Source organism: Schistocerca americana, chromosome 8 (genome assembly GCF_021461395.2).
Source record: "Schistocerca americana isolate TAMUIC-IGC-003095 chromosome 8, iqSchAmer2.1, whole genome shotgun sequence".
In the NCBI taxonomy this organism is placed as follows: domain Eukaryota; kingdom Metazoa; phylum Arthropoda; class Insecta; order Orthoptera; family Acrididae; genus Schistocerca; species Schistocerca americana.
Window position 1 is genome coordinate 434,115,888 of NC_060126.1, and position 144,179 is coordinate 434,260,066.

The window sequence follows — 144,179 nt, forward strand, 5'->3', positions numbered from 1 at the left end:
TTCAAATGGCTCTGAACACTATGGGACTTGACATCTGAGGTCATCAGTCCCCTAGAACTTAGAACTACTTAAACCTAACTAACCTAAGGACATCACACACATCCATACCCGAGGCAGGATTCGAACCTGCGACCGTAGCAGCAGCGCGATTCCGGACTGAAACGTCTAGATACGCTCGGCCACAGCGGCCGGCTGCAGCACTACATATTTGTGCACGCTGTCTGAATATTTTCAGTCGAATCGATCTGCCAATCACGTACCAGATCAATTATGAATCTGAGTATCCGGTGCGTGTCGATATGCCTGTTGAAAGGGGCACTTTCTTAAACTTTAAGAATTTTGCATGCAAGGAGCGTGTACCGTTCGTTATCTATGCAAAGTTTGACTGCCTCCTTGTTCGTTTTAAGGACTGTGACAGCAATTCGACAATCTCGCACGCAACGCTCACACAACGACACGTACAATTTGCCGTAACACACCAGGTATTGTATGAACACGATACGAGTCGCTATTGTTTTAAAACATATGATGGGAAAAGAAACCACAAAATGGTTGCATTCTGAGCTTCAAGCGGTTACAGAGGAGGTTGATGTGATGTTTGATCCCACCATTTATCCACGCCGGAGGAAGATGAATCGCATTACAAGGAACCTGATGGGTGACTTATTTGTGAACTGCCCGTATTGCTAAATAGTGACAGCCCTCGTGACAGCTGCGCTGTGCTGTGTTCAGTAGACAACCTCGGTGGGCAAGCCAGTGTAGATCCCAATGTACGTTACTGGGCAATAAAATTACTACTCCAAGAAGAAATGCAGATGATAAACGGGTATTCATTGGACAAATATATTATACCAGAACTGACATGTGATTACATTTTCACGCAATTTGGGTGCATAGATCCTGAGAAATCAGTACCCAGATACAACCACCTCTGGCCGTAATAACGGCCTTGATACGTCTGGGCGTTGAGTCAAACAGAGCTAGCAAGGCGTGTACAGGTACAGTTGCCCATGCAGCTTCAACAAGATACCACAATTCATCAAGAGTAGTGACTGGCGTATTGTGACGAGCCAGTTGCTCGGCCACCATTGACCAGATGTTTTCAATTGGTGAGAGATCTGGAGAATGTGCTGGCCAGGGAACATTTTCTGTGTCCAGAAAGGCCCATACAGGACCTGCAACATGCGGACGTGCATTATCCTGCTGAAATGTAGGGTTTCGCAGGGATCGAATGAAGGGTAGAGCCACGGGTCGTAACACATCTGAAATCTAACGTCCAATGTTCAAAGTGCCGTCAATGCGAACAAGATGTGACCGAGACGTGTAACCAATGGCACCCCATCCATCACGCCGGGTGGTACGCCAATATGGCGATGACGAATACACGCTTCCAATGTGCGTTCACCGCGATGTCGCCAAACACGGATGCGACCATCGTGATGCTGTAAACAGAACCTGGATTCATCTGAAAAAATGAGGTTTTGCCATTCGTGCACCCAGGTTGGTCGTTGAGGCTCCTGTCGCAGGGGCTCCTGTCTATGATGCAGCGTCAAGGTAACCGCAGCCATGGTCTCCGAGCTGATAGTCCATGCTGCTGCAAACGTCGTCGAACTGTTCGTGCAGATGGTTGTTGTCTTGAAAACGTCCCCAACTGTTGTCTCAGGGATCGAGACGTGGCTGCACGATCCGTTACAGCCATGCGGATGAGATGCCTTTCATCTCGACTACTAGTGATACGAGGCCGTTGGGATCCAACACGGCGTCCCGTATTATCCTCCTGAACCCACCGATATTCTGCTAACAGTCATTGGACCTCGACCAACGCGAGCAGCAATGTCGCGATACGACAAGGCGCAATCGCGATACGCTACAATCCGACCTTTATCAAAGTCGGAAACGCGATGGTACTCAATTTCTCCTCCTTAGACGAGGCATCACAACAAGTTTCACCAGGCAACGCCGGTCAACTGGTGTTTGTGTATGAGAAATCGGTTGGAAACTTTCCTCATGTCAGCACGTTGTAGCTGTCGCCACCAGCGCCAACCTTGTGTGAATGCTCTGAAAAGCTAATCATTTGCATAATGCATCATCTTCTTCCTGTAGGTTAAATCTCGCGTCTGTAGCACGCTATCTTCGTGGTGTAGTAATTTTAATGGCCAGTAGTGTACAACCAAGCCTTACTTGAAACTGTTCAGTCATTCACCTTACGGAGTTGTTGAGGGTGTATTTTCCAGCAGTGCTAACGTTCCCTCTTCAATCCCTGGTGTACGTGCTATGACGACCGCGCCCGACAGGCCTTCGCACCTGCAACACAAAATGAATACTCCAGGTTTCGAATCAGGGCTTAAATACACATGTGCCATTGCGAGAACGTGCCAATGGAAAACGTGCCTCAAGTGAACCTGTCTCTCGTAGAGGCCTATGGATGACAGTAAATGCTGGTAGATCTGAAACTCGACGATTCGAAAACCGCCGAATGTACAAACGTTGGACAGCGTGAGCATTTCCATCCGCCGCCCAGTAAGGACAGTGTATGTCTGTCCGTTCCCCACAGGAACAGCGCTCCATTTCCTATCCGCTCCATGCAGTAACAAACACAACAGTGCCCTCGTTTGATGGCAGACTGACGCAGGGCGAACCAGCCTCTGCAGTGTGCACAGATGCCTCCCTCTATGCAACACCCGTCAAACAGGCATTTGCGCAGCCGAAAGCAACACATTCAAGTCCCAGTGAGAGGAGGAATACCCATAGCGTTGTCCCGCCTACATCGTTTGCAAATAAAGGTCATAAAATTTCAACCCGACGCCTCTTTTGCCTTGATGCCACAAACACATTTAAATCGCCGCCCTGCAGACCTACTACCATGACGACTCTGACGGTATGTAGTGTGCCTACCCTCTTGGCGACGCGCGACGCTGTTCATGGACGCCTAGCGCCATGCGCTAAGGGATGCGGACATTGGTTGCTATGTGGAATATGCTTGTTATGACCCACTCCACCAGCCCTCTCATATTTTCTGGGCATGTTGAACAAAAAAAGTAGTTATAAAAAATAATGTTTTTCGTGCATAGAAAAACCTATTGGCCATTAAAATTGTTCCACCATGAAGATGATGTGCTACAGACGCGAAACTTAACCGAGAGGAAGAAGATGCTATGATATGCAAATGATTAGCTTTTCAGAGCATTCACACGTGGTTGGCGCCGGTGGTGACACCTACAACGTGCTGACATGAGGAAAGTTTCCAACCGATTTCTCATTCACAAACAGCAGTTGACCGGCGTTGCCTGGTGAAACTTGTTGTGATGTCTCGTCTAAGGAGGAGAAATGAGTACCATCACGTTTCCGACTTTCATAAAGGTCAGATTGTATCCTATCGCGATTGCGGTTTATGGTATCGTGACATTACTGCCCGCGTTGGTCGAGATCCAATGACTGTTAGCACAATATGGAATCGGTGGCTTCAGGAGGGTAATACGGAACGCTGTGCTGGATCCCAACGGCCTCGTATCACTAGCAGTCGAGATGACAGGCATCTTATCCGCATGGCTGTAACGGATCGTGCAGCCACGTCTCGATCCCTGAATCAGCGGATGGGGACGTTTGGAAGACAACAACCATCTGCACGAACAGTTCGACGACGTCTGCAGCAGCATGGACTACAAGCTCGGAGGCCATGGCTGCGGTTACCCTTGACGCTGCATCACAGACAGGAGCGCGTGTGATGGTGTAAAAGGGTTCAAATGGCTCTGAGCACTATGGGACTTAACATCTATGGTCATCTGTCCCCTAGAACTTAGAACTACTTAAACCTAACTAACCTAAGGACATCACACAACACCCGGTCATCACGAGGCAGAGAAAATCCCTGACCCCACCGGGAATCGAACCCGGAAACCCGGGCGCGGGAAGCGAGAACGCTACCGCACGACAACGAGCTTCGGACTGTGATGGTGTACTCAACGACGAACCTGGGTGCACGAATGGCATTTTTTCGGATGAATCCAGGTTCAGTTTACAGCATCACGATGGTCGCATCCGTGTTTGGCGACATCACGGTGAACGCACATTGGAAGCGTGTATTCGTCATCGCCACAGTGGCGTATCACCCGGCGTGATGGTATGGGGTGCCATTGGTTACACGTCTCGGTCACCTCTTGTTCCCATTGGTGGCACTTTGAACAGTGGATGTGTTACGACCCGTTGCTCTACCCTTCATTCGATCCCTGTGAAACCCTACATTTCAGCAGGATAATGCACGATCGCAAGTTACAGGTCCTGTACGGGCCTTTCTGGATGTGAAAATGTTCGACTGCTGCCCTGGCCAGCACATTCTCCAGATCTGTCACCAACTGAAAACGTCTGATCAATGGTGGCCGAGCAACTGGCTCGTCACAATACTGCCAGTGACTACTGTTGATTACCTGTGGTATCGTGTTGAAGCTGCATGGGCAGCTGTACCTGTACACGCCATCCAAGCTCTGTGTGACTCAATGCCAAGGCGTATCAAGGCCGTTATTACGGCCAGAGGTGGTTGTTCTAGTTACTGATTTCTCAGGATGTATGCACCCAAACTGCGTGAAAATTTAATCACATGTCAGTTCTAGTATAATATATTTGTCCAATGAATACCTGTTTATCATCTGCATTTCTTCTTGGTGTAGCAATTTTAATGGCCAGTAGTGTATTTACATAGATTGTACATATATGGAAATTGAAGGACATGTTGATTTACATAGTAAAATGGTTTCTTATTTAGAGGAGAGAAAACCTTTGCTGTCATCCTGTCTTCCATCTCCTTTTTATACTTACTAATTGATTGGAAGTAAAAAGTGTAAATTATTGCTCACGGACTGAGCGGATGTTATGTTAGTGTCATTAACCATCAGTAAACACACACACACACACACACACACACACACAAAACGTAGGTTTGTGTTTTTTGGGGACGCAGGAAAATTAAAAGTTACCCTCTCGTGGCTTCGAACTCAGAGCCTGTAATCTTGTGCGAGGACACTTTGACTAATCTCCCCATCATCTTGTTAAAGGAAAAAAAATCAACTGAAAATATTGTAAATTGATGGAAACTGAACTATCTGGGATTCAAACCCAGAAGATGGGCGCAATGTACTCGTATAACGTGACGACACTTGAGCTACATCCGCTACCTTGACTTTATTAAGAAGAGGCTGTTAATTATTTAGAGATGGAAAACTCGTTTACAGCTTATAAGTAACAATGGAAAGGAATTCTGTGAAGGCAGCTAGTGGAAACCTTCCGAAAGCTGATGTGTTTTTGTTCTCTTCGTTCTTCGAAAACAACCCAGATTTTCCGGAAACAAGAAACGTGAAAGCTTCATTGCATGGCTAATGTAACGGAAGTACTGTGAGACAGCAATAAATCGCAGAAATATCTTAAGACTGAGGGAATCGGCCGGCCGGTGTGGCCGATCAGTTCTAGGCGCTTCAGTCTGGAACAGTGCGACCGCTACGGTCGCAGGTTCGGATGCTGCCTCGGGCATCGATATGTGTGATGTCCTTAGGTTAGTTAAGTTTAAGCAATTTTAAAGTTCTAGGGCAGGGGTCTCCAAACTTTTTAGTCCACGGGCCACATTGACACTCAACGAAGGGCCAAGATCTACCTAGTGGGATTAAAGCACCCTAGCACTCCATGATCACCGTAATGTAAGGCTAAAGGAAACATGAAATCGCAAAAATCTAAGGTTGTGGGAATAGCTAACACCGAAACGAACTACGATTTTTATTTAATTACATAATTTTGATTGGTGGACGTACCTGACCGAAATTCTGGCGTATTTTATTGTGGCGAATTTCACCGACAAAAAAGTATGTCACTGCACATTCTTCACGAAAGCGTAGTTAACGAAATCTCAAAATCATTGTTAGAAACACTATTACTGCAAGACGTAGAGGTAGAGAATGTCAACGCATTGTTATTTCAAGCGGCGCAACAATAAATTTAGTTATGTAGTCTTGTAGCGAGTAGCAGAGCCAGAGCATATATTTGATAGTTCTGTCGCGGTGTATTGGTCGCGATAGGCCTCGAAACTCAATTGTTGGCAATATAGGTACCACTTCAAATATCTGGCGGGCCGGGTACCGGGGATGTCCGGCCAGATAACGCTGGCCTGTTTGCCGGCCCTCGCAGGCCGGTTTCGGCCCGCGGGCCGTAGCTTGGAGACCCCTGTTCTAGGGGACTGATAACCTCAGATGTTAAGTCCCATGGTGGAACTATTTGAACCATTTCTGAGGGAATCTGGAGCTGGTACCATGGTCCAGGGCGACTCGTCGGAGGCCGCACAGTGAAACAAAGTGGAAACCTTTTCTTTTGGATATAATTCTGGATGTTAATTGTTGTGGTTGTTACCAGAACTACTACTGTTTTCCAGGCAGCTCTTTCCTCAATTTTCACGATTTCAGACAGCGTAGTAAGACTCTTAGGGAACTACAGACGGCCGGCCGGAGTGGCCGATCGGTTCTAGACGCTTCAGTCCGGAACCGCGCGACCGCTACGGTCGTAGGTTCGAATCCTGCCTCGGGTATGGATGTGTGTGATGTCCTTAGGTTAGTTCGGTTTAAGTAGTTCTAAGTTCTAGGGGACTGATGACCTCAGCAGTTAAGTCCCATAGTGCTCAGAGCCATTTGAACCATTTTGAACTACAGACCATCACTGTGTTTGCCTTCAACAGCTTTGCACTCTGCAGTTTTTCTGTTCCTCCAAGTCATTAACTTAAACCAGAGGAAGATTATGTTTATAAAACATGCAGCTGGGGCAGCAGAACGTTAAAGTGTCTCTTGCTCTGCTGCATGCTTAACTACTACTGAAACACTGTGATTTAAAAGCACAAAAGCTTGACAACTATCGGTTTATCGTAATGTCCAGGTCTTACTACATTTCCTCGTTGGTTCCAAGCAATGTTCAATTTTTCTCTTTGTCAAAATCATACATTTTTACAACAGGTTTAGTGAAGACAGTTGAACGTGGAAAATTACTGTTTTCTACGATTTTTTTTTTGGAAGAATAATTTGATTGGACATTATTAAATAGTTTCTTATATTCTTCAGAATAAGAGCTACATTAGGCATGAAATACGGTTTCTTTACAGGATCCTTGTGATTTATCTAAAATTGACCAGGTGTAAAAAGAACTTAATAAACTAAAATAGATATTAAAATGTAATATTATGTAGAATTTAAAGCTGTTACATAACTATATCACAAATAAAGGAAACTAGATGACAGTAATATCAAACGAACAGGAAGAAAGGAGCATCTTGTTCCCACGCGTATCGATGTTGCCCACACTGCATTAAAAGTCCAGAGTGCTACGTATTACTCTACAAGCGACAACGCCGTGGAAAGAAGTGTTTACTTACGCTAAAATTATCCTAACTGGAAACACACGTAGTGACCACTACCTCGTTTGGATCTCTACGAATGAGTTGCAAGCACATTTTAGAAATCTTTTCATTCTTTGGAATAATCTAAAACAATTTTTGCCAGCCGGAGCGGCCGAGCAGTTCTAGGCGCTTCAGTCTGGAACCGCGCGACCGCTACGGTCGCAGGTTCGAATCCTGCCTCGGGCATGGATGTGTGTGATGTCTTCTTTAGGTTAGTTAGGTTTAAGTAGTTCTAAATTCTAGGGGACTGATGACCACAGCTGTTAAGTCCCATAGTGCTCAGAGCCACTTCAACCATTTTTTTTAAAACAATTTTTCAGGAGTTTTTGTAGATATATTTTACTGTATGGTGTTGAACGCCATTTATAACCCATTTTCAGAAACGTAAATTCAAAACGAATGAGCTTCACGTCAGTCGGAACAAAAGCTATCCAGTGACGTGACAGGACTCAAACTGAGCGTTTTAGCGGGATTTCAGATTGCTTCAATTTAATTTTTTTTAAGATACTGAAATTCATGGGGCATAAAAAGCTGTCATGAGCATAAAATGATATAATTAAGCATTTACGATAATTACCAGAAAACTGTCAAATAGTTCGACTAGTCGGGCAAGTGGAGACCTGTATTGGAGCCCTTTTCAAAATCTTACAGGTGCTGATACCGCCTTTCTCAAAATGTTCAAATGTGTGTGAATTCCTAAGGGACCAAACTGCTGACGTCATCGGTCCCTTCTTGAACAATCTTAAACTAACTTATGCTAAAAACAACACACACACCCATGCCCGAGAGAGGACTGGAACCTCCGGCGAGAGGAACCCGCGTTTCCCACACGACTACGCGTTGCCTCTGTGTCCTACACGGTGATCGGTCAACATTAACTCGCTGTTCAGGTCCCTTATCCACTGAAGTGACAAACGTAATCGGGCAGCGATATGCACATATGCTGATGGCACCAGTATCGCGTCCACGAGGTGCAAAATGGCAGTGCATTGGTGGAGCTGTCATTTGAACTCCGGTGATTCATGCGGAAATGTTTGCGACGCCATTATGGCCGCACAGTGAGCACTAACAGACTTTGAACGTGGAATGGTAGTAGGAGCTAGACGTATAGGACATTCCGTTTCTGACACCGTTAGGGCATTGATTATTCTGGAGGGCCACAGTGTCATGAGTGTGCCGAGAATGCCGGCCGCGGTGGTCGTGCGGTTCTAGGCACTGCAGTCCGGAACCGCAGGACTGCTACGGTCGCAGGTTCGAATCCTGCCTCGGACATGGATGTGTGTGATGTCCTTAGGTTAGTTAGGTTTAAGTAGTTCTAAGTTCTAGGGGACTGATGACCTGAGATGTTAAGTCCCATAGTGCTCAGAGCCATTTGAACCATTTTTTGTGCCGAGAATACCAAATTTCAGGCAGTACCTCTCACAAAGGACAACGCAGTGGGCGACGACATTCAGTTAACGAGCGAGAACAGCGGAGTTTGCGTAGCGTTGTCGGTGCTAACAGACAAGCAGCACTGTATGAAATAATCGCAAAAAAAAATGGTTCTGAGCACTATGGGACTTAACAGCTGTGGTCATCAGTCCCCTAGAACTTAGAACTACTTAAACCTAACTAACCTAAGGACATCACACACATCCATGCCCGATGCAGGATTGGAACCTGCGACCGTAGCAGTCACACGGTTCCGGACTGAGCGCCTAGAACCGCGAGACCACCGCGGCCGGCCTGAAATAATCGCAGAAATCAGTGTGGAACGCACGACGATCGTAGCCGTTAGGACACTGCTGCGGAATGTGTCGTTAATGGGCTAGCAGCAGAGCCCGAAGAGAGCGCGTTTGCAAATAGCACGACATCGCCTGCAGAGCTGCTCCTTGGCTCGTGGCCGTATCGGTTGGACACTAGACAACTGGAAAACCGTGGTCTGGTCAGATGTGTCCAGATTTCATTTGGTAAGAGCTGATGGTGGGGTTCGAGTGTGTCGCAGTCCCCACGAAGCCATGAACCCATACCTCTGGTCTAACTGAACCGATCATTGAGTGGAAGTGGTTACGTTCGGCTACTTGCAGACCGTTTGCAGCCATTCAAGGACTTCGTGTTCCCAAAAAAAACGATGTCGTGTCATCGGGGCAGTGGCGTTCACGATAAGTTTTAAGAACATTGTCGACAGTGTGAGACCTTAACTTTTCCCCGCGGATTGAACGTTCAGATAATTTACGGGTTTGCTGCCGGGTGACGTCGTCGACCATCGCCGATATTTCGACAGGAGCACACCCTGCCATTCTCCAGGCACAACTGCAAGGAGGAAGCAATGTGCAAGGGAATTTAATACCTCGGCTCACAGAGGAGAAACAAGGAAGATACCACACACAGTACAAGTAACCGCAGAGTCAACACACAACCAAAGCTAATCAGCATCAGAAATATCGATCGTGACTGTTAATCAACAGGTGAGATAGCACTAATTCTGTCCCTCTGTTTTTTGATGAAAGACAGAGCCCTTTCTCTTTTCACTCGCGTTCCTCTCTCTGATTTGTTGCAGCTAACTGAGGTTAAGCTTGGTGTCGAGTTAACAAATTTGTTTCGACATGTGCTGATTTCCACTTACTTTTTATTCAATGGTCAGTACTACGAACAGACTGATGGAGTTGCAATGGGAAGCCCGTTATCACCTATTGTCGCCAATTTGTGTATGGAGGACTTTGAGGAACGTGCACTGGAGTCAGCGACCTCGAAACCTGCGTTTTTTTTTCAGATATGTAGACGATACTTTTGTTGTTTGGCCTCATGGTAGTGAGAATTTAAACTGGTTTTTGGAACACCTGAATTCAATCCACCCGAATATTCACTTCACTATGGAAGTGGAAAAGAATAAATGCCTTCCCTTCCTTGATGTGTTGGTCAGAAGGAAGACTGATGGTACGTTGGGACATTCTGTTTATAGGAAGCCTACTCTCACTGACTTGTATCTGCGAGCTGATAGTTGTCACCATCCACCTCAGCGTGAAGGAGTAAAAAAATGGTTTATATGTCTCTGAGCACTATGCGACTTAACTTCTGAGGTCATCAGTCGCCTAGAACTTAGAACTAATTAAACCTAACTAACCTAAGGACATCACACACATCCATGCCCAAGGCAGGATTGGAACCTGCGACCGTAGCGGTCGCTCGGTTCCAGACTGTAGCGCCTAGAACCGCACGGCCACTCCGGCCGGCGTGAAGGAGTACTTCGTACCTTGGTTCACAGGGCCCACGTTACCTCAGACCCTGAAAGTCTGGCAGCTGAGCTATCACATCTCGAAGTCACCTTTCGTCAGAATGGTTATTGTGAGAGGCAGATCAAACGTGTGTTGCGCTATCAGCCTTCTGTGCAACGGGTGAGTGACGATAGCAACGAAGTGGCACCTAAGTCTACGGCCTTTATGCCTTACGCAGGAAGCATTTCCAACAGGTTTGACCGTATTTTGCGGAAATATGACGTGAAATGTGTTTTCGCCCTGTTGGCGTCCGTAAAAGATAATCTTGGTTTGTATAAGGCTGGTGTCTATCGTATTCCTTGCAGTTGTGGCGTGTCATATATTGGTCAGACAGTCAGGACTGTGGAAGACCGGTGTATTGAACATAAGTGTCACACACGCTTACAACGGCCCAGCAAATCCGGTATTGCAGAAGATTGCCTTGACACCGGTCATCTTATGGAATACAACAACACGGAGATTCTGGCTTGCACGTCCAGCTACTGGGATAGTGTTATTAAGGAAGCTGTTGAAATCAAACTATCAAGCAACCTTATAAACAGAGATGGTGGATTTTGCTTAAATGCTGCTTGGAATCCGGCTCTGTCTCTCGTCAAAAAACAGAGGGACAGAATAAGTGCTACCTCACCTGTTGATTAATAGTCAGTATCGATATTTCTGATGTTGGTTATCTTTGGTTGTGTGCTGACTCTGCGGTTGCTTGTACTGTGTGTGGTATCTTCCTTGTTTCTCCTCTGTGAACCGAGGTATTAAATTCCCTTGCACAATGCTTCCTCCTTGCAGTTGTGCCTTGAGAATGGCAGGGTGTGCTCCTGTCGAAATATCGGCGGTGCTCGACGACGTCACCCGGCAGCAAACCCGTAAGTTATTTGAACACGTTCTCGACAATTCGAGCGAATGATTGGGCCACACAGATCGCCCGACATGAATCCCTGCGAACGTTTATGGGACATAATCGAGAGGCCAATTCGAGCACAAAATGCAGCACCGTCAACAGTTTCGGAGTTATGGGCGCCATAGAGGCAGCGTTGTAAGAGGTCCATGATTAAGGAATTTGTTGCTAGCGCACTCGAGCATTTCATGGTACTGCTATTTATTCCACATTAGATTTAAAATCGGGATTTTGGCAAATTCAGCTCCATCCGCACTGCAGGTATACACAGCATTTCTCTGTTTTGGTGATTGTGATCAATTTTGCAAATTACCGTTCGGTTTAACAATTTCTTCAGCAGCGTTTATTCGCGGTTTGAACACTATAGTTCCGACAGAACTAAAAGACAGAATCAAAACGTAAGTAGGCGACATTCTTACTGCAGAAGATAACAGGTCTGAACGCAATCTGATTCTTGAACAACTGTTACGAACTTTTCGTGCACAAGGACTCACAGTTAATCTTAGCAAATCACACTTTGGCAAAACTTCCATAAAATTTCTTGGACATGTAATTTCAGCAGGAAGCATTGCGCCTGATCCGGAAAAACTTCAAGCTTTACGTGACATTACTGTTCCAACGACAAAGAAACAACTATGCAGCTTTCTGGGATTAATTAACTTTTTCCGTAAATTAATTCATTACGCTGCTTTAGACACCCCTGAATTGTGCCAGTTGACGGGTAAAAACACTATTAAGTCCTGACATAGCCAAGCACAGTCTGAATTTGTTAATCTGAAACATGCCTTGTTGAACGCACCACTTTTACCACACCCAGATCCTACTAGAAATTTTTCCATTGCCACCGACAGTTCTAACACAGCTTTAGGCGTACACATTTTTCAGGAAATTGAAGAAGACGGTACTACAGTAGTTAAAAACATCGTATTTACAAGTCAATTTCTGTCACCTGCTGAACGCAATTATTCTGTTACAGAACTTGAAACATTATGTGTTATATGGGCATTTACCAGATTTACGCATTTTCTTTGTGGAAGACATACTACCGTTTACACAGATCATACTTTCCACTAAAATTACACATGACAGGTTAAGCAGATGGAAGCTTTATTTACAGGAATTTAATTTTACAGTTGTTCACATTCCCGTTACACAAACTATTGTAGCAGACGCACTATCCCGTTCTCTCAACAACAATCAGCAAGTCATCGCAACCAACTTCTTCCAAGCAAATTTCAGCGTCATGTATATTCAATAAGTTGCATTTTAAAATTTTATCTCATCGGCATTACGAGACATGGCACAAGAGCAGAGCAAAGACAACGTATGGAAAGAAATTAAACATCTTTGGCAAGATAGGAATGACGTTACCATTAGAAACCATTGTACTGCGCGCAAAAACAATCTGTTTCGCCGCTCTCAACCTCACAGCAACAACTGGTTATTATGTATTCCTGATGAGCATGTTAACAAATTAATTATGTACACGCATTTAAGTTACGCACATTATGGAGCCAGAAAATGTTTTCTTATACTGAGAGAGAACTGTTATTTTACCAACATGGATAAACGTACTCGACGAGTTTTAGCGTCATGTTAAATCTACTAGAAAGGTAAATCAGACACGACTTCACATATTCCTCCGTTACATCCCATTGTACCCGTTAAATTGAGACACATAGGCGGTGTAGACATTTTTGGTCCGATTCTCAGATCTAATAGAGGTTTTTGTTACATCTTTGTAGGAAAAGATACCAATTCTTTAATTTTGTTAGGTGGCTCAACATTTTTGAATATAACAGTCGGAGATAGCATAGTAGATTCATTTGGTATGGAGTTAATTACATCCTGGAATGAGAGTATGTGTATATCCCAATCAATATGTTTTTTATGGCGGTATGTTCTACATAGTTTACCAATTTCTTTCATCAGTCGTTCAGAAGGGTTCGGAGAAGCGTGATACCTGGATATATAGATCGGAGAAATGTTTCTAGCTCGTAACACACGTGTTGTTACCTTCACTCCGTTACGCAAAGCTACTGCTAAGTCTATTTCGAATGCATTTGTAAAACATTTTTTATTCCATCTAGGGCGTGTATCGAAAGTAATTTCCGACAATGGACCACAATTTCGATCTGCAATATGGACACGTATGTTACGAGCTAGAAACATTTCTCCGATCTATATATCCAGGTATCACGCTTCTTCGAACCCTTCTGAACGACTGATGAAAGTAATTGGTTAACTATGTAGAACATACCGCCATAAAAAAAATTGATTGGGATACACACATACTCTCATTCCAGGATGTAATTAACTCCATACCAAATGAATCTACTATGCTATCTCCGACTGTTATATTGAAAAATGTTGAACCACCTAACAAAATTAAAGAATTGGTATCTTTTCCTACATCTCGTCGACTACGCCACCGTGAAATAATTGACATTGCACTCAACAACATCAAACGTAAAGCAGATCGCCGGAGAAGACAGCAAAAACAGGTTTGTACACGCCGTGACTTTCCGTAGGACAGAAGGTATTAGTACGCACCCATTATTTATCGAACAGAGGAAAAAGTAGATGCAGTAAATTTGAGCTTCTATACGCAGGTCCATACAGAATTCGCAGCATTCCTCACCCCAATGTAGTACATGTCGAAACTTTGAGAACCAGAAAAAGCAAGGGCAATCACCATATTTCCAATATTAAACCCTTTATTGAATGAACATACTTCATGATTTATCACACTGTAATGCCATTTCCAGATATTTATATGACCACTTACTGATGATGATTATATTTTTACTTGGGAAGTGCCCGGCAAGGTAAGGTTAGCAGGTCGCTTTTCTCGTCGTTAATACTTCAGACCGTGCACAGTTTCCATTTTTTGTATGTATGATTGTTTTCCTATCGAAACTAGAATTTTTCTCTGTATGCACTATGAAATCCTTAAGATATAACAAACACTAGTTGACTGTGACATTTTTTCTTATGATATTTCAATATCTTGACTATTCTACATTTTTTTGCTACTACATTATGATACTGTGTGTACATTTTCGCACTTGAAACTGTCTATGATTTTGACCTAATACGTTTTCTGTCGTGCTATGTTGTATGCTTAGTCGTATCACTAGAAACAAGTTTTCATTTAATGGGTACATGATTTAAATGCAAGATATTAATCCATATTCATCATTTTGAGAAAGCAATAACGTGTAAAAGAAATAAATTAAACAAACCACAGTGGTTTACTATGAAATGGAAATTTCACCTTCGGAATGAAAGAAAGAAAATGCAATACCTTGCCATGAAGAGTAACTGGATCAGAATTAACAAGCATTAACAAGAATATACTATACACACTGTATAATAGCAGTCTTAACTAATTATTTTTCTTTCAGAATACGAGGCGATTGATGCAGGCTGTCAGGCAGAACTATACATGTTAACTGTTGTGATGAAATATGCTAGAAGTAAGAAACTCTATACTATATGAAATAATGAATGATAATGAATAGTTGTATGAAGTAAATGGTAATATGAATATGAATAATGAACTGTCTATTTTTTGCAGATGATAATAAATGATGATGAATAGTTATATGAAATACATGGTAATACGAATAATGAAGTTTTTCTTTACAGGTGATGATAAGGATGAAGTTTATATATTTTCTGTTAGTTGAGAAGTGCTATGCAGTTATTTAAGTATTTGTTGCAGTTCCTTTTGACAGTAGGTCTTATGTCGTATAGTATAGTGACTGAATGTTTTGGAAAAGACAGCTAGAGTACATACATATTAAGTACACGTTTCATTACCTGTTAATTCAAAGTTTACTACTTTTCAGCATAATATACATTTTTTCCTTCAGGTCAATAATCCATTTTCTATTTTTTCCAGGAGAAGCTTTCCATAATATTAATATGCTATAAGGAGTTAGTTATTAAATCTGTTCTAGTACTTCCATTTTTTTACCCAGTTCTGTCTATCATTTATGAATGTGATCACATATACTCTACTTGTTTCATAACCTTGCTACAGCTGATTGATGACAAATGACGTTGTTAATCCTTATTTCCAGCAATAAGTCAAAAGCAAATATTTTCATGCCCCAGCAATTAATTATCGATTCTAATGCAATGCATTGCTAGCACAAAAAAATTATTACCAGTCCCAACTATTACCGGTATACAACTAAATATGCTACCAGTTTAAGATATATTTCTAGTCCTAAAGGTAATGCAAATTTCTCTGATGTATTGATGGCATTATTTCTATGTATTATTGGACTAAACACCTTGAATACTGGTTCCAATGTCTTACATTTTAAATATGTCTGATGTCACTCACATGATATCATATATAAAAACCAGTAGCTTGATGCTACACTCAATAACTCCTGTTTTGAATGATGACTTGTGAATAATACTGAATAATGTTTTGTATAATTATATGAATACTTTGTAACTGGCCAACGAGTGCCAGTAATTACTGCAGTGACATGAGTTCTTAATAATATTTTGTTATACTCTATAAATGAATGCCAATAATTACTGCAATGAGATGAGTTATGAATAGTGTTTTGTAATACTCAATACTTGCTACATGTTTAGTAACTGGCCAATGAATGCCACTGATTACTGTAATCAGATGACTTATGCATAAATGAACGCCACTGATCACTGTAATGAGATGACTTATGCATAAATACTATGCCAATAATTACTGTAATAAGATGACTTATGAATAATGTTCTGTATTACTCCACACATACATAGAAATGTTTAATAACTAGCCAATGAGTGCCAATAATTATTCAAATTGGTTGATACACTAGTGTAATTCTGAATGATGACTAGCATAAGACTTAATATATCCTTCACCTTCTGACCTAATTACCACCAATTATTGTGATATCCGTATGTCCTTTTCATCCTCATGATCATGGAGCACTATATTTGGTTTTTGCACTAATTCTACATTGATGTAAGAGTATGAATTCTAGAAGAGTGTGGTGTTGACATATCAAGCTGTCCACCACCTTGTCCGAAGGAGATGTTATTATGGTCCTACTGATTGGTGTACCTAATGTACTACCAAAATGATGACATACAATATTAATACAACATTTCAGTGTCTTGGTTACACTGATAAATACTTCAGGGAAAAGAACTTCAGATTGTCTCACTTGGTGTTGTGCTTCTGTAGAAAGATATGCACTTTCAGTGCAGCTACGTTCAACCCACTGTGCTACAACACTGATGCTATGCTTCCATCCCTTTCCTAGTTCTTGTAAAATGCTAAAGACTTTTACAGTGTGAGTGCACTTTATTTCACTCCTTGATGTGTTTAATTCGTGTAAAAAATGCTAAAGACTTACACAGTGCGTGTGCACTTTATTTCATTTCTCAATATGTTTAAATTCTTGTAAAATGGTAATGACTTATACAGTGTGTGTGTACTTTATTTCATTTCTTAATGCATTCAGTTTTTTGTAAAAAAATGCTAAAGACTTATACAGTGTGTGTGCACATCATTTCATTTGTTAATGTGATCAGTTCATGTAAAAATGCTAAAGACTTGTACAGTGCATGTGCACTTTATGTCATTTATTAATATGTTCTGAACTCAGTGCGTGTGCACTGTATTTCATGTCTTAATATGTTCTGCACTTATCAATAATGTATATAATCTGTGACTGTAGACTTAGTTAACTAAATAGGTTATAGAAAAATTTTTTGCTCATTGCAAGTCCAATTGACTCACCATCGCTGCCAAATTTTTGACCCCCAGTGGAGGGTTATGTAATAGGTTCATGATTAACGAATTTGTTGCTAGCGCACTCGAGCAGATGTAATTTCGATGGATTACTCACGCGCTGCCTGCGATATGTAAGCTACAAGAGAATGTTAGACCAGAGAGCAGTGTTGTCAGCAGTAGGAACTATGTAGCAGTGGGAGTAAGTAGTTGCTGGCAGTCGTGTGTATGAAGCTGGCTGGGTCGGTCATGTGGAGCGATGGCGGAGCCTGAGCGTTGTAGTATAAGGTAAAAGCAGCCTCGCGCATATGTAGTATTGTTATATCAAGTCCCATGTAAATGCTTTTAAAAAGAAATCTCTTAATAATAATCTTATAAAAATTAACTTTTGACAATCATTCAACACAATTTAAAGATTTTACTAATTTCTGCAATCCATGGTCATCCTTATTATTGCAAAGAAAAATCAGTTGTTTCTTTTTATACGTGACAAATCTAGCGGCCAGCATTGCACTGGGCTGTGGCAGGAAATTTTCTTATAGGAGCAGATGTATATGCGTCATCCGGCGACCTTATTGAGGTAAGATTTTTCAATTTGTTCAGTATGATCTTTCAGGGCCATGACGCAGGACTGTTGACGTCCAAATTCACCAGTTTAGATTCACAGTCAGTTAATTATTGAAAGGTCATAAGTGAATCAAATTTTTTATTGGGAGGTTAGTCACATTATATTACTGGGAGGTATCGGAACTTTTCTGTTGGGAGGTTAGAGCGTGACTCGATTTTTCGCAGGGGACTTTGTAATGGTACTTGAATTACGCAACCATTACGGTACCTCATCTGAACCTCTCGATACCAGTAATTTCTGAGACAACATTCAGATTTGATTTCATTTGTGATAAATCGATATGTTTATATTGCAATGATATTATTCTTATGTGTATTCTTTCTTTTGTCACTATGATCTTTGACGTACTTGTAACTCTGATTTTTGGGCGCGTAAGCGATTATTAGTTAGTTGTTGAGTTGTTAGAGTGTCGGCCCTTGAGAAAGTCAACTCTTGGACGTCATGTCGGAAAAACGCATAACGTAGTCCGCTTATAAAATGTGAACTTTAACAGTGACTGTGAGAGACATGTTTTCAAGTATTGTGAAGTGATGTTTTGTGTTTACGTGATATTGCAATAAAAGCAATTAAAAGGAAGTGTAACTTAATTTCGGAGTGCTGAATTTTTTTTACATCACCATTGTTCAGCAAAAGTGTAATCTTCAAGGATGGTTTGTGAAGCGCATCTACAAAACTTTTGAATATAGCAGGATAAAACCTAGGCCTCTTTGCACCCGAGCTTGGAATCATAACCACCTAGATTTTCAACGATTGAGCCATGATTTTACTGCGAGACCAGCGTGGGAAACACAAAAAGATGAGTGCCTAGTATTTTTATTATTACATGAAATGACTATCAAGTGTGCTCTAATGACACCTGCCACATAATATGACTGTTGTTGCCCGATAATGCAGTATTTAGAAGCGTGAGCAACACCACAATCGTTATTAAAATTTTGACCTTTGTTGTGGTAGGGTTGTTAGAACTTCCAAATACTTGTTGAGTCCACGCCCTGCCGAGTTGCTGCACTACGTCGGGCAAAAGGAGATCCGACACTGTGTTTAGAGGTGCCTCACGATTTTTGTCACCTCATACTGTAGGCCCTAGCAGTGTTGGTATCAAACACTAAACACTTACAGTGCTTATGCATTCTGGTTTCAGTTCTCGCTGTCAGAGAGAGTTGCAACTCTAATCGTTTGTTCATACATGCCGATGGTTTGTACGTGTATGAAGTTATGTTGACATCCGACCGCGCTTTATGGGTGCTTCACATTTTTCGTCAGGCACAGTGTTTCTGAAGAGCGCCCCGCGGCAGTTCCAGCTGATCGTCGACGCTGCCGACCGTGATGCCAGCGCTGGTGCGACGGGGCAGCGGGGTGCGGCTGCTGGTCGGTCAGCTCGGCTCACCGGCCCAGATGGGCGCGGATGGCCGCCGCAGACGCAGCCGGAGAGACGGGGCAGGCGCGGCCGGCTGCGAGTTGGGCCCGATACGGCCTCCGCCGGCCGGCCGCTGGCCGCATTGTACTGCGCCGCGTTTTTGCGGGCCGTTTGTCCGTCTGTAAAAGGCGAGGCCGCGCCGTGTGGCCGCCCGTCGCCATACCGGGGCAGCGGCGGCGGCGGCGGCGGCGGCGGCAGCAGCAGCAGCAGCAGCAGCGGTGGCCGTAGAGCGCTACCGGCAGCCGTTCAGCACCACTGTGGCCGCAGTCGGCAAATCCAGCCGCGCCAAGGCCGCACCCACTACTAACTGCTTTCTCAGCCAGTGGTAATTTCAAACACTAGTACCAATCCACCGGCCGGTATCTTTTTACTTTACTTACAGCTGTTCGTCACTGCATTGGAAACAAGAGCCAACCAGTTGCAAAATACAGGTCTATTAAACTTTGACCAGACAGATTTAAACCTGTCTTCTTCGGAAGAAGAATATACGACGTGGGAGTCGTTGACTCTTTCTAGTTCATTTACATGTCATCCACGTAATCACCATTAATACATGATTTTTATGATGATTACTTGGGTGACACGTACACGTACTACACAGAGTCAACGACTGCCACAACGTAGGTAGATAATATTATACACTACTGGCCATTAAAAGTGTTACACCACGAAGATCATGTGCGCCTCGGGCTTAGATGTGTGTGATGTCCTTAGGTTAGTTAGGTTTAAGTAGTTCTAAGTTCTAGGGGACTGATGACCACAGCAGTTAAGTCCCATAGTGCTCAGAGCCATTTGAACCATTTTTGAAGAAGATGTGCTACAGACGCGAAATCTAACCGACAGCAAGAAGATGCTGTGATATGCATATCATTAGCTTTTCAGAGCATTCACACAAGGTTGGCGCCGGTGGCGACACCTACAACGTGCTGACACGAGAAAAGTTTCCAACCGATTTCTCATACACAAGCAGCAGTTGACTGGCGTTGCCTGGTGAAACGTTGTTGTGATGCTTCGTGTAAGGAGGAGAAATGCGTACCATCACGTTTCCGACTTTGATAAAGGTCGGATTGTAGCCTATCGCGATTGCGGTTTATCGTATCTCAACACTGCTGCTCGGATTGGTCGAGATCCAATGACTGTTTAGCAGAATATTGATTTGGTGCGTTCAGGAGGGTAATACGGAACGCCGTGCTGGATCCCAACGGCCTCGTATCACTAGCAGTCGAGATGACAGGCATCTTATCCGCATGGCTGTAACGGATCGTGCAGCCACGTCTCGATCCCTGAGTCAACATATGGGGACGTTTGCAAGACAATAACAATCTGCACGGACAGTTCGACGACGTTTGCAGCAGCATGGACTATCAGCTCGGAGACCATGGCTGCGGTTACCCTTGACGCTGCATCACAGACAGGAGCGCCTGCGATGGTGTACTCAACGACGAACATGGGTGCACGAATGCAAAACGTCATTTTTTCGGATTAATCCAGGTTCTGTTTACGGCATCATGATGGTCGCATCCGTGTTTGGCGACATCGCGGTGAACGCACATTGGAAGCGTGTATTCGTCATCGCCATACTGGCGTATCACCCGGTGTGATGGTATGGGGTGCCAATGGTTACACGTCTCGGTCACCTCTTGTTCTCATTGACGGCACTTTGAACAGTGGACGTTACATTTCAGATGTGGTACGACCCGTGGCTCTACCCTTCATTCGATCCCTGCGAAACCCTACATTTCAGCAGGATAATGCACGACGGCATGTTGTAGGTCCTGTACGGGCCTCTGTGGATACAGAAAATGTTCGACTGCTGCCCTGGCCAGCACATTCTCCAGATCTCTCACGAATTGAAAACGTCTGGTCAATGGTGGCGAGCAACTGGCTCGTCACAATACCGAATTGCGTTAAAATGTAATCACATGTCAGTTCTAGTATAATATATTTGTCCAATGAATATCCGTTTATTATCCGCATATATTCTTGGTGTAGCAATTTTAATGGCTAGTAGTGTACGTACAGTATCTTCTTAAGAAGACAGCTTTAAAACTGTCGAAAACATGGTCGAGATTTAATAAACCTGTATTTTGCAACTAACTGACTCTTATTTCCAGTCCATTGAGGCTCTTGCAAGCACATTTGTTGAACCGCAGCGATGTTCAAAATTGTTCAAATGGCTCTAAGCACTATGGGACTTAACATCTGCTTTCATCCGTCCCCTAGATGGTTCAAATGCCTCTGAGCACTATGGGACTTAACATCTATGGTCATCAGTCCCCTAGAACTTAGAACTAATTAAACCTAACTAACCTAAGGACAGCACACAACTCCCAGCCATCACGAGGCAGAGAAAATCCCTGACCCCGCCGGGAATCGAACTCGGGAACCCGGGCGTGGGAAGCGAGAACGCTACCGCACGACCCGTCCCCTAGACTTAGAACTACTTAAACCTAACTAACCTAGGGACATCACACACATCCATGCCCGAGGCAGGATTCGAACCTGCGACAGTAGCAGCAGCGCAGTTCCGGACTGAAGCACCTAGAACCACTCGGCCACAGCCTGCCGGCCGGAACGATGTTCAAAATCTCACTTTAAGGAGACTTATGACACATGAGATCGGATTTACATCCCGGAAATCGATAGATGACGCGACTAATCAAGCTGTTACAATAGTACAGAAAGGAAACACGCTGGGTTGGAAGGGGCGTTTCTATTCCATGGCTTGCGAGGTCACCTGACCTGAATCTCCTTGATTATTTCCTATTGGGGGATCCAAAGTCAATTGTGTATGATATCCCAGTGGATACGGAGATGGAATTAGTTGCCGGATTCATAGCTCCTTATGATGTGCTTCGAAAGACACCAGTGACATTTGTCAGGGTGCGCAAGAAACTTGTTCGCCGATATCATGCTCGCACTGACATTGATGGCCGTCAGTTTCAGCACATTTTGTAAGATACCGTACTAATGGTTCGTTCATTGTGTCAGTGATGGTATTTGCAGTTAACTAATTAAAAAAGTGTACAGTAATGAGATTTTATCCGTGTTATCTACTTAAACTGGCTTCTCCGTCCCCAGGTTCCCTACCTCAAATTGTTCAGCTGAGCATCCTTTGTGTCATGTGAAACGTTCCCCTTGGATAATTAGGTATTACTGTACTGGTAAACCTCTTATGTTATTTGTTTTTCAAGCAGCTGAGTAAAACTGAACGTACTCAGACATTTCTCTCTTTACTTTTTCTGATCCTCACCAAACTGACACACAATATTTTTTAGCGCAACGCAATCTGACTTTCAATAATCCCTACAAAAGAATGGACCTGACTAACAATAACCTATACCTTCCATGTATCACTTACCTCACAAAAATCTTCGTTACTCGAACTACTGCAATACAGCGAGCGCCACTACTGCCAGGTAAGTAAAAGATTCAAACTACAGAAGGCACTAACTACTGATAGGCATAGTTAGCAAATGAAAGATTTTGATAGAGAACAAACAATGTATTTACCTCAATAGCTTTCAGAATTCATAATTTTGTGACATCCATTTAAACAAATTTCCTTTTTCTGACGGACACACGTCCAGATCGTCAGCTCAAAACTGGCATCTCTCTCTCCACATCCACCACTGCTGGCGGCTCACCTCCAACTGCACAACGCTACGCGTCGTTCACATCCAACTGCCCAACACTACACAAGCGAATATTCCAACAATGAATCCAACGAGCCACAGACTACCCACAGTGCAGTCGGCGATATTCATACAGAGCACTGCGTGGCGTTACCAACATACAAACCTAAATAGCCTATTTTGTTAAATTTTTGCACGCTTTTACGGAAGCACCCTATATACTGTGACCACTCGTCGCAAAAGACGGCGAACACACTCACACGGCGATATAACGTCATAGCTTAGAGACCGGACATTTTGAACCGATCCCAACAACAGTGCACACAGAAAGACTAAAGCGCTGCCCAAAGAGTACTTTCTGCTATGCGACTACAGGCAGCAACGAGCGCGGACGGCAAACGACTCCGCTGACAGTACCAGCGACACAGGCGGCAGCACTGGCGCTAGCAGATCAGATGGCAGCGGCACACGCCAAGACATACAGACATAATACAAGCGTAGTCACTCAAGTGTCACTAAAACAAGTGTTCATTAACGTTGGATTGGAAGAGAAATGTAGAAACAATGGACAGCGCACGCTGCCGTGTGCAGTAACCTTATCTACGTGCAGAATTACGCCATCTGAGGGTGACAGGTTGAAAGTGCTGGTGAGGTCCTCGCCCCCGGAGACACTTCCTCCTGGACTGCATCTGTAATGGCACTCCATAAATCTACTTTCCTTTTTGTCGTCCTGTGTGCCTATCTTCTTAATACATACAGGGTGTTTCAAAAATGACCAGTATATATGAAACGGCAATAAAAACTAAACGAGCAGCGATAGTAATACACCGTTTGTTGCAATATGCTTAGGACAACAGTACATTTTCAGGCGGACAAACTTTCGAAATTACAGTAGTTACAATTTTCAACAACAGATGGCGCTGCAAGTGATGTGAAAGATCTAGAAGACAACGCAGTCTGTGGGTGCGCCATTCTGTACGTCGTCTTTCTGCTGTATGCGTGTGCTGTTCACAACGTGCAAGTGTGCTGTGGACAACGTGTTGGAATTCCACCGCCTAGAACACAGTGTTGTTGCAACAAGACGAAGTTTTCAACGGAGGTTTAATGTAACCAAAGGACCGAAAAGCGACACAATAAAGGATCTGTTTGAAAAATTTCAACGGACTGGGAACGTGACGGATGAACGTGCTGGAAAGGTAGGGCGACCGGGTACGACAACCACAGAGGGCAACGCGCAGCTAGTGCAGCAGGTGATCCGACAGCGGCCTCGGGTTTCCGTTCGCCGTGTTGCAGCTGCGGTCCAAATGACGCCAACGTCCACGTATCGTCTCATGCGCCAGAGTTTACACCTCTATCCATACAAAATTCAAACGCGGCAACCCCTCAGTGCCGCTACCATTGCTGCACGAGAGACATTCGCTAACGATATAGTGCACAGGATTGATGACGGCGATATGCATGTGGGCAGCATTTGGTTTACTGACGAAGCTTATTTTTACCTGGACGGCTTTGTCAATAAACAGAATTGGCGCATATGGGGAACCGAAAAGCCCCATGTTGCAGTCCCATCGTCCCTGCATCCTCAAAAAGTACTGGTCTGGGGCGCCATTTCTTCCAAAGGAATCATTGGCCCATTTTTCAGATTCGAAACGATTACTGCATCTCGCTATCTGGACATTCTTCGTGAATTGGTGGCGGTACAAACTGCCTTAGACGACACTGCGAACACCTCGTGGTTTATGCAAGATGGTGCCCGGCCACATCGCACGGCCGACGTCTTTAATTTCCTGAATGAATATTTCGATGATCGTGTGATTGCTTTGGGCTATCCGAAACATACAGGAGGCGGCGTGGATTGGCCTCCCTATTCGCCAGACATGAACCCCTGTGACTTCTTTCTGTGGGGACACTTGAAAGACCAGGTGTACCGCCAGAATCCAGAAACAATTGAACAGCTGAAGCAGTACATCTCATCTGCATGTGAAGCCATTCCGCCAGACACGTTGTCAAAGGTTTCGGGTAATTTCATTCAGAGACTACGCCATATTATTGCTACGCATGGTGGATATGTGGAAAATATCGTACTATAGACTTTCCCAGACCGCAGCGCTATCTGTTGTTGACAATTGTAACTACTGTAATTTCGAAAGTTTGTCTGCTTGAAAATGTACTGTTGTCCCAAGCATATTGCAACAAACGGTGTATTTCTAATGCTGCCCGTTTAGTTTGTATTGCCGTTTCAAATATACCGGTCATTTTTGAAACACCCTGTATATTCTTAAGTTTAACCATCTCCGTTTCCTAATTAGTTTTAAGTTCACAAGTATTTAATGCTGCAATACTGTAAAACTTTCTTAAAACACAAAGAAATCAAATAAGCTTCATACTATGCACATAGTAACCGGGTGACATGTCAGTTGTAAATGGTAGCAAACAAAATACAAAAAATAAAAAATAAAAATTACCTTAAGGAATTATTGTTTACAGTTTCAAAATTTTAGCATTCACGGAAACTACAACAGCCTTCGATCAAAAATTTCGTTATTTAATTCATACAACTGTTATTAAAGTATATTAAGTAATTAAACCGAATTAAATAAAGAAATTTTCGATCAAAGATTTATTTGCGAAGGACTCTTAAAACATTGGATCGCTGCAGTCTTCAAGGTGATCATATCAACATTCACACAAAATTTTATCATTATTTTTTATCTTCCTGTTTCTGACAGGATCATGTAACGACTTCGATTCCTATTCTTTTTTCGTATTTTCCAATTTTCCCAATACTACTTGATCTCCTTCCCATGTTGTCTTCTTCTTTCTTATCGACATGTTACATCTTGATATCTTATTTATTCTGCCTTGAAAATCTTATTTTCCTATTTTACCATTACAAAAGTTTATTTCTATTATTTCCGTGTCTTCGATGTTATTTTTCGCGTTACTTTCTTGTATATGTAATCAATGTCATTGTTGATCTCTTTTGCCAGAAATACTGAAATATTTGTTCCATTAGCCTGTTCTCATTCATTCGGTACAGGTGCCAGAAAAGAAAATTAACATTCGGTTTGTCATTACATCTGCTAAGGGTCCGTTACGTTGTACTATCAGCTGGGCCACCTGAATATAGCTTTCGGATATTTTTGTGACCTCATGGTTTCGCACAACAGCTGTATGCCACTACCAGTATCAGTCAAACAATAAGGTGGCATCATGTACAAACAAATGGAAATGAACATCACTGGACATATGTGCTGTAACTTAACAGAGTTAGTTTGTACCTTAGGATGATATGTTGTTTCACAGAAATCGGTTGTTTGAATAAAGTGGCATACAGCTATTGTTACAAACAATATTATTTCGAGAGTGTTCTTTCTGTCTAAATTGCGACAGAATTCCCGAATCGAAATTATGAACAATTCACTACGAAAAAAGATACAAATTAATTCCAAAAGTAGAATTACTTCGACCTATGGGGAAATGCTGAAACATTTAGCAAATAATCCCGTGCTCATAGCCGAGGTCGCTAGCATACACCTATGAAGTGCAGTGACCACAGACTGGAAGGAAGCCTGCTTGAATCTTGGTGCAGGAAGAAGGTTTCACCGTCAGTATTGGGTCAGTTTCACCATAGTCCATGCGTGGTAGTCGAAACAATAATGTGAGAAGCAGACTGTCACCAACAAAGACGGCATTCATCGCTAAAAGATATCTGCTAGTATCAAACTCGAACTATGAGAAAAATGGTCAACAGCGCTATTTGATATGTGGTGTTGCAGAAATATCCTGAAAATTAACTGGATTGATAAAAAGTGAGGAGGTCCTACCATAATGGGGGTGGAAGTGAATCTGCGGAAAATGATGACTACGAAAGTAGTAGGGCAGGGAAGGCATGAGTGCCACAATGGTTATGATGTCATTCTTATGTGAAGGTCACTGATAAGACTTCTGAGATATTGTGCTGCACCTGAGGGAATAATGCAAGATATCTTCGACGTAGTCCCTCAACATTCTCCCTCTGGAGATCCCCATTCTGCACACCTACTTGTATGTGGAACATCAAGGTCACCCAACCTCGCCTCCCCTGTTTCTCATTGGCTCACTTTTAGCAGTAGAGAAACTATAGTGAGAGCATCAGGTGTGTTTTGGTTCGGGATGTAGGTATTTGTTATAACTAATACAATAATTTTATTATCAATATAATTATACGAATTTCAACATTTGAGGTCTGTGCACTGTACTGAGAGGATCAGGATTGTTTGCGAACAAGAGGTAGGTATTTGCTAGAAATAATGGCAATAAGATAATTTTATTATTATTCCAGTTGTGTGAGTTTCACAATGGAAGGTCTGTACACTGTAATGAGAGGCCCATCAGCATCAGTGGAGTTGTACTACTTAAAACTTAATGACAAATATTACTATAATATACAGGTTAAGACACTGAAATTACAGTGGCATATTCTGCAAAATGGCCGTTAATACTAATGTAATTTATGATTTAAAATACTATGAAATTACAGTGTATGGCATAATTACAAGAAGTTTATGATAGCGTGGTATATTCTTCAAAATGGCGAGGAATGGTTGATCTCTCCACTCCTTTAGGCGAATTGCATGTGACAGGGTGTTACCCTACTTATAAAGTCGTAGCCAATATTACCATAATTACTGATCCAATACGATGCCTTCATGTTTCTTACCTTAATTAACACAATTAGCATCAAATTATTGGGCATATTCTGTAAGCACGCGACCTCCTATCGTAATTGCCATAATTTTAGCTGATTTTTCACAGATATCCACTTTAAGTACAAGACTGAGCATTTAACACAATGCAACAAGCAAGCTAATGTTTTGAGTAACATGTTCTTGTATTATTAATGGGTGACATGACTGCAAGGCTGTCCATAGTAGACATATAATTAATAACGAAAAAATCCACGCATACCTAAACAAAATTGCTAAAATGCCACTGTAAAAACAATTATCCTCACTACAGGCATAAAACTGACATCATAGTTTGTTAAAACTGGCGATAACGTCAGTGCTAGGATGTCTTTGGGGTTTCATACAATAAAGGAATATGGCATACTTGTAAATAACAATGGAATAATCTGAGAAGGAGTGTTTCTACACAACAATAAATTAATGCTGTAACAACTTCCCCACAAAAGCTTTTTGAGCAGGAATGCATAGACAAATAAACGTTATTTAACACAAACTAAAAACATTGCGATGTGGAGACCTGTGCGTAGTGTTGTCTCCACACAGCTCTCCAGGAAGGCTGCTCATTACCAACTACTTTTAGGGACAGGAGGCGCCACATGACTCCTGCCTACTCTTCAGCTGCAAGCCAAGGAATTACTGATGCACCACTGGTGTCTGTGATCTTCAGGGCATTACACGCTTCGGTCCCAGCTACCATCGAAAAGATCCCAGGTGCACAGTGGATAGAGAGCATGTGAGAAGGGGAATAGCTCTCTTGCACTAGGCGCCAATCATCAAGAAGTTGCCCACATATGGTAGATAATGGGTAGCATGAAGTAGCCAGCAGATCCGGGTCAATCATGAGCCAAACTCCCCCTGGAGAATATGGCCCCAAGTTCAATAAACAGCTGCTCCCTAGAACAGTTTGTATTCAGTAATCTAAATAACTTCTATTGCACATCTCCAATCCCTGAGAAAGTTTCCTGAAATGTATTATTCATGTCATACATACGAATAAAGTTATCCTGTAGAGTAACAATTTTTTTATTTTTGTCAACTGTAATAAAAATCGTTCTGGATGCACAGGCGTTAGAGTTGGGACAGGGTTCAGAACTGTATCCACCTGTTTGAAGTCCAGGGAAGCGCTCAGATGTCGGCCCATATGCATCAGGTCTGGGATATTTTTCAGGATGTTTCCACCTGCGTTATGTCTGGAATATATTTTGGGACGGATCCACCAACATTAAGTCTGGGGTAGCAGCTGGAGATGGATCCATCTGCATTACATGTAGGTTAGCGTCTGAAGGTGGATCCACTAGTGTTGGGTCTTGGGTAATGTCCAGAAGTGGATCCACCAGCATTACGTCTAGGGGTAGCTCTGGAAATGGATCCACCATCAGCTGGTCTGGGAGGGGGGGGGGGGGGTAGCGCTAGGGACTGAGGGGTTCCTGTGAGAAACTGACTCATGCGCATACACAAACAAATCGGTGCAGTTAGGCCATATCCATTTACAGTAGGATGAAGTCAGATACTGTAGCAACAGTGCGTTCCTGGACGTATGTTTATATGACCTTCTTTCCTCCATTTCCAGTCAGGAATCTGTCTCTGCAGTTTTTCGGTTTTATTTATGTTCACCTTGTATATATAAAGATCAGCTGAATTGTATTCTGCGTTATTAACATATGAGAAAGTACAAATGTATCTCATCATTGTTAGCTAGTCATGGAGTGATATTTGTTTCGTAAGAATCAGTAGGCATGAGGCTCTGTTTAAACTATCTGAAGTCAGCAGTCCTTGTGGGTGTTTGCATGTGTGTGTGTGTGAGTGTGTGTGTGTGTGTGTGTGTGTGTGTGTGTGTTAGTGAACGTAGGGGTTGGCTTTGGCAGTTAACATCGTGCAGTGATGTAGTTTTTCTTTCTGGGATGTCGTTCGGAGGAAGAAGAGAAACAAATGATCTTGCACACAGTTTGTAGATTGTGTCTCTTGTGTGGTGAAATGATTCAAATGATTGTTGAATTGTAAAGAAACGTGGTAGACTATGCAGTAAGAGCTTAATTGTTTTTGTAGACTGCACACAGATTATGGCTAAAAATTGGTAAATATAGGAAAACATGGAAAAATAAGAAATATGTGGGAAAATACGGGAAAACAGAAAAAATATGTATGCGAACTAGGAATACAGTATAGTGTGTATTTATAGAGAGGAATTTATCGAAATTTGTGGCATAAGCACTGGATATTAAGAGATGAATGACACCACATAAAATTTAGAAAAAAAAAACATTATACAGAGGGAGTAATTAGAACTTTTAATGTAACCAAATGGTAAGTATAGGGGAAAGGGGGGGGGGATGACACCAATTATATTTATTTTAATAGCGGAAACATGGGACGTTCTAGAGACAGGGTGTCGAAACTGCAACATTTCGCTACCCATGCAACAATAGGCATATCGGAAAAACTTTAGAGGGAAGCGCTGGAATCCATTTCAAGGAAATATATAAAAGCACCCATGGCTACGACTTAGGCCAACGTTAAAATACATCTTCTAATGAACCAAATGCATTGAGTATTGCGTCAATTTCGTGTATATGTTATTTCATTGGGGCTTTTTAACAAGATGGAGCTGCGTGACTACTCATCATCAAACCATAACTTCTGTGTGCATGAAGAAGATTACCAGGGAAGCTGTGATGTTATTCACAATCCATACTAAACCTATGGAACAGTATGAGATTGTCAACACGAGCATTAAAAGCGTTATATGTACTGGAACTGGTCTTTGGGGAGAGCTGGCGCTGAGTTGAGAGATTTGCACACATTTTAAAAAACATCTTTCTTTTCCAAGAGGCCATCGAAAGAAAAAGGAGATCACTTCCAGACGCCGTGGCACAGTCCCACTCAAAAATATACCCATTATATCCACCCCGTAATCTACCCCCTCCTTCCTAAATCCATCTATTGTCCACATTAAGCAAAGTCTTTTATGAAGATTTGAGAGGAGCGAAGATTACAATAAACTTTCTAGTTAGCTTATCATGTTGAGTTGGCTCCAGTTCTTTTTGTCTAAGGGTCCGATACTTGAAGCTGAAAGTTTCACATTTTGGATCCCCACGGCTGCATTGAACTAAATAAATTTGAAGATTGTTGTTGCGGAATTTTTGTTTTTAAATAAAAAAAATTTCCCACATTTTAGTGTATCTGATACAGTCTTTTAATTTTTCTCGTTGACATAGCCGAAATAATAATATCCGCACAAAAATACAAAAATTCATCCGATCACATCAGAGGCATGCTTACGACTCTTACACTCTATGGAAATAACGATATTCCAGAGGGTTTACAATTTTTCTTAACAAATGAATTTTTTCTAGTTTCTGTTACGTTATTAATTTCCATTATTATTTGATAAATCAATCCAAAAATGTAATAAACAGTACAGGATCTCGTAATTAATGATAGAAATTTTAAGTCTGCCAATAATTCGTAATTTCAGATGTTTCTAAAACAAATAGTTTTAACTGTACAGTGAGAACTAGTATCATAGCATCGAGACAAGGAATTTTATGAAGTAAATCCTTTTCATAAATTTTATCTTGAAATATAACACAGTATGTAAAAATTATATGAAAGTTTTCAAAAGCAGCTGAGATAATACTGACCTATATAAAATTTGAAAAATAATACTGGTATCGACAACTACTGTTGAGGAAAAGCTATGCTATAGGATTCAATCCTTTTGTTCAAACAGTAGCAACACTATTAATAAGAAAATTTCAAGGCACACGTACAGGTCATTCCAAAACAACCGCTTGCCAACCTCCAGCTTCAGTTAACATAAACTAGTACTGAAAGAGCTCACCCAAAATTCTTAAGCAAAATCGTTTAAAAAGAAGAAGATCAACGGACATAATTCAAAGCATAAATCTGGTCAAGATGCAACTTCAACTAACATCAAACTTGCACTGAAGATGCCCACCCAAAATTCTATGTGAATTTTTGATTATTAAAAACAAGAACTTCAGCAGATTTAATTCAAAACACTATGCTGGTCAACCCCCAGCTTCAATTAACCTCAAATCGGCACTGAAGGTGGTCTACTCAAAATTGTTGACGTAAAAATTCGCCTAACAAGGCAAGTACCAGTTTTTCGAAACACAACCCCTGGTCGAACTCCATCTGCAATCAATACCAGGTCATTCAAGGTACAAGGTGCGTACCAGTATCGGTAGCGTAACTTCAGTTCCTATAACCAGCGTAAATGTTTAATGCCAATGCAACCACTGTTCTGGGTTCATATGCAGTTACTACCGAGGAACGAGGTTGGGCCAACGGCTGCCAACATAAACAAGATATACACATCTTGACATACTACACTACTGGCTACACCAAGAAGAGAACGTGCTACAGACGCGAAATTTAACCGACAGGAAGAAGATGCTGTGATATGCAAATGATTACCTTTTCAGAGCATTCACGCAAGGTTGGCGCCGGTGGCGACACCTACAACGTGCTGACATGAGGAAAGTTTCCAACCGATTTCTCATACACAAACACCAGTTGACCGGCGTTGCCTGGTGAAATGCTGTTGTGATTCCTCGTGTAAGGAGGAGAAATACCTACCATCAAGTAGTCGGCTTTGATAAAGGCAGGACTATAGCCTATCGCGATTGCGGTTAATCGTATCGCGACATTGCTGCTCGCGTTGGTCGAGATCCAATGACTGTTAGCAGAATATCGGTGGGTTCAGGAGGATAATACGAGACGCCGTGTTGGATCCCAACGGCCTCGTACCACTAGTAGTCGAGATGACAGGCATCTTATCCGCATGGCTGTAACGGATCGTGCAGCCACGTCTCGATCCCTGAGACAACAGATGGGGGACGTTTGCAAGAGAACAACCAACTGCACGAACAGTTCGACGACGTTTGCAGCAGCATGGACTATCAGTTCGGAGACCATGGCTGCGGTTACCCTTGACGCTGCATCACAGACAGGAGCGCCTGCGATGGTGTACTCAACGACGAACCTGGTTGCACGAATGGCAAAACCTCATTTTTTCGGATGAATCCAGGTTCTGTTTACAGCATCATGATGGTCGCATCCGTGTTTGGCGACATCGCGGTGAACGCACATTGGAAGCGTGTATTCGTCATCGCCATATTGGCGTATCACCCGGCATAATGGTATGGGGTGCAATTGGTTATACGTCTCGGTCACCCCTTGTTCGCATCGACGGCACTTAGTGGACGTTACATTTCAGATGTGTTACGACCCGTGGCTGTACCCTTCATTCGATCCCTGCGAACCCTAGATTTCAGCAGGATAATGCACGGCCGCATGTTGCAGGTCCTGTACGGGCCTTTCTGGATACAGAAAATGTTCGACTGCTGCCCTGGCTAGCATATTCTCTCACCAATTGAAAACGTCTGGTCAATGGTGGCCGAATAACTGGCTCGTCACAATACTCCAGACACTACTCTTGATGAACTGTGGTATCGTGTTGAAGCTGTATGGGCAGCTGTACCTGTACACGCCATCCAAACTCTGTTTGACTCAGTGCCCAGGCGTATCAAGGTCGTTATTACGCCCAGAGGTGGTTGTTCTGGGTACTGATTTCTCAGGATCTACGCACCCAAATTGCGTGAAAATGTAATCACATGTCAGTTCTAGTATAATATATTTGTCCAATGAATACCCATTTATCATCTGCATTTCTTCTTGGTGTAGTAATTTTAATGACCAGTAGTCTACTTGCAGCTCACACTGGTGCACTTGCTCACATCAGTTGCAGTCGTTGCTTGTCTCCCCGCAGTTGAGAAGTCTTCATTAGCTAGTCACGTCGATCTCAGAAGCAATCTTAATGCCTCTTCTTAAAACGGTACTGACCCAAAAGACACACTGAGGCGGTCCCCAGAACAGCCGATGACATGACACGCACATCTTTGCTGCTCCGCTATGCTCTCTCTCTGCCCAACTTCCGTCTCCGCAGCGACGTTCACAAGTCACTGGCGACACACCGAGAAGGCCGCTCCAACTGACGCTGCTCCTGGTCACGCCTCAGTGCCATCACCAGTTACGGCTGCCCTGGACTCAGTTACAGTGACGTGCTATTCAGACGCAGCGAGCAACAGCGGCAGTTTCCACTTGCCGCGTGCGTGGTGAAGCTATTGTACCATCACATTATTCATAAGCAGTGCTATGTACTTTTTTTCAAATTTACCGGACTTATTCGGTATACATCTACATCTACATCTACATGGATACTCTGCAAATTACATTTAAGTGCCTGGCAGAGGGTTCATCGAACCAACTTCACAGTTCCCTATTACTCCAATCTCGTATAGCGCGCGGAAAGAATGAACACCTATATCTTTCCGTACGAGCTCTGATTTCTCTTATTTTATCGTGATGATCGTTTCTCCCTATGTAGGTCAGTGTCAACAAAATATTTTCGCATTCGGAGGAGAAAGTTGGTGATTGGAATTTCGTGAGAAGATTCCGTCGCAACGAAAAACGCCAGCCCAAATCCTGTATCATTTCTGTGACACTCTCTCCCATATTTCGCTATAATGCAAAACGTGCTGCCTTTCTTCGAACTTTTTCGATATACTCCCTGCCCTATCTGGTAAGGATCGCAAACCACGCAGCAGTATTCTAAAAGAGGACGGACAAGCGTAGTTTAGGCAGTCTCCTTCGTAGGTCTGTTACATTTTCTAAGTGTCCTGCCAATAAAACGCAGCCTTTGGTTAGCCTTCCGCACAACATTTTCTATGTGTTCTTTCCAATTTAAATTGTTCGCAATTGTAATACCAAGGTATTTAGTTGAATTTACGGCTTTTCAGATTAGACTGGTTTATTGTGTAACCGAATTTTAAGGAATTCGTTTTAGCACTCATGTAGATGACCTCACACTTTTCGTTGTTTAGGGTCAACTGACACTTTTCGCACCATTCAGATATATTTTCCTAAATCGTTTTGCAGTTTGTTTTGATCTACTGATGAATCTATTAGTCGATAAACGACAGCGTCATCTGCAAACAACCGAAGACGGCTGCTTAGATTGTCTCCAAAATCGTATATACAGAGTGTTACAAAAAGATACGGCCAAAGTTTAAGGAAACATTCCTCACACACAAATAAAGAAAAGATGTTATGTGGACATGTGTCCGGAAACGCTGAATTTCCATGTTAGAGCTCATTTTAGTTTCGTCAGTATGTACTGTACTTCCTCGATTCACCGACAGATGGCCCAATTGAAGGAAGGTAATGCTGACTTCGGTGCTTGTGTTGACATGCGACTCATTGCTCTACAGTACTAGCATCAAGCACATCAGTACGTAGCATCAACAGGTTAGTGTTCATCACGAACGTGGTTTTGCAGTCAGTGCAATGTTTGCAAATGCGGAGTTGGCAGATGCCCATTTCATGTATGGATTAGCACGGGGCAATAGCCGTGGCGCGGTACGTTTGTATCGAGACAGATTTCCAGAGCGAAGGTGTCCCGACAGGAAGACATTCGAAGCAATTGATAGGCGTCTTAGGGAGCACAGAACATTCCAGCCTATTACTCGCGACTGGGGAAGACTTAGAAAGACGAGGACACCTGCAATAGACGAGGCAATTCTTCGTGCAGTTGACGATAACCCTAATGTCAGCGTCCGTGAAGTTGCTGCTGTACAAGGTAACGTTGATCACGTCGCTGTATGGAGAGTGCTATGGGAGAACCAGTTGTTTCCGTACCATGTACAGCGTGTGCAGGGACTATCAGCAGCTGATTGGCCTCCACGAGTACACTTCTGCGAATGGTTCATCCAACAATGTGTCAATCCTCATTTCAATGCAAATGCTCTCTTTACGGATGAGGCTTCATTCCAACGTGATCAAATTGTAAATTTTCACGATCAATGTGTGCGGGCTGACGAGAATCCGCACGCAATTGTGCAATCACGTCATCAACACAGATTTTTTGTGAACGTTTGGGCAGGCATTGTTGGTGACGTCTTGATTGGGTCCCATGTTCTTCCACCTACGCTCAATAGAGCACTTTATCATGATTTCATACGGGATACTCTACCTGTGCTGCTAGAACATGTGCCTTTACAAGTACGACACAACATGTGGTTCATGCACGATGGAGCTCCTGCACATTTAAGTCGAAGTGTTCGTACGTTTCTCAACAACAGATTCGGTGACCGATGGATTGGTAGAGGCGGACCAATTCCATGAACTCCATGCTCTCCTGACCTCAACCCTCTTGACTTTCATTTATGGGGGCATTTGAAAGCTCTTGTCTACGTAACCCCAGTACCAAACGTAGAGACTCTTCGAGCTCGTATTGTGGACGGCTGTGATACAATACGCCATTCTCCAGGGTTGCATCAGCGCATCAGGGATTCCATGCGACGGAGGGAGGATGCATGTATCCTCGCTAACGGAGGACATTTTGAACATTTCCTGTAACAAAGTGATTGAAGTCACGTTGGTACGTTCTGTTGCTGTGTGTTTCCATTCCATGATTAATGTGATTTGAAGAGAAGTAATAAAATGAGCTCTAACATGGAAAGTAAGCGTTTCCGGACACATGTCCACATAACATATTTTCTTTCTTTGTGTGTGAGGAATGTTTCCTGAAAGTTTGGCCGTACCTTTTTGTAACACCCTGTATAGATAAGGAACAGCAAAGGGCCTATAACACTACCTTGGGGAACGCCTGAAATAACTTCTGTTTTACTCGATGACTTCCCGTCAATTACTGCGAACCGTGACCTCTCTGACAGGAAATCACAGATCCAGTCACATAACTGAGACGATATTCCATAAGCACCCAATTTCACTACAAGCCGCTTGTGTGGTACAGTGTTAAAAGCCTTCCGGAAATCCAGGAATACGGAATCGATCTGAAGTGCCTTGTCAAAAGCACTCAGCACTTCATGTGAATAAAGAGCTAGTCGTGTTTAGCAGGAACGATGTTTTCTAAACCCATGTTGACTGTGTGTCAATAGACCGTTCCTTCGAGGTAATTCATAATGTTAGAACACAATATACGTTCTAAAATCCTGCTGCATATCGACGTTAACGATATGGGCCTGTAATTTAGTGGATTACTCTTACTACCTTTCTTGAATATTGGTGTGACCTGTGCAACTTTCCAGTCTTTGGGTACGGATATTTCGTCGAGCGAACGGTTGTATATGATTGTTAAGTATGGAGCTAATGAGTCAGCATACACGGAAAGGAAACTAATTGGTATACAATCTGGACCAGAAGACTTGCTTTTATTAAGTGATTTGAGTTGTTTCACTACTCCGAGGATATTTACTTCTACGTTACTCATGTCGGCAGCTGTTCTCGATTCGAATTCTGGTATATTTACTTCGGCTTCTTTTGTGAAGGCATTTCGGAAGACTGTGTTCGGTAACTCCGCTTTGGCAGCACTGTGTTCGATAGTATCTCCATTGTTATCGCGTAGAGAAGGCATTGACTGTTTCTTGCCGCTAACATACTTCACATACGACCAGAATGTCTTTGGATTTTCTGCCAGGTTTCGAGACAAAATTTCGTTGCGGAAACTGTTATAATCATCTCGCATCGAACTCCGCTCTAAATTTCGAGCTTCTGTAAAGGATCACCAACCTTGGGGATTTTCCGTCTGTTTAAATTTGGTATGTTTGTTTCATTGTTTCTGCATCGGTGTTGTAACCCGTTTTGTGTACCAAGGAGGATCAGCTCCGTCGTTTGTTAATTAATTTGGTATAAATCTCTCGACTGCTGCCGATACTATTTCTTTGAATTTAAGCCACATCTGGTCTACACTTATGTTATTAATTTGGAATGAGTGGAGATTGTCTCTCAAGAAGGCGTCAAGTGAATTTTTATCTGCTTTTTTTGAATAGGTATACTTTTCTCTTATTTTTCGAGGATTTGGGGATTACAGTATTCAATCTCGCTACGTCAACTCTGTGTTCACTAATCCCTATATCGGTTTTGATGCTAGTTATTTACTCAGAATTATTTGTTGCTAAGAGGTCAAGTGCGTTTTCACAACCGTTTAGTATTCGCGTGGGCTCATGAACTAACTGCTCGAAATAATTTTCAGAGAATGCTATAAGATTCTATTGTGACGTAAACTGGTAGGCATCAATTCGTTTACTAAACTGATACTTCTATACATAAGCATAAAGGGAGGAAACAGTTGCTGACATGCGTGAAGTCTTTTTATCTCGAGTCGTTTCATTACTTATGTTAGATAAGAGGAGTGTGAATCGCAAGGATTCCGAATGTTGTGGCGTTCGCTCCCAATACACGCGAGCTGTAAAACATATGAGTTTGAATTGTAAAATATTTGGACGAAATCTAAACTGGAATGACTGCATCAACCCGAAAGCAATACAAGTAGCTCATATATTGACATTACTACCGACAAAGTCATGAGTAGTTCACTGATAGAGGGGGAAAGTGTTTTGTGCACAATACGGAAAGCACGCATTTCGTCTGCATGATTTAAATTAGCAACTAATACTACTGCTCAGAGTTTGCCTAATATTAAGCCATTTATCACAATTTAAAAAATTTTTGTTTGTTCTCTGTGGCGCTATCAGAGGTGAGAAGCATAGTGCTTTCGATGCATACTGAGCTGCCTGACCTCGATATAAGTTGTCTGATTTCAGAGGATGGTGACTGCATGTTGGTGAGCCGGCCAAAGAATACTTACCGTATCACAATATCGATGTGCAGAAGGTTAAGCCTGCCACCGCTGAATCGACAGAGCCCTATATCTATCAATTTGTGGGTGTCAATCGCCACCTTATGGTTTAACGATGTTACACAAATGCATTTTTCAAACATAGTAAATAAATTATTGCTGTAAATCGGAAATGGTTGACGTTAAAAAATGGACTCCAATGTTCCAATGGGATTTAACTGCTAAGGTCATCAGTCCCTAAACTTACACACTACTGAACCTAAATTATCCTAAGGACAAACACACACACACATGCCCGAGGGAGGACTTGAACCTCCGGCGGGACCAGCCGCACAGTCCATGACTGCAGCGCCTTAGACCGCTCGGCTAATCCTGCGCGGCAAAAAATGGACTGGCTGCCTGAATCAATACCGTCAAAAAAATCTGGTTGCAGGCTTTGCCATAATTCGTGTTATGTATCCATTTACATCACTCAGCCGGAGTACTGACTATTTTCTTAAGGAAATTGCACTTCACAATCAAGAGGTATATACATACGTACATGTATATGATAGATGACTGTAGCTTGTAACGGGACGTTTGGTAATGGCAAGAGGCAGTACCAAAACAGCGGTACTGACAGTCGTATTGTTCAAAAATGGTTCAAATGGCTCTGGGTACCATGGGACTCAACTTCATAGGTCATCAGTTCCCTAGAACTTAGAACTACTTAAACCTAACTAACCTAAGGACATCACACACAGCCATTCCCGACCGTAGCGGTCTCACGGTTCCAGACTGTAGCGCCTAGAGCCGCACGGCCACTCCGGCCGGCAGTCGTACTGTATAGTACCTCCCAGAATATTGCGGAAACGGAAAGTGCTATTGAAGTGCGGTTTTCACAGAACGGATAGTAGGCAGGGGCTCGTGTTGCTGTTGTTGTTGTGGTCTTCTGTCCTGAGACTGGTTTGATGCAGCTCTCCATGCTACTCTACCCTGTGCAAGTTTCTTCATCTCCCAGTTTCCCTCCATGCTACTCTAGCCTTTGCAAGCTTCTTCATCTCCCAGTACCTACTGCAACCTACATCCTTCTGAATCTGCTTAGTGTATTCATCTCTTGGTCTCCCTCTACGAATTTTACCCTCCACGCTGCCCTCCAATACTAAATCGGTGATCCGTTGATGCCTCAGAACATGTCCTACCAACCGATCCCTTCTTCTAGTCAAGTTGTGCCACAAACTCCTGTTCTCCACAATTCTGTTCAACACCTCCTCATTAGTTATGTGATCTACCCATCTAATCTTCAGCATTCTTCCGTAGCACCACATTTCGAAAGCTTCTATTCTCTTCTTGTCTAAACTATTTATCGTCCACGTTTCACTTCCACACATGGCTACACTCCATACAAATACTTTCAGAAACGACTTCCTGACACTTAAATCTATACTCGATGTTAGCAAATTTCTCTTCTTCAGAAACGCTTTCCTTGCCTTTGCCAGTCTACATTTTATATCCTTTCTACTTCGACCATCATCAGTTATTTTGCTCCCCAAATAGCAAAACTCCTTTACTACTTTAAGTGTCTCATTTCCTAATCTAATTCCCTCACCGTCACCCGACTCAGAATTTGAAAAAGATTTTTCCAGTCAACATTGTCAAGACCTTTCTCTAAGTCTAAAACTGTTAGCAACGTAGGTTTTCCTTTCCTTAATCTATTTTCTAAGATGGGTTCTAGGGTCATTATTGCCTCACATGTTTTAAAACATTGTTAGTCAATTAACAGATCGTAATAATACTTAGAAAGTGTATTTTTTTGAGCAAATGTGGCTATTTCAACCAGAACAGTAACTATTGACATTAACAAACTAAAAGTAGGGTAAATTAGAATGTCAGAGTCATTTACGAGATATCGTATTTTGAAAAGTTTCCGCAACGACACTTGTTTCTGCTCTTCAGCCTGCGTAGTTGCTAGGTACGATGTTGTTGTGTTTGCTTACCGTTTGCTCGCGTGTTGCATGAGAGCATTCTGATTTGTTAGTCCATGAGCCTGTGACAGTCCAGGCAGCAGGTCGAGAGCGGAGGAGGGTATTTACCAAAGCAGGAAAGACCAAGATACTCATAGTGCATGGAGAATGTTGGGAGAATGCAGTTCGTTCTTGTACGATGTATGCGGGAAGATATCCTAAATGACGTCAACCGTCTGGGCAATTATTTTTTCATCTTCAACCAATTACGTGAAAGTGGCAGTGTAACGCGTAGACAGCGAAACAGAAGGAAACGAGTTCCCGCGCAATCGCACGAGGAAGTGACATGGCTCAGGTAAGTGTCCTGCTCATTCTCCATCGATACAGGTTCTATGCCTATCACATCTCTCTCGAGCAAGAGCTGCATGAACTCGATTATGAGAATCATGTGGTGATGAAGCCACATTTACCAATCATGGCCATGTAAGCCCCTGAAACACGCACAACTGGTCTGTTGACAATGCCCATTGCCTTTATCAGGCTGAATGTCGGTGTCCATCGTTTGTAAACATGTCGTGTGGGATAGTGCACTATCAGCACATAGGCCCCTTTCTCGCAGATGGGACACTGAACCTGTACAGGTATCGCAGCCTCCTAACAGACCATCTTATACGAATGCTAGAAGATGTTCCTCTGCAGTCTAGGAGAAACCTGTGGTGCACGAAGTACTACAGCATGTCTTCAAAAATTGTTTCCAAATCGTTGGATTAGATGCAGAGGACCTATACCTTGTCTGGCCTGTTCCCTGGATTTTACCCCCGCAGATCGTTTTCTGTGTGATCACTTGAAAGACGCTGTCTATAAGGACATACCAGCTACACCCAATGATATGCAACGACGTACTACTGCAGCCTGCCCAGACATCTCCACTGAAGTGCTGGCAGTCGTCCCACGCCAGACTGGAAGCAAGTTTTGCTGCTACCGGTGGTCATTTTGAACGCAACCTGTGACTGTCAATTGTCTCGTCAATGGTCAGAACCCATATAATTAGTGTATGCACTTGTGTTGTTCTGTAGTGTGTTCTATCACACGCGTTGTACAAGTTTCGCTGTGGAAACTTTTCAGAATACGATGTCTCGTAAACGGCTTGCACTATGAACCCTGATTTATTTTCGAAGAATATTCTTAAGAATTTATTTTATTTACTAGCGATTCATCAAGAACATGAACACATTTAATCACACTGTGTAAGCATGGAAGTAGTTGCCAGGGAGCAACTGATGAAACCATAACCAAATTCCTTTTAACAAATGGGAATTTTATTCACTTTAATAGTGCCTAAAAGCATTTTTTAAAAGAAACAGATTTAAAATTATAATCATAAAGCACCCTCTAAATATCAAAGTTACAATTTATTCAGAGGCAAAAAGAAACAAGTTTTGACTGTATGAGTTTTCGGGCAGAGAACCTTGCCGCTCCCTTTTGACACGGATATTAAACTTGCCACCGAAGGTGCAACTTGATTTTAACTTCTACGAAAAGTCTTACGGTGAAATGGTGGCAACTTTATATACTAAAATGATCATTTAAATAAAAGCCCATGAAATGCAATCTTATATAAAATTCTACAAGGTTGGCCAAACAATAGTTAAAATGCTCTACAGTACACAGATACCGCCTCTCAAGATCATAGGCAATAATAGTTTCCTAAGACCAAAACATATTTCAGGTATTAGGCCGTTACACTCAAAGCAATAAATTCGTTAACACACCAAATCCGACAAACATGACAGAGACAGCTACTAACGTACGGTAGATTGATAGGGAGATTACCGAACAACCCAAACCGCAGGTTGCTCTAACCCGTCCCTACTCCACAAGGGAAAAACGGACCACCCAGCTTATAAACAACCACCTTCCCGCGGGTGGGTAAACGGAGAAGAATGGTGGGACGACCCCACAGCATAACGGCTGGTGACCTCACCAAGAAAGAAGTAGAATTTAACAAGAGTAAATCAAACAAGATATCACCAATCGCTTCTAATAAACTGCAGCACCTCCAAATCGCTCCCCGAACCGTCCGCTGCCAGCCGCTTCAACGGACGCAGGAATGCGCGCTGATCTCCTGTCTTACGGCGTCTCAGCTCGCACCGGCCAGACTGATGTCGTGGGTTGACTCCTGTTCCTTTAGTGTCGACCGCGAAGTCACTACCCCTCAATACACGCCGCGGCCCACTGGACTCACGTGGCGACCTCACATGCGCCGACGCTCAAGACGGACAAGTCATCTTGTGTCTCAGTGCGCGACCAACCAACCCATCGATCCAACCGCCAATGACCATTGCCTGAGCAAACTCGAGCAGACTGGCGGCCTAACGCGCAGACTCAGATGCAGGAAGTAAGAACCGACCGGGCGACTACTCGCTGAGTTCTCTTCCTGGCGGAGTGGAAAGACTCTCATTTTGACGGCTTGAAAAGTTGTCCAAACGACAGTCAAACTAGCTCTCCGAACGACAGACAGACACTAACTGCCTAACAAATGCGGACGAGAGACAGACTAGCAAGCTGGGGACGAGAGACTGACCGAGACTGATCGACTGGCGAGCTCATAGCGCCCCTTAAATGCACGTGAACAGGCAACCTTTCCCACCAGAGGGAGTCACCAAAACTGCGATTGTCACAGCGGCGCCACCGCCAGAAACGGAGGGCGACTGCTTCACACTACACGCTGCGGCGCGCTCTTCAAAACAGCAATTTTTACCACGGCTCACATTAGAATCCTGGAACCCCACCACTGACATTCTGATTTAACATACTTTAAGTATGTTTGTGTCAACAGATACTGTTTCATTTTGAAAAGTGTATATTTGCACAAAAAGTATTATTTCTAAGTATGATACAGTCTGTTCATTGGTTAACAATACGAGCCCCTGACTACAGAACCCCACATCAACAGCACTTTCCATTTCCGCAGTATTTGCGGTGCAAGTTTTAGATGATTCACCTTGGATATCCAAGATTCATTCGTCATGGAGGACTATCAAGTTAAACTGCAAGCAAAGTTACTAAAGCCCGACTGACATTATAAAGGGGAACCACTGCCAGATAAGTGTGTAACACGAAATTTTATATATAGATGTGGAGTGAGTGGTTCCAGATAAGGTGGATAATTTTGGTGCTTATGAAATAACGGTTTGTTAGTTGCTAATGTAATTATGCTAGACGGCCCAAATAGAGACAGAAGCAAATCGTCTGGAAATTAGAGATAATGTGTAGGTTTACTGACAATAAGTCTTTAGATTTGTTACTGATATTTTCTTAAAACCTGTGGAATAAATATATTTGATGTGCATTTGTTTTGGTAGAGTGGTAAAACATGTGGAAATAGATACTTCAAACAACTTACTGAAGTCAATACTAGCTTTGTTGCCGACAGAGTCGAGACTGGGTAAGATGATAATACTGAGGAACATGTTTATTTGTGGTTATGAATTTGCAAATTTGGCAGACAAAAGCTACGCCTTCCCATTGGTTTTTGATTACGGGTACGGGCAATTGTCATCAAGAAGAAAGCTTTTGCTGGTGGTAGGCCTTCTAATAGGCCTTCTAATCACAATGCTATGCTAGAGGCACTCCAAGCATGAGATTATGAATGGTGAAGGGAAGGTAGTATTAAGTTTCGATTTATATGTACAATATTTGACCCTACACACACACACACACACACACACACACACACACACACAGAAAATAGCAGGGTTGAGAGAAGTGGAAAATACAAATATTGAGACTGATTGACATGGGACTGAAAACCAGCACCTTCCGATCCATAGCATAGAAGAAAATAAACATGACAAAGTCAAGAATGTGCTATATATAACTACGTACCAACAAAAATGTAAATATTCTCAAAAAGGGGTGTGAAATATTTCGTGATTTTCATTGTATAGCCTCAAAATCCATACGAAGGGCAATGTTCAAGAAGATTAAGGACAGGATGGAGAAAAAGCAAGCAGGAGTGTATTTGTTGTTGTATAATGCATTCCAGAAACTGTTTAACTGGGGTGTAATAAGGATATATAACATAGCCTCCTGACCATGATATCTCTTCCGGTTATGACTCATAAAATTAGAATGCCTCTTGACACTTCTAATAAAATCACTTTGTGTGATTGACTGGTTCGTGATGTTACCTGCGTGTGCTCCAGTCATTTTCCACTGCCGCTGCAGACGACAGTATATGTCGAAATGTGTTACAGTTCCACCATGTTTCGCTGTCAATGTGCAGTCGCAGAAATACCTACGATTACCATGACTCATATAATCTGTAATTATTTACAACTTGCGTAACACGTTTTGGGAAATGATTCGAATTTTCGAGTGGTGTGCTACTCAAAAATACGTCAGGTTACAGTATCTGCTCGTCAACCTAAGATCCCTATCAGGTTGGATTAATAGACGTGGGATGTTCTTGAAGTCATTTTCACTTGTGTGTCGGAGTGGTTATTACCCTAACGACAGAAATCCACACATTGGTAACAGAACAGGAAGATTCGAGGTAAATCTTGATGTGGAGCACTTTAAACCTAACGATTCTTTGTCACTTAGCGAGAGCACGAGGAATGTAAATACGAGTATTGATACGTATCAAAACAGTTCACTCATCATTACAAGATGCCTGCCTGTGTTGCAGCCCCACTGTGTTGTGCTATTGTAGTAAGCCATAGTAAACATAAACACCTGAGTTTATCCATTTGGACCAGTCTAACAACTCGAATTGTTTATCGCATGCATGACACATCTTCAAATGCGTTTTTTGGTGTGTTACAGAAAATATACAGTAGCTTATGAGAAAGTACCTGCACTCAAAAATGACTGTTGAATTATCCACGCAGTTGGTGTTGCAAGCCAAACGCTAGCTACAAAGATACGTGTGCATTAGGGTTTTTCACTGTTTTCTCAGAATATGTTATTACATTAAATTCACTGTTGGGTAGCAGTTACATATTCATTGTGCAATGCTAATAACACTACAGTTCTGGAAAATATCCTCACAAAAAAGAGCTACAGGTAATTTTAAAAAATCAGAGGGGTTAACACAACTTGTGTTCTACTTTGTCATTCGATACTTTGATTGGTGGCGACGTGTGTCCTATCAAGCCTCAGCTTCCGGGGGTTAGCTTCCGATACGAGATCACAGGTGCTCCCAACACGTGGGCATTCCTGGTGTTCCCCGACTATTATTCGTTTTAACTGTCACAGAGCGAGTTTCCTCTGTTCTGGATATTTCCTGTTGATACCGGGCATTCTCGTGGGTAGGTTGGACGTGGCGGAGTGCTTCAGAATGGGCGTTGTGGCTCCAGCCAGCTACTAAGGTAGATCGCGATAGCACTTCCTCCAAGGGAGTCGCCCCACACAGCCATGAAATGAGATTTGCCCGGACCGCAGAATAATTCAAGGAGTTACCATTCAGTAATATTATCTTGGGACTCTTCCATTTGGTCCGCGTTTGCATAGAAAAACAGTAATATCACAAACTGAGTCCGCCTTGATGCAAAACACCTTGTCATTCGTTAATTTCTTTATTGTCCCAAACTAGTTTCGGCGACAAATATCATCATAACAAGTGGGGTTTTTTAATCTAAAACGTGCAGAAAATGGTATGGTTGTACAAACACAGTAAAACATTATTACATTTTTACAAATCGTCTTTTGAAATATAGTTTTATATTGATACTTCCACATTACCTTTTTATTGTATGCTAGAGAATGTTTTATTGTATGCTACAGCATGTTTACTGGCGCTGTTTGTGACATTTTTTCTGTGCTCTTCTTTCTGTTGCCGTCTTTATACTTAGCGAACATCATGTCATAACTAGTTTCTACAACACTTCACAACCTCAAGTATATACTGCTGACATGCGAAGTTCACCTTTGAGTATTTGTTTACTAACAGCCGCTCATATGGTTGCAGATGACATGATGTTCGCTAAGTATAAAGACGGCAACAGAAAAAAGAGCACAAAAATATGTCACAAATAGCGCCAATAATTGCTTAAAACATGCTGTAGCATACAATAAATAAGGTAGTATGGAAGTATCAATAGAAAACTATATTTCAAAAGACGATTTGTAAAAATGTAATAATGTTTTACTGTGTTTGTACAACCATACCATTTTCTGCACGTTTTATATTAAAAAACCCCACTGATGATGGTGATATTTGTCGCCGAAACTAGTTTGAGACAATAAAGAAATAAACGAATAACAAGGTGTTTTGCATCAAAGCGGACTCAGTTTGTGATATTACTGAGTTACCATTCGGTCGTTACATTCTGGACGTCTTTTGCCACCCACCGGCTGGAGATTCCTATGTGGGTGGGAGGCAGGTGTTGCATTACACGATTAATAACAAGTCGCTGGAAACGGCAACAGCCGTAAAATACCTAAACTGGAATTGAGGCGCTTGGGGCTATGTAATCGAAAACCACATTAAGTAGATTTTACAGCAGAGACGTATTATGAAGGTTCATAAAATGATGTAAAGCATGTGGTGGACATAAGAGGAACGTTTATTATATTATGAGATACTAGATACATTAAGATATTCTTCACACATGAAACAGAACGTTTCTAACTAATGCACGTAGTGATAAACAATATTAATTTCGAGCAACAAATATAATTTTTTGGCTTGCCATTGTATATCACCCGCCGGCCGAAGTGGCCGTGTGGTTAAAGGCGCTGCAGTCTGGAACCGCAAGACCGCTACGGTCGCAGGTTCGAATCCTGCCTCGGGCATGGATGTTTGTGATGTCCTTAGGTTAGTTAGGTTTAACTAGTTCTAAGTTCTAGGGGACTAATGACCTCAGCAGTTGAGTCCCATAGTGCTCAGAGCCATTTTTTTGTATATCACCCAAGTTTCAGTGCCGACATTTGGCTCCACTGATCACTATTGAAGATGATCTTAGCACAGTCTAAGATGTAGCCAACAGGTAATTCAGAGTCATCAACCCGCTCTGTGGCTCCATGCTGGGTCAGGGATAAAATATCTATCATGCATTGCGACCATACCCTGAACTGACAAAAATCATGGGATAGCGATATGCACATGTACAGTTGGCCGTAGTACTGCATACACAAGGTATAAAAGGACAGTGTATTTGCGGAGCTGACTCATGTGAAAACGTTTCCGACATTACTACGGCCGCACGACGGGAAGCGACAGATTTTGGACGCGGAAAGGTAGTTGGAGTTAGAGCGACGTAACACTCAGTTTCGGAAATCGTTACAGAATTCAATATTCCGAGACCCACAGTGTCAACAGCCCCTGCAGAGAGTATCACATTTCATGCATTATCTCTCACCACGGACTACGCTGGCCGATGGTCTTCACTTAAGTAACGGCATTTGGGTAGATTTTTCAGTGCTAACAGACAGGCAACACTGCGTTAAATGACCGCAGATATCAACGTGGGACGTACGACGAACGCAAGCCTTAGGACAGTGCAACGAAATTTGATGTTAATGGGCTATGGCAGCAGACGACCTACCCGAGTACCATTGCTAACAGCACGACATCGCCTGCCGCACCTCGTGACGATATCGGTTGGACCCTAGACGACTGGAAAACCGTGGCCTCGTCAGATGAGTTCTGATTTCAGTTGGTAAGAGCTGAAGGTAGGATTTCAGATAAATATCTAAGAAATTGTGCCAGAGTTCACGGTAATACATGTACCACACTGTCATGATAAGCCACACAGTCACATTCCATATAGTTAGATTTTGTTGATATTTGCCTCTGGCGAGTATGTAATATCGCATGTATTCTCACATCCACAATACTATCATAATACGAGGATTCACCCTGAAAACCATCGATTACCTTAGCGGATCCAAAATGCATTTTTTCATCAGAACAACTCAGGCTGGTTCCTCTGCAAGACATCTTTGTGCCGCTTACCGTAATGAAGCACAAAAATGACGTGCTGTGTTTTGGTGCAATATATAACATCGGAGTGTGTGCTGTTATCTCTTGGTTTCTTCAAATATTACTCCACCATTGGCTTTGACATCGTGTACCGGATACGAAAAGCGTAAAAATCTCAATACTGCTCAGAGTGTGGCTTACACTATCGAGCTCTGAGTGTCTGAATAATAAATCACCTGCATGATACGTTTCGAGAGATGATTTCGATTTTCAAGCTTGTTTTTTCGATGTGTTAGGTGCTGTCTACACCATTTTTCGGAGTCTGTAATTTTACGGAAACTGGTTCCTCACAGCTATAGTTTAATTACTCTACTGGCCATTAAAATTGCTACACCACGAAGATGACGTGCTACAGACGCGAAATTTAACCGACAGGAAGAAGAAGCTCTGATATGCAAATGATTAGCTTTTCAGAGCATTCACACAAGGTTGGCGTCGGTGGCGACACGTAAAACGTGCTGACGTGAGGAAAACTTCCAACCGATTTCTTATACACAAGCAGCAGTTGACCGGCGATACCTGGTGAAACGTTGATTCGATACCTCGTGTAAGGAGGAGAACTGAGTACCATGACGTATCTGACTTTGATAAAGGTCGGATTGTAGCCTATCGTCATTGCGGTTTATCGTATCGCGACATTGCTGCTCGCGTTGGTCGAGATACGATTTTAGCAGTATATGGAATTTGTGGGTTCAGGAGGGTAATACGGAACTCCGTGCTGGATCCCAACGGCCTCGTATCACTAGCAGTCAGATGACAGACATGTTATCCGCATGGCTGTAACGGATCGTGCAGCCAAGTCTCGATCCGTGAGTCAACAGATGTGGGCGTTTGCAAGTCAACAACCATCTTCACGAACAGTTCGACGACGTTTGCAGCAGCATGGACTATCAGCTCGGAGACAATGGCTGCGGTTGCCCTTGACGCTGCATCACAGACAGGAGCGCCTGCGATGGTGTACTCAACGACGAACCTGGGTGTACGCATGGCAAAACCTCATGTTTTCGGATGAATACATTTTCTGTTTACATCATCATGATGGTCGCATCCGTGTTTGGTGAACGCCCACTGGAAGCGTGTATGCGTCGTCGCCATACTGGCGTATCACCCGGCGTGATGGAATGGGGTGCCATTGGTTACACGTCTCGGTCAGCTCTAGTTCGCACTGACGGTACTTTGAACAGTGGACGTTACATTTCAGATGTGTTACGACCCGTGGCTCTACCCTTGATTCGATCCCTGCGAAACCCTGCAGTTCAGCAGAATAATGCACGACCGCATGTTGCAGGTCCTGTACGGGCCTTTATGGATACAGAAAATGGTCGATTGCTGCCCTGGCCAGCACATTCTCCAGATCTGTCACCAACTGAACACGTCTGGTCAATGGTGGCCGAGCAACTCGTTCGTCAGAATACTCCAGACACTGTGGTATCGTGTTGAAGCTGCATGGGCAGCAGTGCCTGTACACATCATCCAAGCTCTGTTTGACTCAATGCCCTGGCCGTTATTACGGGCGGAGGTGGTTGTTCTGGGTACTGATTTCTCAGGATCTATGCACCCAAATTGCGTGAAAATATAATTACATGCCAGTTGTAGTATAACATATTTGTCCAATGAATACCCGTTTATCATCTGCATTTCTTTTTCGTGTAGCAATTTTAATGGCCATTAGTGTAGCTCCTGTTGACGGATATCTATGTGCAGGTCTTTCGGATGGGGGAGGAGTGTTAGTTGGATAAATTATAATAATAAACACCACGATAACATGCAAACCTTTGGAGAGTGCCACACCTCAGATGACGCATTGAGAGGCTCGACATTGGCGGACGAGTAGACGTAGGGCGGCCATCGGCTGCCGAGTTCCGGCGCTGGCCCTCGCGCCCCGGGGTGCTGTGCTTCGCTGCCGGACCTATTGCACTTCCGCAGAGGAAGCCGGGACGCCGCAGCCACAGCGCGGCACACAGTGCCTTATCACGGCGGGAGGGGCTTCCGGCAGCGGCGGCGGGCAGGTGCGCGCTGGCCGAGGATGTAGCTAGCAATAAACCGTACACACTGGTTCTACACACAGGCGGTCTTGCGGCGCCTACCGCAGACCGCACGTACTTTGTCATGCTTGCACAGTGTCTGCAAGGTTATACTGCGTTGAAAAGCAACTGAGAACTCGAGAACAAGTAAGCCGCCAGGTCCAGATAGAGTCCCAACTACAATGCGCCCCAGAATTAAGGGATCACTTTTTCGGAACCCGGCAACTGTCTCCCACTGCAAACCAGAAGTTTGAAATTTGGCTCAAAATTTCCTACAGCCTTCCTCTGTAATGGTGCGAAAGCATGGCGCCCCAGAACGTCACCCTTGGACTCTGCGACTCATCAAACAGAAAGGTTGTAATGCTGATGCATTAATTTGTTCTGAAAGCGGTGCTGATATTCAACACAACAAAAGCGGGTTAAAAAAATGGCTCTGAGCACTATGGGACTTTTGTAATTTGTGTTTCGATTTAATTTATTTTAACTATCAAAATTATTGTAGAGTTACACTCTTTGTGTAAACCAAATTGACCACGTGAAGCATGTAGTGTAATCATCAAAGTAGCCCTCAGCTATTCTTTTGGGGGAGATTTCACAGAGAGTCAGTGTGAATTTAGTATACGAGTGTGTGGCAATTTGATAACGGACAGGATTGCGCTACGAACGTAACTACTTTGGGTGAAAATTGAATCGGCTGGTTGTGGTTAATTTCCTCTTGCATTTGTTTCAACGTTCTTCGTGTGTTATTTTATGAATGCAGTATTGTATACAGTCTCCCAATCTTGGCTCCATATTCGATGTTTTCCGTAAGATTACAAACTCACATTTTCACAATCCTAAATAAGGCACCAGTTTAGTTATGAATCAAGTTTAATATGCTGAAATTTTAAAGGAAGAATGATCAATGTTAAAATAAATGTCCAAATATAAACAGATTTATTTCTTTTTATTTAAATATTCTTTTTATACATGTCACCGGTCATCGTGGGATGACTACTAAAAGATTATAATTAATGTTAGTCTGGTTGGGAATTTGGTAAGCTAGACTGGATACCTGGTGAAACAGTTGCTCAGTAATACAAGGTTAACTTCCCCAGATAGCTCACAGCTTTTAACCCGCTTTAGCCGCCCTGGGTGGCCGAGCGGTTCTAGGCGCTACAGTCTGGAACTGCGCGACCGCCACGGTCGCAGGTTCGAATCCTGCCTCGGGCAAGGATGTGTGTGATGTCCTTAGGTTAGTTACGTTTAAGTAGTTCTAAGTTCTAGGGGACTGATGACCTCAGACGTTAAGTCCCATAGTGCTCAGAGCCATTTGAACCATTTTTGAACTCTCAACTTTTTAAAAATAAAACAAATATTAGTTCATTAAATTTCGAGCATGCAGCAGCGCAAATAAATGTTTTTTCGTTATTCTATGGATTTTATTCAGAGACTTAGCAATGTCAGGTCAAATAGTACGGATGTGCTTGTTAGTTTTGACGGGGTATTATTATACACCAAGATACCTTTAAAGGACTCTTTATCTCTTATCGGCCAACATTTTGATAAGAACATTACGGACTCATTTGGACATGTGCTTTTATCATCTTATTTTCAGTTTAATGGTGATTTTTATGAGCAAATTGATGGAGCTGTCATTGGAAGCCCCCTCTCCCCTCCGGTAACTAATTTATTCATGGAAGACTTGGAGAACAAGGCACTGGACTCAGCAAGTTTTATACCAACGGTCTTCTGGAGGTACGTGGACGACACATTCGTGGTAAGGCTCCATAGGATGGGTGAATTACATCGATTTCTTGAGCATTTGAATTCCACCCACGCTAGCATTAAATTTACTATGGAAATAGAAAAGGACGGCTGCCTCCCCTTTTTGGATGTTGTTGTTCACGGTAAAGGTGATGGCACATCAGGACATGCCGTATATCGGAAATAAAACACACACAAATCTATATCTTAATGCCAGTAGCTGCCATCACCTTTCACAGACCATAGGTGTCCTTAAGACCTTAGTGCATCGGGCGCACTGTATATCCGATAAAGACAATTTGCAAGAAGAGCTCACATACCTTAAGAGCATTTTTAAATCGAATGGATTTTCTCCGCAACAAATTCGTAGAGCATTCGATGCAAAACCTAAAATGCAGGTATGTGATTGGGAAGAAGACAGTAATTCCTTCAGATCTAGTGCGTTTTTGCCATATGTGGGTGCTCTTTCCTCGAAGATAGGCCGTATTCTTGAGAAACACTGTGCCAAGGTGATCTTCTGGCTCCCCACGAAGATTGCAACTTTACTCGACTCTGTGAAGGATGACTTACAGCTTCGTAAAGCGGGTGTGTATCAGATTCCTTGCGGAAATTGTGAGAAGTCGTACATAGGTCAATCAACACGCACCGTTCACGAGAGGTGTGTGGAACATCGAAGATACACACGCTTATTATAGCCAGACAAGTCAGCTGTGTCCGAACATTGTATTGATACAGGGCATTCCATGAATTACAGTTATGTGAAGATTTTAACATCCCCCTCTTCTTTTTGGGAATCTGTCTTCAAGGAAGCTATAGAGATTAGATTAGCTAATAATTTAATAAACAGAGATAATGGTTTTAATTTGGACAAAGCATGGGATCCGACTCTTGGTGTAATTAAACTGCAGAGAAGTCGTTATGGTGTCACCGCCGCGGATCATACATCGATAAGCGAATCGAATGTCTGTACGCCTTCGCCACAGGCGGCGCATGTGTAAGATTATTTCTTTGCCGCTGACCAGCATCTGTGACCCGCATGCGCACTACCGCAGCGGTGAAGCCTATAAGGCTGCGCTTGGCATCTTGTCTTGTGACTCACTCTGAAGATGGCCAGACGATATGCGGCCGAAATATCAGTGGAGGAAATTTTATTTGCGCGGCTGCATGCCCGGAATTTAATGGACTATTCATTACGCCGCGAGAATTTGAAAATGCAACAAACAAACATTGTTGACATTCTACATCTTTATTCTCAATGTCTACATATTTGCAGACCTCTGGTACTTGAGAGTTCTGAATTGTAGCCCGTAACATGGTTGTGTGTAACTTCAGTATATCGGAGCGTTATGTAATCGAGTTTCGTATTCGAAGGCTTCACTCACACTTGGAGCACCCACTCCTTCAGCCTGAAAACGTCGTAAAACACAGGACCGCTGCGGCACTTGCAGCAGTTCCACGCCTTTGTTTCACTATCATGGCGCATCCTTCACGAAGTCCCGACTTGGCTCCATCCGATTTTCAAGTGTTTGCAAAACTTAAAGAAGACCTAGGAGGACTTCAGTTTGATAGTGATGAAGTGGTGCAGACAGTAACAAAAACACCTCTTCGGCATTGGTCTCTTACTTAGCTCGCGTTTATTGAATATCTCGTCTATCAGAAAGCATTAAGCAACTGGAAAAAAAGCATAGGTTATTCTCCTATTTTCCCTATATGAGAAGCGTGTAAAAATGACTAGCAAAGGTTCATACCAATGTCCTTAACGTCGGTTTACGGCGCAGTGTTGAGCCTATTCTGAATTTGGGTGTAACAGATTCTATTGAGAGAGAAAAACGTCTGTCCACATATCGACACGGATTTAGAAGGCATCGCTCACAGTCGCCCGTTTCTCTTACTATATTCTCCGAATCATGGATGATGTGCAACAGGCAGATTCCATGTCATTAGATTTCGAAAAAACGTCTGAAACAGTGCAACATTAGAGACTGTTAAGAAAGGTCCGAGCATAAGGAATAAATACTCCGACGCGTGAGTGGTTCGATGACTAATTAAGTAGCAGAACCAGTACGTTGTGCTGGATGGTGAGAGTTCATCGAAGATAAAAACGTCATCAGGAGTGCCGCGGGAAAGTGTGATAGTGCCGCTCTTGTCTCCACACACATAAACTACCTGACGGATAGAGCGAACAGTAGTCTTCGACTATTTTCTGATGACGATGTACTGCATGGCACAGACTAGTCTTTTAGCTACTGTGGGAGGATGCAGGATGACTTGTCCACGATTTCTGCTTATTCTGATCAGTACTCTAATTCTCGAACAATATATGGTAATGAAAGCAGCAAAAGCACTCATGTAATACTGGAATGCAGTATTAGTGGCGTATTCTTTGACAGAGTCACGTCGATCAAATATCTAGGCGCAACGGTGTAAGGCGACACGAAATGGAGCCTGTAAAGCCAATTGTACGGAAGGCAAATGGTAGACTTCGGTTTATTGGGAGAATTCTAAGAAACTGTAGTTCACCCATAAGGGAAGCAACGCGCTGAACACTTTTGCCACCCACTTTTGAGTACTGACCGAGCATTGGGGATTCTGTCCACGTTGGATTAAAAAAGGAATCGAAACAATTGGGAGGAGTGCTGCTAAATTGTTATTAATACGCTCGTCAGCTCGTGAGTGTTGCTGAGATACTTCGTGAACGCAAATGGGAAACCCTCGAGGGACGTCCATTTTCTTTTCGAGAAACACTATAGCGACAGTTTAGAGAACCGATATTTGCAACACTCTACAGAACGATCCTGGAGTAACCAAAGTACACTTGGAGTCAGGGCCATGAAGAGAAGAGGAACTGAGGCTCGTGCGGAGGCGTATAGCGAGTTGTTTCTCCATCGTTTCATTTGGGACTGGAAGTGGAAAGGGAATGTCTAGCAGTAGCAGCAGGTCGCCGTTACCATGTTCCCTATAGTGGCTGTTGTACATCGCACTGTGAACTACACTACTGGCTATTAAAATTGCTACACCAAGAAGCAATGCAGATGATAAACGGGTGTTCATTGGACAAATATATTATACTAGAACTGACATGTGATTACATTTTCACGCAATTTGTGTGCATAGATCCTGAGAAATCAGTACCCACAACAACCACCTCTGGCCGTAATAAAGACCTTGATACGCCTGGGCACTGAGTCAAACAGAGCTTGGATTGCGTGTACAGGTACAGCTGCCCATGCAGCTACAACACGATAACACAGTTCATCAAGAGTAGTCACTGGCGTATTGTGACGAGCCAGTTGCTCGACCACCTTTGACCAGACGTTTTCAATTGGTGAGAGAACTGGAGAATGTGCTGGCCAGGGCAACAGTCGAACATTTTCTGTACCCAGAAAGGCCCGTTCATGACCTGCAACACGCGGTCGTGCATTATCCTGCTGAAATGTAGGGTTTCGCAGGGATCGAATGAAGGGTAGAGCCCAGGGTCGTAACACATCTGAAATGTAACGTCCACTGTTCAAAGTGCCGTCAATGCGAACAAGAGGTGACCGAGACGTGTAACCAGTGGCACCGCATACCATCATGCCGGGTGATACGCCAGTCTGGTGATGACGAATACACGCTTCCAATGTGCGTTCACCGCGATGTCGCCAAACACGGATGCGACCATCATGATGCTCTAAACAGAATCTGGATTAATCCGAAAAAATGACGTTTTGCATTCGTGCACCCAGGTACGTCGTTGAGTACACCATCGCAGTCGCTCCTGTGTGTGATGCAGTGTCAAGGGTAACCGCAGCCATGGTCTCCGAGCTGACAGTCCATGCTGCTGCAAACGTCGTCGAACTGTCCGTGCAGATGGTTGTTGTCTTGCAGACGTCCCCATGTGCTGACTCAGGGATCGAGACGTGGCTGCACGATCCGTTACAGCCATGCGGTTAAGATGCCTGTCATCTCGACTGCTAGTGATACGAGGCCGTTGGAATCCAGCACGGAGTTCCGTATTACCCTCCTGAACCCACCGATTCAATATTCTGCTAACAGTCATTGGATCTCGACCAATGCGAGCAGTAATGTCGCGATACGATAAACCGCAATCGCGATAGGCTACAATCCGACCTTTATCAAAGTGGGAAACGTGATGGTACGCATTTCTCCTCCTTACACGAAGCATCACAACAACGTTTCACCAGGCAACGCCGGTTAACTGCTGTTTGTGTATGAGAAATCGGTTGGAAACTTTTCTCGTGTCAGCACGTTGTAGGTGTCGCCACCGGCGCCAACCTTGTGTGAATGCTCTGAAAAGCTAATCATTTGCATATCACAGCATCTTCTTCCTGTCGGTTATATTTCGTGTCTGTAGCACGTCATCTTCGTGGTGTAGCAATTTTAATGGCCAGTAGTGTATGTTTTTCAAGCGCTAAGTATGTGGGGATGTGACGACCCTCCTACCGTGTGAGGTGGCGTTGGCCAGAATCGTGCTTAGATCTGGCACCAATGTGATATCATTAACCCAGCTTACAGCTCGCACCAACTTCTGAATTATGGCCTCTTTTTCGCATGTCTCGTGACCTTATTGTTCGAAGTGGCGCCAAGCCAGATGGTGACGTCACAGAGCGCAACACTTTTGCGTCTTTACAGAGGAAGGTTGTAGACACCTTTGAGCAAAATTTCAAACTTCTGCCCCATTGGGGCAGAAGTACGTCGTTTCAAAATAGTGATGGTTTAACTGTGTTGTGTAGTCTGGTTTAACCCACACTTTTCAGTATGAAACACGATAAAGTATGGTTACTTTAATTAATAACATAGTTACAAGCAACAATATTCATTTTCCAGCGAGGGAATAGGGGAGACGTATATTTATCATCTCTAAGTATCACCAGGGTTTCCAGCAACTGACTGCCGGCCGAAGTGACCGTGGGGTTCTAGACGCTTCAGTTTGGAACCGCGCGACCGCTACGGTCGCGGGTTCGAATCCTGCCTCGGGCATGGATGTGTATGACACCCCTAGGTTAGTTAGGTTTAAGTAGTTCTAAGTTCTAGGGGCTCCGATTTTAAGTCCCATAGTGCCCAGAGCCAATGAACCAGCAACTGACTGCACAAAATCTACAAGATATACAGCAAATAGACACACATTATTGGACAGAGAATGTCTACGAGATATTAAATCACATTGCGGGTGATCAGTGTGGGCACAGCTTGTGGTGCAGCAAACTTCAATTTGATAGTGCATTCTTTTATTAGCCATCACTCCTCTGAGTGGTTTGATGCGGTCCACGACGATTTCCTTTCCTATACTAGTATTTTCACCTCAGAGTAGCTGTTACCTATGTCCACAGTTATTTGCTGGATGCAGCCCAAGTGCTTCTATTCCCTTCTGTTCTGGTCCAGGTTTCACTATCAAACAATGCTGTACTCCAAACGTAAACTCTCAGAAATTTCTTCATCAAATTAAGGCCTGTGTCTGATACAAGTAATCTTATCTTGGCCTGGAATTCTCTCTTTGACACTGCTAGTATGTTTTTTATACCCTTATTGCTCCACCCACCATTGATTATTTTGCTGCCTGCGTAGCAGAATTCCTTAACTGTGATCTACTTCGTGTTCCTTAATTCTGAAGTTTCTCCCTGTTCTCATTTCTCCTACTTCTCATTACCTTCGGCTTTCTTCGATTTATTATCAATCCAAATTCACTATTCATTAGACTGTTCATTCCATTCATAGATTCTGTAATTCGACTTCACTTTCACTGAGGACAGCATTTTCATCAGCAAATCTTATCATTGACACCTGTGGTGTCACCGCCAGACACCACACTTGCTAGGTGGTAGCCTTTAAATCGGCCGCGGTCCGGTAGTATACGACGGACCCGCGTGTCGCCACTGTCAGTGATTGCAGACCGAGCGCCACCACACGGCAGGTCTAGAGAGACTTCCTAGCACTCGACCCAGTTGTACAGCCGACGTTGCGAGCAATGGTTCACTGACAAATTACGCTCTCATTTGCCGAGACGATAGTTAGCATAGCCTTCAGCTACGTCATTTGCTACGACCTAGCAAGGCGCCATAGCATTTGATATTTATCTTGTGAAGCATGTACAGTCAAGAGCGATGTACACCAATTACGGATTAAAGTTAAGTATTACATCAACTACATACTTTATTTGCTACTACACTCCTGGAAATTGAAATAAGAACACCGTGAATTCATTGTCCCAGGAAGGGGAAACTTTATTGGCACATTCCTGGGGTCAGATACATCACATGATCACACTGACAGAACCACAGGCACATAGACACAGGCAACAGAGCATGCACAATGTCGGCACTAGTACAGTGTATATCCACCTTTCGCAGCAATGCAGGCTGCTATTCTCCCATGGAGACGATCGTAGAGATGCTGGATGTAGTCCTGTGGAACGGCTTGCCATGCCATTTCCACCTGGCGCCTCAGTTGGACCAGCGTTCGTGCTGGACGTGCAGACCGCGTGAGACGACGCTTCATCCAGTCCCAAACATGCTCAATGGGGGACAGATCCGGAGATCTTGCTGGCCAGGGTAGTTGACTTACACCTTCTAGAGCACGTTGGGTGGCACGGGATACATGCGGACGTGCATTGTCCTGTTGGAACAGCAAGTTCCCTTGCCGGTCTAGGAATGGTAGAACGATGGGTTCGATGACGGTTTGGATGTACCGTGCACTATTCAGTGTCCCCTCGACGATCACCAGTGGTGTACGGCCAGTGTAGGAGATCGCTCCCCACACCATGATGCCGGGTGTTGGCCCTGTGTGCCTTGGTCGTATGCAGTCCTGATTGTGGCGCTCACCTGCACGGCGCCAAACACGCATACGACCATCATTGGCACCAAGGCAGAAGCGACTCTCATCGCTGAAGACGACACGTCTCCATTCGTCCCTCCATTCACGCCTGTCGCGACACCACTGGAGGCGGGCTGCACGATGTTGGGGCGTGAGCGGAAGACGGCCTAACGGTGTGCGGGACCGTAGCCCAGGTTCATGGAGACGGTTGCGAATGGTCCTCGCCGATACCCCAGGAGCAACAGTGTCCCTAATTTGCTGGGAAGTGGCGGTGCGGTCCCCTACGGCACTGCGTAGGATCCTACGGTCTTGGCGTGCATCCGTGCGTCGCTGCGGTCCGGTCCCAGGTCGACGGGCACGTGCACCTTCCGCCGACCACTGGCGACAACATCGATGTACTGTGGAGACCTCACGCCCCACGTGTTGAGCAATTCGGCGGTACGTCCACCCGGCCTCCCGCATGCCCACTATACGCCCTCGCTCAAAGTCCGTCAACTGCACATACGGTTCACGTCCACACTGTCGCAGCATGCTACCAGTGTTAAAGACTGCGATGGAGCTCCGTATGCTACGGCAAACTGGCTGACACTGACGGCGGCGGTGCACAAATGCTGCGCAGCTAGCGCCATTCGACGGCCAACACCGCGGTTCCTGGTGTGTCCGCTGTGCCGTGCGTGTGATCATTGTTTGTACAGCCCTCTCGCACAGCCCTCTCGCAGTGTCCGGAGCAAGTATGGTGGGTCTGACACAGCGGTGTCAATGTGTTCTTTTTTCCATTTCCAGGAGTGTATAAATTCCCTTAACTGTTCCAGACCTCGCGCCAGCCTGCGTGAGCTTAAAAGCGTGCATTTCGGCCTCCTCTAGCAACACGGTATTGGCTCTTCTGCCAACACTTCAACACCCTTTCGTGCTGAATTTTAGTCCCATTCTTGAACCTTCCTTTTATTCCCGTCATTGCTTCTTCGATGCACAGATTGAACATTAGAAGCGAAAGACTACTCCCTGTCTTACAGCCTTTTTAATCCGAGCGCTTCGTTCTTGTCTTTCAGTCTTATTGTTCCCTCTCGGTTTTTGTACATATTGTTTATTACCAGTCTTTCCCTACAGCTTATCCCTATTTTTCACAGCATTTCGAACATCTTGTATTATTTTACATTGTCGAACGCTTTTTCCAGATCGACAAATCCTCTGAACGTGTCTTGATTTATCTTCTGTCTTGCTTCTATTATCAACCGCAACGTAGTAATGCCTCTTTGGCGCCTTCACCTTTCCCAAAGCGAAAGTGATTTTTACCTAACAGATCTTCGGTTTCCATTTCCACTTTTCTGTGAATCGTTCTTTTCAGCAACTTGGATGCATGAGCTGTTAAGTTGATTATGCGATACTTCTCGCACTTGTCGGCTCTTGCTGTCTTCGGAATTGTGTTGACGATAGGACCACTGGTCGTTTTGTTACTCTTTCACCCAGAATCTTCTAAATTCCTGTGAAATGTTTTCTAACGCTTCTGTTTTCTTTGACCTTAAGTCGCCCGAAGCTCCGACTCTAATATGTGATGCCCTGTTTCTTCCCTGCCGGCTCCTGTTTCTTCTTATATCACGTCATCAGACGAATCCTCCTCATTATAGAGGCCTTCAACGCACTATTTCCACCTATCTGCTCCCTCCCCTGCATTTAACAGTTAATTTCTATTGCACTCTTAATGTTACTATCTTTGCTTTCAGTTTTCTATAGGCTGAGTCAGTCTTTCAGACCATCACTTCTTTTTCGATTTCTTCACATTTTCCATGTAGCAGTTTCACTTACATTCCCTGCACTTCCCATTTATTTTATTTGCAAGTGACTTGTGTTTCTGTACTCGTGAATTTTCCTGACCATTTTTCTATTTCCTTCTTTCCTCGATCAGCTAAAGCTTTTCTTCTGTTACCCATGGTTTTTTCGCTGCATTCCATATACCTATGTTTTTCTTCCCGGTTTCTGCGACTGCTCTTATCAGAGACGTCCATTCCTCTTCAACTCACGTGCCTACTGAACCATTCTTTATCATAGTATCTTCGGCCTCAGAGAACTTCAAGCTTAGCTCTTCATTTCTTAGTACTTCCGTACCTCACTTAATTGCACATTGATTATTCCTGACTTCATTTAACTCTTCACTATTACTAAATTCTGATTTGACTTTTATAATCCAAATCTCTGCCTGACCATGAGGTAATCTAACTGGAGTGCTTCCATACCTCCCAGCTATTTACAATTATGCTTCCCCCTCTTGTGCTTCTTGAACAGAGTATTCACTATAACTAGCTGAAACTTATTGTAGAACTCAATTAGTCTCTCTCCTCTTTCATTTTTACTACCAAGCCCATATTTTCCCGTACCCCATTCTTCCACTCCTTTCCCTGCAATCTAATTCCAATTTCCCATTACTACTAAATTTTCATCGCCTTTTTCGTACTGAATTAATCTTTCAGTATTCCGATATACTTTCTCTATGTCTTCGTCTTATACTTGCGACTTTGGCATGTAAACCTCAACTACTGTTGTCGGTGTTGGTTTACTGTCGATTCTGATGAGAACTACTCTATCACTGAACTGTCCATAGTAACTCTCTCTCTCTCTCTCTGCCCTACCTTCCTATTCATAACAAATCCTAATCCCGTTATACCATTACCTTCTGCTGCTGATACTACCCTACACTCGTGACCAGAAATCTTTGTCTTCTTTCCATTTCACCTTACTAACCCCCACTCCATCTAGATTGAGCGCTAGCACTTGCAATTTCTGATTTTATAGCTTCCCTACCACCTTCAGTCTTCTAGCATTCCTCGCCGAGATTTGTAAAACGTTACCATTTCGTTGGTTATTCAATCTTTCTCTCACAGTCACCTCCCCCTTAGCTGTCCCCTCCGGTGAATCTTTTGCCGCTGGAGAGACAATGACGCTTTTTCACATACAAGCCACATGTTGTCTGGACACAGACTATGTGTCTCTGATGTAGTGGTTGCCTTCTACATCATCATGCCGTTGACCATTGCTGATTCTTCTGCCTTCTGAGGACCGTCTCCCACCAAAGGGCAAGAGAGCGACCTGTACCTCTATCTGCTCCTCCGCCCTCAGTGAAAGCCGTTAGAGAAAGAGGGTGACTTCTTATGCAGGACATCTTCGGTCGCCACATTCCTGACAATTTTTATTCAAAATTTAACACTAGAAGTACCATGTGGGTAATTTGTGACCCACGCGAGTTTTAATGCAATTCTGTGTCAGTAACACCGATATTCAGACACGAAATAGTTTCTGGGCATGCCTCGACGTCATTCATGATCTGTTGGAGTATATTACGACACTTTGGGCCAAAAAGAACGTGAAATACAAAGAATTCGGGGGTCGGGCGATACTTTATACCGGCACGGCTTTCCGTTTTCTATGGACTGGCTACATGCAGACCTACGGAGTGACACTAGGAAACTACAGAGTAACATATTATACAGTGGGCAAGCAGGACCACACCCTGTCCCTACACTGCTGTCTGGACACTGCTTATAGTTCTCTTACACGACAGCAGATGTCAGGCGCATCGCCCTTACGGAACATCACGACTGGCAACTCTTCACCTCCGTGAAACTGGTGGATGAGCAGAAACAAAAAAGCAAAGGTCCCGAGTTCGAGTCTCGGTCCGGCACACAGTTTTAATCTGCCAGGAAGTTTCATATCAGTGAACACTCCGCTGCAGAGCGAAAATCTCATTCTAAAAAGGAACAAGCTTAGTCGGCACTCTTTGGGAATCACTCAAAGAGGTCCCTACTGCGGCGTGAAGTGGAGACGACGCATTGTATGCAACACACAAATCAGGCGACAATCCTCTCACAGCAAACCAAGGGAAAAAGAAAAAAAAATTCTTATTCTGAGTAACATGCATGCTGGATGTCAGGTGAATGACAAGACTGAGAAGAAACTTTCAGAAACTGTGAAGTTTTGTAATGAAACTAGGGGTGGAGTCAATACAGTTGACCAAATGGCTAGACACTACATTGTCCGAGCTGGCACCCACCGATGGTCTGTGCATGCCTTTTACGGTATTCTTGACCTTTCCATGATCAACGCTCACATAATTTTTATGTTCTACTTATCTCTAAGATTTCTCTCTAAGACTTTATACTCAGAGTAGCAGATGAGCTTGCTGCCTTCTATAAACTGCAGAGAGGAGCCAATCTCCCCTTGCAGGCGCCCGATACCGACACTGGCCAATATGGGCATAGAAGGTGTTGTCAGATTCAGGTTTCATGTAAACAATAAAACAACAAAGGGGAGTAAAATGTGAAATGTATGCTTCAAGTGCAACAAGTATGTGTGCAAAAGCTGCCATTCCAGCTTAGGCAATTCTGTCAAGTCTTCGTTCCTAAATATTTCCAAATATATATAATTATACACTGAAATTATTTGATCCTATGTTGTAGTTCCTCGATTACAATAAGCAAGAAAACACGAAGCGCATTTTAGTCACCTGCGGCGTTTTAGAATCTTTCACAAATACTCGGTACTTAATTTGTCTGTAAAAGTAAAAATACTATTGGTACTCACAGGAACAATATGTTTTGGTTCTGTTCCAGCCTTTTTATAACCTCCTGAGGCCCAAGGGGTTTTTTCTTTAATTTCATTTAGAATATTCTCTTTTTGGGGCCAGGTATGCCTAAAATACATATTAAAACAGGACATTTTGTTTTTTGAATTTTACTTTTTTCAGAATGGCTGGTACAGTATACTGAACTTCGGGTCTCAAGCATTGCTTTTGTGCGTAGTCCAGTATACTGGACCGTGGACCTCAGGAGGATAAAGAAAAACATTTAACATTGTTTTATTTACTTGTTTTAATGATGATTGATGAAAGACAATGGAATTTCTACTGTACAATTTAAAATATAAAAAGTGTATTTCTGAAAATTTATCGTCGACATTGTACTCATCATTTTAGAGACCAAATCATTCTTTGGTTACACTTTACAGTCTTCGTGAACGTATTGTGAACATGGCGACAGTCAAAACACCACCCAAATACGAATAAAACGGTGGTTTCCTACTGTGGGTCAAAAATGACCCACATGGTACCACTAGGGGTAGGGTGAAGTCCGGTACTTCTAGTGTTAAGTCGTGGGGGGTTTTGAATCTGGGACCTAGGATGTTTTGATTACTAACCAAAGACCACCCCTAGACCAAGGATGCAACCGAAATGAAAATTGCAGACACGAATTTTTCTGGAGAGTAGCAAGTAGCCCGCTTTGCAAATCAGTTCATTACATTGCCTACCTATAGGCGCAAATTAAATCGATGCGCAATACGGAGCAGGTCGCAGGGTTAAAGGGCAACCTACACATGCAAGGTGCAATTATAAGGATTCTGCAAACCTTGAGCAGCCTTCCCTTCCCCAGAGCGACGTTGATACATAGCAACAACATACAGAAAACTCCCATTAGTCCTCTGATAACCTATCGCGGGACAAGTACGTCCCAATGGTAGTGGACGCATTATATAGTCCGGTCGAATTAAGTCAGCTGGTGTTGGGGGAATTAGATGAACAGGTGAGGCATTGTGAATAATATACGAATTTTGTTATTTGTCCAACAAAAAGGTGAAGTTGACAGAAGCAAAGAGGATATAAAATTCAAAATGGCGATAGCAAGAAAAGCAAGTCTGAGAAAGACAAAGACGACGGTCATTCAGTAAATGATGCACGACATTTTGTTCTCAGAACGTATTTACTTTTAGCCGTTAGAATTTTGTGACATTATGAATCGACTTTTCTTTTATGTGTGATACTTTTCTGCATAGCCTAAATCATGTTCTACGTCCTTACGCCTGCATTACGTAAGAGCATGTATTCCCTATTGGTAAAAGCTCTTGTCCTGTGCATGTGCCATGTTGTCACTGCATGAATTACTCTCTACCGTCTCAACATGTGTCTCATGTAGAGAAACAGATGAATGTCTGAGAGCGGCAGGTCTGGCCTGTAGGGGCGATGGGGTAAAAAAATATGTTCATCCCAATTTGGTTACATGCTCCCGGGTTCTGAAACTTTCGTGTGAGCATACGTTGTCGTACGGGAGCAAGGCTTCGTTTGGATTCTTGTTAGCTCGAACACGTAGGAAATGATACTTGAGTTTGTTCACAGTCTTGACGTATACCTCTAGATTAATGGCTGACTTCTTTGATAACACATCCATGAGAATGATATCTTCACTGTCCCAAAAGACGATGACTTTGTGAGCACATGGAGCTTCATTTCTGATGGCTGCGAGTGTTACAAACCAGTGACTGCCTTTTTGTTTACGGCTCAAAGTTACGCATCCAAGTTTCATCACCTGTGACGATCTGTGATGGAAAAGGCTCACCACTAGTCCCAGACTGCACCGCCAGTTCAGACGAGATAACTTTTCTTTGAATCTTGTGGCCTCTTACGACAATTCCCGGAACCCATGTTGGGCACATCTTTGAATATTCAAGAGTCTTAATCATTGTATATCTACTTCCTTTGCTGACCGATATATGTAGGGGCAATAGTCCAGATGTGATGCGCTAGTCTGCATGGATAATGCCGTCTATGCATTTCACCGTGTCGGGAACAGCGGCTGTGGCAGAACGTCCCGAATGTGGACGATAAACCACCTCAGTTTCTGCTCTTCCCGACGCTTCGACTCTCTTTAAACATAGCCCAACAGTACTCCTATCAATTGCATCATTTGCATACATTGCACACGAACGTAAATGAACGATAAACACGGTTTCTTTTCCGCTATCAAGAATTCAATTACAACACGTTACTTGCAACGATTTTCCGTAGGCGCCATTTTGATGGTTCATTACGGTTCGCGATCTTTCGGAATTGCTCGAAATACGTGCAAAATAAACATCAAATTTGAAGCATTCAAAAGGCTGTTTTATATACAGGGTATTTCGCAATACCTGTTACAGTCTTCCCCGAGACATGGAGAGATAACAGCTGTATTACATATTGGTCAGACAGAGATTCCGAAATCATACTATAAAGGAGTTTCCAGGAGGAGATTTAGACTCGGACCACAATCTACACTACACCTACATTTAGATACGTACTCCGCAAGTCGCTGTATGGAGCGTGGAAGAGGGTGCCCTGTACCACGTCTAGGCATTTCCTTTCATGTTCCACTGGCAAATACAGCGAGGGCAAAACGACTGTCTCTGTACCCCCGTACGAATCCTAATAGCCGCTCGGAATGGCCGAGCGGTTTTGAGCCACCATGTCACGGATTGCGCGGCCCCTCCTGCCAGAGGTTCGAGTCCTCCCTCGGGCATGAGTGTGTGCGTGTGTTGTTCTTAGCATGAGTTAGTTAAAGTAGTGTGTAAGTCTAGGGACCGATGACCTCAGCAGGTTGTTCCCTTAGGTATCAACACACATTTGAACATTTTTGAATCCTAATATCTCTTACCTTCAAGGACCTTACGCCAAATGTACATTGGCGCCAGCAGAATCGTTCTGCAGCCAGCCTCAAATGCCGGTTCTCTCAATTTTCCCAATAGGGCTCCTCCAAAAGAACGTCGCCTTCGCTCCAGTAATTCCCATTTGGGCTCCCAAAGTATCTCCGCAGTGCATGCGTGTTGTTGGAGCCCACGGTAACAAATATAACAGCCCGCCTCTGAACTGCTTCGATGTTTTCTTTAATCCTACTTGGTTGTGATCCCAAACAATCTAACATTACTCAAAATGGATCACACCAGTGTCCAATAAGCGGTCTCCTTTACAGATGAAACACACTTTCCAAAAAGTTCTCCCAATAAACCCAAGTCGACCATGCGGCTTCCCCACTACAATCCTTACATGTTCATTCAGTTTCATTTTGTATTGCAACATTACCCCTAAATGTTTTGTTAAGCAGCAGCTTACTAGTGCGCTACTACTCACCCGTATTAACATACATTTCTCTCAATTAGAGCTAACTGCCGTTCATCACAGCAACTAGAAATTTTGTCTAAGTAGGCTTCTGTTCTCCTACAGCCATTCAACGACGACACCTTCCCGTACACCAATATGGTAATGATGAAGATTAGACTGAAGTTTAAAAAAATCGTCCGGAAGAGTCGGCGTGGAAAGGTGTGGCGTGCTGAAGAACTGATGAACGATAAGATGTGTATGATGTTTCTAAGACTGTAGCTACTACGATTATGAATACCATACCAGACAGCTCGGTTGAGAAGGAATGGGCATCTCCAACACGGCACTATAGTTGAGGCAAGTAAATGTACAAGGAACGTAACTACGACAAAATCTTGGGTAACAGATGAAATAGTTAAACTGATTGACGAAAGAAAGAAGTACAAAAATGTTAAGGGGGAAGGCAGGAATATAGCAATATACGTCACTTAAAAATGAAATGAACAGGAACTGCAGGGAAACCAAGGCGAAACGGGGAAATTAAATGCAAAGGCGTGAACATTAGGAGTACAGCGGGAAAGAGCGTACAGGAAAGAGCAGGTAGGTGCGAAGGGTATATACAAGGCCTCTATGAGTAGGAGGACTTGCCTAGATGGTTTACCCCGGGCAACGCTGTAAGATGGGACAGAGGCGGACAGCCTACACAACTACGGCAGCCGGACGCACTAATGCCTTCCAGATCACACAAAGGCAAATGGAGCATGCAACGAATTTTGACATGAAGAGACTGAATGTATGTCATTTCAACATAGGAGGATTCACAACGACGAAGGGAGAAATCCTTGAAAAAATCTTAACGAGAGAACGAGTACGTGTCGTACTTCTACAAGAGACCCACCTCACAGATGAAACTATCAGCCGAATCAAAATACCGGGTTTCACTAATGTGAGCTGCATTGGCTACGACAAGCATGGTAAGGTAGACACTATAATGGCACCAGTAGAACACGCGATACGCCAAACCATGAACTGACACTGTATAATGTCTATAAACCTCCACCACAGAAATAGTCAACGGATATCTTGCCCAAGGCTAATCACCCAGCCGGTTATGCTGGCGATTTCAACTCCCATCATACCAGATGGGGCTTCCCGAGATCCACAGATGATGGTATTGAACTAAAGACTGGACAGATATATCAGTCTAATCTAAATACCTAGGTATTACAATTACGAACAGCTTTATTTGGAAAGAACAGATAGAAAAGTTGTGGGGAAGGCTAACCAAAGGCTGCGTTTTATTGGCAGGACACGTAGAAAATGTAACAGGCCTACTAAGGAGGCTGCCTACACTACGCTTGTCCGTCCTCTTTTAGAATACTGCTGCGCAGTATGGGATCCTTACCAGACAGGACTGATCAAGTACATCGACAAAGTTCAAAGAAAGGCAGCACGTTTTGTATTATCGCAGAATATGGCAGAGGGTGTCACAGAAATGATAAAGGTTTTGGGCTGGAAATCATTAAAACAAAGGCGTTTTTCGTTGCGACGGAATCTTCTCACAAAATTCCAATCACCAACTTTCTCCTCCGAATGCGAAAATATTTTGTTGACACCGACCTACATAGGGAGGAACGATAACCACGATAAAGTAAGGGAAATCAGAGCTCGTACGGAAAGATACAGGTGTTCATTCTTTCCGCGCGCTATAAGAGATTGGAATAATAGAGAATTGTGAAGGTGGTCCAATGAACCCTCTGCCAGGCATTTAAATGTGATTTGCAGAGTATCCATGTAGATGTAGACAACCGGGACCTACACCTCCTGTTCGACCCTAAAGACAAAGCGACCTTTAAACTGAAGGTTTGAGGTACAACATCCACATCCGACCTGGCCTTCGCCCCACGTGAAGCAGCAGGCGTATCCGTGCAAGCAACGAGGAGGGTCCTTGAGGCTTTTCCACGGAGCCAGTTCAAGCCAGTTATAGTAGAGATCGGACTATCAATCCCAGCCATAATAAGCTCTCAATCCCCGACACCTGAGAACTACAAAAGATTCACAAACCTGGTACAAAAAGCAACCTTAAATGCTATTCCACGAAGGTCAAGGAAGGAATACACCCCTTTCTGGACGAAATTGGAGGAATTTGAGAAGAGTGGGGCCACCGAGACTGCGCCCCAACTGATAAACGCTATGAATGAGAACCTTATGAGCAGATGGAATGAGGCGATGTAAAATCTAGATTTCTCCCATTGTTGCAGAAAGAACTGGGAAATTAGGCGGTGCTACAGTACGTCAGAGGCCGTCTCTTGGCACAAGTGCTTCTGAGATTCCAGCTGTCCTGAAAGACAGCTCCAAAATCCAACAAAGGCATGTGAAAAGAAAGAGGTTTCCAGAAACCTGAATAATTTATAAGTCAATAATCCAACCACCATGGACATTGTGAAAGAAGTGGAGACAGAAGAGATTACCCAGGCTCTGAAACTAATGAAGAAAGGAAACCATCCGGACCTGACGAGATCCCACCAGAATTCTTGAAGGAACCGGGAACTCTAGGAAGAAGGTGGCTCGCCAAACTCTGCACGGAATGTGCTCTCCCCAAGATCTGCAAAGAAGCAGAAGTCATCGCTGTGCTGAAACCCGGAAAGACTGGAGATAACCCAAAGAACTACAGACCAATATCCCTGCTGTGTACCTCCTATAAATTATTCGAGAGAATATTACTGACTAGATTAACTCCGTACATTGACGCTAAGCTTCCAACATACCAAGCCGGTTTTCGAGCAAGCAGATATGGTTGCGATCAAGTACTGTCCCTTACAACCTACATAGAGGAAGGCTTCCAATACAAGATAGAAACTGGATTGGTTCTCATACTACATCAGCTTACAATACAGTGTGGATAGAACGGCTATTGTTCGAGCTAACTAGAATTATAAAATGCAAACAGACCTGCAAACTACTCAAGAACACGTTAACATGCTATGAAATCTAAGTCTAACTTCATGGCACAGACAGCAACAGCGTGGTTCTGAATAATGGACTGCCACAGGGCTCGGCACTAGCACCCGCTCTCTTCAACCTGTACACAGCTGACATGCCAGAAACCAAATCACGTAAATTTTCACACGCTGGCGGCCTGGCCATCGCGTATCATAGTAAAAATTTCAACGACCTCGACGGAACAACGAATGCAGACCTGGAAGTCCTGAACATATATTACTCCAAGTGGCACCTACACCCAAACCCCAACAAAACAACCACCTCAACAATGCACCTTAACAACAGAGAAGCACGTAAAAAATTACAGCTTTCTATGAATGGACAGAAGATCAGACACGAGAATAAGCTTAAATACTTGAGTGTGAAACTAGATCGTACTCTAACATACAACGCATACCTAGGAGATACAAAACAGGAACTAAAATCTCACTACGCAATGCTATCCTTTCGAAACTGGCTGGAACGACATGGGGATGTGAGGCGAGCACTCTGAGGATATCAGCACTAGCTCTAGTCTACGGCGTAGCTGAATACTGCCCACCAGTCTGGATGAGAAGTGGACGTCCAGCTGAGGGAGACATTGTGAACAATCTCGATAATACTTAGGGCCACCTCCTGTGCCTGGTTCCCTGTCCTAGCCAGCCCCCTGGAATAAGGCGATCACAGCTAGCCCTAAGAATATACCCAAAAATCCTAGGCAACGAGAACCTCCCTACCCACTAAGATCTAACAGCTATAAACAGCCTAAATCCAGGACAGCCTTCTGGGAAATCAGCGAAGAGCTTCAAGGCTTCAACTCAAAAACAGCCAAGAAGGAACTATGGGCTGCAAGCGCACACAAGAACTGCAGTTTGGTGGACGACCCCAACGAGAAGATTGAAGGACTCAAACTCCCAAGGAAACTGAGGACAACTTTGAGCCGCCTAAGAACAGGTATCGGCAGATGCAAGCAGCTAATAAAGAAATGTGTGTGTGGTGAAATCCAGACAATGGACCGTTTACTCATGTGTGAAGTGTACAGACATGACGGTGATTTGAAAGACATACGTAGACTCTGTGACTCGGCCTTAAAGTGACTTGGGGATATTTGTAATGTTGTACAGTATTATAAGAGCATCGATAAAGAGTATTGTTACCATAGTTGTATAAGTATATTGTAATTTATGTAAGAATGATTGTCTCTGTATATGCCGAACGAGTAAATAAATCATAGAAGAAGAAATGGGAAACCATATCGAAGATATTAAATTTGCTACACCAAAAATACAGATGATAAACGGGTATTCATTGGACAAATATATTACACTAGAACTGAGATGTGATTACTTTTTCACGCAATTTGGATGCATATATCCTGAGAAATCAGTACCCAGAACAACCACCTCTGGCCGTAATAACGGCCTTGATACGCCTGGGCATTGAGTCAAACAGAGTTTGGATGGCGTGTACAGGTACAGCTACCCATGCAGCTTCAACACGATCCTATAGTTCATCAAGAGTAGTGACTGGCGTATTGTGACGAGCCAGTTGCTCGGCCACCTTTGACCAGACGTTTTCAGTTGGTGAGAGAACTGGAGAATGTGCTGGCCAGTGCAGCAGTCGAACATTTTCTGTATCCAGAAAGGCCCGTACAGGACCTGCAACATGCGGTCGTGCATTATCCTGCTGAAATGAAGGGTTTCGCAGGGATCGAATGAAGGATAGAACCACGGGTTCTAATACACTTGAATTGTAACGTCCACTGACGTCAATGCGAACAAGAGGTGACCGAGACGTGTAACCACTGGCACCCCATACCATCACGCCGGGTGATACGCCAGTATGGCGATGACGAATACACGCTTCCAATGTGCGTTCACCGCGATGTCGCCAAACACGGATGAGTCCATCATGATGCTGTAAACGGAACCTGGATTCATCCGAAAAAATGACCTTTTGCCATTCGTGCACCCAGGTTCATCGTTCAGTACACCATCGAATTCGCTCCTGACTGTGAAGCAGCTTCAAGGGTAACCGCAGCCATGGTCTCAGAGCTGATAGACCATGCTGCTGCAAACGTCGTCGAACTGTCCGTGCAGATGGTTGTTGTCTTGCAAACGTCCCCATCTGTTGACTCACGGATCGAGACGTGGCTGCACGATCCTTTACAGCCATGCGGTTAAGATGCCTGTCATCTCGACTGCTAGTGATACGAGGCCGTCGGGATCCAGCACGGCATTCCGTATTACCCTCCTGAACCTGCCGATTCCATATTCTGCTAACAGTCATTGGATTTAGATCAAAGCGAGCAGCAATGCCGCGATACGATAAACTGCAATCGCGATTGGCTACACTCCGACCTTTATCAAAGTCGGAAACGTGATGGTACGCATTTCTCCTCCTTACACGAGGCATCACAACAACGTTTCACCAGGCAACGCCGGTCAGCTGATGTTTGCGTATGAGAAATCGGTTGGAAACTTTCGTCATGTCAGCACGTTGTAGGTGTCGCCACCGGTGCGAACCTTGAGTGACTGCTCTGAAAAGCTAATCATTTGCATATCACAGCATCTTCTTCCTGTCGGCTAAATTTCGCGTTTGTAGCACGTCATCTTCGTGGTGTAGGAATTTTAATGGCCAGTGGTGTATTAACGTCACAGTTTACCAGAGCTTTGGAAGACTTGGGATCAAATATAGTAAGGTATAAGGAATAGATAAATGCCATCAGAATTGTCGATGGCCAAAGTAAGTGTGGTAGTGGACCCCAGAGGAAAGAAGAAAGCCTGAACGACCTAGGAGGAGCTGGCGTCGAGAGGTCCGGGACGCGATGGCTGCCAAAGGACTACAAGAAGGAGACTGGCAGGATTGGAGAAATGGGCAAAACAGAAAACGAGAAGCGGCACTAGCTGTAAAATACTCTCAAGATCACGATGATGATGAAAAGGCTGTAGGGAAGGACGGAGTAATATGCACTCTTTTCAAGAACCAAGACGCAACAATTAGGATGGGAAATCAAATATGAGGTGCTCAGATTAAAATGGTATAAGACTGAAAAACAGTCATTCGTCCCTACTGTTCACTCTCTATAACAAAGAAGCAATGGCAGATGTAAATGAAAGGGTCAACAGTGGGATTAAAATTCAGGGTGCAAGCATATCAACGTTAAGATTCGCTGATTACATTGCTACCGTCAATGGAAGTGTAGAAGAATTCCAGTAATGAACTGACAACGGAAACTCCCCATTGCACCCCCCTCAGATCTGGTGGTAAGATGGTCCAGTGGATAGATCGAGCATAAACAAACATCGTGGAGACCAAAGCCGTCAGTTTAATTGGAAGGTGGTGTGGCGGACGATACACGCCGTTACACTGAACACAGACGTCCGATCCGTATGGTACGTCACAGTCAATGGTAAACAGATCACCTGATCACGCCTCCACAGAATAAACATGCCGGAATCGCCTCTGTGTAGACTGCGTGATGCCAGACACGGACGAACACCGTCTCACATGTGGCGCGACAGAAGACGTATGGCGCCTGGTAAGACAAATTCTGTCGTATTTTCTACGAGTGACTCCGGAACACATTACACCTTGGTTTCTACTGTTTCCGGATCAACAGTATTTCCCGCGCACCAAGACCAAAGCAGTCACGTGGATCCGTGCGCATGCGGTATACTACTTACTTCACGATGGACCTAAAGATGTATTCGTCTTTTGGAACTACCTACAAGAACGTCATTGCAAGATCGTACGGAACCCAAAATACGGACAGTATTTTTCTAATTACCTAGGAAGTGCCCTACGCGACCCTTCACGCAGCTAGGTCATCAACAGGTAGGAGAAGACACCCATTGAGTGAACTGACAAGACTAAGTTCGATTCTCGGTGGAATACATGTGACATAAGTGAAGACGTACCTGAATGATGAAGCGTAAGGAGAGTAGCGACACACCCTTCTGCATCATGTACGCAGCACTTTCTTTTTCCTTTTTTTCCCATATACACTCCTGGAAATGGAAAAAAGAACACATTGACACCGGTGTGTCAGACCCACCATACTTGCTCCGGACACTGCGAGAGGGCTGTACAAGCAATGATCACACGCACGGCACAGCGGACACACCAGGAACCGCGGTGTTGGCCGTCGAATGGCGCTAGCTGCGCAGCATTTGTGCACCGCCGCTGTCAGTGTCAGCCAGTTTGCCGTGGCATACGGAGCTCCATCGCAGTCTTTAACACTGGTAGCATGCCGCGACAGCGTGGACGTGAACCGTATGTGCAGTTGACGGACTTTGAGCGAGGGCGTATAGTGGGCATGCGGGAGGCCGGGTGGACGTACCGCCGAATTGCTCAACACGTGGGGCGTGAAGTCTCCACAATACATCGATGTTGTCGCCAGTGGTCGGCGGAAGGTGCACGTGCCCGTCGACCTGGGACCGGACCGCAGCGACGCACGGATGCACGCCAAGACCGTAGGATCCTACGCAGTGCCGTAGGGGACCGCACCGCCACTTCCCAGCAAATTAGGGACACTGTTGCTCCTGGGGTATCGGCGAGGACCATTCGCAACCGTCTCCATGAAGCTGGGCTACGGTCCCGCGCACCGTTAGGCCGTCTTCCGCTCACGCCCCAACATCGTGCAGCCCGCCTCCAGTGATGTCGCGACAGGCGTGAATGGAGGGACGAATGGAGACGTGTCGTCTTCAGCGATGAGAGTCGCTTCTGCCTTGGTGCCAATGATGGTCGTATTCGTGTTTGGCGCCGTGCATGTGAGCGCGACAATCAGGACTGCATACGACCGAGGCACACAGGGCCAACACCCGGCATCATGGTGTGGGGAGCGATCTCCTACACTGGCCGTACACCACTGGTGATCGTCGAGGGGACACTGAATAGTGCACGGTACATCCAAACCGTCGTCGAACCCATCGTTCTACCATTCCTAGACCGGCAAGGGAACTTGCTGTTCCAACAGGACAATGCACGTCCACATGTATCCCGTGCCACCCAACGTGCTCTAGAAGGTGTAAGTCAACTACCCTGGCCAACAAGATCTCCGGATCTGTCCCCCATTGAGCATGTTTGGGACTGGATGAAGCGTCGTCTCACGCGGTCTGCACGTCCAGCACGAACGCTGGTCCAACTGAGGCGCCAGGTGGAAATGGCATGGCAAGCCGTTCCACAGGACTACATCCAGCATCTCTACGATCGTCTCCATGGGAGAATAGCAGCCTGCATTGCTGCGAAAGGTGGATATACACTGTACTAGTGCCGACATTGTGCATGCTCTGTTGCCTGTGTCTATGTGCCTGTGGTTCTGTCAGTGTGATCATGTGATGTATCTGACCCCAGGAATGTGTCAATAAAGTTTCCCCTTCCTGGGACAATGAATTCACGGTGTTCTTATTTCAATTTCCAGGAGTGTATATTACCTCGGTGTAGGAACGTGCCGAGATATTGTTTTGTTTACTCAGGGCACGATGTGGTGCTAGGTACATTTATTTTTGTTGTGGTATAAAGTAAAACTAAATTAAGAATATATTAAAAACAGTAAATAAAAATAATTAAAAAAAATTCCCACAAAAGATTTCCCCTTACGGCCCATGATTCCTTGATTCCTTGACGGGCGAGGGGGACACTGTAGCCAGGCCTCGGGTTACGATCCCTGATCGCTCTGCCCTCACCGCCCTCCTTAAAAATAAATAAATAAATAAATAAAATAAAAAGAAAAAAAAGAAAAAAGAAAAAAAGAGATGTGGTGTTCGACTGCTGCCGGGACGACTCGGGTTCAAAACTCGTCCGTGTTATTCATTTTTTATTTTTTTTCAAATAATTATGAACTGTCCGTCCGCTCATTGAAATGTTTATTTTATTTCTGTTGCCTTTGCAGTTGTCATTTTATACACTGGTTGCAGAATAGGAGTCATGTGGTAAGAATTTATTACCGTCGCAAATAAATGCGATAAATAGTGAAAGCAGCCGAGATACCGAACAGACGTCTCACAGAAATGAAAAACAACAAATAAACGGGCGTGAATTAAGTTACGACAAAGGAATTGAAGAGTAAAAACCTCTAAAACGGAACACAACTTCAAAAATGTTAAGAACATATGTTTTGACAGAGCAAGGGAAAAACTGGGTGACTGTGAAACTATTGTGTTCACTTGTTGCTACTTACGTGACAAACTATTATGCTTTCATCATTTCTTTGGGAGTGATCACATTCGCATTTATACGAATACCTGAATCGGACAAGGAGGCATTTACCACTCACGCACCAGGTGCACAAGTTAGGTGCGTCGATAAGAGATACCTATCATACGCACAGTTACTGTCAATAATGCCGTGTGTGACATACCAGACGTGTTTTCCGGTGGGGGATTCGGTTGACTTATCACCAAACGTTTGCGGTTCCCATTCGAAAACCACTTCGTTTCGACTGCTAACAGGGTAGCTGTCGCGCGACCGCTACGGTCGCAGGTTCGAATCCTGCCTCGGGTATGGATGTGTGTGATGTCCTTAGGTTAGTTAGGTTTAAGTAGTTCTAAGTTCTAGGGGACTGATGACCTAAGATGTTAAGTCCCATAGTGCTCAGAGCCATTTGAAGGGTAGCTCTGCAGAACCAACATTCATTGTAGATCCCTTCCAGACACCTCGTTGTTGCAAACGGGTGTTACCTCGCGCGTGAGTTAACGAGCATTGCGCTCTCATTTAAATATGCGGCCGAAAGAGACAGCCTACAGGAACTGTGAAACAAACCCTGACGTCCAGGACCGGGCGCCACAAAGGGCGCAGATTCACCACGAGATGGGGAAATTCACAGGCGTCTATTCCCTATTGAGGCCTAAAAGCTGTAGTGTGCGAATAAGACAGACGAGAACCTGCGTTATGGGGAAACCCAGTAGAATGCATTTGTGGGCAAGGAGACGTAGCAGTGTTAAATATGGCGGACCTAAGATCGACCATAAAGGGACACATTTATGAAAATTATTTAATTCTGTAGTAGTGCAGGGAATGAAGCCACAGCAATTTTTATCTGCCGTCCTCCATAAAATTTCATGGTGATCCCAATAAAACTTGAATATTGACCATATATATAATAGTTTAGGATTTACTGTTAAAGTGAAATTGACAAGTTTTGTAACAAACTGAATGCTAAATTCTGAACGCTTTGGTCGATCTTAACGATCGGCATTTCTTATAGAAGCGCATCATTAAAATGACAAACGTTGTAAATATCAACTCTGTAACTTTATTTGTTTAAAAGATATCGTAAATTTAAATTATCAGTATTTTCAGTTAAGCATCAGATCATCATTTCCCCTACGCAGAACACATTGATGACAGCATACACCTCATCGAATCATTAGGTAACAAATTTTTGTTGTAAAGTTTAGTGCATAATAGTCACTTTTGTTCTTATTTATTTATCAGAAAGGTGCAAGGCTACTGGCCGTGGCATTCAAAGCTAAGAAGGCAATTGTGTTGGTTTTATGTAAAGGAATTTAACGTTTATTATGTAATGTATATTATTGTTACTTTATTTGGAACGTAAAATTGGTCAAGCTTTGGTTATTTAAGTATGTTAAAATGTAAAGTAATGTAGAATAAGCTGTAGCCAATCAGATGGACGGCTTCAGGAAAGGGAACTGCACTAGTCAGTTGAGTGAAGATGTTCGGCGCGCGGGAAACGCGGTCGGAGACGGGCAGAGGGCAGTTCTGGTCGAGACATCAAAGTGAACAGTGCGGGTGCAGATGCGAAAGGGACAGTTTGGCTGGAGACACCAAAGGGTACAGTTCGGATTGAGGCGCGAAAGCGGATTGTTGGTCTCTAGGCAGCTAGGAAGTGAAACGCCTTAGAAAATTTCGCATTGTGTGGTATCGCGGGACATAGTCCCTGAGCGGTAAGTATCTGCGCACCTGGTGTGAAGTCTTAATGTTTCGCTTAGTTAAAGAGGTGGAGTAATGGACTTTTGGCATTCTGGAGTGGAAAGGAGCGCCTGGTCCCCGGCACGAATCCGCCCGGCCGACTTGTGTCGAGGTCCGGTGAGCCGGCCAGTCTGTGGACGGTTTTTAGGCGGTTTTCCATCTGCCTCGGCGAATGCGGGCTGGTTCCCCTTATTCCGCCTCAGCTACACTATGTCGGCGATTGCTGCGCAAACAAGTTCTCCACGTACGCGTACATGACCATTACTCTACCACACAAACATAGGAGTTACACTTGTCTGGTGTGAGACGTTCCCTGGGGGGGGGGGGGGGGGGGGGGAATCAGCCGGGGGCCGAACCGCACAATAACCCTGGGTTCGTTGGGGGGCGGCGGAGGGATGAAGTGGACTGCGGTAGTCGTCGTGCGGTTGTGGACCACTGCGGCTGCGGCGCTATTAGTTTGCTTTCTGAATAAACATTATTCTAACTAAATAGCAACTGTGTGGGCTACGTCATTTATGGGTCGTTACTTTATTTCCTGATATTAGTATTACTGTTATTAAATGTTATGTTAACTCTGTATTTCGCAAACTTGCCATCAGCCAGACAATTTAACCAAAGGGTCACACAAGTGTCTAAAAAAAAAAAAAAAAAAAAAAGATTTGGGGGGGGGGGGGGGGACGAGTGAGGTTTGAACAGGTCTCGCTCGCTTTACCATCCAATAGTATTACCACTTTTGTTTTCAACTGATCTCATTTTCTTCATTATTGTTGAATGTATTTGTTCGGGTTGGTTGTCCATCGACACCCGTTCAAGTTTATCGTTGATCCATTCGCTCAGTTTTTCTTATTACAGTTCTTGGACAGTTCACTATTTTGCTTTTTTCACGTTTGAGTACATCTTATTCCTGTTTCCGTGCTTGATCTGGGTTCATTTTTTGATGGACTGTCAAGTGGCCCTGTTACCACTAAAGCTAAGGGGAGTGCGTTGGGCAGTTTCCCTTGTGAAAGTACAGAAAGAAGGATGAAAGTAATTAAAAGTAGAAGGAATGAGATTAGTGATAAAACTAATACCAAAATTGGGGACGACAAAGTGAATGAAGTGAAGGACTTCTGCTAACTTGGAAGCAAAATAACACACGGCGGATGCAGCAATGAGCACACATAGCAACTATCACAGGCAAATAGGGAATTCCTGACCACAAGAAATCTACTAGTATCAAACACTGGCATTAATTTGAAGGAGAAATTTCAGAGAATATATGTATTTTGAGTGCAGCATTGTGGGGTGCAGGAACATTGTAAAATCGAAGCGTTTGAGATGTGAGGCTACAGACGGCTGAGGATAATTAGGTAGACCGATAAGGTAAGCAGTGAGGAAAGGAATGTTTGGAAAACACTGGCAAGAAGGAGGATCAGGATGACATCAGGGAATAAGTTCCATGGTACTAGAGGGAGCTGTTTGTTTTTACTTGCTTTGTTTTAGGGCGCAAAAACAATTAGGGTCATACGCGCCCAAGTCAAAACTGTAGAACATGAAGACAAACAGAGGGAGCTGTAGAGGGTAGAAACTATAGGGGAATAGAGAGATTAGAATACAGGCTGGTTATAATTAATCTTTCGGTTCTTAAGGCAGTGTAGATGGAAAACTATTTACCATATGGGTAGCTAACTTTATAGGAATGCTGTTGAGACCGTACGCTGCAGGATTTGCGTAGTTAGCAGTGTTAGGGTCATGACTTGCAGTTAAGAGCCGGTACTGCTAGGTGACGTAGAGTGGAAACAGAAGCGTCAGTGTGCATTCAGTTGCAGGCAGCCAACATGGGTCTCGACGAGGAGGGCGGGGCTTCACGTGAAAAGCTGTATCATCAAAATGCTGCACTTCATGAATATCGATGCCTTATAGGAATTCGGAGAGGTCCTTGTTCCCACACAGGGATGGAAAAACATTATTAGTGAGTTCGAATTAATTGGAGATTCCGGAACTGCTCCTGGGAGAGATCGACGTCAAAATGAGCCAAAAATTGTCCAAGACGTTACCATTACTATGGCTGAGAATGCTGGACGCAATGTGCTACCTTCAAGCACTTGTAAAGACATTGATTTCCCCGAAAGTCGATAATATTTCTTTTTTTTTTGTGCATTACCTTGTCATAGTAAGTATGTATCATTTATTTCAACTATTCTTTATTTGTTAATACGTCACATTGTTACTTCATTCATTATGCTACGGTTTTATATTTTATATTGTACGAATATGAATGTTCTGGTTTTATATGCTTTGTAAATCTTTGGTTTGGGTAGGAGAAGTACTTTGTCAGAGAGAGAGCGAACGACTATCGATAGAGAGCGTGCGAGTTGTTGTGGTATCGTGGCCGGTTCGCAGGTGGAGAAACGTTGCCAAGTTCGGCGTGAAAGACGGTGATACGCGGAGGAACAATTGTAACACCCCACCCATCACTTAGCTGGTCTTGGCGTGTGTTCACCCCCAACTAATTGACTAACAGAGCAACAGAGAGAGCAAAAGAACCTAATATTAATTAAGAAAGTGACTTGGGATTTCAACTACTTGATTGAAAACAGATGCAGTCGATTAGCACAAATTTATTTTAACTCCTGACCTTCAATCATCACATTACAAGACTCTCCTATCAGGCAGTGGTAATAAATTTCGTTTGCGTGGAGTAAAGCGCGATAACTCAAAAGTAATTCCTATCGACTGACCCAGGCGTAATGCGAAGTGCGAGAATAATTCTACAATACACGGCCCATGAAACCCTCATGGAAACTTTGCCGACGTGATCCAACAAATTAATCAGTGGCTGGAGCGGGTGCCATATCACCGAATACAGCATGGCGGAGCGGAGTCGTTGTGTGGACGTCGGCCGACCTCGTGGTGCTGCAAGGCTGCACTCGTCTATTCACTCCTAGCTATCTTGCTCAGTGCATAGCTGAACCAAAACTTCCTAAGCTCAATCGTTCCCTTTGCTAAGTCCTAAACTGCAGAGATGCTCACTCTTTCTCAGGCAAGCTGAGTCAAGAACGCCACGTCCGCACTCTAGGTAAGCTGGGAACGGAAGACCTCTACGGAAACTTCTCACAGTCCGCTCTTCGCCTCGGTTTCCCCTCCAGCAAAATCACTTGCGCCAATTGCAGCGCAAGTCGCGGTAATTATGCGTCGCTTCCGAGCGCCGACCAATGCCTGCTCTGGGAAGTGAACAAATTCCCACAAAACTTCCCTTCCTCTCAACGTCTGCTATTTCGCTCCTCCCAGGCCACCCATCAAGGTTAGCGTCTGTCCAAACACCAATTTTCCGGAATTCTGACTCCCGGGAGAGTACTTCAAATTCCTTGGTCCTACGTTCCCATCAGAGGCCAGCATATTTCATGCTGTCGCTCTTCACCTGATTTACTTCAGACTCTGTGGACTGTGAATTCACTGTGAAGTTGCTATAGTCACTAACATGTGTATTTTGACCTCTGTAGACTGCTCCACCATAGATTTGCGCGGCTTTCTCGCATGTTTCACAGAAAACGGGACGGTGGACATTTATCAACAGGCATAAAATTCTCCGTCTATTTCTCGGTGCACCAGTTCGAGTCGGAGTCAACCACCCACTCACTGCCACTCATCTTAAGGCGGCTGGAGGCCGCGCTGTGTTACCGCTTTCTCAGAGCTTGAACCGCCCTAAGCTGCCTATTGTCGCTTCCATTCGCCGTTCCCCAGCCGGCCACGGTCAACTCTAAATACTTCCCTGGGGTAAACTAGCGTCCAGTAAATCGACTCGTCTCCACAAAGTTTTCATGTCATGTGAATTACTTTAAAACCATCACCTGACATTAATTATTCCAATACGTCCATACTATACCCTCTACAAGATGCATTGTGCCTTGTCAGTAATTTTTTTCAGCCCTACTGTTTGCTCAGTGTGAGTCAGGTGATCTTTAATGACTTTATGTAAGGGGCATAGTTCTTGCCATCTTACACAATTAATTATCGTACGTCCGCTGTGTTAATAGGTGATCGTGCATTACTAAGTGAACAGTAAAACCTGAAAAGTATATCGAGTGTTTGTGGTGACGATTTTACATACTGTGTGAACTTGTGACAATTAGCCGTGAACCAGACACCATTGTCGTGTGGAGACACTGACTGTTAGAATTACGTGAAAGTGTAACAAACCAAAATGTTAAGTAAAAGAACAGTGCTGTGATTTGATCAAGAAACGTTTACTATATCATCCAAACTGTCTTAAAGACGATGACATAAATTGAACTGATGTTTAACGGACTGTTATAGTGATAAACACATGTGACTGTTTTCCTATGGCAACACGCTGAAACAGCTGTGCGAAGTATTGGTATTAATCGGCTATACATTGTAAATAATAAAGACATTGCATAATTCCGATCTACCCGCACCGCGTGATTAATAAAATTTTAATAATAAAACGTCGCGCGCGTAACGACAACGCACACACTGGAACTATTATTATCGCGCCAGTGCTGCCAGCTGATTCGACTACAGTGGGGGCGTGGACCACCGCCGTAACTGGAATATTAATGAAACAGGAGGCTCCATCATTATCTTCACGCCACGAACCAGGATTCACTTCACACATCGTCCGCGCGGACCACCGCTGACGACATCGCAGTGCCTGCAGCAACAGTTAAGACATTACAAGAAAATTATTACGCTCTCTCTCATTTCAAAATTAAAGACAATTGCAGTTAAATTATCTATTTTAAAAATACTGCGCAATGTCAAGGTTCAATTTTGTTTAGTTACAATAAATATTCTTTCCATTATTTCGTGTTGTTGATAGTGTTGAAAACCCGTCAAATTAAAGTTCAATTAATAACTTTCTTTCAAAATTCTTCTCAGACATTTTGCTGCTCATCATAATTTTATTTTAATGTTTTGTGTAACTTCGTTTGGAGGGAGTACATATTTTATTTTTTGTGCAGTAAAATTAGCTACCATAAAATTACGTATATTGCCAGCTGATGATATCCGCCATTACTGCTTGAAAACTGAACAAAAGTATTTTTGCACCTATTTTCTCATTGTCTGTCAGCTTCGAAACAAAATTACGCATTTCGTGGGCATCTAGCAGATGCGCGATGTCTATGTCGGCCCCTACAATAATTTTTTTTTTACTTTTGCTATTTTACTGAGATTTATTGACTTTAATTGTTCATTTGGCCCTCGTTAAAGTGATTTATCGCATCTATATAGTAATTGTACTGTTACGAAAACATTGGCACCCCATATTTAGATTAAAATTGACGTATTATTGGCCCACATAAGATTCTGCACGTTCTGACAAGGGCTATGCCAATTTCTTTTTCTCGTCCATGACTAACAGGGGTAGTCAGATTCCCTGTATAGGTCATGTTTTATTATTTAAAAGGTTTTTTTTCAGAAGTAGAGAACCAGTTTCTTTACACACTACCAGAGGCTTTGTCACAACAGCTGAACATCCCACGGCCCACCATTCGAAAAGTGCTGCGAACGTTTGTGAAATGGTGTCTCCAGTGCGATCACAGGCTGCCGTGGGTGCAGGTGGTCGTCACGTTGAGCGACGTTTTTGATCTGGAACGTAGGCATGGCATGCATTTAACAAATGTTACACTTTGATGAGGAAGTTAAAGTTTGTTTCTTTGAATGTTTTTTTCCTTATTTCTCTTCCGAATATCCTGGCAAATCTTTCCACAAAGTTTCATTGCCCTACGATCACTCGTTTCCATGGGGGCCCTCTAAAGTAGTGGGAGTTTGATTATGACCCCTCTATACATCAAACAGGACAGATCGGCTCTCGAGAGGAATTCGTGATGGGTCGAATCAAACTAGTCAGAAGACTGATAACCTGAGACCACGGCTCCCTCAGGACGGAATACACTACTGGCCATTAAAATTGCTACACCACGAAGATGATCTGTTACAGACGCGAAATTAAACCGACAGGATATGGAAATGATTAGCTCTTCAGAGCATTCGCACAAGGTTGGCGCCGGTGGCGACACCTACAACGTGCTGACGTGAGGAACGTTTCCAACCGATTTCTCATACACAAACAACAGTTGTCCGGCGATGTATGGTGCAACTTTGTTGTGATGCCTCGTGTAAGGAGGAGAAATGCGTACCATCACGTTTCCGACGTTGATATAGGTATCGCGATTGGAGTTTATCGTATCGCGACATTGCTGCTCGCGTTCGTCGAGATCCAATGGCTATTAGCAGAATGTGGAATCGGTGGGTTCAGGAGGATAATACGGAACGCCTTGTTGGATCCCGACGGCTTCGTGTCACTAGCAGTCGAAATGACATACATCTTATCAGCATGGCTGTAAAGGATCGGGCAGTCACGTGTCGATCCCTGAGTCAACAGATAGGGCCGTTTGCAAGACAACAATCATCTGTACTAACAGTTCGACGACGTTTGCAGCAGCATGGACTATTAGCTCAGAGACCATGGCTGTGGTTACCCTTGACACTGCATCACAGACAGGAGCACCATCGATGGTGTACTCAACGACGAACCTGAGTGCACGAATGGCAAAACGTCATTTTTTCGGATGAATCCAGGTTCTGTTTACAGCATCATGATGGTCGCATCCGTGTTTGGCGACATCGGGGTGAACGCACATAGGAAGTGCGTATTTGTCATCGCCATACTGGCGTACCACGCGGCGTGATGGTATGGGGTGCCATTAGTTACACGTCTCGGTCACCTCTTGTTCACATTGACGGCACTTTGAACAGCGGACGTAACATTTCAGATGTATTACGACCCGTGGCTCTACCCTTCATTCGATTCCTGCAAAAGCCTACATTTCAGCAGGATAATGCACGACCGCATGTTGCAGGTCCTGTACGGGCCTTTCTGGATACAGAAAATGTTCGACTGCTGTCCTGGCCAGCACATTCTCCAGATCTCTCACCAACTGAAAATGTCTGGTCAATGGTGGTAGAGAACTGGCTCGTCACAATACGCTAGTCACTACTCTTGATGAACTATGGTATCGTGTTGAAGCTTCATGGGCAGCTGTACCTGTACACGCCATCCAAGCCCTGTTTGACTCAATGCCCAGGCGTATCAAGGCCGTTATTACGGCCAGAGGTGGCTGTTCTGGGTACTGATTTCTCAGGATCTATGCACCCAAATTGCGTGAAAATGTAATCACATGTAAGTTCTAGTATAACATATTTGTCCAATGAATACCCGTTTATCGTCTGCATTACTTCTTGGTGCAGCAATTTTAATGGCCAGTAGTGTATGACCGCTCTGTACATCAAACAAATAACTGAGGACGTTGGACGCAAGTGGTGCTCTGACATGGACAGATCGCCTCTGGAAAGGAATTCGTGATGGGTCGAATAAAACTAGTCAGAAGACGGACAACCAGCAAAGAAAAATATGCCACCTGAGATCACGGCTCCCTCAGAACGAAATAGTAGGAATCTCTAAGTACACAACTTCCGAAATGTTGTCTGCGGAGTTGTTCTGACTCTGCCCCGCACTCTCCGTTTACTAGGGAAGGATGGAAACGGAGAAGTGGTGGAGCTACGGTAGAAGAGTGTACAGTTTCGAGAGTCCCCCGCCGCTACCACCGACCACCGACCATCGACCAGGTCGTGGCGCCTGCAGCTCGCCGCCGCCGTCCGCTTACATTATGCGTGATTTGTGACGGCGCGACGCATGGAACGCACGCGGAAGCTGCGTCGCTGGTTGGCGAAAACATTTCTGGCAGGCGACCAGCTGGGTTAATGTCCCGGCTACTGACGCCTCAAAACGCTGCCGCCAAATTGCTCCGGCGAACTGCAAATTAAGTACCGAGCTCACGTTTATACACTGGATATCAGCTTTGTTCGGCGACGCTGCACAAATATTTGCACAAGAAAAGCGGAAGAGACTGTGCAACACGCACTGTACTACTGGTACCGCAAGTGCGACGACAGACTGAAAATAACCGTGCAAAAAACTGTATCTCTGACGAGCAACAGTGCTTTTGTACAGGGAGCATCAGGAGGAAAGGTACATGCTTTGGGGGTTTGTAGCATTACTGATTCTGAACTAAAAAACGTCATAGAACTTATGTCCCAGAACTTATGTCCCGTTCTTTACAGTTTTCGAAGTATCTAATGAAAACATCTACATCTACATGGATGCTCTACAAATCACATTTAAGTGCCTGGCAAAGGGTTCATCGAACCACCTTCACAATTCTCTATTATTCCAATCTCGTATAGCGCTCTGATTTCCTTTATTTTATCGTGGTAATCGTTCCGCCCTATTTAGGCCGGTGTCAACAAAATATTTTCGCATTCGGAGGAGAAAGTTGGTGATTGGAATTTCGTGAGAAGATTCCGTCGCAACGAAAAACACCTTTCTTTTAGCGATTTCCAGCCCAAATCCTGTATCATTTATGTGACACTCTCTCCCATATTTAGCGATAATACAAAACTTGCTGCCTTTCTTTGAACTTTTTCGATGTACTACGTCAGTCCTATCTGGTAAGGATCCCACACCGCGTATCAGTATTCTAAAAGAGGACGGACAAGCGTAGTGAAGGCAGCCTCCTTAGTAGGTCTGTTACATTTTCTAAGTGTCCTGCCAATAAAACGCAGCCTTTCGTTAGCCTTCCCCACAACATTTTCTATGTGTTCCTTCCAATTTAAGTTGTTCGCAATTGTAATACCCAGGGATTTAGTTGAATTTACGGCTTTTAGATTAGACTGATTTATCGTGTAACCGAAGTTTAACGAGTTCCTTTTAGCACTCATGTGGGTGACCTCACACTTTTCGTTGTTTAGGGTCAACTTCCACTTTTCACACCATTCTGATATTTCTTCTAAATCGTTTTGCAGTTTGTTTTGGTCTTGTGATGACGTTATTACTCGATAAACGACAGCGGCATCTGCAAACAACCGAAGACGGCTGCTCAAATTGTCTCCCAAATCGTTTATATAGATAAGGAACAGCAAAGGGACTATAACACTACCTTGGGGAACGCCAAAAATCACTTCTGTATTACTCGATGACTTTCCACCAATTACTACGAACTGTGACCTCACTGACAGGAAATCGAAAATCCAGTCACATAACTGAGACGTTATTCCATAAGCACGCAATTTTACTACGAGCCGCTTGTGTGGTACAGTGTCAAGAGCCTTCCGGAAATCCAGGAATAGGGAATCGATCTGAAATCCCTTGACAATAGCACTTAGCACTTCATGTGAATAAAGAAAAGACAGGGTAATTCCTGGTGATCGTAAATGAAACATTGTGATACGTTGTTTTGTTTAATTGTGTATATTTCCTCTCGAAAGTCGTTCAAACGGTAGACCGTCAACTGCACTGCATTTTGCAGCTCTTGTAGAACAGCTACTGTGATGCTGGTCTGAGCTCATTTGTACGGTCCTTTACTTGAGCACACGCGTGTGAAATACGAGCAGGAAGTTTCTCCTTTGCGTCCACTCTGCGCATGTAGACTTCCCTCTTGAGCCAACTCCAAAAACAGTAATCTAATGGAATAAGTTGTATTCTCATGCAAGTGCTGAGGAAGAAGAACGGCGACTGACGCCCGTATTTTTCAAACAACTCTATGTCGGGTACGGTTAATGAAAAGTGCGTATGTTAATTGAAAGTTTTGTGTCTCGGAGCACCAATACTATCATTCTTCAAAATACGCACCTTTCCTCCTGAAATACCCTGTGTAATATAAAGTCACATGGTAATGCTGGCTGGTGCAGCCGTGGTGTAGAGTCACTCAACTAATAAAAAAAGTTTTCAGTGTTCAGCGATACAGGTTCCTCAGCGAATTACAGGTTTATGATTTTGGTGTGACTGCGTGGTGTATGACTGTGTGTAGAACGTTGTGTTCTTGTTATGTGTGGCAGCTGTTTTATTCGGCAATCTGATTTTTTACTTCGTTAAAAGGGAAGTTAATTACAGTTCACTAGAGCAGAACCTAGCCACTTGATGTTTTCACTTGCCAAATTTGTTTTCCACCCACAAAATAACGGCCTGCCGCCAACTGGAAATACTTTAAAACCATTACGGGTAATCTTCAGTCCATTTGCCAAGACCTCACCTCCATCTTCCGAAAAACGCTGTCTGCAGTAATGTAACTAGTAGTGAGGTATGACTCTGAGCACTATGGGACTCAAAGTGAGGTATGCTCCCCGAGAAATAATTCAATGTTCAGAGAGATAAAATTAAAGTATGTTGAGTCCTGAAAGTCGAAATCGAAATTATTTATTTATTTATTTATGCATTTATTTTTCCTGACAAGATTAGGGCCTTCAGGCCCTCTCTTACACCTAACCAGGCATACTTAGATTGAACGAATTTCAATTTGCACAGAACATTACCGACGTACCACGTTATACAGTATTAATGCTAAAGAAAAAATGGAGATTATAACAGCAATACAAGGATAATTAAAACAATAAAAAATAATTATAACAATAATAATAATAATAATAATAATAATAGTAATAGTAATGACTGTGGTTCATGGTGCGGGTTCCTGTAGTCATGTCCTAGTTCATGAACCACGGGCAACGTATGAGTGGCCAAGTAAGTGGTCCCGACAGTCGGGATACCAGTTACTTTGGAATAAGGCTGGGCACCTCGGACATATTCTGAGCCGTGGTCACCTTTGTGCTCATACGGCGAAGACTACCAAATCCACCGGTTAGTCCCTCAACCGTGAGGGGTAAAACTCAATGGGACTCGGGGCAAGTAAGGCTAGCAATCTGCTTCCCTGGTACTTTAAATATGATGCTGGCAACAATCAGAGCAAAATGCCTCGGACCTTTGCAGGTGACGGAGTCCCACCTCTAACTGACAAACCAGGGACTCCCAAGACACGACTCGGCAAACAAATGGTAATGAAATGGAGAGCTATTAATATCAATGGGGGCTACTCAGGGAAGAAGGTAGAGCTGGCAGAGGCTGCAAGTAAGATGGGGCTGGATGTTTTAGCTGTAAGTGACATTCGGGTAAGGGGTGAGAAACAAGAGGAAGTGGGAGAATGCAAGGTCTACCTGTGAGGAGTCAAAGCAGGAATAGCACAATGGGGTGTAGGGCTTTACATCAGGAAAGAAATGGAACCCAGCGTAGTTTGCAATAAGGTATGTAAACGAACGACTGATGTGGATAGATTTGACAGTGTCTAGCAAGAGAATTAGGATTGTGTCAGTATATTCGCATTGTGAAGGGACAGATGAAGATAAGATGGATAGTTTTTATGATGCACTCAGTGATGTAGTTGTTAGAGTAAAGGACAAGGACAGTATTCTGCTCATGGGTGATTTTAATGCCAGGATTGGAAATCGAACAGAAGGGTATGAAAAGGTTATGAGTAAATTTGGAGAGGATATGGAGGCCAACAGGAACGGGAAACAACTCTTGGATTTCTGTGCCAGTATGGGCTTAGTAATCACAAACTCTTTTTTTAAACATAAGAACAGTCACCTGTATACTCGGGAAGGCAGGGGAACCAGATCTGTCATTGACTATATAATAACAGATCAGGAATTCAGGAAGGCTGTGAGGGACACACGTGTATTCAGGGGATTCTTTGATGACACTGATCATTATTTAATCTGCAGCGAAATTGATATTGTGAGGCCGAAAGTGCAGGAGGTCAGGTCGATATGTAGGAGGATAAGAGTGGAGAAACTTCAGGATAAGGAAATCAGGCACAAGTACATAACAATGATCTCAGAAAGGTACCAGTTAGTTGAATGTAGTCAATTACAGTCATTGGAAAAGGAATGGACAAGGTACAGGGGCACAGTACTGGAAGTGGCTAAAGAATGTCTTGGAACAGTAGTGTGTAAAGGTAGGATGAAGCAAACAGCTTGGTGGAATGACACAGCCAAGGCAGCCTGTAAAAGGAAAAAGAAGGCGTATCAAAAATGGCTACATACTAGAACTCAGGTAGACAGGGAAAGTTATGTTAAAGAAAGAAACCAAACCAAACAGATAATTGCAGCATCCAAGAAGAAATCTTGGGAAGACTTTGGAAACAGATTGGAGACTTTTGGTCAAGCTGCTGGAAAACCATTCTGGAGTGTAATTAGCAGTCTTCGAAATGGAGGTAAGAAGGAAATGACAAGTATACTGGACAGGTCAGGAAAACTGCTTGTGAATCCTGTGGATTCCTTGAGCAGATGGAGGGAATGTTTTGAAGAGTTGCTCAATGTAGGTGAAAATACGATCAGTAATGTTTCAGATTTCGATGTACAATGGGATAGGAATGAGGATGGAAATAGGATCACATTTGAGGAAGTGGTGAAAATGGTCAATAGATTGCAGTGCAATAAAGCAGCTGGGGTGGATGAAATTAAGTCAGAACTCATACAGTGGAATGTCAGGTCTTAAATGGCTACACAGGATAATTGATATGGCCTGGGAGTCGGGACAGGTTCCATCAGACTGGACAAAAGCAGTAATCACACCAATCTTTAAACATGGAAACAGAAAAGATTGTAACAACTACAGAGGTATCTCTTTAATCAGCGTTGTGGGTAAAATCTTCTCAGGTATTGTTGAAAGGAAAGTGCGATTATTAGTTGAGGACCAATTGGATGAAAACCTCTTAGAGGTTGTCAGGACCAGATCTTTCTTTAGCTTACGGCAAGTAATGGAGAAGTGTTATGAATGGAACAGGGAACTGGTTCAAATGGCTCTGAGCACTATGGGACTTAACATCTATGGTCATCAGTCCCCTAGAACTTAGAACTACTTAAACCTAACTAACCTAAGGACAGCACACAACACCCAGCCATCACGAGGCAGAGAAAATCCCTGACCCCGCCGGGAATCGAACCCGGGAACCCGGGCGTGGGAAGCGAGAACGCTACCGCACGACCACGAGATGCGGGCGACAGGGAATTGTATCTATGCTTTATAGATCTAGAATAGGCATATGACCGGGTTCCTAGGAGGAAGTCATTGTCTGTTCTACTAGATTATGGAATAGGAGGCAAACCTTTGCAAGCTATTAAAGGTCTTTACATGGATAGTCAGGAAGCAGTTAGAGTTGACGGTAAAATGAGTTCATGGTTCAGAGTAGTTTCAGGGGTAAGACAAGGCTGCAACCTGTCTCCACTGTTGTTCATATTATATATGGATCATATGTTGAAAACAATAGACTGGCTGGGTGAGATTAAGATGTGTGAACACAAAATAAGCAGTCTTGCATATGCGGATGACTTAGTTGTGATGGCAGATTCGATTGAAAGTTTGCAAAGTAATATTTCAGAGCTAGATCAGAAAAGTAAGGACTATGGTATGAAGATTAGCATCTCCAAAACGAAAGTAATGTCAGTGGGAAAGAGATATAAACGGATTGAGTGCCAAATAGGAGGAACAAAGTTAGAACAGGTGGACAGTTTCAAATACTTAGGATGCATATTCTCACAGGATGGCAACATCGTGAAAGAACTGGAAGCGAAGTGTAGCAAAGCTAATGCAGTGAGCGCTCAGCTACGATCTACTTTCTTCTGCAAGAAGGAAGTCAGTACCAAGACTAAGTTATCTGTGCACCGTTCAATCTTTCGACCAACTTTGTTGTATGGGAGCGAAAGCTGGGTGGATTCAGGTTACCTTATCAACAAGGTTGAGGTAACGGATATGAAAGTAGCTAGGATGATTGCAGGTACTAGTAGATGGGAACAATGGCAGGAGGGTGTCCACAATGAGGAAATCAAAGAAAAACTGGGAGTGAACTCTATAGATGTAGCAGTCAGGGCGAACAGGCTTAGATGGTGGGGTCATGTTACACGCATGGGAGAAGCAAGGTTACCCAAGAGACTCATGGGTTCAGCAGTAGAGGGTAGGGGGAGTCGGGGCAGACCAAGGAGAAGGTACCTGGATTCGGTTAAGAATGATTTTGAAGTAATAGGTTTAATATCAGAAGAGGCACCAATGTTAGCACTGAATAGGGGATCATGGAGGAATTTTATAAGGGGGCTATGCTCCATACTGAACGCAGAAAAGGCATAATGTCTTAAATGATGATGATGATGATGATGGTAATGACTATGTATATGAAAGAAAACATATTTTTCTTTTGTGAATGTCGGTCCTATTGCTAGTTGGGAATTTTCTCGTCATGTTCGGAGCCCATTTTCATCCGAATTAACACTTAACATTTTTCCATGTTTAGGGCTAGCCACCCTAGGGCTAGCTGTTACCCGAAGGTTGTTCGACAGTGAGAGGAAAAGGTTAAAATCTTAGAGCACCAAGATCTGGTGAATACGGTGGCTGCGTAGTGACTTCCCAATCCAACTCCTGTATAGTTTTTGTTGTCAGTCTAGCAGAATGCAGGCGGGAGATATCGTGGAATAGCATCACTTCACGCAATCTTCTTGGTCGTTGTTCTTAGACTGCTTCTGCAAGATGTCTCAGTTGTTGATAATACACTAGTGGCCTTTAAAATTGCTACATAAAGAAGATGACGTGCTACAGACGCGAAATGTAACCAACAGGAAGAAGATGCTGTGATATGCAAATGATTAGCTTTTCAGAGCATTCACACAAGATTGGTGCCGGTGGCGACGCCTACAACGTGCTGACATGAGGAAAGTTTCCAACCGATTTCTCATACACAAACAGCACTTGAACGGCGTTGCCTGGTGAAACGTTATTGTGATGCCTCGTGAAAGGAGGAGAAATGCGCACCATCACGTTTCCGACTTTGATAAAGGTCGGATTGTAGCATATCGCGATTGAGGTTTATCGTATACCGACATTGCTGCTCGCGTTGGTCGAGATCCAATGACTGGTAGCAGAATATGCAATCGGTGGGTTGAGGACAGTAATACGGAACACCGTGCTGGATCCCAACGGCCTCGTATCACTAGCAGTCGAGATGAGAGGCATCTTTTTTGCATGGCTGTAATGGATCGTGCAGCCAAGTCTCGATCCCTGAGTCAACAGATGGGAACGATTGCAAGACAACAACCATCTGCACGAACAGTTCGACGACGTTTGCAGCAGCATGGACTATCAGCTCGGAGACCATGGCTGCAGTTACCCCTGACGCTGCATCACAGACAGGAGCGCCTGCGATGGTGTACTCAACGACGAACCTGTGTGCACGAATGGCAAAACGTCGTTTTTCCGGATGAATCCAGGTTCTGTTTACAGCATCATGATGGTCGCATCCGTGTTTGGCGACATCGGGGTGAACGCACATTGGAAGCGTGTATTCGTCATCGCCATACTGACGTATCACCCGGCGTGATGGTATGGGGTGCCATTGGTTACAAGTCTCTGTCACCTTCTGTTCGCATTGACGGCACTTTGAACAATGGACGTTACATTTCGGATGGGTTACGTACGACCCTTGGTGCTACCCTTCATTCGATCCCTGCGAAACCCTACATTTCAACAGGATAATGCACGACGGCATGTTGCAGGTCCTGTACGGGCCTTTCTGGATACAGAAAATGTTCGATTGCTGCCATGGTCCTAGGCGTGCAGTCCAGAACCGCGCGACTGCTACAGTCGCAGGTTCGGATCCTGCCTCGGGCATGGGTGTGTGTGTGATGTCCTTAGGTTAGTTAGGTTTAAGTAGTTCTAAGTTCTAGGGGACTGATGACCACAGCTGTTAAGTACCATAGTGCTCAGAGCCATTTGAACCATTTTTTTGCTGCCATGGTCGCACATTCTCCAGATCTCTCACCAACTGAAAACGTCTGGTCAATGGCGGCCGAGCAACTGGCTCGTCACAATACGCCAGTCACTACTCTTGATGAACTGTGGTATCGTGTTGAAGCTTCATGGGCCGCTGTACCTGTACACGCCATCCAAGCTCTGTTTGACTCAATGCCCAGGCGTATCAAGGCCGTTATTACGGCCAGAGGTGGTTGTTCTGGGTCCTGATTTCTCAGGATCTATGCACCCAAATTGCGTGAAAATGTAATCACATGTCAGTTCTAGTATAATATATTTGTCCAATGAATACCCGTTGATCATCTGCATTTTTTCTTTGTGTAGCAATTTTAATGGCCAGTAGTGTATTATAATCAGAAGAAAAGTGCCAGAGTGAATTTTCGCTTCGCAGCGGAGTGCGCGTTGGTTGTAAGGTTCCTGGCAGACTAAAACCGTGTGCCCGACTGGGATTCGAACCTGGGACATTCACCTTTTGTACGCAATTGCTCTGCCAGCTGAGCTACCCAAGCGCGACTCTCGTCCCGCCCTCGCAGATATACTTCCGCCAGTACCTCATCTCCTGTCTTCCAAACTTCACAGAAGTTTTCTTGCGTACCTTGCGGGAGTAGAGGTCATGGAGGAAAGGACAGTCTGGAAACAACCTGCCAGCTGTGGCTAAGCCAAGTCTCAGGAACATGTTTTGTTCCAGGAGTGCTAATTCCGCAAGGTATACTCCCTCAGAACAGGGTTCGGGATGCGCAACGGCACCGACCGACCCTCGTGTCGTCCTCAGCTGATAGGCGTCACTGGGTGCTGATATGGAGGAGCATATGGTCAGCATACCGCTGTCCCGGCCGTTGTCAGTTTTCGTAGACGTGGCCGCTACTTGTGAGTCAAGTAGCCCCTCAGTTGACCTCACAAGAGCTGAGTGCACCTCGTTTACCAGCAGCGCTCGGTACGTCCGGACAGACACCCATCCAAGTGCCAGCCAGGCCGGACAGCGCTTAACTTCGGTGATCTGAAGAGACCGGTGTCACAACTGCGGTAAGGCCGTTGGCCCCGCGAGGTATGCAGCAGAATAAATTTGGAACTCATCACTGGAACGTCAGCGATCTTGCATCGTAATCTCATAAAAAACGACCAGTTCAGAGAGCAAGTGGTGATTATTTTTGTGGTATGGTAACCGGTGTCAGCCGTACAGAGACCGTCTGCAGATCGGCGACGTCTCCAGTGATGACGTGTGTAGCTGATGCACAGAGTCGTTGTAAGTGCCTCCTACAAAAATGAAGAAGGCCGTGCCCAAGCACGTTTCAAAAACAGTTTTGCGTTTACGTGGAAGCGAAAACCGATCGTGGAAGTGCAAAACAGGCAGGTAGAAAAGAATTTCCATAAGGGATTTTTCAGTGTTTACACGACCAAACAGAAGAGGAAATGGGGAAATGCTTTACAAAATCCTTTGCTGGGAGTCCGATGTGAACGTAATGAGAGACTCGTATCTGACAAGAATCACAAATTTTTTTTGTCATCAGTCTACTGACTGGTTTGATGCGGCCCGCCACGAATTCCTTTCCTGTGCTAGCCTCTATCACAGAGTAGCACTTGCAACCTACGTCCTCAATTATTTGCTTGACGTATTCCAATCTCTGTCTTCCTCTACAGTTTTTGCCCTCTACAGCTCCCTCTAGTACCATGGAAGTCATTCCCTCATGTCTTAGCAGATGTCCTATCATCCTGTCCCTTCTCCTTATCAGTGTTTTCCACATATTCCTTTCCTCTCCGATTCTGCGTAGAACCTCCTCATTCCTTACCTTATCAGTCTACCTAGTTTTCAACATTCGTCTATAGCACCACATCTCAAATGCTTCGATTCTCTTCTGTTCCGGATTTCCCACAGTCCATGTTTCACTACCATACAATGCTGTATTCCAGACGTACATCCTCAGAAACTTCTTCCTCAAATTAAGGCCGGTATTTGATATTAGTAGACTTCTCTTGGCCAGAAATGCCTTTTTTGCCATAGCGAGTCTGCTTTTGATGTCCTCCTTGCTCCGTCCGTCATTGGTTATTTTACTGCCTAGGTAGCAGAATCCCTTAACTTCATTGACTTCGTGACCATCAATCCTGAAGTTAAGTTTCTCGTTGTTCTCATTTCTACTACTTCTCATTACCTCCGTCTTTCTCCGATTTACTCTCAAACCATACTGTGTACTCATTAGACTGTTCATTCCGTTCAGCAGATCATTTAATTCTTCTTCACTTTCACTCAGGATAGCAATGTCATCAGCGAATCGCATCATTGATATCCTTTCACCTTGTATTTTAATTCCACTCCTGAACCTTTCTTTTATTTCCATCATTGCTTCCTCGATGTACAGATTGAAGAGTAGGGGCGAAAGGCTACAGCCTCGTCTTATACCCTTCTTAATACGAGCACTTCGTTCTTGATCGTCCACTCTTATTATTCCCTCTTGGTTGTTGTACATATTGTATATGACCCGTCTCTCCCTATAGCTTATACCTACTTTTTTCAGAATCTCGAACAGCTTGCACCATTTTATATTGTCGAACGCTTTTTCCAGGTCGACAAATCCAATGAAAGTGTCTTGATTTTTCTTTAGCCTTGCTTCCATTATTAGCCGTAACGTCAGAATTGCCTCTCTCGTCCCTTTACTTTTCCTAAAGCCAAACTGATCGTCACCTAGCGCATTCTCAATTTTCTTTTCCATTCTTATGTATATTATTCTTGTAAGCAGCTTCGACGCATGAGCTGTTAAGCTGATTGTGCGATAATTCTCGCACTTGTCAGCTCTTACCGTCTTCGGAATTGTGTGGATGATGCTTTTCCGAAAGTCAGATGGTATCTCGCCAGACTCATATATTCTACACACCAACGTGAATAGTCGTTTTGTTGCCACTTGCCCCAATGATTTTAGAAATTCTGATGGAATGTTATCTATCCCTTCTGCCTTATTTGATCGTAAGTCCTCCAAAGGTCTTTTAAATTCCGATTCTAATACCGGGTCCCCCATCTCTTCTACATCGGCTCCTGTTTCTTCTTCTATCACATCAGACAAATCTTCACCCTCATAGAGGCTTTCAATGTATTGTTTCCACCTATCTGCTCTCTCCTCTGCATTTAACAGTGGAATTCCCGTTGCATTCTTAATGTTACCACCGTTGCTTTTAATGTCACCAAAGGTAGTTTTGACTTTCCTGTATGCTGAGTCTGTCCTTCCGACAATCATATCTTTTTCGATGTCTTCACATTTTTCCTGCAGCCATTTCGTCTTAGCTTCCCTGCACTTCCTATTTATTTCATTCCTCAGCGACTTGTATTTCTGTATTCCTGATTTTCCCGGAACATGTTTTTACTTCCTCCTTTCATCAACCAACTGAAGTATTTCTTCTGTTACCCATGGTTTCTTCGCAGCTATCTTCTTTGTACCTATATTTTCCTTCCCAACTTCTGTGATGGCCCTCTTGAGAGATGTCCATTCCTCTTCAACTGTACGGCCTACTGCGCTATTCCTTATTGCTGTATCTATAGCGTTAGAGAACTTCAAACGTATCTCTTCATTCCTTAGTACTTCCGTACCCCACTTCTTTGCGTATTGATTCTTCCTGACTAATGTCTTGAACTTCAGCCCACTCTTCATCACTACTATATTGTGATCTGAGTCTATATCTGCTCCTGGGTACGCCTTACAATCTAGTATCTGATTTCGGAATCTCTGTCTGACCATGATGTAATCTAATTGAAATCTTCCCGTATCTCCCGGCCTTTTCCAAGTATACCTCCTCCTCTTGTGATTCTTGAACAGGGTATTCGCTATTACTAACTGAAACTTGTTACAGAACTCAATTAGTCTTTCTCCTCTTTCATTCCTTGTCCCAAACCCATATTCTCCTGTAACCTTTTCTTCTACTCCTTCCCCTACAACTGCATTCCAGTCGCCCATGACTATTAGATTTTCTTCCCCCTTTACATACTGCATTACCCTTTCAATATCCTCATACACTTTCTCTATCTGTTCATCTTCAGCTTGTGAAGTCGGCATGTATACCTGAACTATCGTTGTCGGTGTTGGTCTGCTGTCAATTCTGATTAGAACAACCCAATCACTGTGCTGTTCACAGTAACACACCCTCTGCCGTACCTTCCTATTCATAACGAATCCTACACCTGTTATACCATTTTCTGCTGCTGTTGATATTACCCGATACTCATCTGACCAGAAATCCTTGTCTTCCTTCCACTTCACTTCACTGACCCCTACTAATCTAGATTGAGCATTTGTATTTCCCTTTTCAGATTTTCTTGTTTCCCTACGACATTCAAGCTTCTGACATTCCACGCCCCGACTCGTAGAACGTTATCCTTTCGTTGATTATTCAATCTTTTTCTCATGGTAACCTCCCCCTTGGCAGTCCCCTCCGGTAGATCCGAGTGGGGAACTATTCCAGAATCTTTTGCCAATGGAGAGATCATCATGACACCTCTTCAATTACAGGCCACATGTCCTGTGGATACACGTTACGTGTCTTTAATGCAGTGGTTTCCATTGCCTTCTGCATCCTCATGTCGTTGATCATTGCTGATTCTTCCGCCTTTAGGGGCAATTTCCCACCCCTAGGACAAGAGAGTGCCCTGAACCTCTATCCGCTCCTCCGCCCTCTTTGACAAGGCCGTTGACAGAATGAGGCTGACTTCTTATGCCGGAAGTCTTCGGCCGCCAATGCTGATTATTTATCAAAATTTAGGCAGTGGCGAGGATCGAACCCAGGACCGAAGACGTTTTTGATTGTGAATCAAAGACGCTACCCCTAGACCACGGCACAAATTGCAATCGATTTTGTCATACATTATCGACTAGAGCAAATTTTACCGGTGCATTTCATTCATTTATTCGCATTAATATGTTTGTAGTTTAAACAATGTTGCAGATTTATGTTATTTGGGAATATACATAACATTATGCATTTCATTTAAAAACAGGATATTCAAGATACTAACCTTTAACAGCTCTTACGATTTTATTGGCCGATGTATTCTTCGTGCACACAACGTTTATGAAGAAATTTATTTTAACTTTGGTATTACAAAATAAGTTTTCAGTTTTATATGGTGCAGTCCCAGAGAAACGCTTACAAATTAACTTCGTTTCGTTAGTGGGGAGGAATAGAGGCATTGGCTGCATAGTTATAATTGGTTTTAGATGCTTTTATTTTAATGTTATTGTGGAGGTAATCATTTAACATAGGTCTTCAAGCATTATTTTGTGCAATAGTTTATGTTATGTATAGATCTTGTGATTCATTTTGATCTAGTAGCACTTCACCTGTTGTGTTAAGCATTGCCTTGTAGTACTGCTATTTTACTAACGTGATGGCTCGTGGATAGTAAAATCTGCAGTGGTGGATATCCTGACGATCTGAGACTTATGATGGGTTTTGTCTGTAGTTTTACGAGGTCAAGAAAACGTATACTATCTCCACTTTAGTGTTTTGCGGAGTTTATCCTTCGGTGTGTTTTGTTTAACCGATCTATAATTGATTGGATTTAAATTGCTGTACTCTCAAAGAGAATCATAAAGTCATCAACATACCTTTTGTAACATATAATTTCTCTACTAATTGAGGTTTTTTTTGTTGCAAAAGGTAGCTTGAAAAGAAAAAACTTTTCTGACGTTCTAAAAACTGAACTTCTCCCGAATAGGCCATGAAGGCGCAACGGTACCGACCGGCTACCGTGTCATCCTCAGCACGTAGACGTCACTGGATGCTGACATGGAGGTGCATGTGGTCAGCACACCGCTCTCCCAGCCGTATGTCAGTTTCCGAGACCGGAACCGCTACTTCTCAATCAATTAGCTCTTCAGTTTGCCTCACAAGGGCTGAGTGCACCCCGCTAGCCAACAGCGCTCGGCACACCGGATGGTCGCCCACGCACATGCTAGCCCAGGCCGACAGCGCTTAACTTCGGTGAACTGACGGGAACCGGTGTTACCACTGTGGCAAGGCCGCAAAAAAGTTCAAGTTCGCCGTAACTGACATCAAAATGCCTTCGATTACTGTCACAAGTTCCACAGAAACCCCGTCAATGGTTCCCGTAGCATAATACTGCCTCTACCGGCCTGTGAACGTGGTGCGGTGCATGTTTCGAGAAGTGCGTGACAGCATGTGCGCACGTGCCCAGCAATCTGTTGCAATGAGAAACGTGATTTGTCTTAGGAGACTCTACACATTTCCACTGATCCGTGAACCAATCGCGAAGACCCCTTGCCAACCAAAATTGTAATTGAGGATGTGGTTGGGCCAACATTGGAACACCCAGGGATCGTTTGCTCCAGAACCCCAGGTTCAAGAACGTTTCCTGAAGCCTGTGCTCTGAACATTTGCATGCACCAGCATTGTATTTTGCGGTCAGACCCGCCACAGATCCTCTCTTGTCCTGCTGTGCAGAGCGAGGTAGACGTCCACGTTCTGCTATTAGGTGTGAATGACCAACAACTACTTGCCTACTCACTGTCTCACCGTCGTTCGTTCGTTTTCCACGGATTCTCTCAACAGTAGTACGCAAACAGCCGACCAGTTCCCCCGCTCCCGAGGTGTTAGTTCCCAGACACCGGGCCATAAGAGTCTGTTCTTTGACAGACTCGTTTACATCAGCGAATTTTCCCATTTCCGGCCTGTATGTCATGAACTCAAAGATTTCAGGAACATTCGACTTTTTATATCTCAATACACTGTTATTAATAACATTAAACGTTTCATAAGACAAGGGCTAGTAGGCATCCTTGGGTAAGAGAAGAGATATTGAATTTAATTTATGAAAGGAGAAAATATAAAAATTCAGTAAATGAAGCAGGCAAAAAATGAGATCGACAGGAAGTGCAAAATGGCTAAGCAGGGATGGATAGAGGACAAATGTAAGGATGTAGAGGCACATATCACTAGGTGTAAGTGGATACTGCCTACAGGAAAATTAAAGAGACCTCTGGAGAAAAGAGAACCACTTGCATGAGTATCAAGAGCTCAGATGGAAACCCAGTTCTAAGCAAAGAAGGGAAAGCAGAAAGGAGGAAGGAGTATATAGAGAGTCTATACAAGGGCGATGTTCTTGAGGACAATATTATAGAAATGGAAGAGAACGTAGATGAAGATGAAATATGAGATATGATACTGCGTGAAGAGTTTGACATAGCACTGAAAGACCTAAGTCGCAACAAGGCCCCGGGAGTAGACAACATTCCATTAGAAATACTGATAACCTTGGGAGAGCCAGCCCTAACAAAACTCTACCATCTGGTGAGCAAGATGTATGACATAGGCGAAAATACCCTCAGACATCAAGAAGAATATAATACTTCCAATCCCAAAGAAAGCAGATATCGACAGATGTGAAAATTACCGAACAATCAGTTTAAAAGCCACGGCTGCAAAATACTAACACGAATTCTTTACAGACGAATGGAAAAACTGGTAGAAAACTTGGGGAAGATCAGTTTGGATTCCGTAGAAATGTTGGAACAAATGAGGCAATACTGACCCTACGACTTATCTTAGAAGCTAGATTAAGGAAAGGCAAACCTACGTTTCTAGCATTTCTAGACTTCTTTTGACAATGTTGACTGGAATACTCTCATTCAAATTCTGAAGGTGGCAGGAGTAAAATACAGAGAGCGAATGGTTATTTACAATTTGTACAGAAAGCAGATGGCAGTTATAGTAGTCTAAAGGCATGAAAGGGGAAGCAGTGGTTGGGAATGGAGTGAGACAGGGTTGTAGCCTCTCCCCGACGTTATTCAATCTGTATATTGAGCAAGAAGTAAAGGAAACAAAAGAAAAATTCGGAGTAGGTATTAAAATTCATGGAGAAGAAATAAAAACTTTAAGGTTCACCGATGACATTGTAATTCTGTCAGAGACAGCAAAGGACCTGGAAGAGCAGCTAAACGGAATGGACAGTGTCTTGAAAGGAAGATATAAAATAGACATCAACAAAAGCAAAACGAGGATGATGGAATGTAGTCGAATTAAATCGGGTGATGCTGCGGGAATTAGATTAGGATATGAGACGCTTAAAGTAGTAAATGAGTTTTGCTATTTGGGGAGCAAAGTAACTGATGGTGGTCGAAGTAGAGAGGATATAATGGGAAGTAAAGCGTTTCTGAAGAAGAGAAATTTGTTAACATCGAGGACAGATTTAAGTGTCAGGAAGTCGTTTCTGAAAGTGTAGCCACGTATGGAAGTGAAACATGGACGATAAATAGTTTGGACAAGAAGAGAATAGAAGCTTCGAAATGTGGTGCTACAAAAGAATGCTGAAGATTAGATGGGTAGATCACATAACTAATGAGCAGGTATTGAATATACTCGGAGAGAAGAGTAATTTGTGGCACAACTTGACCAGAAGAAGGGATTGGTTGAAAGGGCATACTCTGAGGCATCAAGGGATCACCAATTTAGTATTGGAGGGTAGCGTGGAGGATAAAAATCGTAGAGGGAGACCAAGAGATGAATACACTAAACAGATACAGAAGGATGTAGGTTGCAGTAGGTACTGGGAGATGTAGAACCTTGCGCTGGATAGAGTAGCATGGAGTGCTGCACCAAACCAGTCTCTGGACTGAAGACCACACCACCACCAAACGTTTCATCTGCAGGTATTTGAGTTTACTGGTTCAAATGATTCAAATGGCACTATGGGACTTAACATCTGAGGTCATCAGTCCTATAGAACTTAGAACTACTTAAACCCAACTAACCTAAGGACATCACACACATCCATACCCGAGGAAGGATTCGAACCTGCGACCATAGCGTTCGGGCGGTTCCAGACTAAAGAGCCTACCTCCGCTCGGCCACAGCGGCCGACTGAGTTTACTAATTTACGTCTAAAGTTAGCTTAGTGTGATATATGAATGTCTTTGATACAGTGAACACTATCGTAATATTATATGTGTATCTAATTTCTGTTCAATTTCCAGAACTTTCGAAACATTCGGTTATGCTTTTTATTGAGGGCGTATGATGCTGCACTTAGGCTGATAACAGGTGCTTATCGTTTTTATTCTTGGCGTTAGAAGGCCATAAGAAATTTGATCTGATTAAGATTTCCTTAACTATTCATCGTGACTCTTTATTCGTACCTTTTCGGTGTTCTTCTGCGAGATTATTCATAAGAAACTCTAGGATTTCAGTAGAAGACTGCACAACGACGTGATATACAAAAATGACACATGCCAGTAGATAGATTCACGAAGTTTCTATTCGTAGTACTTGCCATATCGTTTATGTGAAACACATCACAGAGGGCAGGCAAGTCACAGCATGACCTACAAAGCGTGAAGATAACATTAATGTACGATATAGATTTCCCCCCTTTTTAATATGCTTTGCTTAGCTTTCTTCTGCTTTACAGTCATTGTACACTGGAAGATTTGTTATAGAATGAGTTTGAAAACTTTGTTTCTTTGTGTGGCTTTACGTCATGGAACTAATATTAATGGAACTGTTACTTTTATTTTTGTTGCTGCTGTGTTACCGGTGGTTATTAACATCGTATTTAACTTCATTTTCAGTGAAGCTAATGATGCGAAGCTGTGGCGTTGTGTGAAATTGTAAATCGATTTACTCAGAATTTTTGGAAGTGTAATGTTCAGCGAGATTTTTTGAGTTGTAGGAACGCATTGATAGGTTGAGAAAGGACCACCAACAAAAAGTCTGAAGCGGAGTCAAAAATGTGAGTGTCACAGCGTGTAAATGCTGGTGTACTGTGTCAGTGACAGATGTAAAATAACTCTGATCACTGGTACGCTTTTGCGGTTTTATTATGTTCCGTGTATAGGGAACAAATTGCGGGATATGTGGCGTTGTTTATTAGAAATGACAACTATTCACCACATTGATCTTAAAAAAAACCATGATGTGGAGACCATCAAGCTGTGTGGATGCTGTAACTGTACGTTTATGATTGTAGATAACACGTGCGTTTGCTTGTCGTGAACTGATATTAAGAACTGTAATCTCGAATGTGCCGTATCCCGATCGCCGTAAACCTGTGGTACACACTGCGGTTTCTTTGATGCGTACCGTGGCTGTTAACTCAAATTACGATTATATTAATGTTATTTCTTACTGCGGATGGTGGCACATTGAAATGTTCCGCACCGCGATCGAACGGGAAGCGATAAATTTAGAACTGTAACTATTACAGCTAACGAACATTATGACGTCGAAATACGTCACGCGTTAATTGAACGAAGCGTGTCATAGTTCTATTAGTAGATGTAATTATGCTAATTAAGAGGATTCTACAAACATCGCGCGTTCCTGTTGTATCTATAACGGGCGGCTACGGTCCAGAGGATCTGCAGGGCGACGATGATTAAATACACTACTGGCCAATAAAATTGCTACACCAAGAAGAAATGCAGATGATCAACGGGTATTCATTGGACAAATACGTATATTATACTAGAACTGACATATGATTACATTTTCACGCATTTTGGGTCCATAGATCCTGCGAAATCAGTACACAGAACAACCACCTCTGGCCGAAATAACGGCCTTGAAACGCCTGGGCATTAAGTCAAACAGAGCTTGGATGGCGTGTACAGGTACATCTGCCCATGCAGCTTCAACACAATACCACAGTTCATCAAGAGTAGTGACTGGCGTATTGTGATGAGCCAGTTGCTCGGCCACCATTGACCAGACGTTTTCAATTGGTGAGAGATCTGGAGAATGTGCTGTCCAGGGCAGCAGTCGAACATTTTCTGTATCGAGAAAGGCCCGTACAGAACCTGCAACATGCGGTCGTGCATTATCCTGCCGAAATGTAGGGTTTCGCAGGGATTGAACGGAGGGTAGAGCCACGGGTCGTAACACATCTGAAATGTAACGTCCACTGTTCAAAGTGCCGTCAATGCGAACAAGAGGTGACCGAGACGTGTAACCAGTGGCACCCCATACCGTCACGGCGGGTAATACGTCAGTATGGAGATGACGAATTCACGCTTCCAATGTGCGTTCACCGCGATGTCGCCAGACACGGATGCGACCATCGTGATGCTGTAAACAGAACCTGGATTCACCCGAAAAAAATGGCGTTGCCATTCGTGCACACAGGTTCGTCATTGAGTACACCATCGCAGGCGCTCCTGTCTGTAATTCAGCATCAGAGGTAACCGCAGCAATGGTCTCCGATCTGATAGTCCATGCTGCTGCAAACGTCGTCGAACTGTCCGTGCAGATGGTTGTTGTCTTGCAAACGCCCCCATATTGTTGACTCAGGGACGGAGACGTGGCTGCACGATCCGTTACAGCCATGCGGATAAGATGCCTGTCATCTCGACTGCTAGTGATATGAGGCCGTTGAGATCCAGCACGGCGTTCCGTATTACCCTCCTGAACCCACCGATTCCATATTCTGCTGACAGTCATTGGATATCAACCAACGCGAGCAGCAATGCGCTATACGATAAACCGCAATCGCGATAGGCTACAATCCGACCTTTATTAAAGTCGGAAACGTGATGGTACGCATTTCTCCTCCTTACACAGGGCATCACAACAGCGTTTCACCAGGCAACGCCGGTCAACTGCTGTTTGTGTATGAGAAATGGGTTGGAAACTTTCCTCATGGGAGCACGTTGTAGGTGTCGCCACCGGCACCAACCTTGTGTGAATGCTCTGAAAAGCTAATCATTTGCATATCACAGTATCTTCTTCCTGTCGGTTAAATTTCGCGACTGTAGCACGTCATCTTCGTGGTGTAGCAATTTTAATGGCCTGCAGTATACTAAACTGCACGCTCAGGTCTATGGACCGGCGACACGAGCGTCGACTCACAAACGGTACCAAGTAAGTGGGGCCCGACTTTGAAACTCATTACCAAAAACGCTCAACCTTCGCGTACTATTTTCATAAATAATATTGTTAAGATTTTTTGTAAAAAGTACATTAGTTTCTCATTGTCACTAACTTTCACGTAACGGCAAATTACCAAACCGAACTGTGAATCTCAGCAACACTCAGAACAGTAACTAAAAGCTGTTCATTTCATTAATCCGTTTTTTTGCAATGAACTTTATAATTTTGCAAACCTGTTAACTCCTGGCACAGACCTCATTATTGCCAATAACTGCTGTTATTAACAGTGAAACAAAAGTCATTAAGATTTTGGTTTTTCATTGGCTTTAATCCCTTTTGCATATTGATTTGTGTTGTTTGCTATTGCTACTTTTGCATTTGCATGTCGATTTCTGTTTGTGTCAATTTTTATTTATTTATTTTTGAGTCATCAGTCTTCTGACTGATTTCATGCGGCGCACCACGGATCCGTCTCCTGTGTCAACCTCTTCATTTCAGAGTAGTACTTGCAACCTACGTCTTGGATGACACTGATGAGGCAAAACATTATGACCACCTGCTTAACAGCTGGTTTTTCCGTCTTTGGTTGGAAATACATCACTCATTCTGTGTATTAGCGATCGAAAGTTTGTTGGTGGGTTTTTGGAGATATGTGGCATTAGAAGTCTACGCACAGTTCGATTAAATAGGACTTACATCAGGCGAATTTGGTAGCCGAGACATCAACGTCAGTTGACTACAACGCGCCTCAAACCACTGTCGCACGGTTCTGGCTCCCAGGCGCAGACCATTATACTACTGAAAGATGATATCGCCGTCTTGGAAGACATAACATGAAGTGATGCAGGTGGTTCACAAATGTCAGCGGGTCTTCTATTGCTACCACAGGTCCCATACAAATGCGGGAGACTGTCTCCCATAGCATAATGCTGCACCCACCAGCCTGCGTCCGTGGCACGCTGCAAGTTTCGAGCCTTCGTTCACCTTGGTGACGGCGTTTGTGGAGATGACCATCGACCTATTATAGCAAAAAATCTGATTCACATGAAGAGCCGGCAAGTTTGTATTGATCTACGTTCGAATCCCGATGGTCCCGTGCCACTGCAATCCTAACTGACGACGTCGTTGGGTCACTTTGCGAAAACTTAACCATCTACCTAGTACAGCAAAAATTTGCTTCACATGAAGAGCCTTCACGTTTTTATTGATCGACGTTCGAATCCCGATGGTCCCATACCCACTGCAATCCTAACTGACTATGTCGTTGGGTCAACTTGTGGAAACGTAGCGCTGGTGTGCAGCAGAGGACCATGTTCAATAACTACGACGCATGGTGTGCTCCGAATCACTTCTGTCTGCACCAGCGTTGTGCTGTTTCCGCAGAGAGGCCTCACACCATCATCTACTATACAGGGCAGGCAAGACCCTGAACCCCACGTTCTGAGAAGAGTCGTGAAGTCCAACCATTCACAGCGTAGTGGTAGTTTAACTCTTTCCGTAGATACTCGGGACGGTAACACGTGAACATTCAACCAGCTTCACCGTTTTCGAGATACTCGTTCATAGGTTTTGCGTAATAATAATTTGCTCTTTGTCAAAGTCGCGTATCTCAATGGATTTATTTATTATTTATTTATTTATTTATTTATTGTTCCCTGGGACCACATTAAGGAGAAGTCTCCATGGTCATGGAACGAGTCAATACATGAAATTATAACACGATAGTGGAAACAGATAAAATGAAATATAAGAAACATATTCAGGCGACAATTCGTAAGTTTAAATAAAGAAAATCAACAATGTAACACTGTAATTTGCTTAATTTTTCATGTCTTCCAGGAGCTCCTCGACAGAATAGAAGGAGTGAGCCATGAGGAAACTCTTCACTATAGACTTAAAAGAGTTTGAGCTACTGCTAAGATTTTTGAGTTCTTGTGGCAGCTTATTGAAAATGGATGCAGCAGAGTCCTGCACTCCCTTCTGCACAAGAGTCAAGGAAGCGCATTCCACATGCAGATTTGATTTCTGCCTAGTATTAACTGAGTGAAAGCTGCTAACTCTTGGGAATAAGCTAATATTGCTAACAACAAACGGCGTTAAAGAAAATACATACTGTGAGGGCAATGTCAGAATTCCCAGACTATTGAATAGGGGTCGACAAGAGGTTCTCGAAATTACACCATACATAGCTCGAACGGCCCGTTTTTGAGCCAAAGATACCCTTTTTGAATCAGAAGAATTACCCCAAAAATTAATACCATATGACATAAGCGTATGAAAATATGCGAAGTAGACTACTTTTCGTGTTGGACTGTCACGTATTTCAGATACTGTTCTAATGGTAAATAAAGCAGCATTTAGTTTCTGAACAAGATCCTGAACATGGGCTTTCCACTACAGCTTACTATCTATCCGAACGTCTAGGAACGTGAACTGATCCGTCTCGCTTATAATATGCCCATTCTGTCTGATCAAAATATCGGTTGTTGAACTGTGAGTTAGAAACTGTAAAAACTGAGTCTTACTGTGATTTAGCATCAAATTATTTTCCACAAGCCACGAACTTATTTCATGAACTACATTATTTGATACTGTTTCAATATTACACACAAGATCCTTCACTACCAAGCTGGTGTCATCAGCAAACAGAAATATTTTTGAATCACCTGTAATATTAGAAGGCATATCATTTATATAAATAAGAAACAGCAGTGGCCCCAGCACCGACCCTTGGGGAATGCCCCACTTAACAGTGCCCCATTGGGACTGAATATCACTACCACTCTCAATATTGCGGAGAATTACCTTCTGCTTTCTGTTCTTAAAGTAAGAGGCGAACCAATTGTAAGCTACTCCCCTTACTCCATAATGGTCCAACTTCTGCAGTAATATTTTGTGGTCAACACAGTCAAAAGCCTTCGTTAAATCAAAGAAAACACCTAACGTTCGCAACCTTTTATTTAATCCGTCCAAAACCTCACAGAGAAAAGAGAATATAGCATTTTCAATTGTTAAGCCATTTCTAAAACCAAACTGTACATTTGACAGCAAATTATGTGAATTTAAACGCTCCAGTAACCTTGTATATACAATCCTCTCGATAACTTTAGCAAACACCGATGGCATAGAAATAGGTCTAAAATTGTCAACATTATCCCTGTCTCCCTTTTTATAAAGTGGCTTCACTAGCGAGTACTTTAATCGGTCAGGAAACTGACCACTCCTAAAAGAAAAGTTACAGATATGGCTAAGTACTGGGCTAACATACATAGAACAATACTTAAGTATTCTGCTAGATACCCCGTCATATCCATGAGAGTTCTTGGTCTTTAGTGATTTAATTATTAACTCAATCTCCCTCTTGTCAGTATCATGGAGGAGCATTTCAGGTAACAGTCTCGGAACACTTTTTTCTACGAGCGCTATGTGATTCCCTGTTGGGACTAGGTTTCTATTTACTTCACCTGCTATATTCAGAAAGTGATTATTAAATACTGTACATATATGCGACTTATCAGTAACACGGACATTCCCACTACACACTGATTCTATATCCTCGACCTGTCTCTGCGACCAGCCACTTCCTTTACGACTGACCATATGGTTTTAATTTTATCCTGAGACTTAGCTATTCTATCTGCATACCACATGCTTTTTGCATTCCTAATAACTTTTTTAATCACCTTACAATACTGTTTGTAATGGGCTGCTGCATTTAGATTTTGACTGTTTCTAACGTTTTGATATAATTGCCACTTTGTTCTACAAGATATCCTTATCCCTTTAGTCAGCCACCCAGGCTGCCTGTTTGTGCTAGTACCCTGTTTTGAACGTTCTAACGGAAAGCAACTTTCAAAGAGCGCGAGAAAAGTCTTGAGGAAAGCATTATATTTATCGTCTACTGTATCAGCACTATAAACATCTTGCCACTCTTGTTCCTTGATAAGGTTTACAAAGGTCTCTACAGCAACTGGATCAGCTTTCCTAAAAAGTTGATAACTATATTTAACATGTGTTGCAGCACAAAAATCTTTTAGAGTTAAAATTTGTGCATCATGATCTGAAAGGCCATTCACCTTTTTGCTAACAGAATGCTCTTCTAGTAATGAGGAATGAACAAAAATATTGTCTATGGTTGTTCTGCTGTTCCCTTGTACTCTCGTTGGAAAGAATACGGTTTGCATAAGATTATATGAATTAAGGAGGTCTACCAGCATCCTTTTCCTTGCACAGTCACTTATACAATTAATATTGAAGTCACCACATATAACTAACTTTTTGTATTTCCTATAAAGTGAACCAAGAACCTCCTCTAGCTTTAGCAAAAATGTTGTGAAATCGGAGTCTGGGGATCTATAAATAACAACAGTAAGAAGTTTAGCTCCACTAAATTTAACCACACCTGCACAACATTCAAACACCTTTCCAGTGCAGTACTTTGAAACATCAATTGACTCAAATGGGATACCGTTTTTCACATACATGGCTACTCCCCCACACAGCAAAGAGCTCCTAGAAAAGCTGCCAGCCAACCTGCACCCTGGTAAAAGAAGCCTCTGAATTATCTGCTTATTTAAAAAGTGTTCAGATATACCAATAATTTCAGAGTCAACATCTATAAGCAGTTCACTAACTTTATCTCTAACACCTTGTATATTTTGAGGAAATATACTAATTCCCTCATTACTCGGATACGTAAGCTTTGTCGAAAGTGGTTTCTTTGTTAGAGAGACTTCCCTTAAGCAGGAATAACTATCAGCTGACTTCAATCTAAAAAAGGTACAGCTCTTACACCTCAACACCGGAATTTTCCCATGAGTGATCCCACCACCCCCACCTATGCTGTCACCTATAAGCTTTGCCAACCTGAACTTTGTTCTTGCTCTTCCACTTCTTTTGTGCCCACTAGGTTCTCGTACAGACTGTATATTACTCAACTTTCTCTATGGCTCTATGGCAGCACTTGACATTATCGAACGCTTTAAAAGGTCTACAGATCATATGAACGTGTTTTAACTTTTCTTTAGTCTTGCTTATATTATCAACCGCTACGTCAAAACTGCCTCTCTGGCGCCTTTAGTTCTCCTGAAGCTCAAGTTTCTTTTCCAGTCTTCTGTACATCACTATTGTCACCAACTTGGACGCATGAGCTGTTACGCTGATTGTGTGATCCTTCTCGCACTTATCGGCCCTATCATCAAAATTTTGTGGATACTGTTTTTCCAAAAATGTGATGGTATATCCCAGTTCATACATTCTACACACCAACTTGAATAATCGTTATGTTGCTATTTCCCCCAATGATTTCAGAAATTCCAACGTAATGTTATCTATTGTGGCACTTCTCAAGTGGACCACTGGTGTGCGTTTATGCAGGTCGCGCCAATAAGCTATCAGGCAGCACACATCCAATATGTTTGGTGAAGCGCTCTGGTTGAGGGAAACTTTTGATTTAGGCAGTCAGATTTTACGGAAGCCCCTAACTTTTACTGTCTTCCTGTATCTCTGTCGTTGTTTCGTCACCGAACAGTAGGACACTAAAGACTAAATATTTCATCAAACTTTTCCTTAATTGTACTTTCCTAGCGCCACAGAAAATGCTCCTCTTCTTAGAGAACGGTAATTTTTACACTGATACTGTAAATTTAATAAAATGCTAGAGACACATCCAGTTGAATTCTGTTCCAAGTCATAGTTACTTAAATTCATTCACTCTTCCACGCATTCCAATTTATATCTATTCAGCAACATTTTTTCCCATTATTATTTTCGTTTCTTTGTGTTTGTTTTTATTTCATAGCCTTTGTCAGTAACCTGTATCTATTTTATAATCTCTGGGTGCTATGTGCCAAACTGTGCTATAAAAACCATTTCCTCTACGAATCTCAAACACAAAATTTTACAGCCACAGGTTTTATTCTAAATCCAGCAGTAAAGAATGCTCAATCAAATCTTCAAAATATGCAAGGTGTTTTAAAGGTGGCTGTCTGGAAGTTACAAAATAATAAGTGAAATGGATATTTATTTAGATAGGCAAACTGCAAAATTTTACTCTTACGAACACTGTTTAGTTATTTTCCAAAGTGTTGCAACGAAGATCAATAAATATTCAAATATAACATTATTTTTTGTTTTGTGTAATCAAACTGTGTACAAATCAATTTAAATCAAACTTCTATTTTAGTTATGGAGCTGTAAACGTTGAAGGTTTTAAGGATGAATGCACCACGCTGGATACAACTGTCGTGTTCAGATGGATGTACTTCTGGGAGATTGCACATGTAAGTGAGGTGTTCAAACTAGTGCCCTATCTAACCAATCTAATCGAGTATGATTTAGAACAGTGCATCGAGAAAGATTGTCTCTCCATGACACCGACACCTCTATGTCTCGTTTGCAGGGTCTTTAGAAGGGGCAATGAGTTGCACACTCAGGAAATGGGGCACTCTATTGAACATCTAGCTTGAATGAACGTGACGCCACAGTAATATTCGTCTGGAAACAGCGTATTACGTACAGCATGCTACATTCACCCCTAAAACTTTGAATGTATTGAATTCCCAAACGAAAATCGATAGAAATTCAGTTTAAACTGATTCATACACAGTTGGCTGAAAGACATCAGCTACAAAATTGGTTCTACTTAAGGGACTTTGCAGGGCCTATGCAGTCAATATTAAATAAGCCACGTTTAGGTACTTTTGTCCCTGGAACCAATACAGATAACAATCTAAATTTTTTAGGCTTATCTTATCTACATTATTGGTGTATACTGAAGCATGAATTAAGAGATAAGATACAAAAGAACGAGAGATATAATTTTTTTAAAATTATTCCATTTTTTATGGCGAACATTTGCGCATGTTAGCCCCTAGATTCATATCTACTCAAATTAGATTCATGATTATGCTTCATGTCATAATAAAGAAGATCACAAACTTTGATGTAGCTGCTGTGTATGGGGCCAGGAGGTGCCATATTAAAACACAGCGAGAACTTTCCACATGATTTGTTTGTTTCCACTACAGTGCTCCATTCAGCTCAGTCTGCATCACAGGGTCCCACAATGCTGAGAAAGCACCCCAGCAGCCTGTGCAATGCAATGCTGTGTCGTGCCGGCCTTGGCTGGCCCACTTAGTTCCAATGTTATCAGGATGGCTGAGTCAGCAGCTGACTCAGCAGCCACCATCCTTGCTGTTTCCGCGCTGCTCCGCCAGGAGCCGTAGGCCGGCCCTGGTGCTTTATTCTGCCTCAGTGGTATAGCTGAGAACGCTGCAGCAACGACCGCCCACGTTCCAGCCTCTGAATCTGTGGTCATTGCCTCAGAAGTCTCTAGCGTGTGTTGGGAGCCAAGACGACTGCCCGCAGTAGTGAGCCGAAGTAGTTTCGTTAGTATGTACTGTACTTCCTCGATTCACCGCCAGTTGGTCCAATTGAAGGAAGGCAATGTTCACTTCGGTGCTTGTGTTGACAAGCGACTCATTGCTCTGCAGTACTAGCATCAAGCACATCAGTACGTAGCATCAACAGGCTAGTGTTCATCACGAACGTGGACTAGCATGGGGCAATAGCCGTAGCGCAGTACGTTTGTATCGAGACAGATTTCCAGAACGAAGGTGTCCCGACAGGAAGATGTTCGAAGCAATTGATCGGCATCTTATGGAGCACAGAACATTCCAGCCTATGACTCGCGACTGGGGAAGACCTAGAACGACGAGGACACCTGCAATAGACAAGGCAATTCTTCTTGCAGTTGACGATAACCCGGATGTCAGCGACAGAGAAGTTGCTGCTGTACAAGGTAACGTTGGCCACGTCACTGAATGGAGAGTGCTACGGGAGAACCAATGGTTCCCGTACCGTGTACAGCATGTGCAGGCACTATCAGCAGCTGATTGGCCTCCATGGGTACACTTCTGTGAATGGTTCATCCAACAATGTGTCAATCCTCATTTCAGTGTAAATGTTCTCTTTACGGATCAAATTGTAAATTTTCACAATCAACATGTGTGGGTTGACGAAAATCCGCACGAAATTGTGCAATCACGTCATCAACATATATTTTCTGTGAGCGTTTGGGCAGGCATTGTTGGTGATGTCTTGATTGGGCCCTCACATACGCTCAATGGAGCACGTTATCATGATTTCATACGGGATACTCTACCTGTGCTGCTAGAACATGTGCCTTTACAAGTACTACACAACATGTGGTTGATGCACGCTGGAGCTCCTGCACGTTTTAGTCGAAGTGCTCGTACGCTTCTCAACAACAGATTCGGTGACTGATGGATTGGTGGAGGCGGACCAATTCCATGGCCTCCAGCCCTCCTAACCTCAATCCTCTTGACTTTCATTTACGGGGGCATTTGAAAGCTCTTGTCTACGCAACCCCGGTACCAAATGTAGAGACTCTTCGTGCTCGTATTGTGGACGGCTGTGATACAATGCGCCATTCTCCAGGGCTGCATCAGCGCATCAGGGATTCCATGCGACAGAGGGTGGATGAAAGTATCCTTGCTAACGGAGGACATTTTGAACATCTCCTGTACCAAAGTGTTTGAAGTCACGCTGGTACGTTCTGTTGCTGTGTGTTTCCATTCCATGATTAATGTGATCTGATTAGAAGTAATAAAATGAGCTCTAACATGGAAAGTAAGCGTTTCCGGACACATGTCCACATAACATATTTTCTTTCTTTGTGTGCGAGGAATGTTTCCTGAAAGTTTGGGCGTACCTTTTTGTATATATATACAGGGTGTTACAAAAAGGAACGGCCAAACTTTCAGTAAACATTCCTCACACACAAAGAAAGGAAATATGTTATGTGGACACGCGTCCAGCAACGCTTACTTTCCATGTTAGAGCTCATTTTATTACTTCTCTTCAGATCACATTAATCATGGAATGGAAACACACAGCAACAGAACGTACCAGCGTGACTTCAAACACTTTGGTACAGGAGATGTTCAAAATGTCCTCCGTTAGCGAGGATACATGCATCCACCCTCCGTCGCATGGAATCCCTGATGCGCTGATGCAGCCCTGGAGAATGGCGTATTGTATCACAGCCGTCCACAATACGAGCTCGAAGAGTCTCTACATTTGGTACCGGGGTTGCGTAGACAAAAGCTTTCAAATGCCTCCATAAATGAAAGTCAAGAGGGTTGAGGTCAGGAGAGCGTGGAGGCCATGGAATTGGTCCTCCTCTACCAATCCATCGGCCACCGAATCTGTTGTTGAGAAGCGTACGAACACTTCGACTGAAATGTGCAGGAGCTCTGTCGTGCATGAACCACGTGTTGTGTCGTACTTGGAAAGGTACATGTTCTAGCAGCACAGGTAGAGTATGCCGTATGAAATGATGATAACGTGCTCCGTTGAGCGTAGGTGGAAGAACATGGGGCCCAATCGAGACAACACCAACAATGCCTGCCCAAACGTTCACAGAAAATCTGTGTTGATGACGTGATTGCACAATTGCATGCGGATTCTCGTCAGCCCACACATGTTGATTGTGAAAATTTACAATTTGATCACGTTGGAATGAAGCGTCGTCCGTAAAGAGAACATTTGCACTGAAATGAGGATGTACCATTCGCAGAAGTGTACCCGTGGAGGCCAATGAGCTGCTGATAGTGCCTGCACACGCTGTACATGGTACGGAAACCACTGGTTCTCCTGTAGCACTCTCCATACAGTGACATGGTCAACGTTACCTTGTACAGCAGCAACTTCTCTGACATTAGGGTTATTGTCAACTGCACGAAAAATTGCCTCGTCCATGGCAGGTGTCCTCGTCGTTCCAGGTCTTCCCCAGTCGCGAGTCATAGGCTGAAATGTTCCGTGCTCCCTAAGACGCCGATCAATTGCTTCGAACGTCTTCTTGTCTCGATACAAACGTACCGCGCCACGGCTATTGCCCAGTGCTAATCCACACATCAAATGGGCATCTGCCAACTCCGCATTTGTAAACATTGCACCAACTGCAAAACCACGTTCGTAATGAACACTAACCTGTTGATGCTACGGACTGATGTGCTTGATGCTAGTACTGTAGAGCAATGAGTCGCATGTCAACACAAGCACCGAAGTCAACACTACCTTCCTTCAATTGGGGCAACTGGCGGTGAATCGAGGAAGTACAGTACATACTGACAAAACTAAAGTGAACTCTAACATGGAAATTAAGCGTTTCCGGACACATGTCCACATAACATCTTTTCTTTATTTGCGTATGAGGAATGTTTCCTGAAAGTTTGGCCGTGCCTTTTTGTAACACCCTATATATATGGTGAGTCACCTAACATTACCGCTGGATATATTTCGTAAACCACATCAAATACTGACGAATCGATTCCAAATACCGAACGTGAGGAGAGGGGCTAGTGTAATTGATTAATACAAACTATAAAAAAATGCACGGAAGTATGTTTTTTAACACAAACCTACGTTTTTTTAAATGGAACCCCGTTAATTTTGTTACCACATCTGAACCTATAAACAAATACGTAATCAGTGCCATTTGTTGCATTGTAAAATGTTAATTACATCCGGAGATATTGTAACCTAAAGTTGACGCTTGAGTACCACTCCTCCGCTGTTCGATCGTGCGTATCGGAGAGCACCGAATTACATAGGGATCCAAAGGGAGCGGTGATGGACCTTAGGTACAGAAGGGAGTGGAACAGCACATTACGTCCACATGCTAACACCTTTTTATTGGTCTTTTTCACTGACGTACATGTACATTACCATGAGGGGTGAGATACACGTACACACGTGATTTCCGTTTTCAATTACGGAGTGGAATAGAGTGTGTCCCGACATGTCAGGCCAACAGATGTTCAATGTGGTGGCCATCATTTGCTGCACACAATTGCAATCTCTGGCGTAATGAATGTCGTACACGCCGCAGTACATCTGGTGTAATGTCGCCGCAGGCTACCACAATATGTTGTTTCATATCCTCTGGGGTTGTAGGCACATCACGGTACACATTCTCCTTTAACGTACCCCACAGAAAGAAGTCCAGAGGTGTAAGATCAGGATGGCTCGCCGACCGTGGCCCGTGTTTGTTACTACACGCAACTGAACGTCGGAGGTTTCAAGCGTCAACTTTAGGTTACAATGTCTCCGGATGTAATTAACATTTTGCAATGCAACAAACGGCACTGATTACGAATTTGTTTATATGTTCAGATGTGCTAACAAAACTAACGTGGTTCCTTTTAAAAAAAACGTAGGTTTGTGTTAAAAAAACATACTTCCGTGCATTTTTGTATGGTTTGTATTAAACAATTACACTAGCCCCTCTCCTCACGTTCGGTCTGTGGAATCGGTTCGTCAGTATTTGATGTGGTTTACGAAATATATCCAGCGGTAACGTTAGGTGACTCACCCTGTATATCGGCCGGCCGGGGTGGCTGAGCGGTTCTAGGCGCTACAGTCTGGAACCGCGCGATCGCTACGGTCGCAGGTTCGAATTCTGCCTCAGGCATGGACGTGTGTGATGTCCTTAGGTTAGTTAGGTTTAAGTAGTTCTAAGTTCTAGGGGACTGATGACCTCAGAAGTTAAGTCCCATAGTGCTCAGAGCCATTTTGAGAAAATACATTTAAAGTTTAAAATGATAAAACTCAGATCTTTAAATTAAAACTCAAAAGCACCCAGAAGCACAGTTGGTATTATCTTGTTTGCCACACTCTTTCTCCAAATGCTTATTTCTTCTGGGTAACCTTGCTTCTTCGGTGGCGAAATGGGATGCACATTGTGTCTCGGCTTGAGTTATCTAATAATTTCAACCTGTTTACTACATGACAGTTTGGGGTGATGTTAACATAAGCTAGAATTCACATTCTCCCCGTTTTTCCATCATTAAAAGTTTATATAGCATCACTAACTCACAGTTTCAGTGTATGTAATCTAGAAACACATTTTTTGGCACTCTTGTTAAGATAATATTATTGAAGAAGTCATTGGGATTCTGATACAGCCCATGTAGACACTTTTGGAGAAGGTCTGGGTGAGGTAGGTTCCTATGAATTCGCTTGATGGCTTCCACAATATCTTCAGGAATAGAGTTCCAGTACTCAAAATACACTTCCGAAACTTCAACATTCTGGAATTTACGCCATCTTTCAGGTCCAGGTGGACAAAATGAAAGTACTCGTTTTCTGTCAGCTGAGAGTCTGTGGAATTTTGAGGTCAAGACTGCTTTCTTCGTACTTTGTAAATCATTTCTGTTATCCCTGATGGCTGTTCCATAATAGCGCTGAAGCTCATCTATTGTTTTGTCGGTCAGTCGCCCGTAAGTGGCTTGGCATATGGCAGTACGATGGTGCGAAGACGTTGTTTCAGTTTTCTGAAGCGTGTACCCATTCCCTTTTGTATGTGTCCATTGCATTCCAGTTTCTTTACTTCCGCGTTTTAATATGGATTTGATTCAACTACACTCTTAGGCCAGTATTACACTATCAAATTTCTTTGTCAAATATCTTTGTCCAATATCTTTGTCAAAGATTTTTGATGGTGTAATAGCAACTTTGTCAAATGTCGTCCAATATTTGATCAAATGTAGGGCCTCGCTGTATATTTGATCAAAGAAATCGCTTGTCTTCTGTTCACTGTAAGGTGGCATGTTACCACATGGAGCGCTAGCATCGCTGTATTCTGTCGTCTGTAGTGTTTTTATAAACACTACAGGTAAATACAATTGGTGTGTGCCGACAACTACAAAATTAATAGATGAGGCGCTTTACAACGTGAGGCACTCTGAATACAAAAATAGATTACGAAGGATGGATACCTGACCGGACCTGACCTAACCTAACCTAACCTAACCTAACCTAACCTAACCTAACCTAACCTAACCCTCTCCTGTAGCAAGGAATCGGGAGTGTTACAGTGAGCCTGTCTTATGCAGATGTAGCAGTTCTTAAGTGAATATTGTGCTTTGTGATATGAGGATACACTTCACTGATCACATACAGAAATGTATGCTCATCCATTCTTAAGTAATTGATGTACGACTTGACGTCCTCCACTATAAGCTCACGTAATAAGTTTTGTTGAATGCTTTTATCGTGTCGTCTTAAAACCCGCATGTGCACACAGTGCAGTTGTGGTACATGCAATTGCTGCGGTTAATAACAAGTTGTTGTTGTTAGCCATCTTGAACTTTGACGAAAAATATGATGACAGTGTAATACCCCTTTTTAGCGCCACATCAAAGATCTTTGTCAAATATAATTGACGAATATTTGATCGCATCTTTGATCAAACCTTTGACAAAGAAATTTGATAGTGTAATACCGGCCTTATGGGCATTAAAATTCATATGAAGAGAAGCATATCTGAAATTTGGCAGTTTGGGAGATATGCAAGTAATATAATAAAATTAAAAATAAAATCCTTCTAAATGTCACACAAATATAAGTTATATGTCTTTTTGCGCAGGAAAGAGAGAAGAATATTGTTTTGTAAAAAGAAAAACATTTTTATTTATTTTGCCTGCAAACTCACTGGAAAATGAGTTAACAAACTGTGTTCGTAACTCTGCAGAAAGTGTGAGATTTATTTACCTACCCAAATAAATATTCCTTTCACTTTTTGTTTTGTAAGTTACAGGGAAATACAGTTTATCTGACAAGCGTGTATGTTGAAGAGTGCAGGTGACGAAAAACAGCCTTGCCTCGCACTTCTCTCTCCTTATTTCCGGTTGGTATTCTCTCTCCTCGTTGTTACCGAAGCTTTTTGCTTCAAATACAGAGAGTGTGAGAATGGTGCGGCGTTCACAGCTCGCAGTCTGCTGCCCTGTTCGCCGAGAGCGTTCGCAGAAGCCTGCACGGATGATCGGAAGGCTCCGGCTGGCCTCTGGAGCGCTGGAATTCCTCGGCAGCCAGTCGGCGGACAGGTGCCGTCCTCGCCGTGTTTTATGTCCCATTGACGAGTGGCTGCCGTCTGTCGTCACGACGTACTTGCACCGCAGTGCCATTCCCACGCGAGGGCGGCGCAGTTATTCGCCAGTTCCGCGCCTGCCCGCGGCGTATCAGCACCGCTATTAAGCTGCGTGCCGACCGCAGGCACGGCATAGTGACTCGTTAGTCGGCATTAACAGCTGCTGCCCTGCCAGGCGTCACCTGTTATTGCTGCTGTTATTGCCGAAGCTGTCCTTCCAAACACGGTCGCCAGCATGCTGCGTCACAGATCGTTCTCCTCATTCTGCATTTCATCTACAGACACACTCTGCAATCAATCGTACGCTGCTTGGCGACAAGTACCTTGTACTGGCGCCACTGATTCCTTTTCCTGTTCCGCTCGCAAATGGAGCGAGGGAAGAAAAGCAAGATGTTGGTAAGCTGATTCCAATACGATCATTCTGTTGTCTGTTACAAATGCCTGTTCTATAAACTTTATCAATAGTAATCATACACAGTTTAAATTCCTGAGTCTCGCCTTTACTTATAATACACTACCGACCATTACAATTGCTACACCACGAAGATGACACGCTACAGACGCTAAATTTAACCGACAGGAAGAAGATGCTGTGATAAGCATATGATTAGCTTCTCAGAGCATTCACACAAGGTTGCCGCCGGTGGCGACCCCTACAACGTGCTGGCATGAGGATAGTTTCCAACCGATTTCTCATACACAAACAGCGGTTGACAGCCGTTGCCTGGTGAAACGCCGGCCCTCGTTGGCCGTGCGGTTCTAGGTGCTTCAGTCCGGAACCGCAGGTCTGCTACGGTCGCAGGTTCGAATCCTGCCTCGAGCATGGATGTGTGCGATGTACTTAGGTTAGTTAGGTTTAAGTAGTTCTAAGTTCTAGGGGACTGATGACCTCAGAAGTTAAGTCCCATAGTGCTCAGAGCCATTTGAACCATTTGAACCTGGTGAAACGTTGTTGTGATGCCTCGTGTAAGGAGGACAAGTGCGTACCATCACGTTTCCGACTATGATAAAGGTCGGATTGTATCCTATCGCGATTGCGGTTTACCGTATCGCGACATTGCTACTCGCGTTGGTCGAGATCCAATTACAGTTAGCAGAATATGGAATCGGTGGGTTCAGGAGGGTAATACGGACCGCCGTGCTGGATCCCAACGGCCTCGTATCACTAGCAGTCGAGATGACAGGCATCTTATCGGCATGTCTATAACGGATCTTGCAGCCACGTCTCGATCCCTGAGTCAACAGACGGGGACGTTTGCAAGACAACAACCATCTGAACGAACAGTTCGAGAACGTTTGCAGTAGCATGGACTATCAGTTCGGAGACCATGGCTGCGGTTACCCTTGAAGCTGTTCACAGACAGGAGCGCCTGCGATGGTGTACTCAACGACGAACCTGGGTGCACGAATGTCAAAACGTCATTTCTTCGGTTGAATCCAGGTTCTGTTTCCAGCATCATGATGGTCGCATCCGTGTCTGGCGTCATCGCGGTGAACGCACACTGGAAGCGTGTATTTGTCATCGCCACACTGGCGTATCACCCGGCGTGATGGTATGGGACGCCATTGGTTACATGTCTCGGTCACGTCTTGTTCGCATTGACGGCACTCTGAACAGTGGACGTTACATTTCAGATGTGTTACGACCCGTGGCTCTACCCATCATTCGATCCCTGCGAAACCTGACATTTCAGCAGGATAAAGCACGACCGCCTGTTGCAGGTCCTGTACGGGCCTTTCTGGATACAGAAAATGTCTCTGACATAAGCACAGGCTTCGTGTGACACGTTGGCGCTCTTTCAAAAATGGTTCAAATGACTCTGAGCACTATGGGACTTAACATCTGTAGTCATCAGTCTCCTAGAACTTACAACTACTTAAACCTAGCTAACATAACGACATCACACACATCCATGCCCGAGGCAGGATTCGAACCTGCGACCGTAGCGGTCACGCGGTTCCAGACTGAAGCGCCTAGAACCGCACGGGTTGGCGCTCTTTGCACGTACATGTGTACTCCGCAGATCACTGGAGAAACAGTGCCAGAGAGTATACATAAGGGTATTAAAGACTGTTTGTTGTGTTCCAGCCGTGTAGTGAATGAACGAAAAATGATTTTATGCCTTTACACTCGTCCAAATAACTCATACCTTTTTCTAACTAGCGCAAAGGGAGACATTCGACAATGGCGATAAAATTATGCTTAAGCACGAGCATGGAAACCGAATCGCGAAATCAAATCACAATTACCGAGCGGTTCTAGAGGCTACAGTCTGGATCCAGGCGACCGCTATGGTCGCAGGTTCCAATCCTGCCTCGGGCATGGATGTGTGTGATGTCCTTAGGTTAGTTAGGTTTCAGTAGTTCTAAGTTCTAGGGGACTGATGACCTCAGAAGTTAAGTCCCATAGTGCTCAGAGCTATCTGAACCATTTCAAAGTCACATTAATGTGACCACCTGTCAAAAGCCTGAATGCTCACCTTTTTTTTCAGCACGAACCTGTGCGAGAAGCACAGGACTACCGTTAGCGAGGTTCTGGAAGGTACAGACAGGGACTTGCAGCGACACCGACTCCAGTGGCGCGGGCAGCTGCTCCAGGTTTCTCAGTTGAGGAGCCATGGCTCCGACAGCCCGATCGAAGTGGTCCGAAACCTTCTCGATTTGGTTTAAATCGTGGGAACCTGGTGGCCACGGGATTACAGCAAACTCATCCTGGTGCTCTTCGAAACACACGCGTGCACTGCGAGGAGAAACGTATTTAGGGGCAGACATAGTCCCCAATTACAAGCTGATACTTCTGTTGATCCATTGTGCCTTCCAGAATGATTCAAATGGCTGTGAGCATTATGGGACTTAACTTCTGAGGTCATCAGTCCCCTAGAACTTAGAACTACTTAAGCCTGACTAACCTAAGGACATCACACACATCCATGCCCGAGGCAGGACTCGAACCTGCGACCGTCGCGGTCGCACCGTTCCAGACTGAAGTGTCTAGAACCGCTAGGCCACACTGGCCAGCCTTCCATAATGACTAGATCAGCCAGGGACTGCCACGAAAACATTCCCTAGACTATAACGCTCCGTCCTGGTTGCAGGGCGTTTACTTTTAGACATTTCACGCTGTACACGTCAACAACCGTTTATGCTATAGAGCATAAAACGTGATTCATCTGAAAATGCTATCTGTCAACGCTGAGTGGTCGTCCAGTTGCGGCATTACTGTGCAAATTCCATCCTTCGTCGCCGATGAACACCAGACAGCAAGGCTACATCAACCGGGTGATTGCTACACAGTCCTGTACGCAGCAACTTTCGTTGAACGATCGTTGAGAAGACAAGCCCTCGGTTAATCACGGCAGCCAGTTCCTCAACAGTAGTGCTTCTAACCGCCAGTACACATCTCCGCAGCCGTTGTTCTCCTGTGTCATTTACAGGCTGTGGTGCACCACAGCTACCTACACGCATGCTCATAAATTAAGGGTAATGCTGTTAAATGGTGAAAAAACGCTCTGGTGGGCGGTTTGCGGGTTTAAATCACCTCGGAGTATGTCCATGCGGTGCATTTGACTTGCGGTCGTCGCACGGTGGTGCTGGCAGCAGTCCACATACGCAGAGGTGTGTTGGTGCATGTCAGAGCATGGTGCAGCGAGTAAATGTGCAGACGTTTTTAGACTTGCTAATGGTGACCGTGTGTTGAAAATGGCTGAAAGAACACATATTGATGACGTTATGAGGGGTAGAATACTACGGCGATTGGAGGCTACTCAAACACAACAGGTCGTAGCACGGGCCCTCCCTGTGCCACAAAGTGTGATCTCAAGATTATGGCAGACAGGAAACATGTCCAGGCGCTACAGTACGTGACGTCCACCGTGTACAACACCACAAGAAGACCGATATCTCACCATCAGCGCCCGCAGACGGCCACAGAGTACTGCAGGTAGCATTGCTCGGGACCTTACCGCAGCCACTGGAGCAGTTGTCTCCAGACACACAGCCTACGTACGACTGAACAGACATGGTTTCTTCGTCCGGAGGCCTGCAAGGGGTGCATTTCACCGATGCCTGGTCACAGGAGAGCCCGTAAAGCCTGGTGTCAGGAGCACAGTACATGGTCATTGGAACAGTGGTCCCAGGTTATGTTCACGGACGAGTCCAGGTATAGTCTGAACAGTGATTCTCGCCCGGTTTTCATCTGGCGTGAACCAGGAACCAGATACCAACCCCTTAATGTCCTTGAAAGGGACCTGCATGGACGTCGTGGTTTGATGGTGTGGGGTGGGATTATGGTTGGTGCACGTACACCCCTGCATGTCTTTGACAGAGGAACTGTAACAGGTCAGGTGTATCGGGACGACATTTTGCACCAGTACGTCGGCCTTTTCAGGGGTGCAGTGGGTCCCACCTTCCTCCTGATGGATGATAACGCACGGCCCCACCGAGCTGCCATCGTGGAGGAGTACCTTGAAACAGAAGATATCCGGCGAACTGAGTGGCCTGCCTGTTCTCCAGAACTAAACCCCATCGAGCACGTCTGGGATGCTCTCGGTCGACGTATCGCTGCACGTCTTCAAACCCCTGGACATTTCAGGAGCTCCGACAGGCACTGGTGCAAGAATGGGAGGCTATGCCCCAGTAGCTGCCGGCCACCTGATCCTGAGTATACCAACCCGTTGTGCGGGATGTATACCAGTACATGGTGATCAAAAATGGTTCAAATGGCTCTGAGCACTATGGGACTCAACTTCTCAGGTCATTAGTCCCCTAGAACTTAGAGCTACTTAAACCTAACGAACCTAAGGACAGGACACACATCCATGCCCGAGGCAGGATTCGAACCTGCGACCGCAGCGGTCTCGCGGTTCCAGACTGCAGCGCCTAGAACCGCACGGCCACTTGGGCCGGGCATGGTGATCATATCACATATTTATGTAGGGGCACATGCGCAGGAAACAGTGCCGTTTTGTAGCACATGTGTTTCGGGACGGTTTTCTCAACTTATCACCAATACCGTGGACTTACAGATCCGTGTCGTATGTGTTTCCTACGTGCCTATGCTATTAGAGCCAGTTTTGTGTAGTGCCACGGTGTGTGGCACCACATTCTGCGCCGGCCGCGATGGTCTAGCGGTTCTAGGCGCTCAGTCCGGAGCCGCGAGACTGCTACGGTCGCAGGTTCGAATCCTGCCTCGGGCATGGATGTGTGTGCTGTCCTTAGGTTAGTTAGGTTTAAGTAGTTCTAAGTTCTAGGGGACTGATGACCACAGATGTTGAGTCCCATAGTGCTCAGAGCCATTTTTTAACCACATTCTGCAATTATCCTTAATTTATGAGCATGAGTGTAGAAGCCGGTTTTGGATAGCACCATTTATTGATGCACGGTATACTTTAACCACGGCAGCATGCGAACAGTTTACAAACTTAGCCTTTTGAAAGCACTTCCACCCGTGGCCCGAAAGCCAATGATGATGCCATTTTGAGCATCAGGTTGATCGTTCCGTTTCTGCATTGAGACGACGAGTGCACTGCCCTCTGGGTACGCTTTGTATACGCTCTACTGCCAGTGCTTCCACCTGCAGTGTGTGAGTGGTTACTGCACGTTGACGTCGAACATTGAGCGTGGACATATTAATGTGACTGTTGTGTGTACGGTTTCTTATTCAGGAAGTTACATTTGATTGTTGGCTGTCTACGAAAAGATCGAATTACGCCTCATGTATGAAAGTGGAACATATTCAAGCACATGTCAAAATTTGACTGGGTTGTGGGTGAAAACTGGTGTTTATTGCCTCACGAAATGCTTGCTTGCGTTGTTCGTGGTCCCATGACTGCCATAGGAATAACGAATCAAGAAGCTAAGTTGCTTTCTGCAAGACATTTATCCAGAACAGACAGACGGCTGGACCGCTACTGGCTCTGGTACAGTGAATTGTGGCTTCCCTTGACGCAGCTGCAGACAAAACTAGCCGACATTGGTGTGTTCAGCAACCACACTGATCACAGAAATGGGACAAATCATCTTTTCAGACGAGCCTCGATTCTGTGTACTGCTTTAAGACGGACTAATCCGTGTGTGGAGGCACCGAGAAGAAATACTTTGTCACATTCGTCATCACCATCAGGATACAGCACTTAGCGTGAAGGTATAAACTGTCATTTAGTGTACACCTAGCTTAGCGCCCGCTGTTCCGCTCGCATAGACTGCATGGTATACAGATATTTTGTTCTTTTGTTTAATCGAAGTTTTCGTTGTTCACAAACTGCAACACCTTCCAAGGTTTTCTCGCTATTAAGACCATATAAGTATGTCTTTTCCCAATGTACTTTTGACCAAAAAGCGATTCCGGTAGTTGGTGTCCCCCAGTTTTTGTTACTTTTGCGTTCTTGTGGAGATATTTCCTTAGCAACTTTCATCCTATTGATAAATATTTATTTATATCTAAATATACCAGTATCCAATTGCGGCGGCGCGGTTCCTTCCGTCCCTTTACGACGTACCTGCACTTACCTGTGAACATTGTCTCAGCAGATCATCAGTAGGGAAGCCGAGCGAAACCTACTGTACTTCGACGTGAACCAGGCCGCAATTAAAGTCACTAATCTACGTTTCGGGAGAAAGTTTTCACATGAAAGGTTGGAAATTTTGTCCTTAATTAATATATTCTGAGACTTAGGTGAACAAGTATCACTGCCAAGCCCGTGCTAGTCTTAAGGGGCTCCGGAAAGGCTCAAAATCATGAACAGTTCAATTTTTACTTTTTTGCGTTTTCTGAATCTGCAGACTATTACCTTTTAATAGATATATAATTTATTCAATTCCGAAGACTACAACTATTTTTAAATTTTTTTTGAAATGTGTTCTACATGGGCGTGACCCACTGTGGCGCTGTTAAACTGCTGTCAAATGGAGTTATTATTAACGTCCGTGTTCTTCAGATACATTTTAGTGATGTGAGATAAAGTATGTGTTGTGGCTAACCTGTGATGGTTCAATATATATCGCTGGTGTGATTGTCGATTGTTTCATGTTTATTTACTCTGTCGTTATCTCGAAAATATTCGTAATTAATTCTGTTTCTTGAGTCTCTGTTTTGTTGAAGTATAATAATGAGTAAAATTAAAGTTATTAGAAATCCTCTGAAGGCTTTTAAGAAAAGGAGAAATGTTGGAAAGCCAAAGGTATGTGTTATTACTGTAAACAATAAAGACGATAACCAAGTGAGTGAACCTAACCTCTCAAGTACACCTGCCCATAGCAGTCAAAGTGGGAAAGAAAATACTTCACAGAAGAAGCTTGGTTCAATGAGTGAAAACTATGAATGTTTTATGGGCGAATCGGATGTGAATGAAATATTTGATATGTCGGTTCTCAAAGGATTTTTTTCAAACTGTGTAAGATGTATTCATTGTAGTGAAGTTGGTCTGGAACTCTCCATAATAAAGCACGTAGGACTTGCTAGTGAAATACAACTGAAATGTGATAAGTGTTCATACATGACCACCTTTTGGAACAGTGTTGCAGTAACTGCTACTGAAGAAAATGGTAGCAAAATCTACGAACACAACAACGAGCGATGCTTGCTTTAGACAAGGAACGCCTTCGGGCTGCAGACAGGGCTGTAAAGAGTCTAGAAATACAAGCAAGAGTAAACAGGAGGAGGAACAAGAGGAAGCTGGAGGAGGAGTTTGCAGAGGATGAAGATAATCCATCCTATGGACCTGGAATGCACTAAAAAGTTAATCCAATCTTTGTCGCTCGATTCCCAAAACTTTTATTTTCTCATACTAATTACATGTTTTCTAAGGATCTTCCAAACATATTTGTTTCAAACTTTCAGTAAATGTTACACAGTACCTTCTGCATAATTTAACACAGCCTTTTTCCAAAAAACTGTATATTTTTGAATATATAAATAAAAAAATTGCAAAAAATGTTGTGAATTTTCATTACAATTGAAAAAAAATCATCTTTAATAACTGAACTAAAATTTTGTAAAATCTCTGTGTTAAGTTGTAGCCCATATTCCAATAAATAATCTGTAAAGAGTTCAACTTCCTACCTCAAATACTTTGTGAGGAAAGATGTAATTTATAAGCGTTATTTTAACATTGCAAGTATAGGGCGTTCCGGAGCCCCTTAACACAGTCACTCACAATCCCTTTCACTCAAGTTAGTAAATTTATGGTGTTGCATTTCCCTAAAACGTAATAGCTACAAAAATACGGATTGTTTATGATTGAGAATGCTCGCCAAATATTAAGTCTGTCGGTACCTAATGCAGTCACAGTTTTTAGCCACCGACCTGCTCAATACGCCACGCGGTATTTATGTCTTTTCTCGTCACAAAATTCACTTATAATTCCGAAATTTCTACATACCAATCAGAATAATTATGCCGTCAATTTACAACACTTTTGATGTATGGAACATTGCTAGATCTGGTAACTTGTCATTTCCATCGGAACTACTACTACACACGTCTGAACTGTTTCATGGCTAGGCTCCGACTTCTCTCTAGAATACTCTAAGTCTTCTCTACCAGCAGAGAAAGGCGCGCGAAGAATATTGCTTTACCATTGGTCAGTTTACTCAACAACCAATAGCAAAGCGACATTCTCCCGCGTCAGTCCGTGCTTTTCATCAATAACCAATCACAAAATAGTAAACTGCACTTTTTACCGACGTAATTATCTAATATGCTGAAGTTTTGTTTATGCATAAAGTTATTTACTATTGTTATTTATACCTGAATTAACTTTCACTTTACCATAAACTTACTTCACAAATCTATTCTACAAAAATCCCCTTTGTCCACATCCATACTTCTTCGAAATGTTCCCACACTAAATCCCACTACATAACTCGTTAAACAGTTATCTTCATATTAACCTTAAACCACACTCACGCATCATTCACACTGCTAAAACACATTTATAACATTTTACATACACAAAAAGACATAATAACACTTTATGAAAATACTAGGACAGTTTATAAAAAACATTCTATTACTTTAGTGCACTCTAATGGGCACAATCGAATCTAAATCACAGTCCCTTATCCAACACTCTCCTCTATCGGCTGATACATAAAGTATGAGTACATGGGCGTCCAGTCTCGCGCCACCATCTGTCACTATCCAGCTCTGAGACACATCTCCTACTTAACCACCTCCAAAGCTGGATCGGTATATGGCGATACGCCTCACAATATCCATAAATTTAGCCTTAAATTTTTTTAAATGTAACGAAATATTTTCTTAAAAATTTTCATCTCCTACTGCACTCCCTTAGGGGGTGAATTTCCAAAAACACTGAAACACTTATTTTTTTTATTTGTGACTGATAAGTCAAATACTAATGTTCATAGATAAAGCTTTAAAAATTCTTTAGTGGATCATTAATAACGATATATTTAAAAAAAGCTTTTACCCACTATTTCATTCCCACAGGGTTAAATTTCCAAAAATGCTTGAATACGTATTTCTTTACTTCTGTCAGAGAAACCAAATACCAATTTTCTTAGGTCTAGCTTCAAAACTGCCTTAACAGTAACATTTTCAAAAAACTCTTCATCCCCTATTTAGCACCTTTAGGGTTGGAACTTCCAAAAATCCCTTCTTAAATGATGCCTACAGTATAAGAACCACACTTTCTTCAAATCTCAAGTTTCTATCCTTAGCGTTTGGGCTGGGCGATGATGAGTCAGTCAGGACATTGCCTTTTATATACAGAGATAAGATCATCCATAGTTCGGACAGATAGTAATTTTGATAGTAGACACGAGATTTCTGGTGTGTTAATTCCGGTGGCTGTGTCTTATCTCCGTATCTCTTCGACAAGACAACATTTCAGATGTCTGTGCTGTCCTACTACAATACAAAGGGCGTTCGAGCGCTGTCATGGCCGGCTCATTATACAGATCTTTGACCCACTGGAAACCTCCCTCCGTGGGTTGCTGACCGACTGGCATGCAACCAACCTTCCGCCAGTCACCATGGCCGACGACCTCTAGCGTAGAGTTGAAGCCGCCTGTAATAAGGTGCCTGTATGAGTCATCCATGTTTGCTTGGACACAGTGCCCAGCAAATATAGAGCCATTGAGAGCCAAAAACAAAAAAAAATGGTTCAAATGGCTCTGAGCACTATGGGACTTAACATCTGTGGTCATCAGTCCCCTAGAACTTAGAACTAATTAAACCTAACCAGCCTAAGGACATCACACACATCCATGCCCGAGGCAGGATTCGAACCTGCGACCGTAGCAGTCCCGCGGTTCCGGACTGCGCGCCTAGAACCGCTAGACCACCGCGGCCGGCCACTGAGAGCCATTGTTGCCTCCAGAGGAGAAGGAGATTAATGTTTAAAGTCCCATCGACAACGGGATCGTTAGAAACGGAGCACGGGCTTGGATTAGGGCACGCTGGAGAAGGAAAGGTGCTGGGCCCTTTCGAAGGAACCATCCCGGAATTTGTCTTATGTGGTTTGGGGAAATCGTGGAAAACCTAAATCACGATGGTCGGACGAGGCTTTGAACCGTCGTCCTCCAGAATGCGAGTCCAGTGTGCTAACCACTGCATTATTCTGCTCGGTGTAGTTACTTCCCGCGATGGTGGCTCTGTATCGTGATTGTGGCTCTTTTTTTCCTTGCTCATCAGTCTTCTGACCGATCTGATGCAGCCCAGCACGAATCACCGTCCTGAAACACCGTTTTCATCTCAGAGTACCACTTGCAACCTATGTCCTCAATTATTTGCTGGTTGTATTCCAGTCTCTATTTTCCTCTACAGTTTTTACCTTCTACAGCTCCCTCTAGTACCATGGAATTTTTTCTGTGATATCTTAACAATTGCACTGTCATCCTTTCCCTTCTGCTTCTCAATTTTTCGCATATTCCTCTCCTCGCGGATTCTGCGCAGGACCTCCTCATTCCTTACCTTATCAGTACACCTAATTTTCAACATTCGTTTGTAGCACCACAAAAAGTGTTTCAAATGACTTTAAGAACTATGGGACTTAACATCTGAGGTCATCAGTGCCCTATAACTTAGAACTACTTAAACCTAACTAACCTAAGGACATCACACACATCCATGCCTGAGGCAGGATTCGAACCTGCGACTGTAGCAGCAGCGCGGTACTGGACTGAATGTAGCACATCTCAAACGCTTCGATTCTCTTCTGTTCCGCCGGCCGTTGTGGCCGAGCGGTTCTAGGCGCTTCAGTCTGGAACCGCGCTGCTGCTACAGTAGCAGGTTCGAATCCTGCCTCGGGCATGGATGTGTGTGATCTCCATTGGTTAGTTAGGTTTAAGTAGTTCTATTTCTAGGGGACTGATGACCTCAGATGTTAAGTCCCATAGTGCTTAGAGCCATTTGAACCATACTTCTGCTCCGGTTTTTGCACAGTCATTGTTTCATCACCATGCAAAGCTGTTCTCCAAACGTACATTCTCAGAAATTTCTTCCTCAAAATAAGGCCTGTGTTTGATACTAGTAGACTTCTCTTGGCGAGGAATGCCCTTTCTGCCAGTGCTAGTGTGCTTTTGATGTCCTCTTTGCTCCATCTGTCATGGATTATTTTCCTTCCTACTTCCTGATCACCAATACTGCTGCTAAGTTCCTCGCCATTCTAATTTCACAAGCTTCTCACTGCTGTTGTCCTTCTTCGGTTTACTATAATTCCGTATTGTATACTCATTATACTGTTCAATCTATTCAACAAATCTTCACTTTCACTGCCACGCGGGCTTAGCCGAACGGTCTCAGGCGCTGCAGTCACGGACTGTTCGGCTGGTCCCGGTGGAGGTTCGAGTCCTCCCTCGGACATGGGTGTGTGTGTTTGCCCTTAGGATAATTTAGGTTAAGTAGTGTGTAAGCTTAGGGACTGATGACCTTAGCAGTTAAGTCCCATAACATTTCACACACATTTGAACATTTCACTTTCACTATGAATAGCGACGTCATCAGGGAATCTTATCATTGATATCCTTTCACCCTGAATTTTAATCCCACTCTTTTACTTTGCTTTTATTTCCACTTTACTTTTCCGATGTACAGATCGAACAGTAGGTGCGACAGACTGCATCCCTTTCTTACACGATTTTAATACGAGCACTTCGTTCATGGTCTTCCATTATTATTGCTCCCTCTTGTTTCTTGTACATATTGCATAAATTACCCGTTTTTCTCTATTTTCCTCAGAATTCGGAACATCTTGCACCGTTTTACGTGACCAACACTTTTCCCACGTCGACAAATCGTGTTGTGTCTTTTATTCACTTTTGCTTCCGTTATCAACCACAAGCTTATGTTATCAACCGCAACGTCAGAACTGCCTCTCTGATACCTTTCCTAAAGTCAAACCAATCGTGATCTAGCAGATTCACATTTTCTTGTCCATTCTTCTGTTATTGTATTCAGAATCTTGGACGTATGAGTTGTTAAGCTGAGTGTGTGAAAACTTTCGCACTTGTCGCCCCTTGCAATCTTCGATCCTGTGTGGAAGATGCTTGTCCGAAAGTGTGATGGAATATCGCCAGTCTCATAAAAAAATGGTTCAAATGGCTCTGAGCACTATGAAACTTGACATCTATGGTCATCAGTCCCCTAGAACTTAGAACTACTTAAACCTAACTAACCTAAGGACATCACACAACACCCAGTCATCACGAGGCAGAGAAAATCCCTGACCCCTCCGGGAATCAAACCCGGGAGCCAGTCTCATACGTTCTTCACTCTAACGTGAACGGTCTTTTTCTTAGCGCTTCCCCCAATGAGTTTAGAAATTCCGGTAGAATGTTATCTGCCCCTTCTGCTTTATTTGATCTTTAGTCCTCCACAGCTCTTTTAATTCTGTGCAATTTTGTCGTATGATGACATGATGGACACGGTGGCTGTTGTTTGAAGACAAATGTTGATGGTGTGAGGACAGCAACTAGCCACAAATTTACTTTCAGTTCCTTTATTCAAAGGAAACCGTTACCGGTTTCGAATCGTTGTGATTTCTCCTCAGACGGTTTACACGCTTTCTTTATGACATTTGGTGTGTTTTTACATATTAATGTAAAAACACACCGGTTTCGAATCGTTGTGATTCATCCTCAGACAGTTTACACGCTTTCTTTATGACATTTGGTGTGTTTTTACATTAATATGTAAAAACACACCAAGTGTCATAAAGAAAGCGTGTAAACCTTCTGACAAGGGAACCTCCCCATCGCACCCCCCTCAGATTCAGTTATAAGTTGGCACAGTAGATAGGGCTTGAAAAACTGAACACAGATCAATCGAGAAAACAGGAAGAAGTTGTGTGGAACCGTGAAAAAAATTAGTAAAATATACAAACTGAGTAGTCCACGCGCAAGATAGGCAACATCCAGGAGAATGTACGCTTAGGAGCGCCGTGGTCCCGTGGTTAGCGTGAGTAGCTAATGACCGAGAGGTTCTTGGTTCTTGTCTTCCCTCACCTGAAAATTTTACTGTCTTTATTTTCGCAAAGTTATGATCTGTCCGTTCGTTCATTGACGTCTCTGGTCTCTGTTCAGTGCAATAAGTTTAGTGTCTGTGTTTTGCGACCGCACCGCAAAACCGTGCGATTAGTAGACGAAAGGACGTGCCTCTCCAATGGGAACCGAAAACATTTGATCGCAAGGTCATAGGTCAACCGATTCCTCCACGGGAAAACACGTATGATATATTCTATACGACACTGGTGACGGCATGTGCGTCACATGACAGGAATATATTGTCGACCCATCTAACTTGTACACTTGGCGAATGGGTAAAAAGATTCTTCTACCTTGCCCGATTTAGGTTTTCTTGTGCATGTGATAATCACTTCCAAAAAAGTGATGAAAACATAAGAGTTTGTCACATAAACTGAAAATAAAAGATTAAACTTTTCACTCGAGGGAAGACTTGAACCTAGGACCTCTCAATACGTAGCTACCCTCGCTAACCACGCGACCACGGCGCTCCTTGAATGCCAGTGTCCTTGATGTTGCTTATGATGCGCATGGACTACTCAGTTTGTATATTTTACTAATTTTTTTCATAGTTCCACACAACTTCTTCCTGTTTTCTCGATTGATCTGTGTTCAGTTTTTCAAGGCCTATCCACTGTGCCTACTTATAACTAAATCTGAGGGGGGTGCGATGGGGAGGTTCCCTTGTGAGGATGAATCACAACGATTCGAAACCGGTAACGGTTTCTTTTGAATAAAGGAACTGAAAGTAAATTTGTGACTGGTTGCTGTCCTAACACCATCAATATTTGTCTTTTAATTCTGTTTCTACTACTGGATATTCTATCTCTTCCCTCCCAAATCACCTACGAATTTACTCATGAGTTCTTCTTATGTACTGTATTCGCTCAGTATTCCACTTCTAATGGCCAGCACTGTCAAACAAGAGATTGGTCACATATAGGTATTTAGTTATTTAAAATGTGAATGGTACCTGCACCAGTATCGGCCGGTCAGCGCCGGGCACGCCCTCTCTTCCTGCTCAGCTACCTCACGGACATCGACGCCACCCCTCTCAGTGTCGCGCCAGAGAGAGAAGCTGTACCTATTGTGCGACAGAGAGCGAGGCCCACGGTGTCACTGGGGAAAGCCATGCTGCGCAGCCGAGAGAGAAACATTGCACAACGGCCGAGCCGCCCGCTGCCGCCCGAGCGGCGCAGTGTTGACGCGCTGGACTCGTATCGGGGAGGATGGTGGTTCAAATCCACATTTAGGATTTCTGTGAGTTCCCATAAATAGCTTAAGGCTAAAGGTTCGTTCCCACGTGGCGTGACACGACAGTGTCTCTCACGTTTCTATCGACTACGACCAAGGGAACTAAGCATCGCACGGAGTCCTGTGACGGTGCAGGCACGCCTTAAGGCTCATGTCCCATATCAAAATTGTTTCACTGGTGAGTCTGCCTCCGAAGCGATAAAACTACTATTCCTGTGATTTCTGTAACTATACAGAGGTGAAACAGTGTCGTGAGCAGCTTTTTATACATGAAATAAAAATTTCAGAGTCTTCAGACAGTCTCCTGTAGCTAAACAGCCTAAAATGACGTAAATATTTAATGTGAACCTACTCCCTCTCTAATATCAATATCTGATATCTCCTCCATACAGTCCCAATCTCTCTCCATGAGATTTCTACAATTATGGTGCTCTGAAGAAAACCATTCGTGGCTGTTGATTTGCTTCGGACGAAGAGTGCACGCCTGGGTACAATCGCGGTTCCAAAGGCAACCGCAAATATTTTTCCATAGAGACACTGACCGTCTTGTCTCACAGTGGGATAAATTCATTCACAATTATGCCGATTACTTTTGAAATAATAAACAGTTTACTACACGTAATTCCATACTTTCGCACCAACGGTTTTCAGACGATGAACGTGCTAAATTCTGCTTTTTTAGAAATTGCTCTGTGGTGAAGCACAGATTATTGTACCAGCTGTTCCCAGTCACACTTCTTGTGGATCAGTCTGGCTAAATGGAAACGAAAAAAAGAGAGAAAGCACACGATTCTAATATGAATGGGAATTGGATATACCTTTCTCCCCCCCTGCCTCAGTCCATCTCCTCCCCCCCCCCTGTCTCCTCATCTCTCCTGCCTCCTCTCTCTCTGTCCATCACCTCATCCCCTCTTTGCACGCCAATTTTCTCCCCCTCGCTCCATCCCTCTTGCCCTCTCTCCATCCATCACCTCCACCTTCTACCCAGTTTCTACATCAATTTTGTCTTCCCCCTCTCTCCATCTCCTCCTGCCTCATTTCCCTGCCCATGTCCCCCTTTCTGTTTTCTGTGTCTCTTGCCTCCCACCCTTCTGTCCATCTCCGCTCCCCTTCTCTCTGACATTGAGACCTGGTTATTGTTATTGCAAATTTAGAATTTCTACTAGACTTCCAACCATAATCCAATTAGTAATAAATAAAACTTCCACGGTTCCTAATAACGTTTCCTATTTAATATATCTATGTCGAAACATTACAGAAACATTTAAAAATTTGAAATAGATTGGTCACGTACTTCTTGAGATATTTGGTAACAACGTTTCCTCTTCAAATATCATATTTTATTCATTTACTAAAAATTATATATAAATACATGATTGTATTCAAATGCAACATTGTGTCGAAATTGCGACGAAATCACAGAAGAACTTTCGGAGATTTAAGATTTTGAATGCCTGAAACTTTATATTTTTGTTTATATAGATGTAAATGTTACATTGTACAAAATGATAAATCTCAAACAGTTCTTTACCGATTGCTTTAAATTATTGACACAATGCTCATATTTTTATATACCAATGGAAGTGCCACATGAAATGTATATTGGAGATACATTGTTGGCAAAAATCTCATGTTATATTTTCAAAATCTAAATGCTCCACAAATTCAGCAATGACTTCTTTGAAATTTTCACACAATGCTGCATTCGAATGAGAGCATATTTATATACCTACTGGAGCGCCATATGATATACATACATAGCCTGTATAAGACAACAAGTGTCTGGCACTGTTAGATCGGTTACTGCTGCTACAATGGTAGCTCATCAACATTTAAGTTAGTTTGAACACAGTGAATAATTGACCATTTTGTTCATGAATAGTGTATATCGGATATAAACAAAGACATAGATGACTAAATATATTAATAAGCATGGTGCTAACGTTTTTTCGTGTAAATGTGGAGTACTTATGGCCTGACGCGATCGATAGTAATTGGTCACTTTGACCTCCAATAATTCATGTACTATTAAAAGTTACATGCCTGTAATTTATACCAATTTAGATTTACACTAATAGCTTTCTAAAGACATGTCGATCGACAAAATCGGATGAACCGTATAGATTTTGGAAATTCGTTGCTGGGTGTTACATGTGTAATTAATCATCAGATGCTAAACTTTAAACTAATAAAGATATTGAAAACCTGACTACACCATCAGAATCGTCGTGCAAATGATGGTAATGTAGAAGTTTCTTTTTGAGGTATCATGATTCATCTGGCTACTATTAATTTCTATATGAACTGTGAAATGTCTGGCATTGGGGTCTGACAAAGTCCACCATCTTTGGCACTCCCTGCATGTCTCCTTCATCAACACAGCGTCACCATGGAATTCCCAGCCACGATGCTGAAGGACCCCAGCTAACGTTCGACACCAAGTGGCTGCCCACAAGCCACAGCCCGCCGAAAGGCCCCAACGCGGCCACGCCACCTTCAAACTTAAAATATTTTCAGGACGCCACAACTCGTCCGTTAACTCACACACCTCCACTTATTAACATTCTGGCTTGCCAGAATGTTCAGAAGTAGCACCATTCAGTTCAAACAAGTACATATAAAACAAATTTCAAAGAACAGAATTTAATGATTAAAATGCCAGGCCAATAGTATTTACATTTTTTTTGGTGGTTGGGGAACACCATGAATTTGGAAATAAACTTATACCAACACAAATTATCAATGAAACGTCATACTAATTAAATGCCTGCATTTCAGTTATGCATGAACAATTTTTTGGACAAGAAATAAAATTTTTAAATGCACTTGCACTTATGTGCGATTTGGTAAGCACTTCTTGTGACACTTACTCAGCGCCAAGGCGCCTTCTTGCACTGATTTTTTCCATCGCACTACACACGCTCACACGGATTTTCGCACGAAGTATTGATCAACTCACATCAGTCTTTTAACCGAGTGCCTCGCAGAAATCGTGTCTGCCTCTGAATTCCGAGTTCCACAATTTATCATGACAAATCTCTCTACAACGAAAACCAAAAGTAGAAACCTGACAGCAAACCATTTCCCGAACGCAACCAGGATCCTCGCTAAAGATTCCCTGCAGCGGAAACGATACTTTAAGAGCAAAGTCACAAGGCAGATTGAATCACAGTAAGCTCAAATCCCCACAAGTTTTATTTTATTGACTTTAATCAATCCTTCCTACCTCCACACACCAAAAAAAAAAATTAATAAATAAATAAAGTGCGTGCACATGCAATTACAATTTTAATACCCTTCAAATTGACCTCTACATTCTTTGCAACACTCTTATACAAGGCGTAAATCAGTATATATTTTACTAAAATCCATGAGGTCACTGACCTCCACGCATGCTCATTGCCTAAACTTACCACACTTTCATACATACAGAGCCACAATAAATTAACAAATTACTGATGAATTCCCAAATAACATCTAAATTAGCCCTCCAAAATTCCTATCACTAATTACAAATTAGGACTGCTTTTCATTTCTCCCCTTTCTCTATATACTCCCGATTGCATCAATCACTTCCTCAATTCTGTTATGCATATCGACGTCCTCACTCCAACCCTCAGTAACTACGATATGAACAATCTGATTTTCACCTGTTAAAAGTCTTTTAAATTTTACTAGCCTTTTTTCATTCTGAAAATCAAATTCTAGACATTTCCCTACACAATTTTTCGAAGTATTGTATTTGCACAGGAAGTCAGTCCCTAAAATTACCTCCTTTACTAGACCACTCACGACAAAACATTGTATCTCGAATTTATTTTCTCCACATTGAAATTCTAAAAGTAGTTGTTGTCTTATTGGCTTACTCATACCACCAACTGCCGTTTCAACCTGAATGCCAGTGACTTGGAAGATTACTAGTTTCCTATTTTTAATCATGTTCATAAAAAAAATGGCTCTGAGCACTATGGGACTCAACATCTTAGGTCATAAGTCCCCTAGAACTTAGAACTACTTAAACCTAACTAACCTAAGGACATCACACACACCCATGCCCGAGGCAGGATTCGAACCTGTGACCGTAGCAGTCCCGCGGTTCCGGACTGCAGCGCCAGAACCGCTAGACCACCATGTTCATAAAACTTTCTGACACCGCTGACACGTTACTACCTGAATCTAGAACTGATCTACCATTTCTTTGCCAACCTTAATTTCAATAACTGGCTGTACGTTTACCATTTCATTTCGTTCTAAATATTTCTCCCTTAATAAATCATTTTCTACATCTCATCCGCATGGAGAGCTGCATCAAACCAGTCTCAGGACTGAAGAACACAACAACAACAACATCTCATCCCTTCTCTTCCAAATCTAGCGTACACACATCCTGTTCTATCCATCCCTCAATCGCAGGTTCCTCCCAAAATAATTCATTAAATATTTCTTTCGCCCCAAATTCAGTCCTTCCCTTTTCTAAACCTCTAACAATCTTAAACATCTCTCGTTTCCACATATGCGGTAGTAACGACCGTAACGTTCAACCGTACCAACGCCAATCAGTCACACTAAAATCACACTCCTCCTTGATACACCAATTTGTACAAACTATTTAGTTCAGCCCTTTCTAAATTTTCTATTAGTTCTTCCACACATTTCACCGATTCACTTCCCACAGCATGCACAGCTTTACTGTTTTTCCCCTCCAAAACATCGACACTTGCAGCTTCAACAAAAATTACACATCAATTCACTGTTAAACACTTTATCTTCCTGAAATAATACATCACCGTGAATATGCATCTCAGCAACATTAGCTGCTTATGCACCATTTAAATCACTACAAAACTTCACATCAGAAACCTTACTTCCCTCCATCGACAAATAAACTTTACGTGAATCATACACAACTTTATCCTTCATCGCTACATTACACAAATTGCTCTTACCTTGTCGTACAATTTTGGGACTTCCAGACTTGCTACATTCCACTGTGATCGGACAAAAATCAGTACACACTGCCATTTCTGCACACCTTTCATCCAGTTTAATCCCCGATCCTATTTTACATACATTCTCACTTTCACACTCTGACAAAAGTTTTAGATTCACACATTCATCAATAAGTTTCGTTTCGCCTTCGTTCGTGACTAGAAACACGTAAATTCCTTACTCCGAAGTATGAACACCAATAGCTTTTACATCATTACATAAATTACCATTACTCTGTTCCTTTAAACAGAAATCATCTACCTCCACACATACATTTTTAACTTCAACTGCTGGTGAGACCAGTGCTAAGCCTCCCTTAGTAACATTGATGCTTTCTGCCAAAACACAATCACCCACACTTGCAGCTGGCGAGACCAAACCTACGCAGCCTTCACTAACATCAACGCTTTTCGCCAATTCACAAAGACTTGTTACTACATCACCTTATTTCCTGCAATTGCTACTATTTGCTAATACCTCTTCGGAACTCTCCACACAATTTGCTTTCACAAAATTCATCTCCTCTTTAGCTCCGTTTTGAACACTGAATCTTCCCATTCATCACCATTCACACACTCATACATTACACATGCATAAGTTACATCATTTCCCACAAATTTATTCTCATTACTTTTTCTTAAATATCCCACAAATCTATGCTTCCGCAGTTCGCGCCTGCTTTTATTGAAAGAGCCACCTATATAGCCTTCCTTTTAAAAGTACTCCATGTTACATATTGATTGCCTTTCTCCAAACCTATCAACATTTCTACCATTACCATTACCTCCAGCCCTTTTCATTGTCTGTTTAGATCGCCACCCCTGGACCTGAGATGTGGCAAACATCAGGTTCCCGACTGGTCGTTACGTGATTGCACATCGCGCGAATTACCCCCATCAAATCTGTGTTCTTTACTTGGATCCTGTTCACGGAAGTTATCACTCCTGTTCGTTCTCCGACCATTCTGCTCATTCCAGCTGCTATCTCTCTGAGAATTCCTTTGATTTCCCTCACGATTATTATTATTTGAACTTCAAAGCCCTCTCTAATTTTTCTACAAATTCTAGAAATTCGTTCACGGAAGCACATGGACTATGGATAAGATCCCACTGCAAATCTTCGGGTAATCGTCTTTTTAACGTGGTGATTTCCGTTAAAACCCCCAACGGATTTTTCACATGCATAAGCTTGCCAAGTACGCGCTTGCAAAAATCTCTCATCGTCCCATTACTGTACCTGTAACTTGGTCCATTTAAAAATTATTTTTGATCTGCGTCTGTTATGCCTCGCTCCAAAATTTATTCAAAAACCACTTTTAGAACTCTTCGTACGATTCGCATGAACTACATCTAACATTTGTCCAAGACTGCGGGTTTCCCTCCAAATGTCATTTACTGTATTTTACTTTTTCTTTGTCCAACATGCCGTGAACAAAAGCGTCCCTACACGCAGTCACGAAATTTACTGGGTGATATCTTCCGTCATCTGTGTAACATTTCACAGATCCGCTATTTTCCCAAGGGATATTTATAACTGCAGTGGTCTGTTGGAAGGCCAACGAATTTAAATCACTTTTCATCTGTTGCATTTGTTTTTTAAATTCAATTTCACTAGAGATACTGGACTCTATTTTATCTTTAATTTTGCCCACTTCTTTCTCCCCCTCACCTAAACGGTTGGCAATGTCACTAATTGCTAAATTTATATCACTTTTATGAACATCTTGTGCTTTTATACAGTCGCTTGCCTTGCCCCCAAGTTCTGTCTGTATCTTATCCATTTTTCCCCCGAGATCTTTTTCCACTTATTCGATTTTAGATTTTACTATTACAACTTCGTCTGTAATTTTCCCTATATCCACTCGTACACATTTTAATTTATCACCAATTGCTTTTTCAAGGTTACCCATAATTTTTTTCAATTCCTCTTTCACAGCGGAACCTAACTGAGTTCACATTGTACCCATATTAGACTGAATTGTACTCGTAACTGTTTACAACATGCCCATATCTGTTCGAATTGTACTGATATTATTTGCCATTGTATTCATATTATTTCCCAATCCCTGGATCATTTGCATTAACTGAGACATCATACCTTCCCCACACTGATTCCCCTTGCCTGAATTCCTACTAGTTACACTTTTGCGCTCTGATTTCGGACTAACCGGCTCATTTCCGTTTTCAGAATTACCAATACTAGATGACTGTTTTATATTCGCGACATCCAAAAGTGGAGCTTGAACTTCAGAGTTAAACACTATCTCACTATATGCGCAGGCACTTATCTGATCTGAGATGGTTCCCTCTGCCATGGTGATGCCGTCGTTTGTAGTGGAAGTCGACATTGAAGACTGCCCTGGAGTACTCGAAGAAGCTGCCATGGTACTGCTGTTGAGCTATGTCCACCTCTGGAGAAGTCGACTGACGTAACTGTGGCTGTTGCCCGTTACCGCATGTTCCAACCGTATCCGATACAGATGTCCATTAAGCGCGCTAACCGCTACTGTTCCCTGCACTCTACTTATTGAGACTCTGAGCCTCCACGCAAATTGCCTTTAACATGATAGGTTAGAACCTCTATCGAGAGCATGTGTTAATGGTGTAAATTACTGTATAATTTCACCACCTCCAGAAACCTACTTGCAGAAAAAAAAAAAAGATCTCACACTGTGTTTTGTGAGAGGTTCACTCTACAGAAATCACTACTGGTTTTGCAAAGGTTTTTACACTTCGTATAGTACGCTGAATAACAGAGAGCAAAGGAATTACCACTCTGCAGGACACAAATCCCCGAAGAGTCGGTTAGCACACTGGACTCGCATTCGGGAGGACGACGGTTCAATCCCGCGTCCGGCCATCCTGATTTAGGTTTTCCGTGATTTCCCTAAATCACTCCAGGCAAATGCCGGGATGGTTCCTTTGAAAGGGCACGGCCGACTTCCTTCCCCATCCTTCCCTAATCCGATGAGACCGATGACCTCGCTGTCTGGTCTCCTTCCCAAAACAACCCCCCCCCCCCCCCCGAAGAGTCCCCAATTATGGCCTTTCAACCTTTCAAATAATAATGAAAAGATGTGATGTGGTGGCCCTCAACTACGTACCCTCAGAGTCAAAGTTGAAATATTAAAAGTTTTTGTTGGCTTCGTTGCTAGAGGCTGGGATACGTAGTTGCCGCATTACAAGCCAAATACTGCTGAGTCTACAATATACAATATGAATATACACATGAACCGAATGGTCGAAAGTTCCTATCACTCGGCAATCGCGATTGTAACGTACAAATTTATAAATAAAGGATTGTAATACATAAAATCTTCCGGTACTATCTTAACGACTTTAAATGATGAGTATGATAGTAGAAGCACTTTTGAGAATGCGGTATATTTCCGCAAAACATTTATAGGTGGTGATGGGCCAGCAATTAAATAAAATATAAGTTGAATAACAGAGAAACAGTAGATTCCTACTGCACGTAGTTAGTTATGAATAACAACATAGCTCGTGAGATATTCACTTCTGAACTCCTACCACGTTTTCACCATAAAAACCTTGGATATCTGACAAGTTCATAAGTCCGCACTCTAAAGTATTTCTATCTCTCATGACCATGCGCAAACTGCTCTACACTCCAAGTTTCTCTTGCAACTGTGCGTAACTCGCGCCATACTCTCCCATGTCCTCTCCCATACTCTTCTCTCACTTCCATCCAGTCTCTCCAGTCACAAGCGCTGTGATTGGCTCGAGCACTCCCAACATGTCTTCAAGCCAACGTACATTCACAAACATAATGAAACACATTCGATATACTGGATTGCCATTTAAAAAACTTGAAATTACATAAATATTCCTACGGCTGGATTATAAACACGCACTAACATACATTATTGAATACATAAACAAATTAAACAAACATATATCAAAGGAATAGCAAGCAAAAGTAGGCCAGTCGCCTAATGTCTCTGTGCTTTCTAAAACACAGTAAATTTATCATCAGATACTAAACTTTAAACTAATAAAGATATTGAAAATCTGATTACAGCATCGGAATCGTCGTGTAAATGATGGTAATGTACATGTTTCTTTTTGAGGTATCATGATTAATCTGGCCAGTATCAATTTCTATATGAACTGTGAAATGTCTGCCCTTAAGGTTTCACAAAGTCCGCCATCTCTGGCACTCCCTGCATGTCTCCTTCATCGACACAGCGTCACCATGGAATTCCCAGCCAAACGTCCAATGGACCCAGGCTAACGTTTGACACCACGTGGCCACTGACAAGCCGCGGCCGGCCCACCGAGGGCCCCCAGCACAGCCCAGCCAACTCCGAACTTAAGAATATTCTCAGGGCGCCACAACTCGCCCGTTACCTCACATGTTACAGTCGGCACAAGAACTACGGGACACAGCATCTTCGAGGTAGCAAAGAAGTGGGGATTTTCCCATATGACCATTTCACGAATGTACCGTGAATATCAGGAATCAGGTAAAACTTCAAATCTGCGATATCGTTGTGGCCGGAAAAAGATCCTGAAATAACGGGACCAACGACGACTGAAGAGAATCGTTCAGCGTGACACAAGCGCAACCTTTCAAAACATTGCTGCAGATTTCAATGCTGGCCATCAAGTGTCAGCATATGAACCATTCAACGAAACATTCAATAGGGACTCTCGGAGCCAAAGGCTCACTCGTCTATCCTTGGTGACTGCAGGACACAATGTTTTACGCCTCGAGTGGGTCCGTCAACCCTGACATCCGACTGTTGATGACTGGAAACATGTTACTGAATCGAACTGAGGGAAAATTCAATTTATTACACAGTGTAACTAACAGGAGGGACTGGCTGACCAGGCTTTTCCTGAGGCATGAAAGAATCGTCAACGTGCTGACTGAGGATAGTCTTGGGAGGAGGGGGTTTTTAGAAGAAAAGCAAGGGTAGAATATAGTGAGCAGCTTCAAATGAATGTAGGTGTCTGGAATAGTCACAGTGAGATGAAGGGACATGGATAGACTGACACGAGGAATTGCAACAAAGTAGTCTTCAGACTGAGCCGGCCGCGGTGGTCTCGCGGTTCTAGGCGCGCAGTCCGGAACCGTGCGACTGCTACGGTCGCAGGTTCGAACCCTACCTCGGGCATGGATGTGTGTGATGTCCTTAGGTTAGTTAGGTTTAAGTAGTTCTAAGTTCTAGGGGAC